Here is a 144,179-nt window from a genome sequence, read left to right as displayed (position 1 = left end):
AATGCATTTTTTAATAGCTGAGTGATATTCCATTGTGTATATGTATCACAGCTTTCTTATCCATTCATCTGCTGATGGACATTAAAATCTTTTTGGAGAAAATTAATATATCCTAAAGTTATACAGAGTACCTCATGAGAAATGCTGGGCTAGAAGAAGCACAAGCTGGAATCAAGATTGCTGGGAGAACTATCAATAACCTCAGATATGCAGATGACACCACCCTTATGGCAGAAGAGGAACTAAAAAGCCTCTTGATGAAAGTGAAAGAGGAGAGTGAAAAAGTTCGCTTAAAGCTCAACATTAAAAAAACTAAGATCATGGCATCTGGTCCCATCACTTCATGGCAAATAGATGGGGAAACAATGGAAACAGGGTCAGACCTTATTTTTAGGGGGCTCCCAAATCACTGCAGATGGTGACTGCAGCCAGGAAATTAAAAGACGCTTATTCCTTGGAAGGAAAGTTATGACCAACCTAGATAGCATATTAAAAAGCAGAGATATTACTTTGCTAACAAAGGTCCATCTAGTCAAGGCTATGGTTTTTCCAGTGGTCATTTATGGATGTGAAAGTTGGACTGTGAAGAAAGCTGAGCACTGAAGAATTGTTGCTTTTGAACTGTGGTGTTGGAGAAGACTCTTGAGAGTCCCTTGGACTGCAAGGAGCTCCAACCCACCCATCCTAAAAGAGACCAGTCCTGCGTGTTCACTGTAAGGACTGATGCTGAGGCCAAAACTCCAATACTTTGGCCACCTCATGCGAAGAGTTGACTCATTGGAAAAGACTCTGATGCTGGGAGGGATTGGGGGCAGGAGGAGAAGGGGATGACAGAGGATGAGATGGCTGGATGACATCACCAACTCAATGGACATGAGTTTGGGTGAACTCTGGGAGTTGGTGATGGACCCGGAGGCCTGGCATGTTGTGATTCATGGGGTCAAAAAGAGTCTGACACTACTGAGCGACTGAACTGAACTGGACTGAAAGTTTTTCATAGACAGTATCCAATATTCAATATTAAATCAACTGGCATACATGTACAAAGGATCAAATGATTAAAGGCCATAAACAAAAATAGACAATGTCAACAAATCAAAAATCAAGATTCTGAAATCATCAAGCACAAACTTTAAAATAGCCATGATTAATATTTTTAATAAAAGAGGTTTAAAAAAAGCCATAGAGTTTCACCAGAGAACCAGAATCTACTAAAAAGATATCAAATTCAAATTACAGAATTTAACCATAATTAAAAACTCAAATTCAATATATGGGTTTAATATCATGGACAGTAGAAAACAAGATTCAGAATAGAGCTTGACAGAAAATATTAAAATTGGTACCCACAGAGACAAAAAGGAGAAAAAAATATAGAAAAGAACATAAGAGATATCCAGGACTTAGAGAAAATATCTAACATATGTGGGACTGAACTTTCTAAAGGAGAAGAGAGGAAATAACCTACCAAAACTTTTATAAAAGTAGTGAAAGACACAAAAAGTTTAAGAAGCTCTTTGTACCCCAAGCAAGAGAAAACAATGAAAACCAAGCTTATATACATCACCATAGACCTACTGAAAGCTAAAAACAAAACAAATCTTAAAAGCACTCAGAGGAAAAAGATACATTACCTTAAAAAGAGTAACAAAAAACTAAGTGCTGACTTTTCAGATTTTTCAACAGAAATATTGGAAACCAGAAGAAAATGAAATGATATCTTTAAAGCACTGAAAAAAGATGGTTGCCAATGCAGCATTCTTTATTTAGGGAAAATAGCCTTCTAAGATGAAGACAAAGTGAAAATCTTTTCAGACAAACAAAAACTTAAGAGAATTTGTTGCTGCTATAGAAATACTTAATGAAGTTCTTCTAACAAAAGGAAAATGATCCCAGATGGAAGTTCAGTCATACAAGAAGAAAGAAAGAGCGCAAGAATGAATACATAGATATGCAGACCTATATGAATAGTAATTGTGAAAATAACAGATAAAGTAAATAAAATAATTTCAAATTACAACTACGCAGTTTGAAAAATACTGCTCCTACCAGACTTCAGAGCCATATATTCTAGCTGGTTGGCTGTGAGGGAGATAAGCACAGGATGCTGGTGAAGGACAGAACAAGGGTGTCCAGACATCTTGGAGACATGGGGAAAACTTTCCTGAGAAAGCAGTAGGCATAAATCATCTCTGGTTACTCCCCTTAATACATTCTTTGTTCTTGAAAAATCAAATAGTCCATGGTTTCTTTCTTTTTTTAATTTTTACTTTATTTTACTTTACAATACTGTATTGGTTTTGCCACACATTGATGTGAATCCACCATGGGTGTACATGCGTTCCCAAACATGAACCCCTCTCCCAACTCTCTCCCCATAACATCTCTCTGGGTCATCTTTAACAAGTGGTGCTGGGAAAACTGGTCAACCACTTGTAAAAGAATGAAACTAGATCACTTTCTAACACCACACACAAAAAAAGTCCATGTTTCTTGAATATAGCCGGTTGCTTCTTCACTTAGGATTTTGCTCATGTTATTCTCTCTGACTAAAATGTAAACATGATTTCTACCTCACCTCCCTCATATGTTCAAATCTTTCAGGTTTGAACTTCAGTGCCTCTGTAACTTTTAAGCCCTTCCCTGGCCATACACCATCAACCATCCCTGATACCCCAATCCATACTATGATAATCTCTCTTTCATAAAAGAAATATGTGTTTATGTCATCTTGCTTATTAAGACTTAGATTCTTTAAGAATGTCCTCTCTTTTTCATCATTTCATCATTTACTCAACAAATATTGAATAAATGGATAATGGATGGATGAGCAGATGGATGCAGAAGCCTTTATGGCCATTCTCCAGATGAGTACAGACTTTGCTATGATTTGGCACTTGCTTAACTATCAGTCAAGGTCCATCATGCCATTTGCTCTCCATCCCTGCTTTCTTCTAGTTTTAATCACATTTTTTGGATCATCAAATGCTACAGCAGGAATATATTTGAGCTAGTGAAGTCTCAGTAACTAATTTTGACCTTGAAGTCAGCTAAAAGGGTGCTATAAAAGAGGAAAGTGGTAGCTGTTGATATTATGATTTGGTGATGGGGAAAATATAAAAGACAGTGTGTTTTTTAATACATTCAACTGGTTTATAATTTTCAGAGTAAAACATCAGCAAGTACATGCCTTTGAGATCAGTGTTACTCCATGTTGCTTTGTGTCTGGATCAGGACAGGGAAAGTAAACAATATTCACAGTAAAATGAAAACAAAATACTGAGTTGTTCTTTTGTGCAATGCACTGGCCTGCATACAGATAAAGTCTGTAAAAATAATCTATGTTCAGCCATGCAGAGATAAAAACTGCCACTAACACCAGCAATGTAGAACAGAAATACTGCCTGAACCTTCATATACACAATGAAACAAACCTCCTTAACTGAACACATGTGGTGTTCTCAATATTTTTTCTGGTAAATATTTAAGCAGATGATCTCAGAAGATCAGAGTTTGCCACTGGTGACTCTTGATTTTCTAGTTAAAAGCATTTTTTAAAATGCCTGTGGTTTGGCCTTTGTGCAGTAAGTGAGTTTTCTATAGGCTATAGAAGTAAACACAACAAGAACTAGGCAGAATTAATAATGTATCCCATGGACTTTAAGTGCCTTAAACAGATGTGACTAATTGCCTACCTACAATTCATTCTGCCCTTCTGCCTAACATTCGTGATCTTGTTGGCGATCCAGTGTGCTCAGCTCAAAACAAAACAAAACAAACAAAAAAATATAGACATGTGATAGTGTTTCTTGAAGCTGAGGACAGGTCATGTGACATAGGTCTCCTCAATGAAATGTAAGCAGAAGTCAGGCACAAATTTTTGACAATTACAATTATTTTCCTGGACTAAACGCTACCTTCTTCTCTGTACTCCTCTCAGGAATTCATGAACTCAGTGTCTAGGGCTGTACCACAACAGTTGTCAGGTAATCTGAAGAAAAAAGCTGAGAGAATTTCAAAGACCTCTATTCTGATCACTCAAGATGTGGAACTAATGTTAGTAATGCCAGCAATCTCCAGGCTTAGGTGAGAAAAAACATGTGTTCTTTGAAACCAACACAATTAAGGTTTTCAATTACATTTGGGATGAAATTAATTCCCAGAATTAATCACAATGATTTCTTATCCATTTCTACTCACAAAAACCTAGTATATACTGTTTTTCTCAACAAAACAGGAATGAATGGTGAATAAAGGAATGAACTATACAATCGTACTAAGCAATCATTCTACAATTCATGGTGAATGTATTTGAAATGTCTAGGAAAAAAAGAAGTGTGAAAAGGCAATACAAAGTGCTATGGCAGGCAGCATCACCCCTTTTCAAAATAGACCACTGGGCATCACAAGTTGTAGATTACACGTGTGAACAAACCAATAGTGGTCACTGTTCTACCCATGATCTGCCTGGGAGGCACAGATCCCTGTGACAGCCAACTTCTTCCATAAAGAGGCACTGAAATTTTGGAATCTGATGTGTTAGAACTAACTGCTTTTCTATGACCACCTAGATCAGAAATGGAGAGGGAAAATATGCCATGGAGAAAATCAGGAGAATGAGTGTTAGGACAGTGGGGAATGCAGGAACAGAGGAAATAACACTGGGTGGAGGGGGCAGCAGGCAGGCTCCTTTAGGAAGGTCTCCAAGCAATATGCCAAGATTGACAGGTAAGGCAATGAATTTCCTCCCCTATTCTATTTAAGAACTTTCTGTGTCAAACATGTTTGACTCCACTATTCAATGTCTGACTTCAGAAATATTAAAAGTAGTTCTGTGCTATAGAATGCTCAGGGACTCCTCTATAGCCTGCTACTCAAAGTGTAGCTCCTACACTGACACCATTAGTATTAACTGGGAGCACGTAGAAATGCAGGAGTCTGGGCCCTAACTTAGATGATTGGATCAAGTGCTTCTTTTGCATGTTAAACTTTGAGATATACTCTGCTAGAAGGCTTACTAAAATATTACCTGTCTTGATGTTTGAGTAGGTACTTAACCATATTTAAGTCAGTTGAGACAGTAAAAATTCATTTCCCCTTTGGTTTATAAATCCTTTCCTTAATAATTGATTCAGGGATTATAACTTCTCTAAGTCCTAGGTATCAAATAGTCTTTAGAATGTCTCTCACACAACTTTTCTTTTTCATACTATTTTATTAAATGGTTATGTTAAAAAAAAAAGTCTTGAGATAAATTGATACATGAAAGAAAATGAGTCTCCCTTCCCCTCTGCTGGAGGTTGGAAGAGATATGTAATTCACCAGGAATTGCATTTACTAAATCTAGAAATTGGTCCCTTTAGTAATCGTTTTGTTATTTACTTCAAGGTGGGGTTCTGACTGTTATTTAAGAGCCTACAAAGCCCTTGGGAATCAGTCTTGCTGTTCTCCCTTTTGCCAATATAATTTCACTTGTTGGCAAACTCTAAATGAATGGCATGAAGGAAGGCCAAATGACTTGGCAGGAAGGTAGAAGATTCATCTTTACAGACATTCTTAAAGAAAATGAGTTATAGTGAGGTTAGGAAATTCAAACTCTATCTGCTTACCATGCCTAGTCCAGAAATGATACAACTGTGAGTAAAGTTATTGTCTCCAAATTTCTTCAAAGGAAGATGTCAGGGAGGGCAGAGGGTGGATAACTCACCAAGGATTCATTCCTCCTGCCCACAGATATGCATGTTCCTTGGGCAGAGTGGTTATAGTTTTAAACATTACAGCCAGATGTGCAAAGAAAATACATTTTCTTTATTTTCTTTGCAACCTATTGGATTTTCCTTGATGTCTATCAGAGGGAGTCTTTAGTTCAACTTCATAAATGGTCTGATACAATAGTCAGTTGTGTTAAATGCTTAATCTCTTTCAAATAAAAGACTCAGTCCTACAGGTTCTTCCTCCACCCAGGTCCTCTCCAAAAAGGCCCTGGATGAATGGAATCCTACTTTTTATTGTCCTCTCCTTTCTTTTCTGAAGAATGGCTGCTTCTGGTGTCTCTCAGGAACCACCAAGTATGACTGCTTCAATCCCCGAGCTTGCAGGCATCTGCTGATAAGTTTGAAGCAGATATAGCCTAGAGCCCCTCTCTCAGTTTAGTCACACCCTACTCTTCCTGAGTGATTTGGCCCTACCATGGACCACCCTGGTACAGCAAACCCCTCTAAGACTCAAGCATGTTCTTCATCTATAGCTTGGCCCTAGGCTACGCAACACACAGCCTCTATCATAGTCACTGGATGTCTTGCTTCAAGGACCTATAATAGACCCAACTCCCCACCCTTCAGCTTTCTTCAGCATCTGCCAAGGGGCATGCAGGCACCCTTGAGTTCCTTGTCTGCCTCCCTTGCTACTCTCTGCCAATGAGATATGCCATTGCCCTTGGCCATGATGGGGTAGTTGCTACTGGGACAGAATTCTACAAAGCCAACACAGAGGACAGAGGTATGGGGAGAACATAAAAACCTTATATTCTGTCTTACTCTGCTTCTCTCCTCTTTTCTCAAGTATCTGGCTTTCCAGTTCCTCTAAACCAGTGCTACTCAGATGCCAATAATGGGCCAATAATGGTCCACATCAAGACATGCACAGAAATTGAGAGTGAAGTTTTTTATACTCTTAATAGCAATTTGGCAGAGTAATTTTATCTCTATCAAATCTAATGCTTTTGTATTTGCTTTTTCTCATAATTAATTGTTATTATGTTTTAAAAATCATAGGTGCAAGATATATTAAAAACGTTTAAAATATGGTTCTTCCTCATGGTGAATTTGAGAGGTATGAAACCTCTATCTATCTACTTTTATTAAGCAAGCTTTACACCTAGAATCATGGAAAGGGCATCCTCTTTGTGTTATGGGAGAAATATGAGATGAGTCCACCAGACTTAAGCCTGGATGTGCTGGAGAGATTTATGACATCTTTTTTCTTGACAAAGCCTAGATTTTGAGCTTATTTTAATTTATAGATGCAAACCTAAATCTTATTTGACAGTTAAAGTCAAGCAGATTCTCTGTGTTCTGTTGGGGATGGTGTCCTGATACCCTTCACCCGAAGCACTAAAACTCATTGTCTCAAGGAGTGAGAAGCCCCAGAGCAACGTGATCTACAGAATAAGGACAAGATATATCAAAGGAAGGGCTTCCCTGATGGCTCAGTGGTATAGTAATCTACCTGCCAATGTAGGAGACACAGATTCGATCTCTGGATGAGGAAGATCTTCTGGAGAAGGAAATGGCAACCCACTCCAATATTCTTGCTGGGAAAATCCCACCCACAGAGGAGTTTGGTGGGCTACAGTCCATGGGGTTGCAAAAGAGTAGGACACAACTTAGCGACTAACCAACAAGATCAAAGGAAATGTTATCTTGAGGTTGTCAATGTAAAAAGGGTTGATTGGAGAATGACTCTATTTCAAGAAAATATGAAAAGAATGTTTTTCATAATTTTAGAAAAGCTCACATAAGCAATCAATACAATGTGCCCCATGTGTTCCTGTTCTTTGCAAAAGAAGAAAATCTCCAGCAAACCATCAGCATTCAAGTTCATGTTGCAATATCTGCAGCAAATATTGAGTCTCAGTCTTTCCCAGTAAAAAGGCCAATGAAGAGAATTTGTAGACGACATTTGAACAACATAAGCTGAACCCTGTTTCCTAGAGAAAGCTTGCACCAGCTGGGATGCCTGAAGCAGTTCTGGCACTAGGTGGGTATTATTACTATTAATATTTAATTAAGCTTCTGGCTGAGCATCCTGTTGAAAGGATCTCTCAAAACTAACGTAACATCACCACTCTAACAAAATAAGACCTAAATTAGGAAGCTGGAGAAAGGGACAGTGATTTCTCATTATATTTAACTACCTTAGATGTTATGTTGAGTCTCTTTGGAGTTAGGTTTCAAAATACAAGTTCCTTTGTTGCTACCAAATTGAAGAAAGGCTAAATTATGCTTGAACATAATTGTTTTATTCTCTCCAGTCAAAATGGAGAGAATCTGATGTGATTTATCTACCCAAGTTGATAAATTAACCAATTACATTATAACATGTCTGTCAGTCAATATACTACTTAAGGAGTATTTGCATCTCTACTTCCTGACTTTGATTATAATTGTAGACTTTAGAAAACTGCAAGTCACACTATTTTTATCTCATTTGAGAGAAAAGAGACTTTTCTTCAAGGAAAATCTGTAGTCTCCCCTACCCAGATGGACCTCTGCTTCCTGAGTGGAATCCATACTTAAGGTGATATAAAAGTAAAAGGGCAGTGTTTTTTTTCACCAGCTCTGGAACCAGGCATGGTGGTGTGGCCCTCTTGCCTTTGAAGATGAAATTCCTCATCTTAGATGATATATTAAAATATATTCACATTATAGATTAAATATATTATATGTAATTATGTCAACTAAATTTAGTTGCAACAGGCTCATTGATATACTGTCAAATTTTGTAGGAATTTGTTTCACTTGGTAGTTTTATTTATTCTAATGTCTGCATATATATTATAAAAAATATATGTTTTTACTTATTTCAATTTGGTAGCTTCCATATTTTGGTGTCAGTTTGTCTTTTGCTCTCAAATATTTGTATTAGCTGTCTTGGTCCAGTTTCTTCTCAAGCAGAATCTGAGATGAGCAACCACGTACAGGTGGTTTATTATGGAAATACTTCCAGCAGATGGGAGAAGTAGGTGGGGACGAGACAGGAAGCCAAGCATGGGTATGATTTCAGATGAAGTCCCAGCCTCAGCCTGATCCTGTGGGGAGCTCTGAGACACCACACTGGAAGGTTTGTCCTGTCTTTTGAGGCAATGGAGTTGGGCTTTTGTACTTTCACATCAGTCATTGGCTGGCAGCCAGTAGACAGCAATATTCCCAGGTACTTCCCTTACTGGTAAGGCAGCTATGTGTTCAAGAACAGTCCTCTGATGGAAATAATGGAGCCTTTATCAGCAAAGAATACAGTGGCGGGGAGACAGGCACATAGGGCTGGTAAAAGAGACTGGGGACAGGGCATCTGGGAAGGAAAAACAGTCCTGCACAAAAGGCTTTGAAGAGATCACAAGCACCATGCTTGGAGCACCTAAGAGATGAAATAAGCCTTGAAATCCAGATGGCTTCTGGCATATCATAGGTCTGCCAAGAGGTCTCCCCCTTCCTCGGCCCAACCTGATTTCATCTTTATCCATCTCCTTTCCTCCTTTAGCCCAAGACCCAAGCATTGTTCATGGAGTCTGGTACACTTGAGGAATCTTCTACATCTCCAGAATTAAGTAGAGCAAAGGAGTATTTTAGCTGATAAAATAAAATAGTATTTAGTTATCTGATAAAAGAAATGGTTTTTTCAATAATTCATCTATTTTCATTGTTTTAATTTTATGTTTGCCCATCTTATATTTTCATTTATTCTTACTCAACAATGGCCTCCAACATTTTAACCTCAAGTGTTTTCTCTTATCTAATGATCTGAATTCAACTCAAGAGATACAAAGATCCTCTTTCTAAAATGATGTTTGCACTCTAACTGACTTATTTTTCAAGTATAGTTTTCACGTACATATGTAAAGCCTTATACTTCAGAATGGAAAAGAATGTAAGAGACTCTTCCATTAATGGAAGACTTTATGGAATAAACTTTTTTGAAGACCCAGGCCCCAGATAGAAATTGTGATCTTGGCAAAAACACTGCAAGCAAGAAAAGAAAATTTGAATCTGAAATTCATATCTATTCCCTGAGGACATATATCTTCCTTCTCCAGGTGGCCAGCTATTTTTCCTAGGAGTAATGATACATCAGGGACCTCTTGTTGGCCTCTGTGCTCCAGCAATGGCTATAGCCAGATCAGCCTTGATGATGTGAATTCTATGGTGTTGAGTTCATGCATCTAATTCCTACCATTATAAAAGTTTTCTGGTTCTTCATTCCCACTTTGAGTTGAGAGTTCAAGGCTCCAAACTTACTGTTTTCTTTTTATAAGTTCTCTAACACAGTCAGGAGCAGTTAACACACTCTAAAATCTTTCTAATCATCATTGTTGCACAGCAATCAAATGCAACCTCTACTTGGTCACTCAGAACCATACTCTTTTATCAGCTCACCATCTCACACTGCTGCCAGTGATAATTTGAGGAATTATGACTCTATTACATGCCATACACTACGAGGGTTCAATTTCTACCTAACAAGGAGGTCATTCATGTGTTCATAAACAACACATATGTGAGCAATCCTAGTTTCAGAACCTCCTCCAGAAGGTCTGTTTTCTGAGGCTGCTCTTGGTACCAAGTACTATATCATCCAGAGGCCTAGCAAGAGAACCAGGCACAGAGCGAGGCAGAAAAGGTGGATAAAAAGATTGCAGGAACAGGAAGGACTGATGAGATAGGATGCTTAAAAAGGGTCTATAACCCAAAGCAGGGGTTATTACTACCTTTATTTTAAGAACTGTTTTATGCAGTTGTATTACAATTTCCAAAAGTTAAAGAAGATAAATATTAAAATTCATGGAAACCTAACCCTTTGAAACTCATTTACATTAAGACTTTTCATTGGTTCATATATATACATATATATATGTATATATATATATATTAAAAGATGCTTACTCCTTGGAAGAAAAGTTATGACCAACTTAGATAATATATTCAAAAACAGAGACATTACTTTGCCAACAAAGGTCTGTCTAGTCAAGGCTATGGTTTTTCCTGTGGTCATGTATGGATGTGAGAGTTGGACTGTGAAGAAGGCTGAGCACCAAAGAATTGATGCTTTTGAACTGTGGTGTTGGAGAAGATTCTTGAGAGTCCCTTGGACTGCAAGGAGGTCCAACTAGTCCATCCTAAAGGAGATCAGTCCTGGGTGTTCATTGGAAGGACTAATGCTAAAGCTGAAACTCCAATATTTTGGCCACCTCATGCAAAGAGTTACTCATTGGAAAAACCCTGGTGCTGGGAGGGATTGGGGACAGGAGGAGAAGGGGACGACAGAAGATGAGATGGCTGGATGGCATCACTGACTCAACAGACATGAGTTTGAGTAGACATCAGGAGTTCGTGATGGACAGGGAGGCCTGGCGTGCTGTGATTCATGAGGTCGCAAAGAGTCAGACACGACTGAGTGACTGAACTGAACCGAACTGAACTGATATATATATATACACACACACATATATGTATATGACCTACATATATATATTTGTATATGGGCACATTCCTTCTAATCTCTGCTTCTTTTCCCCATAGTTCTAGCTTTTGGCCTGTGTGCAAATCATTAATATCGTATCAATTGGATTTAATGTTTGGCTTCACCGCTAGATTTACAGCCCCGTAGGAGCCTGGTGGGCTGCAGTCCATGGGGTGCTAAAAGTCGGAAATAACTGAGCGACTTCACTTTCACTTTTCACTTTCATGCATTGGAGAAGGAAATGGCAACCCACTCCAGTGATCTTGCCTGGAGAATCCCAGGCATGGGGGAGCCTGGGGGACTGCTGTCTATGGGGTCACACAGAGTCAGACACGACTGAAGCGATTTAGCAGCAGCAGCAGAATGACCACTGCCGAAGTCTCAGGTGTTAGTACCCATGACCACAAAAACTGTATATCCAGGAGCTATTTCTTTGAGGCTCCACACAGACACCTAATCCCCTACTTTTCTTAGAACTGTTTTCCACTATGTTGTGCGATGTTGCTTGGCCTGACATGATGGGACATGACGTAATAGGTATCAGGAGAGTCAGGAAAATACAGGGGGAAATTTGTCAATGGAAAAAACCAAAAACATAAAGCTTTCTGCCAGATCCTTCATTTCAGACTTGCTGGAAACTTAGACCTACCATCATGGGCTTTGGTAGTCAAAGCAAACTGAGTGATACTAAGAAACCTTCGACATGTGTGAATTGGCAGCCTGTATTGTTTCTGATTCAGCATAATTTCTTAAGCTGCTTGGCATGTTTGTTCAGGATTATGAAGCATAAAAGCTCATGTCTTTTTTATTTAAAGAAAAAAGAGCCTATTTAGTGATTGTGACAACTTACAAGATTAAGAAGGCTGGCACTTGGCAGTCATTGGCCAAAGCCCAGAACTTTGGAAGGTCTGAGTGAAGATTTCATAGCCCAGATGTTCCCATGATGCTAGCATGCAAACTTCAACCTAGGAAAATCATTTCACTCTACTCACATGTCATTGCCTTGCTGGGGATGGTTCCTCCTTGGTTCCTCTAGATCTGGATTAGATATCAGCATTTAGCAACACCTAGAAATTAACAGTACAGGGGTCAGTTGACTTGCTTAGTGGAAAAAAAAAAGTTTTCCAAAAATAGGGACATGTCTCAGTTCTTTTACATTTTAAACTTGCTGTCTTTCATGATCCTAATTAAATCCATAACCCAACTATACAAATCTCAAGTGAATTGCAGAGATCGGGCATAAGTGTGCAGTTGGAAGGGTATAAGTCTTCCAGGAAGTGTTCCCTACTACGAAACACTGCACACCATACTGGGCCTTACCATACCATATTACATCCTGGCAAATTTCCTAGCTCATCAAGGGGAGAGGGGAAGAAGCTAAGATTTTAATCTCTGGCTTGGCTTTACCCTCAAATTAATAGTCCCTTGAGGTGTCTTAATTAAATGCAGTCAGATATAATGTTTTGCCTGGAAAATATTTCAATTTCATAAGCATTTGTTGAGAACCTACTATACCTCCAGCACTATTCTAGATGCCATAAATACAACAATGAGCATAAATGCCCTACCCTGCTGAAGCCTACATTCCAGAGGAAGGAGACATATTTTTAAAAATACATAAAATGTATAAAGTGTGTAAAACAATGATGAGAGTAATAGAAATAAAGTAGGAAAAGGGGTGTCAAGGCAGGGGTCAATTTTAAATAAGGTGATTAAGGAAGACTTTGCAGAAGAGAAGTCAACATTTCAGCAATGACCTGGAGAAGGTGAGGGTGAGATCAGGGGAGGCTGCTTTGGCTGGGGCAGAGAGATGTGCTCAGAGAAAGAGAGCAGCCACAGTGTAAGTTGTTGCAAGTCCCTATTGCTTCTACTCTGTGGTGTGATAAGAAACCTTTAGAGGATTCTGAGCATGACTAATGACTCTTATAAAAATCTATGACAAGTACTGCCCTGGTGGTGCAATGGTTAAAACTCTGTACTTTGAGGCAGGGGGTGTAGGTTTGGGGAACTAATATCCCACATGCTGCACAGTGTGGCCTAAATCAATCAATCAATCAATATGGAGAATATTGATATTTAAAATATATATGTGACCAATATCATATATCGCTTTTATGTGGAATCTTTTTTTAAGAAAATAGTACAAGTGAACTTATTTACAAAACAGTAGTAGAGGCATGGATGTAGAGAACAAACTTATGGTTACCAGGAGATAAAGGAGGGGAAGGAGAAATAGGGAGATTGGGGCTGTTATATTCACATTACTATACAAAATAGAACCTGCTGTATAGCACTGGGAACTCCACTCAACACTCTGTAATGGTCTACCTGGGAAAAGAATCTTATAGAAGAAGATTTTATATTTGTACACATATAACTGATTCACTTTGCTGTACACTCTAATAAAATGTTGTAAATCAATTATATTCCAATTATATATATATATATATTCCTCGGCAGTCCAGTGGTTAAGACTCCATGCTTTTCACTGCAGAGGGCCCAAGTTCCATCCCTAGTTGGGGAACTAAGATCTCACATGATGCGCAGCATGGCCAAATACATACATACATATATATGTTGGGTGATCACTCTGTTAGACTCTCTCTAGCTATTTTGTTTGAACTGACTTCCAGGGGAACAAAGCTGGAAGCAGAGAACCTAGTCCAGAGGTCACTGCACTTATCCAAATGGTGGTGATGGTGGCTTGGGCCAGAGTAAAAGCAGTGGGAGTGGTGAGAAATGGTCAGATTTCTATATATTCTAACAGTGACAGGATTAGCTGATGGACAGGACTGGAGTGGAAGAAAATGGGAGGAGTCAAGTTGGATATCAGTGAGCAAGTGGAAACCTAGACTTTTGTGTGTAAGTAGAATCACCTGGGGCTTCCCTTGTGGCTCAGCTGGTAAAGAATCTGCCTGCAATGCAGGAGATCTGGGTTTGAACCCTGTGTTGGGAAGATTCCCTTGGAGAAGGGAAAGGATACCCACTCCAGTATTCTGGCCTGGAGAATTGCACAGACTGTATAGTCCATGGGGTCATAAAGAGCCGGACACGACTGAATGACTTTCACTTTCACTTTCAGAATCACCTGACAAAGAAACCACGCCAGGTCCAAGCTGGATTTATATGCTTAATGCCCACATGCCAAAGGAAGCTAATGTGTGGCTATTTTCTTATGTCTTTCATAAATCAGCATGAGTTAACTACTGAGGCATGTCATTTAAAGGACAGGATATGGTCTGTACACATTTAAGCTTCATAATAGTAAATACTATTCCTGTCTCCTTAATTGGGAGTTGACATCACCCTCAGTCACCCTGTGGTTGAGTCTTGCTCAGAGAATGCTACTGAGTTTCCCAAGTCTTAAGAAAATCAGGTAGTCTTTTACCTAATCTAAACTCAGGAGCTATGGAAAGAGAAAATGCAAACTTCAATGCATGAATATAAATGAAATAATATAGCAGAATACTATAAAGCTGAAGACTTAATACCAAAGTAAGTTTATCCTGTTGTAAAATCTCAGTCATAATATCTTTTCTTTCACAGTGTATCTTCCTTTCTTCCCCATAGTTCTCAGCCCTTCAAAATTTAGGCAAGGTAACAAAAAAGAGGATGACAGAGCATGAGATGGCTGGATGGCATCGCCAACTCAATGGACGTGAGTTTGAGTGAACTGCATGCAGTCCATGCAGTCACCAAGAGTCGGACACAACTGAACGACTGAACTGAACAAAAAAAAATGGTTTAAAAATATTGGTCAAAAGTAACAAAAAATGTAATTTATGTTATTTTTTTCAACCACTAGATCACACTTTCTGAAGACAATCTCAATTTTTAATTTGATTTTCAAGGAAATAAAAACAAGGGGAGTTCAAGAATCACCACTTTGGTTTAGTATTCTCATGCCCTTGGTCAGTTTCTTGCCATGAATATCTACCATGTACTTTTGAAGTCATGCGGAAGAAGTTTTGAAAGTGGAAAAAGCCCAGGCCCTGGAGTAAATTGGATAGTGGAAATATAACCAAGGGAAAGTGAGTCTAATTCTCAACTCTTATATATAACTCTTAAATATAATAATGGATACTATTACTGGATAATAATATCTAATAGGGTTGTTGTAAGCTCAAATTAATTAATGTGTAAAGGACCTATGTAAAAAATATGGATTTAACAGGAACAATTATTACTGTCAGCATTTTCAGTAAGTGAAAACAAAACCTCAGTGAACACAGTCACATTTTTGGAGAAACACAGTTTTGAGATTATCCCAAGTTGATCAAAAGATACTCTGCTCTATCATAAAATAAGGCCTGTCTTCCAGGGACAGATTAGTTATACTATTCTGTATCTCTCGTCTCTCCCCTCATTTTTATGAGCCATGCAGGGCATCACATGACCTGTCTGTATTTTATTTGCTAGTTCATGATTCCTAACACAAAAGACTAGTGGCCACTAATCACTTGTTCAAGCCCTTGGACTTAATTATCTCAAAATTCAGTATCATAACAAACTAAGCTAGTGATTCTACAATAATCAAGAGGAAGTTTCTTTAAAAACTCTATCCTCTCCTAATCAAAGAAAGAGCATGGTGAACATAGATGATTTTATCTTGCTCCACATGGCTTCCCTGTGTCTTTCTACAAACAGACTCCACCTGCTTCATTGATGGGAGGGCTGGACACTTACAACCTGGTGAGTTGAATTCATTCCCCAGAATTCTTCTAAATTTTTAAAAATCAGGGTGACTTGTATTTAAGATGAAATCAAGAGACAGGGCTCACTTTCATTGTGTAGGCCATTACGATTCTCTAAGTACGGTCTCTGGACCAGCAGAATCATCCAGAAACTTACCAAAAAAAAAAAAAAGACATTCTTGGGCCTCACTTGAAACTGACTGAATCAGAAATCGTGGAGATGGAGTTCAGGAATCTGTTTTAACAAGCCTTCCAGATGATGCTGATGCACTCTTAGCTTTGAAAAACACTGGTGTGAGTAAACCCTGATTCACAAGTCTTTGTCATATGAAATTACTCCAAAGGAAGAAAATAATGGAACCCATGGTATAGTGAAATATATGGGACTATACCATAACAGTCTTGAACTACTTGCTGTATGTTTGTAATATTAAACTAAGATGGAAAATGTCTTCAACTATCTTAGTTTCTGATTTTAAGGAGCTTGGCTTTAAATTTCAAATGAAATTTATTAGCTGTGTCCAAAACCTCTATCATTCAGTTCTCCCTTGATAACTGAATGTTACAGACTTAGACTTTGCTTATAACAGATGTGCACAGTCCAGCAAATACACACACACACATATATAGCTTACTATATAGCCTAGATAGTAAGTTCAAATTCAAACTCTCATATGTGTCCCTCTGTACTGTGACTTTTAATTAGGAAGTCATAAAAACATCTATTAATATTTTTAAATAATAATGCTATGCGGTAGATGTGCCAAGAGATGTTGTAGCCTCTCAATGTGCTTCTTCCTGAGACCTTAGACTCAAATGTTCAAACATTCGAACAACGATTGAAGCATGCGATGTGTAAGAAACTAGGGGGTGGTAAGGACTATAGCAAACAGCAGCATGCCTGCATGCCTTGAATTCAGAGACATAAATTTTAAAAATTATGAAAACACCACAGGCTAAATGAAACATGTCAGTTGTTGGATTCAAATTTTATGAACCTTGGTCTATTCCTACTATATTCTTACATTGCACACCTGTGGGTTTAGGGGTAAAATGAGCCCTGCTCAATAAAGAAGCAGCAAGGGACAACTCTGTGGAAAATAGATATATTTCTTAACTTCCTCTTACCTAGAGCAACCCTGGGAAGCAAGCTCAGTGTCTACAGGAAATCTTTTTTTAAAAAAAAAACAAACTTTTGATGAGATATAATTCACATACCATATGTTATAGGTAGAGTTGTAGTCCCTCAAAATACGTATGTTGAGTCCTAACCTCCAGTATCTCCGAATACAACCATATCCAGAAATAGGGTCTTTATTGAGATAATTAAGTTAAAATGAAGTCATTACAGTGGGCCTGACCCCAGTGATTAGTGTCCTTCTAAGAAGAGGAAATGTGGACACAGACATAAACAGAGAGAATGTAAGAAGACACTGCAGTAGAAGACAGTGATCTACAAGTCAAAGGGAGAGGAATGGAACAGACCTTTCCCTCATGGTCTTCAGAAAAAACCAACCCTACTAATACCTGGGTCTTGAAGTTCTAGACTTCAGAACCATTAGAAGATAAATTTGTCTTGATTTGCATTTCTCTAATAATGAGTGCTGTTGAGCATCTTTTCATGTGTTTGTTAGCCAACCATATGTCTTCTTTGGAGAAATGTCTATTTAGTTCTTTGGCCCATTTTTTTATTATATTTATTTTTTATTTTACTTTACAATTCTGTATTTTTCTAGACTTGAGTTGCATAAGTTGCTTGTATATTTTTGAGATGAGTTGCTTGTCAGTTGCTTCATTTGCTATTATTTTCTCCCATTCTGAAGGCTGTCTTTTCACCTTGCTTATAGTTTCCTTTGTTGTGCAGAAGCTTTTAAGTTTAATTAGATCCCATTAGTATATTTTTGCTTTTATTTCCAGTATTCTGGGAGGTGGATCATAGAGGATCCTGCTGTGATTTATGTTGGAGAGTGTTTTTCCTATGTTCTCCTCTAGGAGTTTTATAGTTTCTGGTCTTAACGTTTAGATCTTTAATCCATTTTGAGTTTATTTTTGTGTATGGTGTTAGAAAGTGATCTAGTTTCATTCTTTTACAAGTGGTTGACCAGTTTTCCCAGCACCACTTGTTAAAAAGATTGTCTTTACTCCATTGTATATTCTTGCCTCCTTTGTTGAAGATAAGGTGTCCATATGTGTGTGGATTTATCTCTGGGCTTTCTGTTTTGTTCCATTGATCTAGATTTCTGTCTTTGTGCCAATACCATACTGTCTTGATGACTGTGGCTTTGTAGTAGAGCCTGAAGTCAGGCAAGTTGATTCCTCCAGTTCCATTCTTCTTTCTCAAGATTGCTTTGGCTATTCGAGGTTTTTTGTATTTCCATACAAATCTTGAAATATTTGTTCTAGCTCTGTGAAAAATACCGTTGGTAGCTTGATAGGGATTGCATTGAATCTGTAGATTGCTTTGGGTAGTATACTCATTTTCACTATATTGATTCTTCTGATCCATGAACATGGTATATTTCTCCATCTATTAGTGTCCTCTTTGATTTCTTTCATCAGTGTTTTATAGTTTTCTATATATGGGTCTTTAGTTTCTTTAGGTAGATATATTCCTAAGTATTTTATTCTTTTCGTTGCAATGGTGAATGGAATTGTTTCCTTAATTTCATTTTCTACTTTCTCATTATTAGTGTATAGGAATGCAAGGGATTTCTGTGTGTTGATTTGAGGTACCACTTCACACCAGTCAGAATGGCTGCGATCCAAAAGTCTACAAGCAATAAATGCTGGAGAGGGTGTGGAGAAAAGGGAACCCTCTTACACTGTTGGTGGGAATGCAAACTAGTACAGCCACTATGGAGAACAGTGTGGAGATTCCTTAAAAAAATGCAAATAGAACTGCCTTATGACCCAGCAATCCCACTGCTGGGCATACACACCGAGGAAACCAGAATTGAAAGAGACACGTGTACCCCAATGTTCATCGCAGCACTGTTTATAATAGCCAGGACATGGAAACAACCTAGATGTCCATCAGCAGATGAATGGATAAGAAAGCTGTGGTACATATGCACAATGGAGTATTACTCAGCCATGAAAAAGAATAAATTTGAATCAGTTCTAATGAGATGGATGAAACTGGAGCCGATTATACAGAGTGAAGTAAGCCAGAAAGAAAAACACCAATACAGTATACTAACACATATATATGGAATTTAGAAAGATGGTAATGATGACCCTGTATGTGAGACAGCAAAAGAGACACAGATGTGTAGAGCGGACTTTTGGACTCTGAGGGAGAGGGAGAGGGTGGAATGATTTGGGAGAATGTCATTGAAACATGTATACTATCATGTAAGAAACGGATCGACAGTCTATGTTTGATGCAGGATACAGGATGCTTGGGGCTGGTGCATGGGGATGATCCAGAGAGATGATATGGGGAGGGAGGTGGAAGGGGGGTTCATATTTGGGAATGCATGTACACTCGTGGTGGATTCATGTCAATGTATGGCAAAACCAATACAGTATTGTAAAGTAAAATAAAGTAAAAAAAAAAAAAAAAACTTGTGACAAACACAACAACAACAACAACAACAAAAGATAAATTTGTGTTGTTTAATCCACTCAGTCTCCGGTATTTTGTTATGGTAGCCCTAGCAAATTACCACATGATACAATTCACTCATTTAAATGGATTGTAGCATATTCACAAATACGCTCAACCATCACCACAGCAATTTAAAATGTTTTCATTTTACCTCATAAAGAAGTCCTGTATCCTTTAGCTATCAACACCCTATCACTCTACCCCTCTAAAGTACTGATCTACTTTCCACCTCTCTAGATCTGCCTATTCTGAACATTTCACATAATGGAATTATATAATGTACAGTGCTTTGTGACTGGCTTCTTTCATTATGTGTATATATCATATTTGTCCATGAATTAGCTGATAAACATCTGAGTTGTTTCCACCTTTGGGATATTATGAATAATGCAACTCTCAACATCTGTGTATAGAAAAAATTTTAAGGGGAAAAACCTTGTGTTTGTGGGGAGCTAAAACCTGTTCTAAATGGACAAAAATGCCTCACTATTTCCTTGAGTTGGTTTCTGGCAAATTTCCACCTTTCTTATTTTCTCTCAGGCCTACCCATCATTCTTATTTTAAACAAGCTATCATCATCCACTCTCACAGACTGATTCACGGTTGATTTGTTCAACCACTGCATGGCATCGAGTTTACTGAAGAATATATGAGGACCCTCAGGGGAAAATAAAAGTGTCATTGTAAACGGAGCATCGTGTCCATTAGAAGCTCAGTCTGGGAAAAGACGTGTGGGTGAGTGAGTGTGTGGGTGTGGAGCTGTATTTGTGTTCAGAAGCATTAAAGGTCTCCCCAGGTGTGGAAGGGCTGGCCAAATCACGTTAGCTTGAAATGCAGTTGTTGAAGTTCTGCCAGAAAAGGAGAGACTTCTGAGTTAGATGAGGTGCACCTGGCCCATTAGCTCATCAGGCTGTTCTTCAGTGCTCACATAACGATGTAATTTATTCAGATCCTATTTACCCATTAGTTGTAACATGAGCCAATAAACAGTGGGAAAGTCACAGGATCTTGATTGTTGCTAAATTATATCATGGAGAGCCTGAAAGAAGAAATTTATGCGTACACTGATGAAGCAGGTCACCAACTCCCTGTTTTGACTACAGTTCCCCTTTTTTGGCATGGAGATGCAGTTTTTAAAATAAGGGCATTCTCATAGTAACCATACAGGTGGGGTACACACATTGTGTCCCTATGGCAGGCTCATAAGGATAATGGTCTCACAATATTGGCTCAGCAACTATGTAATAAGCAGAGCACTTACTATGTGCCAGACATCAAGCTACATATGCCAGAGGTGCTGTTGTGAAATAAGAGGAGCATAGTCTTTGCCTCACCCTGTCCCAAACTGATTTGTGAGCTAGTGAATTGTTCCTGACACATCTACTGAATATTTTAGTCCTGTAGAATCTGGTTAGATAGTAATATCTCTCTTATGCTTTTCAATATTCTTAGATTCTTAACTATCAGTTGAACAACTAAGCACCTATATTTGCCAGACACTACGCTAGGCAGAGCAAGTTCAAGAATAACTGCAACATATGGTCCTTGCTGTCAAAAAACTAACAATCTAGGAAGTGCTTGCATGTATGCATGCTAAGTTGTTTCATTTGTGTCTGACTCGTTGAGACCTTATTGACTGTAGCCCGCCAGGCTACTTTGTCCATGGGATTCTCCACACAAGGAGTAGGTTGCCATGCCCTCCTCCAGGGGATCGTCCAACCCAGGGATCAATCCATATCTCCCGCATCTCCTGCACTGCAGGCAGATTCTTTACAACTAGCGCCACCTGGGGAGCCCATGATGTGTTTTATACTTGTGCAAATTTTGAACTGTGGTGTTGGAGAAGACTCTTGAGAGTCCCCTGGACTGCAAGGAGATCCAACCAGTCAATCCTAAAGGAGATCAGCCCTGGGTGTTCTTTGGAAGGAATAATGCTAAAGCTGAAACTCCAGTACTTTGGCCACCTCATGCGAAAAATTGACTCATTGGAAAAGACTCTGATGCTGGGAGAGATTGGGGGCAGGAGGAGAAGGGGACGACCGAGGATGAGATGGCTGGATGGCATCACCGACTCGATGGACGTGAGTCTGAGTGAAGTCCAGGAGATGGTGATGGACAGGGAGGCCTGGCATGCTGCAATTCATGGGGTCGCAAAGAGTTGGACACGACTGAGCGACTGAACTGAACTGAACTGAATACCATAAACCATTGGATGCACATATACCATATACATGATGGAAGACTCTGGAACAGAGGTATAAAAAAATGGGAGCACAGAAGTCTTCATTCTTTCAAAGAACATGGTTGGTGTTGTACACAGGAAAAGGGCTTGGGAGTTTCCACGAGAAAGTGAGGTTTGAGCTAGCTCTTACAGGTTGGAAGCATTTGCTCAGAGTGAAGGAAGTGAAAGGAATTCTATGTGGAGGGAATAGCCTGAAGATTGGCCCACATGCCTGGGAGCGGTGTTTGGAGGAACAGCAGGTAGGTGGACATTCTGTCTGTTCTTTTCTCTGTCACCTCCTGAAAACCAAAGGCTCAGATCCAGAGACTGTTCCAGTTAAACACTTCAGTGGAAAGTTAAGACCAGTCTGTCATTTCTCATTTGAACACCTGGAAAGTCACTAAGCACATCAAAATATGCTCCATTTTCTGGGGCTTACCACACAATCAATGTCAGTTTCTATAGGGGCAGAGGACAAGTTTAAAGGGCAAATAACATTGCTTGATAGGATCTTGCCATGTCAACACTAAGTAGAGTCTAAGTTTTAAGTACACTTTGTCCTTTATCAAAGTTGACATGAGGTAGTCCTCCAATTTTCTGTGATGACTTTAACTTGGAAATAACTGTTCTTCTCATGAATCTATGTAAACTGGATTACTACAGGTCAAGGTCAAACTGTTCAAACCTGATAGAAGCATCACAGAATAGGGATAAGTTCTGAAATCAGATTGCTGCTGCTGCTAAGTCACTTCAGTCATGTCCGACTCTGTGCTACCCCATAGACGGCAGCCCACCAGGCTCCTCCGTCCATGGGATTTTCCAGGCAAGAGTACTGGAGAGGGGTGCCATTGCCTTCTCCTGAAATCAGATTGCCCTGTTCTAAATCCTAACTCTTCTACCTACCACATTTACTCTTTCTGAACCACACAAACTCAATTGACTTCAATTATTTTATCTGACTTCAATTATTTTATACCATTGTACTTGCCTTAGGGGCTACTATGAGGATGACATGAAACAGTGTGTGTATTTAATCTGGCTCCTGTATGACACTGGAATATGTGAGCTGCTATTGCAGAGAAGCGGTGAAGACCCTGAGTGTCCTCTTGTTCTCATCTGAATCTGACTCTTGCCGCTGTACCATCTTCAGCAATTTACTTAGCTTGTAAGCTTTGGTTTCCTCACTTGTAAACAGGACAGGAACATAGAATTATTGTGAAGATAAATTAGAGAACTATATCTCAAACTGGAAAAAATCTATTGAGGAAAGAAGTATATGTAAAGTGATAACCACAATATCTGGCATATAGTAGCTTACTCAAAAATAACATCTCTTGTTATTATTAATATTATTTAAATCATCAGTCAGTCAATTCAGTTCAGTGGCTCAGTCGTGTCTGACTCTTTGTGACCCCATGGACTGCAGCACGCCAGGCCTCCCTGTCCATCACCAATTCCCAGAGCCTACTCAAACTCATGTCCATAGAGTTGGTGATGCCATCCAACCATCTCATTCTCTGTCAACCCCTTCTCTTGCCTTCAATCTTCCCCAGCATCAGGGTCTTTACCAACAAGTCAGTTCTTTGCATCAGTGGCCAAAGGATTGCAGTTTCAGCTTCAGCATCAGTCCTTCCAATGAATATTCAGGACTGATTTCCTTTAGGATTGACTAGCTTGATCTCCTTGCAGTCCAAGGGACTCTCAAGAGTCTTCTCCAACACCACAGTTCAAAAGCATCAATTCTTTGGCACTCAGCTTTCTTTATAGTTTAACTCTCACATCCATACATGACTACCAGAAAAACCATAGCCTTGACTAGACGGACTTTTTGGACAAAGTAATGTCTCTGCTTTTTAATATGTTGTCTAGGTTGGTCATAACTTTTCTTCCAAGGAGTAAGCATCTTTTTTATTTCATGGCTGCAGTTATCATCTGCAGTGATTTTGGAGCCCCCAAAAATAAAGTCTGCCACTGTTTCCACTGTTTCTCCATCTATTTTCCATGAAGTGATGGGACTGGATGCCATGATCTTTGTTTTCTGCATGTTGAGCTTTAAGCCAACTTTTCCACTCCCCTCTTTTACTTTCATCAGGAGGCTCTTTAGTTCTTCTTCACTTTCTGCCATAAGGGTGGTATCATCTGCATATCTGAGGTTATTGATATTTCTCCCGGTAACATTGATTCCAGCTTGTGCTTCATCTAGCCTGGCATTTCTCATGATGTACTCTGCATATAAGTTAAATAAGCAGGGTGACAGTATACAGCCTTGATGTACTCCTTTCCCAATTTGGAACCAGTCTGTTGTTTCGTGTCAGGTTCTAACTGCTGCCTCTTGAACCTCACAGAGATTTCTCTGGAGGCAGGTCAAGTGATCTGGTATTCCCATCTCTTTAAGAATTTTCCACAGTTTGCTGTGATTCACACAGTCAAAGGCTTTGGCATAGCCAATAAAGCAGAAGTAGATATTTTTCTGGAATTCTCTTGCTTTTTCAGTGATCCAATGAATGTTGGCAATTTGATCTCTGGTTCCTCCACCTTTTCTAAATCCAGCTTGAACATCTGGAATTTCATCATTCATGTACTGTTGAAGCCTGGCTAGGAGAATTTTGAGCATTACTTTGCTAGCATGTGAGATGAGTGCAATTGTGCATATATAAGTCATACTAAATAAATACTAGAGAAAAGAGATAGTATATAAATCATACTAAAGAAAAATTTATTCATATTTTCTAAACTTTTAAAAATTAATCCGGGGAGTGAAATAATTTTGAATACATTTTGGATATTTAATAAAAGCCTGAGGTTGGCCTTTTTGTACAGGGCAAATACTTTGATGACTATCCCTTTATTTGTATTAGAAATTTCCTGGGGACTTTCTGCTCGCCAGTAGCACTTCCTCATCTCTATTTTGATATTTAGCTATTATAGCTTTAATATCTCTTGATACATATGTTTGTTTGAGGGAAGTGTTGGGGTTGGTTTACCTGGGACTGTGAGGAATGTGAAAGGTTTATTGGGAATAAAATGGAAGGAAAATAGCCAGAATAGGTAGGGCTAGCCTTCAGACTCACTGCAGACTGACAAGGTCTCTGCCAGGCCAAAGGAGAGCCCAGAGCAAGATTTGCTCATTAGTGTCGTCATGAGCTTGGGCCTAAGGGTTGGGCCCTCATAGCCTGCCTTGACCAATTACTGGCCAGAGTCATCCTGAAGAAGCACATTGTTGAAGAAGCCTAGCTTGGCTTTCTTGAATTCCAGAGCACTTCAAAATGGGTATGTCCTCAGCTTGAAAGGTGACATGGATGGTGAAGGAGTTAGATGGCGGCCTTCAGCTAGTGGAATTTCTCATAGCTAAGCAGCAAGTCCCTTCTCGGAGGAACATCGGAAGAGCGCATGAATGTGTCTGCCATCGGAAGATTTCAGGAGATACAGTGTCAACAATGGACCCTGTCTGAGACTGTTCAGATTGCTATAACAGTACACCATAGGCTGGGAGGCACCTCAACAACAGAAATTCATTTCTCACAATTCAAGAAGCAGGGAAGTCCAAGATCAAGGCACTGGCGAATTCAGTGTCTTGTAAGAACCAGCTTCCTTGTTCATAGGTATTTATCTTCTTGTAGTATTTTTACATAGCAGAAGGGGCAAGGGAGTTCTCTTAGCTTCTTTTATAAAGGCACTAATGTTATTTATCAGGGCTCCACTTTCATGACCTAATCACCTCACAAAAGCCCCCCTTCAAATATTATCACATTGGGGATTAGATTTCAAAATATGGACTTTGGGGAACACAAATATTCAGTGTATAGCAGACCCAGTTTAGGTACTTCCTCACATTTTCTTAGCCACTACCTGTTCCTGGATTTTAGCCACTTTCCCTGGAAAGAGCCTCTGCCACCCTCAAAATCCCCTCATCTCCTATACCAGTAGCTTTGACCTCGCCTGGTGTGCAGGCCAGGTTCACCTTTGGCCTCTGCTGCATCCACCATGATGGGAATGGCAGCAGCTCTGCTGCTCACCTCAGTCAATTGGACCCATGGAGGCTCTGGTTGCCTAATTTCTGAACTCAGATGAGGGCCCACCCCAAGAAGAAGTGGATCTGGCCAAGTAACCCAACCTGCTCCAAGTACAAGAGAATTAATGCCCCAAAGGCTGAATTCTAACCAGTGAGAAATGGAAGATTAAAAGGATTAAGCAAATAAATCTCTCATACTTCTTCCCCTTTGATGGACTGTCTCACAGTGCAGAGGTTCCACATACCCTATCTGCACTGACTCCCACAAAACTGAGTGCCCATCTCTCTTTTCTTGTGACTCTATGGCCAGCACAAAAACACACTACCTTGCATTTGCTTTCCCTCTATCCCTACCTCATTTCCTTTTTATTCTTCTCTCTTGCTACCTTGCAATCACAGTTCCAAATACAGTTTCAGCTTCAACCTGTTTTCCTGGACCTAAGCTGAGAAACTAGTTTATTATTCTGTACTAGCTAAGTGCCCAGTACTCTTCTAAGAGCTTTAAATACATTCTCACTGGATTCTCTAAACAATTCAATGACATCCGTATCCTTAGTACTGTCATTTCTGTTTTACAGGTAAGAAACTGGGGCACAGAAATATTATTAAGGATCTTTTACAAAGTTCTGTATATTGTCACCCTGCTTATTTAACTTATATGCAGAGTACATCATGAGAAACGCTGGACTGGAAGAAACACAAGCTGGAATCAAGATTGCCGGGAGAAATATCAATAACCTCAGATATGCAGAGGACACCACCCTTATGGCAGAAAGTGAAGAGGAGCTAAAAAGCCTCTTGATGAAAGTGAAAGAGGAGAGTGAAAAAGTTGGCTTAAAGCTCAACATTCAGAAAATGAAGATCATGGCATCTGGTCCCATCACTTCATGGGAAATAGATGGGGAAACAGTAGAAACAGTGTCAGACTTTATTTTATGGGGCTCCAAAATCACTGCAGATGGTGACTGCAACCATGAAATTAAAAGACGCTTACTCCTTGGAAGAAAAGTGATGTCCAACCTAGATAGTATATTCAAGAGCAGAGACATTACTTTGCCAACTAAGGTAGGTCTAGTCAAGCCTATGGTTTTTCCTGTGGTCATGTATGGATGTGAGAGTTGGACTGTCAAGAAGGCTGAGCGCTGAAGAATTGATGCGTTTGAACTGTGGTGTTGGAGAAGACTCTTGAGGGTCCCTTGGACTGCAAGGAGATCCAACCAGTCCATTCTGAAGGAGATCAACCCTGGGATATCTTTGGAAGGAATGATGTTAAAGCTGAAGCTCCAGTTCTTTGGATACCTCATGCGAAGAGTTGATTCATTGGAAAAGACTCATGCTGGGAGAGATGGGGGGCAGGCAGGAGGAGAAGGGGACGACAGAAGATGAGATGGCTGGATGGCATCACGGACCTGATGGACGTGAATCTGAGTGAACTCCAGGAGATGGTGATGGACAGGGAGGCCTGGCGTGCTGCAATTCATGGGGTCGCAAAGAGTAAGACACGACTGAGCAACTGAACTGAACTGAACTGACAAAGTTCTGTAGCTAGTAATGACAGACCTAGGATTTGAAGCACAGACGGTTTGCCTCTAGAGAAAAGGCCCTATGCTCTAGGTCTATCTGCAGTTGCACTGGTCTTCAAGTCTGTTTTTATGGTTAAATGTATAGATAGTGCCAATTCCACTGGCCAAAAAGGCTGCCACATATTACAAGGGAGTACTGCTGAGTCAGACATAATATGAGAAATATTTGTCTAATTATAAAACTTGAATCAAGTAAAGGAAGATCATCCAGAGGCCTTGGAGAAATACTTGGGAGGTCTGAGTTCCCTCTGGCTTCCTCAGTTAGGTTAGCTATTTGAATTTGGATAAATCACATAACCATTTTGTACCCATTTGCTAGCTATAACATGAATGTATAATCCCTAAACTGCCTGCTTCACATGACTTTTGTAAGAACTGAGTAAGTCATAATCATTAAAACTTTTCTAAATACTGAATTATTACTACTACCTCAATAAGAATAATTCTACTAACAAAAGGCTTACTAAATATTATGAAAATTTATATCAGTTTTTTATATATCCAAAAAAGGGCTGAAGTAGACTTTTGAAGACACTTGAATATAACAAAATAATACAAATTTGAAATAATCCATAAAAATAAGGCAAAGGAAAATGTTGCCAAGCAAATAAATCTAGGAACAAGACCTCTAGCATAAATGCTATTTATCTTTGCTGGTAGAGGAATACACATTTTACTTTACACTTTCTGGAGCAAACATAAGGAAGGAAACATCATCAGTTACTGGATTCCTAGCATTCACAACTTGAAAACCAACCAGTTGCCTAAATAATCCTGACACTGATAGCAGAGAGAGATTTCTCAATTAGTCTCCACACAGAGGACATTGCAGAAGTAATGAGTAGCATCCTCCCCAATATTCTAGCAATGCATACATTTTTCCCTCAGAGTAGACTAATGACAACACACCAGAACATAATCGTAGAAAGTAATTCTGGGAAGAGCCCACACTGACATACTGTCTGGAATTCTGGCTTAATCCTGGGCTAGCTTTTATAATTGCTAGATAAATAAATAGAACATAATATGGATGATAATAATAACAAAATATTAATAGCTAAGTCATTTTATTCAACAGATAGCTCTCCGTGCAACTACTCCATGAGCCAAATGCTGAAAAGAAAGCAGTGAACCAAAGAGATAAAAATCAGTGCTGCCACTGAGTTTCATTCTAGGTAAAAAAGAGAAAATAAATAGATAGGTTAAATATATTGCATGTCTGGTATGGAGAAAGATAAAACTGAGAAGTGGGACAGTAAAACAATACAAGAATTAAACACTATTGAAAGAGCAGTGCAGAAATTCTCAAACAAAGAATATCCCAGAATGTGTGCATAAACTTGAACTCTTTAGAGACTATAACATTAGGAGGCTATAATATCCTTTGCTTTTTTCTGTGAGTGACCAAAGGAAAACTTGTATCGAAGTTGAATAGGCAAGTAAAATATTATTCAAGACTATTACTATAGGAGAGAGAAGCCAGAACTCAGTCTGAACTCAGTTGAGAAAAAGGTGGAAGGGTCTTTAAGAGCTGAGATGATCAGTGGAAAAGCCCTGGAAGATGCTCAGGCATTGGGCAGTGACTGATCGATGGGATATTATATGGAGCACATTGAGTGTGCACGTGGTTTTCTCTGTGATCAAGCCATCTGTGTTTGCTGATTAGTAATGCCCATAGGCCCCTACATTTTCTCAGAGCCTGGAAGATGACAGTGTTAGCCACAATAATTACATTTCAAAGTGATGGCTCTGAGGTCCCTGAGAAAGACATTCCTGGGTTGTAAAACAGGAAAAAGGATTTTAAAAAAAACAACAACTCAAAGGAGCAGAGAAATGAAGTACAGTTATAAGCTTTCTTACGTAACTGCCCTAGAAAAAGGGAAGTCAGAGCCTCAAGTGAGGAAGAAAACTGTCCAATATTTAGTGATGATGAGGGAAACATAGCCATTTTGGTGCACATGTACATACCCACACATACTTGCACATAATTTATCTTCAATATATAGGCTATGTTATTGGTGTTCATAACACTTCCTCTCTATTAATATCAAATTTACATGATAGAATCTGCACAGTAAGCATTGTTAAAGTGTATTTTATAATTATGTGAAAGTTGCCTTATATCACAGTGATACAACAGACAGCAAAAAAAATATGATTTGTACATAATCCATCATTGCTAATAGAATATAGACAAGCCAACAGGGGTAGGATATAGGTGTTTGACAAATGTTTGTTTGCTGATTGATTATTAAACTTTGATTTCATGACCTATTTCAAACTAAAGTATCAGAAAATGTCTGCTACCTGCTTTTTTATGTTTTAAGAGTATTTGGGAAATACTTCTGGTGATTCCTAAGAACTATTTACATCATCATGGAATATCACATATAAGGCTAAGAATGAATTTTAAAGAACAATACCCCAGAATTTCTGCAGCTAAGGAGGAAATTCGATAATGTTTACATGAGGAAGGTCAGAATACCCATCTTCTATTAAGGAGAATGTGGAGGGAGCAGACTGAATGAGAGAGAGCAGTTAAAAACTGCAACAGTGGCAGAAAGCAACAGATCCAGGCAGATGGAAAGGGAAGTTGCTCCAGAGATAACCAGAAGCCACAGTGTGGGGAAATATCATTATCCTTAAATATACTCTCAGCTGGTAAAGAATCTGCCTGCAATGCGAGAGACCTGGGTTTGATCCCTGGGTTGGGAAGATCCCCTGGAGAAGGGAAAAGCTACCCACTCCAGTATTCTGGCCTGGAAAATCCCATGGACTGCATAGTCCATGGGTTCGCAGAGTCGGACACGACTGAGCAACTTTCACTTCATTTGAATATACTTGATAAAGACCATAAATGAAAGAATTCAATGACCAAGAATTTTTTTTTGCCTGAAATGAATGGACTTGGAGGGCATTATGCTAAGTGGAATAAGCTAGACAGAGAAAGACAAATACTGTATGATGTCACTTATAGGTAGAATCTAAAAAAAAAAAAACAACTAGTGAATATAACAAAAAAGAAATAGACTAGTGGTTTACAAATACAGAGAACAAACTGGATATCGGTGGAGAGGTGGAAGGGGCCAAAGGGATAGGGGATTAAGAGGTACAAACTATTGAGTATAAAATGAAAAAGTGACAGGTATATATTATACAGCACAGGAAATACAGCCAATATTTTATCATAAGTATAAATAGAGTATATACTTGCAACTTATGATGTACATCAACTATATTTCAATTAAAAGCTTTTTAATTAAAAATAGAATTTTTTATTACTACTAAAAAACATTGAAAAACAGAGAAACAGCCACCTTAATGAGGTTCAGTTGGGGGTATCAAGGCCATACAGATGAGTAAGAGGTATCTAAATGACAAAGAAAAAGAAATCTAAATAAGACCAAACCAGAGACAATTAGCCAACACACACTTGGCTTACCCTTAGAAAGAAAGAATTTGAAGATTTTGGCAGAAACCTACAAATTTTATTTAGAACTTATAAGTAATTATGCTTAGGGTAATATACTGTAAAGTCTACCTAGTCTAAATTATTTTAACTAATCCTTCATTTTTCTCATAAAGTCTAGAGACAAAAGACCCCACTGGACATACTAAAGATGGGAAGTCAGGTCAGGGGAATCCCATCTGACCACAGCAGTTAAGATTCTGGTGCTCAGCAGGGCAGGAAGATAAACAGAGCCCAGAGCCCTCCTGCATGTGTGGTAAGTCACTTGAGTCACGTCAGACTCTTTGCAACCCCGTGGACTGTAGCCCGCCAGGGTCCTCTGTCCATGGGGATTCTCCAGGCAAGAATACTGGAGTGGGTTGCCATGCCCTCCTCCAGGGGAGCTTTCTAACCCAGGGATGGAACCCTTGTCTCTTACACCTCCTGCATTGGCTGATGGGTTCTTTATCACTAGCATCACCTGGGGGCCCAGGAGGAGAGGGAAGATAAACCGAGCCTTCTTGGCAGGCCTGACTCCTATCTGGGGCTATTCCCAACAGAGAGGTTGGAATAAGGAGGCCTACCAGCAATCGATTTCCCTTGTACTTCAAGTAATGCTTTTAAGGCATTTCTCACAAGAAGAACATAATAGTGTTTAAGGATCCTTGGCAACACTTTGCAGACAGAACTCTCAGAGCTTCCATTGGAGGTCAACCATTTATTTTCTAAACAAAGGTCAAGATTAAACTTACTGGTTAATTTAGCTAAATCTCTAATAGAAAGGGATTCAGTTAAGATTGGAGTTCACCTCTTCCTTCCTAAATCTCATAAGACATAAAATCTGTCTGAGGCACTGGAGAGCAAGGTACCTGATGCACAGATGTTATTTATGCTATTGTCTTGTCCTCTAGCACTTTGTTAAAATGAATCCATAGGAAGCATTAAAGCTTCTTCTCTTAGGGTTTGTTTTTTCCTCTCTTTGCATTTTATTTACTTGAACCCAGGAGCAACACATGTTTGAGATGATTAGGTCCAAAAGAAAAGAGAAAATGGTGGTGTGGATTTAAGTTTCATCTTGTGTATCTGGCTTGATTGATCATTTCATCAGGGACAGTATGTATATTCAAAAATGCATTGAGTGGGTATAAGTAATCTCTATTTTCTAGGCATTTTAATAAAGTTACTAAATGGATGGCATCAGATATTGTTTTTGCCTGCAATGGGATTTTCTTTAAAGGAAACTGATCAGTGCAAAGTGCACTAGGATTGTTCAGTGTGGGTCCATCTGCAGCTCATTTATGTTTTTATGTAGCTCTGCCAATGTTTTCTACTTCCGATAGTCCAGGGAGTCACTGGCATCTTGTCAATTACAATAGCCAACTTCTCTACCTGTGCATATACAGGGAATTAGCAGCCATGTGAATTTAGGAGCTGTAGCATGATACTGAATCAGGAAAAACACAACAGCAGCTCCAGAAAGCAGATAATCTCTCAGAAGACAGCAGGGGTATCAGGTCCTCTGCCTTGGTCTTGATTTATACCTCCTCACTTTTTTCCTTTTGAAAATCTGGATAATATGCAAACTTCGATATACCAGGCTTTTTAATCCTTTTCAAGAAAACATTACACGTGTGAGATTATCAGGAAGACAGTGCTGCTGCTATTTCCAGAAAAAAATCAAACCGCAGTGCTTATGAGAAGACCCTAGAGGACTCAGAGCTTGTAAATGAAACCACATTGTTTCCTTTAGTTTGAGTTTTTCCCTACAAGAGGAAAACTCTAAGATACACAAAAAGAGTTCTTTATGGCTGGATACTCTTATATTGCTAATGGCTTCTGACAGTGTGTTACAGCTTATTTAATCCAATTGAATTTGATTATTCATGTCAGTAACAAGATAAACTGGTTGACAGAGGAAATTTCTTCAGCTACTGGTTCATATCAAATCTGCAAATTCAGTTGTCTAGAAAAGAAGAGACAGGGGGAGGAGACAGCCAGAAAGACAATTCTAATCCAGGCTATTCCTGAAATTTGAATTTGACTATGAAGAAGGTATTGATTATGGGGACAATTGATACTTTCTTCAAAAAGCAGAGTAAAAACTTTCCAGTGGAGTACACACCATTCATTGAAATATAGTCCTATATCAACCATGTCCAGTCACTTTACACACACACACACACACTGCTGAAGTTATACAAATCCTTCACACTTCCTAAAGAGAATAAATTCCCTCTTTCTTGTTTCCATGCCTTTGCACATTGTATCATCTGCTCAGGATATCCCTCTCTGAATTGACAAACTTTCTATCCTTCAAAAAAAAAAAAGCAAAAACAGTTCCTTGTCAATAAAATCATCCAGGAAGTCCTCAGTGTTCCAAAGCAATTTGTATGTCCTCTTAGCTCAATGTCCTTCAGGCTTCTTTGTTCATAGGCACCCCTGGGATCTGGCATGATCTTGTTAGCAATGGCAGCTCAGTAGGATGCTATATGAGAAGGGAGTGAGGGGTGAGGGACAGTGCCTCTCATTTCCAGGATATGAATGTAATTTGAAATATAGTTCCTCTGACCCCATCAGTAATTGGGGTTTCTCACTGTTCAGTTCAGTTCAGTTCAGTCGCTCAGTCATGTCCAACTCTTTGCGACCCCATGAATCGCAGCACGCCAGGCCTCCTTGTTCATCACCATCTCCTGGAGTTCACTCAGACTCACGTCCATCGAGTCCGTGATGCCATCCAGCCATCTCATCCTCGGTCATCCCCTTCTCCTCCTGCCCCAATCCCTCCCAGCATCAGAGTCTTTTCCAATGAGTCAACTCTTCACATGAGGTGGCCAAAGTACTGTCCTTCCAAAGAAATCCCAGGGTTGATCTCCTTCAGAATGGACTGGTTGGATCTCCTTGCAGTCCAAGGGACTCTCAAGAGTCTTCTCCAACACCACAGTTCAAAAGCATCAATTCTTCGGCGCTCAGCCTTCTTCACAGTCCAACTCTCACATCCATACATGACCACAGGAAAAACCATAGCCTTGACTAGACAGACCTTAGTTGGCAAAGTGATGTCTCTGCTTTTGAATATGCTATGTAGGTTGGTCATAACTTTTCTTCCAAGGAGTAAGTATCTTTTGATTTCATGGCTGCAGTCACCATCTGCAGTGATCTCTCACTGTTACCCCCTCAAAAATTCTGGCTTATCCATCTGCAATCCCCAAATGCAGTCTATCACTGTCTCAGTTATTCCTCTTGTCATGACATCTTATGAATCTTTGTTTATACTTTTGTCTCTAATACCAGATGTTACTGTCTTTATAGTCATGCCACATCTCCTCAATACAATCCCTTATACATAGTAGATGCTCTCCAAGTGTTTGTTCAAGGAAGAAGTAAGTGAATGAATATGTGTCAAAGTAAAAACTGATTTCTGGGACACCATCAGCAGTGAGCATCCATAATTGGTGAAGAAAGAAACACAAAAGGAAGTACTTCAAACTGAAAAGGAAGGATATTAACTAGTACCATGAAACCATATGAAAGTATAAAACTCATTGGTGAAGGTAAATGTATTTGACAGTATATTTACCTTCACCAATGGATATATAGATACACACATATATATACACCATATATTTACCTTCACCTATATATATTTTTGGACAAGGCAATGGCACCCCACTCCAGCACTCTTGCCTGGAAAATCCCATGGACGGAGGAGCCTGGTAGGCTGCAGTCCATGGGGTTGCTAAGAGGCGGACACGACTGAGCGATTTCACTTTCACTTTTCACTTTCATGCATTGGAGAAGGAAATGGCAACCCACTCCAGTGTTCTTGCCTGGAGAATCCCAGGGACGGGGGAGCCTGGTGGGCTGCCGTCTATGGGTTTGCACAGAGCCGGACACGACTGAAGTGACTTAGCAGCAGCAGCAGCAGCATATATATATTTATACATATATATGGAGAGAGAGAGATACACACATTGTACATCTTAAATATAATTTTCATTTGTCAAAATACATGCAAATTTTAAAAGAAGCAATAAACAAAAAGAAAAACTTATTTGAACCTCAAGGTGAGCAGCTTCTCTCCCATTAATGAATATGCTACTTTTAGTTATTCCCTGTCTCCATGGTAAAAGGAAATCTACTGAAGATAAGAAAGCAGAACAAACACTTCTAAAATATAACAAGCTGACTGAGTTATTTCATTTCTAGCCTCAGGACTTCCTTCTGCACTAGTCTCCAACTCTGAAAAAACTTGTTTGCACTCCTAAGAGGTGAGGCTGGGATGTCACCTCCGATAGGTTCAGAAGGATAATTGCCTCCGATCAAGTTGTCTGTCAGTTGTCACTGTTGCTAGTATCATCACAAGGCTCCTTAAGTCAAGAATCTGTTTGAAGTGTTAGTCGCTCAATCGTGTCTGACTCTTTGCGACCCCACAGACTGGGACTCGCCAGGCTCTTCTGTCCATGGGATTCTCCAGGAAAGAATACTGGAGCTGGTTGCCATTTCCTTCTCCTGGAGATCTTCCCGACCCAGGCTTCCCTGGAGGCTCAGTGGTAAAGAATCTGACTGCCAAGAATCTGTTTAACAGAAACAAAAAAGAAATTGCTCCTTCCTAAACGTTCCATTTTCCCAAGCAGATAGCTACCTTTTCCACTGACTTAAAGGATTTTCTTTTTTTTTTTCAATAGAAATATATTTATTTTAATTGGAGGCTAATTAAAATATTGTAGTGGTTTTGCCATACATTGACATGAATCCGCCACGGGTGTACATGTGTTCCCCATCCTGAACTCCCCTCCCACCTCCCTCCCCATACCGTCCCTCTGGGTCATCCCAGTGCACCAGCCCCGAGCATCCTGTATCATGCATCGAACCTGGACTGGCGATCCGTTTCAAGTATGATAATATACATGTTTCAATGCCATTCTCCCAAATCATCCCACCCTCACCCTCTCCCACAGAGTCCAAAAGACTGTTCTATACATCTGTGTCTCTTTGGCTGTCTCACATACGGGGTTATCGTTACCATCATTCTAAATTAGACTCTGTGGGAGAGGGAGAGGGTGGGATGATTTGGGAGAATGGCATTGAAACATGTATAATATAATATATGAAACAAATCACCAGTCCAGGTTCGATGCATGATACTGGATGCTTGGGGCTGGTGCACTGAGACGACCCAGAGGGATGGTACGGGGAGGGGGGTTCAGGATGGGGAACACGTGTATACCTGTGGTGGATTCATGTTGATGTATGGCAAAACCACTACAATATTGTAAAGTAATTAACCTCCAATTAAAATAAATAAATTTATATTTTAAAAATAAATAAATAAAAGGATTGTAAAAGTAAAAATAAATAAATAAATAAATTCCATATATGCATTAGTATACTGTATTGATGTTTTTCTTTCTGGCTTATTTCACTCTGTATAATAGGCTCCAGTTTCATCCACCTCATTAGAACTGATTCAAATGTACTCTTTTTAATGGCTGTGTAATACTCCATTGTGTATATGTACCACAGCTTTCTTATCCATTCATATGCTGATGGACATCTAGGTTGCTTCCATGTCCTGGCTATTATAAACAGTGCTGCGATGAACATTGGGGTACACGTGTCTCTTTCAATTCTGGTTTCCTCGGTGTGTATGCCCAGCAGTGGGATTGCTGGGTCATAACGAAGTTCTATTTCCAGTTTTTAAAGGAATCTCCACCCTGTTCTTCATAGTGGCTGTACTAGTTTGCATTCCCACCAATAGTGTAAGAGGGTCCCCTTTTCTCCACACCCTCTCCAGCATTTATTGCTTGTAGACTTTTGGATAGCAGCCATTCTGACTGGCGTGAAATGGTACCTCATTGTGGTTTTGATTTGCATTAAAGGATTTTCAACAGAAATAATATATATACTAGCATTTTCTTGTACAGAGAGTAACATGCCCACATATTAGAAGAAATAGACACACTTATTTACAAGGTTTATGGAACATTTCCCCAAATACTTTAGACCTTTTATTTCTCAATAAGGGACTGAACTTTGTCCATCAGTTTGAAAAAAATTGTAATACATTGCCTTAACTTATTTACGGATTTAACTTTCTTGAGTGTTGGGAGGGCTATGAGTAAACAGAAATAGCCTTAAGTTTCCCAAAAACTCTATCTTTGAGTTCCTTGTACCAATACCTATCAGAGAGATAGTGAAGGAATAAGAAAACAGTGATGGAGAGAGAAAAGGAAAGCATGAGGACTATGGCTATTGCTTGAAACTTTTATTTCCATGTCTAGGTTTCAAGATCTGTTCTTATTTTTATATTTTATAGAAAATAGGTTTCTGAGGGCAGATACTGAGCCTATCCATTTATTTGAAATACTTGATATACTAACCATTTAAACATTTGAAAGATAACAATCTATCACTATCAGAAAGTTTCAGAAATAATGAGACACACTGAAACAATAACTTAAAGACTGGAGTTTTTAATTTTTTCCCAGACAATTGGAAATCTTTTGATATAGCCTTTTAATTTATTCTAAGATTCTCTGAAACATACAAATATAAAATAAATCACAAATAGCATAACATATAACTGCAATATACTCTGATGTTAACCCCAATTCTTATTCACCAGACTATAGGTAACATACCTAAACAGCTATGCCAGTACTGAGTCTGGGTTTGTCTTTCTCCTGTCCTAAATTTATATTTCTAAGACTTGTTGATTTTTTCAACACCCTTACACTGCGCTATTCCACAGTAGTCACTTTCAGGTAACAGGACAATACATTAAAAGTGGAGAGTTTTGTGCACTTTGCATTTGTTCAAATTCGAGCTGCAAATGCAAGATTTCCATCTCAGCCATCAAAACTTCATCAACCACATTTCTATTATTCTTATTTCTGTTTCTGTTCTGAATTATTCTTCTATGAGTCCTTATGCAAAAAGTAGAGGTGACACTTTCCTCTGACTAATGTCAAATGCTCTAAGCCTTCTTGCCTGGATCACCAGATAACTGTGGAAGTGTTGGGACACCGCTGTAGCTTTCAGAATTAATCAACCCTGCTCTCACTCAAGCACTGTCCTCAAGGTGCCTTTAGTGTTGAATTCTAAGTAGGATTGTTTAATTATTATTACTTATTATTTTTTCCAGGTTTATTGAGATATAGTTGACATAAAACATTGTAAGACACATTCTTGATCTGAATCTCAGATTAGTGTATCATAACTTGGCTTCTTAACCAGCTCTTAGTCCTCAATGAACGTTTTTGAAAGGTGTTGATTATTTAATGAGGAACATAGTCTACACACCCCAATTTACTCAACAAACTTTCCCCAAGTTTCTAAGCACCTTTGGATATAATTAAAACAGAAACTGATTGTGGGATGTCAAACTCCCTTTTTCCCACTAAAGCCAGAGGAATTCAGAAGTCTAAGATTGGTACAAATGAGGATTTGATTTCAATCTAAGTATCTAATGCTTGACTTTAAAAGTTTAACTTTAGTATCATAGTTAATAGTTTGTCTGATTTTTAAGAAGTTTTAGAATAGACCATTTTTGTATAAGTATTCACTGAGAATCCACTAAATACCTGGCAACTAAAGCCAGAATGTCATTGCCATAGCTCCCATGCAGCTTGCAACATAGAATCAAGGCAGTTAACTAAACAAGAAGTTAGGACAAAGACTAATGTGTGTCATGACAGAGGAAATTCAGGCAGTCTGGTGTCAAGTAAAAGTCAAGAAAAAAAGTCTTCTGAAAGAAGTGCTACATAAGCAATTACCAAAGGGTGGGTGAGTTCATGCTGGGAAAAGAGTAGGGATGGAAGGATGCTTGGAACATTCTCCAAAGCATTTGTTTGTGCAAATGAAAGCACGGTGAAGACCTGGACCTGACAGAAGTTCAGAATGATTGGAATTCAGAGGAGAGGGTAGAGCGACATTAGATGAAGCTGAAACCCAAGGCTGAGACAGAGGAGAAAACTTCAAGCCAGGTTAAAGAATTTCCCCCCAAGGGATACAGGAAGTTATTGAAGGGATTTTTATTTTAGAAAAAAAAAATGTCAGTGGCAACAATGTGGTCAACAGACTAGGGGCAAGTTAGGATGTAGGAGACCAGGCAGGAGGCTGTGAAAGGCCATGATGATTTGGATTTGGATAATGACAGAGGGAGGGCGGCCCAGGTGGTGTCAGCAGTAAAGCTGCTAGTGCGGGAGACGAAAGAGATGCAGGTTCCATCCCTGGATCAGGAAGCACCCCTGGAGGAGGGCATGGCAACCCACTCCAGTATTCTTGCCTGGAGAATGAATGGACAGAGGAGCCTGGCAGGCTACAGTCCATGGGGTCCAAAGAATCGAACACGACTGAAGCAACTTGGCACACACACACACACACAGAGTGGCATGAGAAAAGAGAGAAATGAATGGAGTCTGGAGATTTTTTAAAAAGTTAAATAAACTGGTTGGAGGGGAAGGGAAGAGAGAAGAAAAATGGGAAAAGAATAAGAAAGAATCAAGATGATAGCTTGAAACTGAAGTTATTACTGAACTCAAAAATGTGACTAGAGGAATTTAAGCATAGAGCTCTGTTTTCATCAAAGTCTAAAAACAGTTTAAAAGATTCAGAATCTTTCTTGTTCAATGATTCTATTGGTATATATCTCCTAGTCATTTGGTGCTAAGAGAAAATTTCATTTTTCAAGTCATTTCTAGCTCTGAGTTAAATCCACAGTACTATCTGTAAACCAACCATGGTCAAATTCAGACTTCAATTAGCCACCCTTACATGTAGGGAAAAACCAATATTCATACTTTTAACATACAATACTTCTGTGTAAGTATTGATCTACTTACAATAATTTGAGAAACTGTAGATTGGAATAATTTTGATGCAAAACAGTCTGAATAATGGAGAAAGCAATGGCACCCCACTCCAGTACTCTTGCCTGGAAAATCCCATGGGCGGAGGAGCCTGGTGGACTGCAGTCCATGGGGTCACTAAGAATCGGATACTACTGAGCGACTTCACTTTCACTTTTCACTTTCATGCATTGGAGAAGGAAATGGCAACCCACTCCAGTGTTCTTGCCTGGAGAATCCCAGGGATTGGGGAGCCTGGTGGGCTGCCGTCTCTGGGGTCGCACAGAGTCGCACATGACTGAAGCAACTTAGCAGCAGTCTGAATAAAGCAATCAAGTATATTATCTACATGACATTACATATTCTATATGAGACGAAGAATTAATATATTCTTTACATAAAAACAATAGAAAAAAACAAAATCTTAATGAATTCCAAGTTAGATTCCATTTTAAAGGATTATCAAAAGAATACAGAATATTAATCTATTCATGGCATAGAGAATATTCAATATTTATATATGATTCTTTTAAAAACATTAATTACATGGTCTATAGCCACAGAAATTACTGATGAGAAAAAGATGCTGGAAAGCAGTCTATCAACAGTTCCTGTAAGTACCATGAAGAGAGAGTGAAATAAAAATGCTGAAAATAAACACTGGAATTTTGTCCTCAGTATCAGCATACTGGGAATATATTTTAGAAACCCAACATTAATAGAGGGAAATGTAATGAAGTCCTAGTAATCAACATATCATTGTGAAATACTGAGATTTTTCTAACTGATCCCCCCAAAATAGTCACTCAATTCAGTTCAGTTCAATCACTCAGTTGTGTCTGACTCTTTGCAACACTATGGATTGCAGCATGCCAGGCATCCCTGTCCATCACCAACTTCCAGGAGTTTACTCAAACTCATATCCATCGAGTCAATGATGCCTTCCAGCCATCTCATCCTCTGTCATTCCCGTCTATTCCCACCTTCAATCTTTCCAGCACCAAGGGCTTTTCCAAGGAGTCAGTTCTTTGCATCAGGTGGCCAAAGGATTGCAGTTTCAGCTTCAGCATCAGTCCTTCCAATGAATATTCAGGACTGATTTCATTTAGGATTGACTGGTTGGATCTCCTTGCAGTCCAAAAAGAGTCTTCTCCAATACCACAGTTCAAAAGCATCAATTCTTATATGCTCAGCTTTCTTTATAGTCCAACTCTCACATCCATACATAACTACTGGAAAAACCGTAGCCTTGACTAAATGGACCTTTGTTGGCAAAGTAATGTCTCTGTTTTTTAATATGCTGTCTAGGTTGGCCATAATTTTCTTCCAAGGAGCAAACGTCTTTTAATGTCATGGCTGCAGTCACCATCTGCAGTGATTTTGATGCCCCCCAAAATAAAGCCTCTCCCTATTTCTATTGTTTCCCCATCTATTTGCCTTGAAGTGATGGGACCAGAGGCCATGATTGTAGGTTTCCGAATGCTGAGTTTTAAACCAAAATTTTCACTCTCCTCTTTCAATTTCATCAAGAAGCTCTTCAGTCCTTCTTCACTTTCTGCCATAAGGGTGGTGTCATCTACATATCTGAGGTTATTGATATTTCTCCCATCAACACTGATTCCAGCTTGTGCTTCATCCAGCCTGGCATTTCGCATGATATTCTCTGCATAAAAGTTAAATAAGTAGGGTGACGATATACAGCTTTGATGTACTCCTTTCCTGATTTGGAACCAGTCTGTTGTTCCATGTCCAGTTCTAATTGTTACTTCTTTACTTGCATACAGATTTCTCAGGAGGCAAGTAAGATGGTCTGGTATTCCCATCTCTTTCAGAATTTTCTAGTTGTTGTGATCCACACAGTCAAATGTTTTGGTGTAGTCAATAAAGCAGAAGTAGATGTTTTTCTGAAACTCTCTTGCTTTTTTGATGATCCAACGAATGTTGGCAATTTGATCTCTGGTTCCTCTGCCTTTTCTAAAACCAGCTTGAACATCTGGAAGTTCACGATTCACATACTGTTAAAGCCTGGCTTGCAGAATTTTAAGCATTACTTTGCTAGCGTGTGAGATGATTGAAATTGTGTGGTAGTTTGAGCATTCTTTGGCATTGCCTTTCTTTGGGGTTGGAATGAAAACTGACCTTTTTTAGTCCTGTGGCCACTGCTGAGTTTTCCAAATTTGCTGGCATATTGAGTGCAGCACTTTCACAGCATCATCTTTTAGGATTTGAAGTAGCTCCACTGGAATTCCATCACCTCCACTAGCTTTGTTCATAGTGATGCTTCCTAAGGCCCACTTGACTTCACATTCCAGGATGTCTGGTTCTAAGTGAGTGATCACACCACCGTGGTTATCTTGGTCATGAAGATCTTTTTTCTATAGTTCTTCTGTGTATTCTTGCCACCTCTTCTTAATATCTTCTGCTTCTGTTAGGTCCGTACCATTTCTGTCCTTTATCGAGCCCATCTTTGCATGAAATGTTCCCTTGGTATCTCTCATTTTCTTGAAGAGATCTCTAGTCTTTCCCATTCTACTGTTTTCTTCTATTTCTTTGTATTGATCACTAAGGAAGGCTTTCTTATCTCTTCTTGCTATTCTTTGGAACTCTGCATTCAAATGGGTATATCTTTTGTTTTCTCCTTTGCCTTTCACTTCCCTTCTTTTATCAGCTATCTGTAAGGCCTCCTCAGACAAACATTTTGGTTTTTACTGTTTCTTTTTCTTGGGAATGGTCTTGATCACCACCTCCTATCAGTTCAGTTCAGTTGCTCAGTCGTGCCCAACTCTTTGCGACCCCATGAATCGCAGCACGCCAGGCCTCCCTGTCCATAACCAGCTCCCGGAGTTCACTCAGATTCACATCCATTGAGTCAGTGTACAATGTCACAAACCTCCATCGATAGTTCTTCAGGCACTCTGTCTATTAAATCTAATCCCTTGAATCTATTTGTCACTTCCACTGTATAATCATAATGAATTTAATTTAGGTCATACCTGAATGGTCAAGTGGTTTTCTCTACTTTCTTCAATTTCAGTCTGAATTTTGCAATAAGGAGTTCATTATCTGAGTCACAGTCAGCTCCCAGTCTTGTTTTTGCTGACTGTATAGAGCTTCTCCATCTTTGGCTGCAAATAATATAATCAATCTGATTTTGGTATTGACCATCTGGTGATGTCCATGTGTAGAGTCTTCTCTTGTGTTGTTGGGAGAGAGTTTTGCTATGACCAGTGTGTTCTCTTGGCAAAACTCTGTTAGCCTTTGCCCTGCTTCATTTCATAATCTAAGGCCAAATTTGCCTGTTACTCCAGTATTTCTTGACTTCCTACTTTTGCATTCCAGTCCCCTATAATGAAAAGGACATCTTTTTTGGGTGTTAGTTTTAGAAGGTCTTGTAGGTCTTCATAGAACTGTTCAACTTCAGCTTCTTCAGCATTACAGGTTGGGGCATAGAGTTGGATTACTGTGATATTGAATGGTTTACCTTGGAAACGAACAGAGATCATTCTGTCATTTTTGAGATCGTACCCAAGGACAGCCTTTTGGACTCTTTTGTTGACTATGATGGCTACTCCATTTCTTCTAAGGGATTCTTGCCCACGGTAATGGATATAATTGTCATCTGAGTTAAATTCACCCATTTCAGTCCATTTTAATTCACTGATTCCTAAAATGTTGATATTCATTGTTGCCATCTCCTGTTTGACCACTTCCAATTTACCTTGATTCATGGACCTAACATTCCAGATTCCTATGCAATATTGTTCTTTACAGCATCAGACTTTACTTCCATCACCAGTCACATCCACAACTGGGTGTTTTTGCTTTTACTCCATCTCTTCATTCTTTCTGGAGTTATTTCTCCACTGTTCTCTAGTAGCACAAGTTCATCTTTCAGTGTCCTATCTTTTGCCTTTTCATACTCTCTTTCTTCGCTCCACTCCCTGCTCATCCTCTGCAGCATAGAGGGAAGGTCATTTAAGGACAAAATGAGAAAATGGTTGTCTGAAAGCCCAGGAAGAAACTCCTCACCAAACACCAATCCTGACAGCAACTAGTTCTTGGACTTCCAGCCTCCAGAACAATGGCGGAGTAGGAGGTGTGCTCATCTTCTTCTGCAAGAACTTCAACATTTCAACTTGCTGCTGAACAACTGTCTACAGGAGAATGTTGGATTCCCATCAAAAACAGACACTCCACATCCAAGAGCAAAGGAGAAGCCCAACAAGATGGTAGGAGGGGAAAATCATGTTTAGAATCAAACCCCATACCCGCCAGAGATGCTCAGAGGGCTCAAACAAAACCTTGTGCACATCAGGAGATCCCACAGAGACTGAGCCAGGCCTGCCTTTGAGTGTTTGAGTGTCTCCTGCAGAAGTACAGGTCAGCAGTGGCCTGCCACAGGGGCAGGGGCTCTGGGTGCAGCAGACCTTGTTGTGGCATAAGCCCTCTTGGTATAACCCCACAGTAGAGCTGCCAGAACTTACACAGGACTGGGGAAACAGACTCTTGGAGGGGACAAACAAAACCTGTGCACACCAGAGCCCAGGAGAAAGGAGTAGTGACCCCTTAAGAGACTGACTCAGACTTGTCCATGAGTGTCCAGGAGTCTCCAGTGGAGGCGTAGGTCGGCGGTGGCCTGCTGCAGGGTTGGGGGCACTGAGTGCGGCAGTGCATGCATGGGACCTTTTGAAGGAGGTTGTCATTATCTTCTTTACCTCCACAATAGTTTGGCCTCAGGTCAAACAACAGGGAGAACAGAAAATTGGATTAAAGGCTTACTGACCATGGCCCTGCCCATCAGAACAAGACCCAATTTTCCCCTCAGTCAGTCTCTCCCATCGGGAAGCTTCCATAAGCCTCTTATCCTTCTCCATCAGAGGGCAGACAGACTGAAAACCACAATCACAGAAAACTAACCAATCTGATCACATGGACCACAGCCTTGTCTAACCCAATGAAACTATGAGCCATGCAATGTAGAGCCAACCAAGACGGACAGGTCATGGTGGAGAGTTCTGACAAAACGTGGTCCACTGGAGAAAGGAATGGCAAACCACTGCAGTATTCTTGCCTTGATAACCCCATGAACATTATGAAAAAATAATCACTACACAGCTACAATAGTAAAGGGTCTGGAAGCCTATCCTGCATATGTATGTGTATCAATAATAACAAAATCCTCCTCTCTTCTGCCCGTAAGTCTGCTTATTGTCCTATGTTCCCTGTTTCAGTGATCGTTTCCACTTGCTGTTAGGCACCAAGATAAAAGCCTGGGAAGCATGCTAGACCTCACCACTGACAATTACTAGGTCTCTTGATTTCAACCAATTGTATTTCTTAAATATTTTTCAAATTAATCTTTTGTTCTCTAGAATCACCTCTAGCCCTTGATGTCTCCCACCTAAATGATTGCAACATTTTCCTAAGTGGGTTCCCCCTTGTTCAGGTTCTTTCTTTTCTTTCAAATCCATCATCTATGCTTCCACCAGACAGGTTTATCTGAAACACAGATCAGACCAGGTCACACTCTGTCTAAACTCCTTCATCACTTTTCCAGTGCTCCTTTCAGTAGATAGCTTTTATTTCTTTTTTGAAGGGTTCTAATGGAATTTCAAATATTGTGATCCCAGAGACTTCCAGCCTGATAATGGCAGGACACCTTATATCAGACTAACAGTTCCTCAGGAAACAATTATAAACTCTGCACAAAAAACTTTAAAAGCAATGGAGAGTGGCCAAGAGCAGCAGAAACGGGAGGTGATGTGACCCTTGAAATTATGGGATCACATTGGGTTTATGTAGCTTTTCCCCTGAGGCTCTCTCTGGTTTCTGTGGTATTTGGAATATAGAGTCAAAAAAAAAAAAAAATCTGCAGCCTTAGTGACCTGAAAAATGAAATTAAGTACCTTCCTCTGAGAAAAGATGAAGTCACAGAAAGGGATGTCTTAAAAGTTGCATACAGATGTCCCCTTAAATCCTTGCCTGTCTCCCCAGCTGCATGTGCAAGGAAGTAAGAGGGAAAATGATTGAAAGACTGAAAGCCCCAAAGAACTAACCGAATATTTTAGCTGCTACCTGCTGCAGAGAGGCAATTTAGAGTTCAAGTCCAATCAAATTGGAGGGGCTAGGTACGCTTTTGGAGAAGGCAATGGCACCCCACTCCAGCACTCTTGCCTGGAAAATCCCATAGATGGAGGAGCCTGGTGGGCTGCAGTCCATGGGGTCGCTAAGAGTCGGACCCGACTGAGCGACTTCACTTTTCACTTTCATGCATTGGAGAAGGAAATGACAACCCACTCCAGTGTTCTTGCCTGGAGAATCCCAGGGACGGGGGAGCCTGGTGGGCTGCCACCTATGGGGTCGCACAGAGTCGGACACGACTGAGGCAACTTAGCAGCAGCAGAAACAGGTAAACTTTGGGGGTTTTCCACTGAATTCCAGAAAGTCACACATTGAAAATAAATATGACATTCCAGGACTAAGGGATTCTTCTCTTGAACTAAGGACAAAACTAAAACAGGCCTGATTAAGCAATTTGTTGAACCAAACCCTGTAAGTTCAAAATGTTCTGTCTATTATTTAACTGTCTACTAGAATAAAACTTAACTCTGAGTGAGGGTTATCAAACTACAGTCTAGGGCTTGTTTTTTATGATCTTCAAGACAAAAACGGTTTTTACATTCTTGATGGGTTAAGGAAGAAGAGAAAGCAGAAGCAGAGGCAGGAGTGGCAGCAGCAGAAGAAGCAAAAACCATAAGTGGCCCACAGAGCCTTAATTGCTTATTATCTGTTCCTGTACAGAAACAGTTTCCCAACTCATAGCATTTCTCCAAGGATAGCATAGTTGAGTATTTGTACAGAGATGCTTAACTATTTCAACTGTACTATAAAGTAAGTAAAAAATAAAAACTCTAGAAGTTTCCTGGGGGTAGAGTGGTTAAGAATCCAACTTCCAATGCAGGGGACATGGGTTCAATCCCTGGTCAGGGAACTAAGATCCCACGTGCTGCAAAAACCCATGAACTGCATCTTCTGAGTTGTGTGCCCTGGAGCCTGTGCTCTGCAGCAAGAGAAGCCATCGCGAAGAGAAGCCTGAGCTCGGTAACTAGACTGGAGTCCCTGCTTGCCACAAACTAGTGAAAAGCCCGCACAGCCACGAACACCCAGCACAGTCAAAAATAAACTAATTAATTAATTAATTTCTTTAAAAAAGAGTGCTCACCTCTCCGTAAGGACAAAGTATTGGTTCCTGGATAAAGTAGTTGGGAAAATTAAAAAATGAACTTTATCTTCCATTGCCAAATTTGTATACATCTATCAAGTTTCTATTACATGTAGAATTTTATATGGCTCACAGAAGTTTGTGACTTGCATTTAAGTATAAGTTTGTCTATAAATGAAACCTGTACTCTTTCTACTATGTTTACCTTGCTGCTGCTGCTAAGTCGCTTCAGTCGTGTCCTACTCCATGCGACCCCACAGACTGCAGCCCACCAGGCTCCCCCGTCCCTGGGATTCTCCAGGCAAGAACACTGGAAGGGGTTGCCATTTCCTTCTCCAGTGCATGAAAGTGAAAAGTGAAAGTGAAGTCGCTCAGTCATGTCCGACCCTCAGCGATCCCAAGGACTGCAGCCTTCCAGGCTCCTCCATCCATGGGATTTTCCAGGCAAGAGTACTGGAGTGGGGTGCCATTGCCTTCTCCTTAGACCCTCTCAAAATATACATATCCATACACAGAGTTCAATAATTATCTGTTAATTTAACGACTAATGCTAAACTATTATATGGAATCCAGTGACATGTTATTCACTGGCCTTCCCTAGGTTTGCTCATATGTGTCCTGAAACCAGCAAGTAAAGCTATGTCTGCATACACCCTGAGCCAAAGCTGGCCAAAGCAGTTAGATATTTGTGGCTTCAGACTCATTCACTGATTCAGTCTATAATTCATCTTATTTCCCTAAACAGAGTAGTTAGTGAACCAGTATCAGCCACCATGCTGCTTTCTCTGCCCAGCATCTGGCTGATTTGTTTTATAGATCAGTACTGAACTCCTATTGTAATTTACTACTATGAATTCCATTTGCCCACCTAGGCCTGGAGCTGCTGTTGGTTGAAGCCAGTCACAAGACATCTACCCTTCAGTATCAGTGGGCTCTACCTTCTTTAACCACTGGCAAGGACCCTCATCAAAACCAAATTGGCCATTTAAAGCCACACTAATGACTTGAAAAATTCTCTATCTCCCATGCTATGAAACACCAGCCTAGACTGAGTATCAGTCTACTTTCTGGTCATATGGGCATTGAAAAATATTCTGTTATGCATGAATGATTGTCCTATCAATGAAAGTCACATCCTGAAAATCATGGCATTTCTCAATTACCTGATTCCCTCTTTTAAGCACCAGGTAGACATGGGGGTTCCCAATTGCTTAACAGCAGAGCCTGCTTAAGATTTGGAGTTTTCAAAGTCCAATCCCAAGGAATACTTATCTGACTATAGAGAATATTTGTGGTAGTATTTGTGTTTAGTGAGCATTCAATCTAAGTTAACACCCAGAAAACCTTACATATACAAAGTAACAATAATAATATTAACTAGATGGTGATTGCACCCATGAAATTAAAAAATGCTTACTCCTTGGAAGGAAAGTTATGACCAGCCTAGAGATAGCATTACAACAGAGATATTACTTTGCCAACAAAGGTCTGTCTAGTCAAGGCTATGGTTTTTCCAGTACTCATGTATGGATGTGAGAGTTGGACTATGAAGAAAGCTGAGCGCCGAAGAATTGATGCTTTTGAACTGTGGTGTTGGAGAAGACTCTAGAGAGTCCCTTGGCCTGCAAGGAGATCCAACCAGTCCATCCTAAAGAAGATCAGTCCTGGGTGTTCATTGGAAGGACTGATGCTAAAGCTGAAACTCCAGTACTTTGGCCACCTCATGTGAAGAGTTGACTCATTGGAAAAGACTCTGATGCTAGGAGGGACTGGGGTCAGGAGGAGAAGGGGATGACAGAGCATGAGATGGCTGGATGGCACCACTGACTCGATGGATGTGAGTTTGAGTGAACTCCAGGAGTTGGTGATAAACAGGGAGGCCTGGCGTGCTGCGATTCATGGGGTCGCAAAGAGTCGGACACGACTGAGCAACTGGACTGAACTGAACATGTATTAAATATTTGTATGGGCCAGATTTATACACGTATTGTCTCATTTAGTTCTCACAACAACCATAAAAGAGGAGGGTGGAAAGATGGTAATGATGACACTATATGCGAGACAGCAAAAGAGACACAGATGTAAAGAACAGACTTTTGGACTCTCTGGGAGAAGGTGAGGGTGGGATGATTTGAGAGAATAGCATTGAAACATGTATATTATCATATATGAAATAGATTACCAGTCCAAGTTTGATGCATGAAACAGGGCACTCAAAGTTAGTGAACTGGGAAAACCCTGAGGGATGGGATGGGGAGGGAGGTGGCAGGGGGGCCCAGGATGGGGGACACATGTACACCCATGGCTGATTCATGTCAATGTATGGCAAAAACTACTACAATATTGTAAAGTAATTAGCCTCCAATTAAAATAAATTAAGTTAAACAAAAAAAAAAAAGAGGAGTGTGGTAGGCAGAATAATGGTCTATAAGACGTCCACACCTTAATATCCCAAATCTAAGAAAAGTGAAGTGAAAGTGAAGCTGCTCAGTCGTGTCCGACTCTTTGCTATCCCGTGGACTATATCCTACCAGGCTTCTCCATCCATGGGATTCTCCAGGCAAGAATACTGGAGTGGGTTACCATTTCTTTCTCCAGGGGACATTACATTATAATGCCAAGGAGAAGTAAAGTAGCATATAAATTAAAACAGGGAGGATATTATGGGTTATCTGAGTAGCCTCGAGGTAGTCAAAAGAGTTCATAAATGTGGAAGGCAGAGGAAGGAGAGTCAGTGTCAGAGTGATACAATGTGAGAAAGACTTAAATGGCCATTGCCGGCTCTGAAGATGGAAGGGCATCACCAAATGAAGAATGCGGACAGCCTCTAGAAGCTGAAAAAGACAAGAAATAGACTGTCGCTTGGGGTCTCCAGAAGGCATACAGCTCGGCCAACATCTTGATTTTAGTCCAGTGAGACCCACATCAGGCTTCTCACTGACAAAACTGAAAGATAATAACTGTGTGTTGTTTCAAGCTGCTACATTTGTGATAATTTGTACAGCAGCAATAGAAAACTAATACAAAGAGGTACTATTATTTCTCTGAATTTAAAGTGAGAAATGTTGGGTCCCAAGTAGCGAGAGTTAATTATCTCATGGACACATACTTTGTAATGAGACAGTCTCATAGTTTGGAATATGAAGAATATGAAATTTCTGTTTATTTTCTTTAATGATATTATTATATCAGCTACTCCTTCTCCTAAAAATGGGTGTGAAGCTATGATTGATTGCACTTGTCATATAACACATGGCTTTTAAAACTATAAAATTGGCCTGTATATAATAAAGGAATTTTTTCTGAAAAATCTTATTTCACAATCATGGGATGAACATTTCATGTAACTCAAACAACAAAAGCATCTTCCCAGAACTGGTAAAATTTCCATGTAAGAAGTCCAAGAACTTTAAAGAAAGTAAGTAGAAGAGAGTCAACCAAGCAAAGAAATCTATCAGAAAATGGCTTAAAACTGGGAAGAGCATATGGATGTTTTTAACTGAGCTAAAATGCCATTTTCTATTGTTGACTATATAAAGCAAATAGTTGTATCTCTTGAAATCAACCAGCTCATATTAGTATCTCTGGTATATAACAGAAGTTTAGTGTTTGTGCCAAATTCCTTAGGGGTGTCAGACACATCACAGGAGCATATTTCATGATAAGCCCTATGTGTGTTTTTATTAAATATCACAGTAAATCCTCACCTGCATAACTCTGAATAACATATTTCTGTGGTAAATCCTTCACCAGGCAATGATCTATACTGAGACAAAAAAATGCCTCAAGCACCTTCATTTTTAGCACTTTGTTCCAGTGACTTTAATCTATAGCTTATTTCATCAGCAGAGTACATACTTATATATCTAATGGGGCCAAAATACTTTTTGGCTTAAAATGAAATTCTTGAGGGAAATGAAATGTGCTTACTGGTATGAAATCAGCTAGTAACATAAAAACTATGTTTAGCAATTTATGAATTTCATCTGTTAGGCTGCACAGCAGAGAGCCAAAACAACAATTGCTTTAATCTTTTGTTCCTTATCCTGTTTCTACCCACTGATAAGGCACTGATACCCACTTAGGTGGCTCCTAGGGCTAAGCTTCAGAGTCCGCCCGGGGCAAAGCTTTCACACTGGTGGGGCTTTCTCTACCTTTCATCTTCAAGCTGTTCCCAGGTCCAGTAAACAAATACTCCTGAACAAGTTCTCATGTACTTGGGCCATGTATTCAAGTCCCTTAATCACAGCCCTTCATTTCTGACTTTGTCTATGATGACTCAAGAAGACTTATGTATCTCCAATTATTTTATGTACACATTGTGGCTGTATTAGTCACCTTGCAGCATGATATTGCCACATAACAAATGAGCCTTAAAACTCAGTGACCTACAGCAGTAAGCATTTATCCTTACATTTATGGATCTGTGCATAACATGGTTTGGCTAATCCAGGCTTTCTTTCAGGCTGTGGGTGGGCTAGCCTTGGCTCTTGGCTGTAGGTTCAGTTCAAATCTGTCTCAAGTATCTTTGTTCTGGGGCTAGGCTCATGGAGAAACAGCTGTTGAGGCCATGTTCCTCTCATGGTGGAGCACCGGAGCATAAGAAGGCAAACAGGACCATTCAGGCACATTTCTGGTCTCTGTTATGTCACCCATATCTGATTACTAAAGCAAGTTACATGCCCAGGCCCAAAGTCAGAGACTAGGAAAAATACAGTTCACACACACGAGAGAAAGGCAAGGGAGGAAATGATGTAAGTATCTCATGGGAGAAGGACGAATTGAGACCAAACATTCAGTCTACCACACAGGCCCATATCCACAGAAAATGTTGGGCTTCCTAGTGAACCAACTCCTGGAAGGAGAGGGGTAGAGAAGTGTTTAAAAAAAGAAAAAAGCAAACTGCAGTTAGAAAAGCTATGAGTTTCCAGCAATAAATCAAATTAAACAGGTATACGATAGGTTTTATTTGCTAGCAACCTTAATCCTTGCATTTTTAGCATAGTTACAATTCATCCACACCTTCTTTTATAGGTACTGTCCCATTTTCTACCTGCATAGGCATCCTGCTACTAGCATTGAGGTTTTTAAAAATAGTGCTAGCTCTGGAGTTTGAAAGGCCTGAATTTTAACCATAGATCTACCATGTATGTGTGAAGTAACCCTGAGTGAGTCCTTGTGTGTTTTGTGGCTTAAGGTTCCTTATCTTTAAATTATGGTGGTATCTGTGCTGTTGAGTTCTTATAAGGATTAGTCATAACACATGTAATACTTCTGGCACATAGTAGAAATCCAAAATAAGAATTTATTTTCTTACAATTTGTCCTTCATCTCTCCCCTTCTCTCCGTCCTTTGCCCAGGATCCACCGTAGAAATTTGTTTGTTGGTTCAGAATAGTTGGTGGATATCTGACCACCTGTCCACTTTGACCATTTATCAGTAAACAAATAATAACCTGGAGCCAAGCCATTCAGGGTTATCAGGAGCACACCATCTAAAGAATTTTCTCACAAATTGGAAAGTTCTTGATTTTGCTCTCATTCCTGTGAAGTATCTTAGGAAAATATAAGTATAGAATTTCAAGCATGTCACGTCTAACCGTACAATCAGCTTTCAGCTAAGCAAGAAAGAAAAATGGATCCCGCCTCCCACCAGGGCGCTCTAGGGCTACAGGGTTTAGAAGTTTAAAACTTCCTTTATAAGAAAGGAGTCCTTGAGCTCCTACAACACCACCTCAAATCTAATGTTTAACTCCACCTCAGCTTCATAATATGTGTTCTAATTCACCAAAAAATAGTGCATCAATTGACAAACCACAGTCTATTTTAAGAAGGTTGGCTTCATCTCTCTCACCACTGTAATTTCACCATTTGGCACAACAGATGGGCTAAAAATATTTGCCAAATAAATAAAAGAATTAATGACTGAATTTTTAAAAAGCTATGATGGTGGTTTAGTTGCTAAGTCGTGTTCGACTCTTGTGACCCCATGGACTATAGCCTGCCAGGCTCCTCTGTCCATGGGATTCTCCAGGCAAGAATACCGGAATGGGTTGCCATTTCCTTCTCCAGAGGATCTTCCTGACCCAGGAATCAAACCCAGGTCTCCTGCATTGCAGGTAGATTCTTTACCAACTGAGCTACAAGGGAAACAAAACAAACTATAGAACTTCTAATTGAATACAAACTAAACTAAGCCCGTTATTTTTATTTCTCAATTCAAAATGTATTTTATTACTCACTTCTATTGACTTTAAGCTGCTATTTCAAACTATCAGTCTTAGGCCCTAATATTTGGAGTATAATAAATTACTCCTTGAGATTTACTGTGTAATAGCTCAGTTTTATACAAAGCATGCATGCAGCATTTTAGGGGTTAAAGAGGAGGTCATTATAATCTAACCAGGGATATATTTGAATTTATAAAATGAATAATAATGCTAGAATGAAGTTTTCATTATTCCATAGTTTGATCTTTAAAGAATTGGACTTTAACTTTTTAATTCTCATGAATTAAAAGAAGTCTTGCATCTAGGGTTATTTATTGTATTTTACCTGCTTTAGAATCAAAAGCAAATGTTTGGCAATCATTTAAAGGGATTATCATAATATCGTATTTCAGAATTTGAACTGAAGCAGCAGTTCAAGAGCTACTAAGGAACTGACTAAACAATGAAGTTATGTCAGTGTATATGTGTGGGTACACACATGTGTGTGTAGACATAACATGTACAATATACTCTAATCCACCATAGGTAATCATAGGTAATATTGTAATCATAAGTAATATTTTATCACACAGTTTAATATATAATGAACCTATAATACAAAAGTTTAAATATAATTTCAAACAATGCCTTAACTCTTAGAGTCAGTCTCCTTTTTGTGAAAAGTTTTCAAAATAACATTTGTTTATTCTTATTACATTAATTTGAAAAAATTTATAAAACTATAATAAAAATAATATATATAATAATATATATAATGGGTATATTCCTATACACTTCATTAGCACCATCCAGGAAAAATAGTCCTATTACATTTTTGGTATATTTCTTTTTCTTTTACTATGAGTATATATATATGGGTAGGGTGTGTGTGTGAATGTACTCAGTTGTGTCTGGCTCTTTGTGGCCCCATGGACTATAGCCCACCAGGGTCCTCTGCCCATGGAATTTTCCAGGCAAGAATACTGGAGTGGGTTGCCATTTCCTACTCCACGGATCTTCCAGAACCAGGGGTCAAACCTGCATCTCTTGCATCTTCTGCATTGGCAGGAGGATTCTTTACCATTAGCACCACCTAGGAAGCTCATATGGGTTGGGGGAGGATTAATAAATACTGCATAAACAGCTTTGCTCTTTCTTTCACTCAACAATACATACTATATAATAAGGATATCTTTCAAAGTTCTTTATTTGCATCATTTTAATGATTGTATAATATCTTATACTACATATCTAGTCAATCCTCTAATGTTGGTCATTTAAGGTATTTCAAATTTTATAATATTATAAATGAGACAGTAATTATTGTCTGCTGCCAGCTATTCTGTTCTACCCAGAAGCAGGCTTCAACCTAACTAAGTGGTAATGCTCCTCTTGGCCAGATTTTCAGACCAGGACAACTTATTGGTCAGTTATCAAACAATAGAGTGGTGATTCTTTAGCCAGGTATTCACCCCTGGTTGAGCTAGTCAAGGTCAGCAGAGATCATATGTTCACAGTGTTGAAAATAGTGCTAATCAAAGTGTGGTAACTGCAATGGTATTCAAAGGTAGACAAGATGGTTTTAGGTGGCATATTTAATGCATAATAAAATAATGTCAATAGGGTAATCTCTTTGCATGAATACTTCAGTCAGTTTCAGTGATGATTTGTGCCTTTCATACATTCTTTGAACAAACTCTTATTGAGAATCCCCTAAATCCTGGGCTCTGTTTCATGGGGAATGCCAGTATAAACAAGACATAAGTTTTCTAACCTCAGGAGGCTTGCATTCTAGCAAGCTGCTGCTAAGTCGCTTCAGTCGTGTCCGACTCTGTGCAACCCCATAGATGGCAGCCCACCAGGCCCTTGCATCCATGGGATTTTCCAGACAAGAGTACTGGAGTGGGTTGCCATTGCCTTCTCCGATTCTAGCAAGAGAAACGATAATTAAAAAGTAAACAAATATTAAGTTCAGGAGGAAATTAGAATGGAATATGATTGGGTAGGCTTGGATTCATTTTAGGAAGAGAGATCTGAGTATATTTTTTCATTGGAGGTACCCCTTCTATGGGGAAACAGTGGAAACAGTGTCAGACTTTATTTTGGGGGGCTCCAAAATCACTGCAGATGGTGACTGCAGCCATGAAATTAAAAGACGCTTACTCCTTGGAAAGAAAGTTATGACCAACTGAGATAGCATATTCAAAAGCAGAGACATTACTTTGCCAACAAAGGTCCGTCTAGTCAAGGCTATGGTTTTTCCAGTGGTCATGTATGGATGTGAGAGTTGGACTGTCAAGAAAGCTGAGTGCTGAAGAATTGATGCTTTTGAACTGTGGTGTTGGAGAACACTCTTGAGAGCCCCATGGACTGCAAGGAGATCCAACCAGTCCATTCAAAAGGAAATCAACCCTGAGTGTTCTTTGGAAGGAGTGATGCTAAAGCTAAAACTCCAGTACTTTGGCCACCTCATGGTAAGAGTTGACTCATTGGAAAAGACTCTGATGCTGGGAGGGATTGGGGGCAGGAGGAGAAGGGGACGACAGAGAATGAGATGGCTGGATGGCATCACTGACTCGATGGACGTGAGTCTGAGTGAACTCCGGGAGTTGGTGATGGACAGGGAGGCCTGGCGTGCTGCGATTCATGGGGTCGCAAAGAGTCGGACACGACTGAGCGACTGAACTGAACTGAACTGAGCCCTTCTATTAAATGAAGGACTGCGTCATGTAAAGATCTAGGGGATGAGCATTCTCAGCAGAGTGAGCAACAAGGACAAAGACGTGAAAGAGAACAAGCCTGGTGCATTCTGGGAAACAAAAGCAGCCTGCTTGACTCAGTAGACGGAGCAAAGGGAAGCTGGTTAAGATGAAGTCAGGAGGGTGATTCAGGAGCCAGATTATAGAGGGCCTTGTAATATGTGATAAGGATTAATTTCTTCAAAGTGCAATAGCAAGTGTTCAAAATGTAATAGCAAGCCACAAGACAGTTTTAAGTGGATTTTAAAGAACAAATTTATATTTTGAAAATATAATCTGCTGCTATATGGAATATAATTGGAGGAATGCAGAAACAAAAATAGGAAGGCAAATTAGGAATTTAATTGATGTCACAGCCAGTTATAATAATAACATGGACCAACATGACAGATGGATATGTTGAGAATTGTCAGATTCAAGGTATGTTTGAAAGTACAGCAGACCAGACTTGTTGACAGAAGAGAAGTAATGTTTGAGAGAATACACCACGTATTTGATTGTGTAATTCAGTAATTATGTAACTTGATGTGTGTGCTAAATACAGAAACCTCTTGAGAAGTCTTGTTATAAAGCAAAGCCCAAAAAAAGCTGCTGGAACCAGAGTGTGATAATAAGTCTAGGAGGGTCATTTTATTTTATTGAGATGGGAGGTCTATTTGTATGATGATGAGAATGATCCAGTACTGGGGGTGGTGGGGATGGATGTTCACAGGGTACGGCAAGAGTGGAGGGACTGTCCTTCAGAAGAGCTGGACCTGCTCGTCCTTTGTATCTAGAGGGAAGAGCATAAGGGTAGGGTCAAGGAGGCTGGTAGATTTGGTAAAGGGGAAAGGAAGCAATTCTCTTGTTCTTATTTTCTTAGTGAAATTTTTAAAAGTCAAGATTATCACCTGAGAGTGAGGACTGGGAAGGAATGTTGGAGCTTTGACAAATGAGAAGATATAAAGCACTTATTTAAAACAAACAAACAAACAAACAAAAAGATAAAGTGGACAGGAAATTGATGAGAGGATTCTAGCAAAATTATCTATCCTACAGTTTTGAGATCTGTGGCAATACCCAAAAAGCAAATGTGTTTTTCTTCCATTTTACTTAGCTGCTTAAATGAAAGGGTCAAGTAAGCAGAGTTTGGGTTTGGGTTTTGCCAAAGAAGCACAATGGAGACAGGGAAGAACAAAAGAATTGACGGTACATGAAAGGGCGTTATGGTGACATCTATGGAATCTAAGATGGGTAACTAAAGAAGGACAAAGGGGAGAGTTGGACAGAGAAGAGGTATGGGCTGGACCCATGAATTATTGGAGTGGTAGGGTTCTTGAGGAGACAGGAACAGATGCTCTGGATATCAGAAAGTGGGATGATGGAAAAGAAGAATTTGGAGGTTACTGATAATCATAAAATCTAGGCTATGACTGTGGGAATAGGTGAACACAGTCGAGGGTGGGGGTGGGAGGGAGGAAGAGTTATTGGAGTGACGAGGTCAAAGAACTAGAATTGATCTCCCAAATAAGTGGTTCTGAATCGTTTCTGTTCATTCAGAGCAACCTGAGAGTTAAAAAAAAAAACAAAAAACCTCTAATACTTGAATTCCATCTTGACTAATTAATCTACTGACACTGGTTGTAATAAAAGAAAGTACAGTGTTCATTTACAGCATGCCAAGCAACAAAAACAAGGTAGTTCATGCTCAGAAGATCCAAACTCCCTGGTGGATTTCAGGGAAGGGTTTTAAAGGCATCACTTGGGGTGAGTGTTGCAGCTTGTGGACCTTCTTCTGATTGGCTAATGGTGAGGTAACAGGGTGATGATTTAGGAATCTTAATCATCAGCCTTCTGGTTCTAATCAGTCTGGGGTCTGCTTGCTTGTGGTCAGCATGTAGTCAGCATCCTCCCCCAGAAGGTCTTAGTTGAACAACTCAAAGATACGTGACAGATTGTTGCGTAGAGAAAGAATATTTTATCTGAACCATTGTCATTACTTTTCTTGCTTGACTGCTTTTCCTTTCTGCAATCCCTGTCTTCTATAATTGGTAACTGCTTGAGTCTATTCTTTGCAACCTCAGGGAAAATCTAGAAGAGTAATGCCTTTCTCTACAAACAAGAAATGGAGAACATGGGGGGCTTTTTTACCTGAGACAACTTCATAAGGTCCTGCTTGGTTTTATCCCCGCTTCTCTTTGATATTCTTCAATCTGGAGGGGAACAAGGATGAGACAAGAAAGGGAATAAAGTTTCCAATAGAGATGTTAATCATAAACTTGGCAGGGGAACTTGGTTTTAGGGAACTCAATTTCAGGAGTAGTGGTAAAGGGAAACACAGTGAGTCAGCTGCTAAAATCTTTCATGCATGAAGCAGAATGACTGAGTAGATAGGAAATGAAAGCACTCTAACATAATCTCAAGGGAACTGGGGTTTCTGAAAGAGAAGCAATGATGAAAAACAAGGAGAATAACTATTATTCTATTCCTCCCTCTGATCTGGAAATGTGGGGCATGGAAGCAAAAACAATCATCCTTTAAAAGGGCAGCAGGTAAGCTGGATGTAACTGGGAGAGTCAGGTCTTAGAAGGTGATGTATCCAGAGAATAGTCTGAGCCAAGAATTCAGAAGAAACAATTTAGAGAAGAGTGTGAAGGTAAAAGAGGTTCAAGCCCTGAGTTCCAAAGGCTGCGCTGGCAAGGACTGCAGTTTGGGAAGGAATGAGAGAGTAGGTCAGGTAAAGGGATATTCAGAAATATATGGATGACAGTCCCTATGTTAATCTGAGAGGCTTGAGTTGTAGTGATTAGTCCCATGGTCTGTCAGGGAAAGGTGGAAAATTAATTCTAAGGATCACTTCCTTCTTGGGATAGGTTGCTTAGGTAGCCTGTGGTGATGAAGCAAGTGGAGGAACTGGGTAGGTGGAGTGGGAATCTGTGAATCTCAAACCCTCTGAAGTTGGACTGAGAGCAGCGTCAAAAGCTGTAGAATAGTCATTCCCACAAGTGTAAGCTGTGAGCTTTCCTTAAAATCTTTGACATGAGCAGTTAAATGGCCTGAAAATCAGAACTTACTGAGTCCTGTTTTATTATCTATGTGTCTGTTTACTAGGCTTTAAATTGCCCTAGCAGAATCTTTTATTAACTTTTTATCCTCAGCACCTAGCACAGTGCTGGCTACAAAGGCAGTGCTTAATAAATGTTTGATGCACTGAAATGAACCACGTAAAAAGCTAAAGACAAGACTTTATTCAATCCAGAGTTAAGTAACCAAGTGAGGCACAATATTTTGTTAGCGATTCTAGACTGCAATCTTACCAGGCTGGATCTGCTGCCAAGTACTCTTACATTTCTAACCACAAAGAGCACTTTTATTTTTCACTTGTTAAAATAATTAAATTAAAATAGTTTCTGCCAGGAATTGGTGCCACAATAGACGTGGTTAAGTATTACATTAAGAAATCAATATTTCTAGCTTGCACTAAGTACATTAGCATCCCTTAATTTAGAAGCGTGAACAGCGTGTGAGCTTAAGATTCATTTCATGAAAGGATAAATTAGATCAGCTAACCCAAGGAGAAAATGAGACCTCAACATAGTTTTTAGTTCTAAACTTTGTGTTCTATGTGGGGCACAGGTTTTCCCTTTCTTTGGAATTTGTTGTTTGGACTTTGGGCAATCTAACACAAAGCAAAAGCAAAGAGGAGAGAATCTCTGCTCAAAAAATCTGCCGTCTGATCTCAATCTCTTGTGTTAGAACCCTGTTGTATTTCTTCCTCATTTATAATGATGTATTTCAAAAATCCAGGTACCAAGTGTTTAATCTAATATGTGATTTGCTAGTATATTATTTTTAAAAAATCTTTTTTATGCTATATATTAAAATAAAGATTTATTATGAGAGAAAAAATAAGCAAAATAGAACAAAACCATTCTAAATTTATGCAACCTAAGTGCAATAAAAAATACAAAGGAAAATATTCAAATATACAAAAATTTATAAAATCATAAATATGCAAATCACAAAACAATTGAAAGGAAAAATATTTTCATTAAATAGAAAAAAGGGTTAATAAGAAAAATAACCTCAATAGTTATATAATCAAAAGATATGAATGACAACTTCACAAAGAGATAAAAATTGTAAAGGAAATAAACTTAAGATAACAATCAAAATGCTAGTTTATACTTAACAAATGAGCCAAACTAGATTAATAAAAATAAAAATGCTAGTGAAAGTGTGGTATAAATATTGCACAGAACTTGTAATATTGTAATTTAGGGTAACCATTTAAAAAACTTATATTGACGTGTTATTGTTTTAACATTCCTACCTTTATATTTAATAATTCTAGCTCTTCAGTTAAAAAAAGAAATCAATAGAGTGGATACAAAATTTTCCAAGATGTCCACTGACTATTTTCTATTGTAAAATCATAATAGGAACAATCCATACAAATTATAACAAAGGGATAGGTATAGTTAGAGTACTACGAAAGTTATATGAAATCCGTAGACTGACTGCTCTACAGAAAAACCCCTCTTATTTATGGTTTCACTTTCAGTTACCTATGGTCAACCGTAGTCCAAAAGTATTAAATGGAAAATTTCAGAAATAATTCATAAGTTTTTTAATTGCACACCATTCTGAGTAGCAAGAAAAAAGCTTGCTCCATCTCACTGTCCCATCCAGGATGTGTGTCATCCCTTTGTCCAGCTATCCTGCCTCTTAGTCACCTAGCAGCCATCTCAGTTATCAGATCAGCTATCACACTGTCGCAATGCTTGTGCTTAAGTTACCCTTATTTTACTTAATAATGACACCAAAGCACAGGAGTAGTGATGCTGGCAATTTGAATATGCCAAAGAGAAGCTGTAGGAAGATTCCCTTAAGTGAAAAGGTAAAAGTTCTTGACTTACTAAGGAAAGAAAAAAAAAATGTATGCAGAGGTTGCTAAAATCTAAGTCAGAACAAATCTCTCTGTGAAATTTTAAGAAAGAAGAAGAAATTCATGCTGGTTTTGCTGTTGTACCTCAGATTACAAAAGTTATGGTCACATTGTGTGATAAATGCTTAGTAGGATAGAAAAAGCTGGTGACTCAGTGGTAAGGAATCTGCCTGCCAATGCAGAAGAAGCTAGGAGATAGGAGATGTTCGTTTAATCCCTGGGTCAGGAAGATCCTCTGGAGAAGGAAATGGCAACTTGATCCAGTATTCTTGCCTGGGAAATTCCATGGACAGAGGAGTCTGGCGGGGTACAGCCCATGGGGTCACAAAGAGTCAGATGCGACTCAGCATGCAGGCATGCACCACAAGATGGAAAAGACATTAAGTTTATATCATGAGATATTTTTAAGAGAGAAAGAGAGACCATATTCACATAACTTCCATTACAGTATATTGTTATAATTGCTCTAGTTTATTATTACTGTTGTTAATCCCTTACTGTGCCAAGTTTATAAACTAAACTTGATCATACTATATATATATAAAAACATAGTATATGTAGAGTTCAACATGGTTTCAGGCATTCAATGAGGATGTTGGAATGCACCCCACATAAGGGACTGCAGTAGTGCATGACAGTGGAACAATGTCGTGGATTATATTAATTATTATCAACATATATTATAATTATTATAGTAATTATAATAATTAATAATTAATATAATTAAATAAACTTACAAAGTCTATTTAGCCACATGAAAAAATACTTCTGTAGATCAACAAAAAAATGCAAAGTTTAAACTTATATATGCCCTGAGATTACACTCAATAAAATACATGGAATTTGGATTAAGATTAAAAGGAACTAACATTTTTAATATAACTATTTCAAAAGGCATAATAATAGTAGTTCTGCTTTATTGACTATGCCAAAGCCTTTGACTGTGTGAATCACAATAAACTGTGGGGAATTCTGAAAGAGATGGGAATACCAGACCACCTGACCTGCCTCTTGAGAAATCTGTATGCAGATCAGGAAGCAACGGTTAGAACTGGACATGGAACAACAGACTGGCTCCAAATAGGAAAAGGAGTACGTCAAGGCTGTATATTGTCACCCTGCTTATTTAACTTATATGCAGAGTACATCATGAGAAATGCTGGACTGGAAGAAACACAAGCTGGAATCAAGATTGCCAGGAGAAATATCAATAACCTCAGATATGCAGATGATACCACCCTTATGGCAGAAAGTGAAGAGGAACTAAAAAGCCTCTTGATGAAAGTAAAAGAAGAGAGTGAAAAAGTTGGCTTAAAGCTCAACATTCAGAAAACGAAGATCATGGCATCCGGTCCCATCACTTCATGGGAAATAGACGGGGAAACAGTGGAAAGAGTGGCAGACTTTATTTTGGGGGGCTCCAAAATCACTGCAGATGGTGACTGCAACCATGAAATTAAAAGACACTTACTCCTTGGAAGAAAAGTTATGACCAACCTAGATAGCATATTCAAAAGCAGGGACATTACTTTGCCAACTAAGGTCCGTCTAATCAAGGCTCTGGTTTTTCCTGTGGTCATGTATGGATGTGAGAGTTGGACTGTGAAGAAGGCTGAGCGCCGAAGAATTGATGCTTTTGAACTGTGGTGTTGGAGAAGACTCTTGAGAGTCCCTTGGACTGCAAGGAGATCCAACCAGTCCATTCTGAAGGAGATCAACCCTGGGATTTCTTTGGAAGGAATGATGCTGAAGCTGAAACTCCAGTATTTTGGCCACCTCATGAGAAGAGTTGACTCATTGGAAAAGACTCTGATTCTGGGAGGGACTGGGGGCAGGAGGAGAAAGGGACGACTGAGGATGAGATGGCTGGATGGCATCATGGACTCGATGGACATGAGTCTGAGTGAACTCTGGGAGATGGTGATGAACAGGGAGGCCTGGTGTGCTGCGATTCATGGGGTCGCAAAGAGTCGGACACGACTGAGCAACTGAACTGAACTGAATATTGGCACCCCACTCCAGTACTCTTGCCTGGAGAATCCCATGGACGGAGGAGCCTGGTAGGCTGCAGTCCATGGGGTCACGAAAAGTCAGACAGGACTGAGGACTTCACTTTCACTTTTCACTTTCATGCACTGGAGAGGGAAATGGCAACCCACTCCAGTGTTCTTGCCTGGAGAATCCCAGGGACGGTGGAGCCTGGTGGGCTGCCATCTATGGGGTCTCACAGAGTCAGACACGACTGAAGAGACTTAGCATAGCATAGCATAATATTTACTAAGCACTTATTTGGGCTAAGGACTGCTCTAAGTACTCTACGTGTTTTATCTAACGTAATCCTCAAACCACCCAATTAAGTAGATATTATTAATATCTCCATTTGCAGATAAGGAAATGGGAGTCCAAAGAGGTTTAATGTTTAATAACTTTTTTCATGGTCACTCAGCTACAGTCAGAAGGCAGAGAGTCAGAATTCAACCCCTGCCAATCTGGCCTCATGGTGAAATAACAATGAACTATTTTCTTTTTCAAGGTGCTTTATACTATGGTTGAGACATTGCTTAAATGATTAACAAAGAAGGGTTTTTATGCAAACTATTCTACACAGATAAATCTAAAGGTATGGTAAATAGATCTTCTAATTCTTTGCCATGGGGATTTCTCTAACTCCTAAGAATTATTTATTTAAAAGGAACTTGGAAAACAAGGAGCATTCCTTGTTTCTCCATTCCTACTATCATTCCTAATAAACCAGTCTCCGCTATAACTGATTCAGGGAGAGTTAATACTGTCAGCTCTAGGGGACAATCAGCCCTATCTCCATACTGAGATAAAGATAACGCTTATAGGTGCTCATCCACCTGGTGAGTACTGTTACCATTCAGCTGTTGAAAAAACTACAATCAAATCATAGAAAATCATGCTTCCTGGGGGCACATGAAGAAATGCAAAGGCACAGGCTAGAAAAAAAGATACAATACCAGATGATATCACTTATACGTGGAATCTAAAATATGGTACAAATCAACATATCTATGGAACAGAAACAGACTCAGAGACAGAAGAGACTTGTTGCCAGTGGTGGAGGAGGGTAAGAGAGGGAAGGCATGCGAGTTCTGGATTAGCAGAGGCAAGCTATTACATATAGGATGGATAAACAACAAGGTCCTACTGTATACACCAGGGACTATATTCAATATCCTGTGACAAAAGAATGTGAAAATGGAAAAAGAACGTGAAAAACAATCTATCTGTCTCTCTCTATATATATGTATCACTGAGTCACTTTGCTGTACAGAAGAAATTAATACAGCATTGTAAATCAACTATACTTCAATAAAATTTTTTTAAAGATTATATTAAAACGATTGAAATTTTTTCCTCTTTCAAAAATAAAAAGCCTGTAGGAAATCTTGCCTTGAGCATTTTTGCCCAATGTCACAGCAATCTTCTTTTGCTTTCTCTCAAAAACAAAAGTAATCTGAGTGTCCTCCAGCATACACATGCAGTTTAGATTCATTTTAGAGAAACAGTCCACTGGTGTCTCTGGCATAGCACGACACTATGGGGTTGTAGAAACATTTTCAGCAGACCCGGAATACTGATTCATCACTCCAAACTAGCCCTCTTCTCTAGCTCACTCCTAAGAATCAATATTCTTTTCAAATGTTAATTATTTTTATCTACAAATAAGAAAGAGTTTCTTTACAGCCCTAAAAATGGCGTTACAGGAGGCACCAATGTGAATGGCAACTCAAATGTACTCTGGGGGGAAAAGGAAAACAATGGGAGCTTAAAAAGGCAACAAAGAGAAATTACACAGGTTATCTTTACAGAGCTATGATTGGTGCTGGCAGGCATTCAGTCACTTGCTGGCAGCAGATAGGTTGCTAGGCTGTGATCTCTAAGGAATAAAGAATTCTAGGTGGTCTGGATCTCCAGAGGGCTGCATCCAAAGTTCATGTTGTGTCAGGGGGGACACGTGTAAACTCTATTTTCTTAATGACCTCCCAGCTCCCTCTCAGATCACTTTGAATTAAATGACTTCATTTCTTATTGATTTAAGCCACTGATACTTAAAGAGATTTGTGTTACAACATCTAGTACTCTCAGCGAACCATGATTTATGGCCCCCTCACCTCCCTACTCTTTTCAACTTTGGAAGGCTCACCCTACTTCTTCACCTCCTGCCTCCAGAACACACAGAATCACAAATTCAGTCTGCCACAGACTGGGCCTGTTAAGCAGCAGTCAGTGTGACTGCTGATTAGGGCCTGAAAAGGAAGAAGGTATCCTTGGACCTAGATATGTTCACCAATCTTCAGTCCAGTTAGATTTCAAAGACTATCCCGGGGACATCTCTCAATGAAAGAAAGAGGGGTAACCTGTAAACAGAAGAAGTTTGAGCTTGCTTCTCATAGGGGACTCATCAGTTCCGTTCAGTTCACTTCAGTCACTCAGTCGTGTCTGACTCTGCAACCTCATGGACTGCAGCACACCAGGCCTCCCTGTCCATCACCAACTCCCGGAGCCTACTCAAACTCACGTCCATCACATTGGTCTGACTCACTGGACATGAGTTTGAGTGAATTCGGGGAGTCGGTGATGGACAGGGAGGCCTGGTGTGCTGCAGTCCATGAGGTTGCAGAGTCGGACACGACTGAGTGACTGAAGTGAACTGAACTGATGGTGGTGCTGGTGCTGGTGGTGTAGGCACTAAGTCGGATCCGACTCTTTTGCGATTCCATGGGCTGTAGTCTGCCAGGCTCCTTTCTCCATGGGATTCTCCAGGCAAGAATATGGGGGTGGGTTGCCATTTCCTGCTCCAGGGGATCTTCCTAATCCAGGGACTGAACCCAAATCTCCTGCATTGCAGGCGAATTCTTAACTCCTGAGCCATTCAGGAAGCCCCTACCGTGGATGGGCCTCATCCAATTATTTGATGGCCTTGGGAGAGAAAACCTGAGTTCCACTGAGGAAGAAGAAATTTTCCCCCCAGACTGTCTTCAGACTCACACCTGTAACATCAACCTACCCTGAGTCTCTAGCCTACTGCCTGCTGGCACAGCTCTCTTGCTACAAACCAACTGATGCTTTCACAGAAACTGAGAGCGTGAGTCTAGGATTAGTTCACCCCTCTCATGATTACCCTGGTGGCTCAGCGATAAAGAATCCATCTGCCATTGCAAGAGATGTGGGTTCCTTGTTTGGGTCAAGAATCCCCTGGAAAAGAAAATGGCAATACACTCCAGTACTTTTGACTGGGAAATCCCATGGACAGAGGAGCCTGGTGGACTACAGTCCATAGGGTTGCAAGATTGGGCATGACTTAGAGACTATACCACCACCCCATGATTAGCTTCCCTTCTCCCATCCCTGACCCAAAAGAGAAGTGCATATGAGATGCTTCATAAATGTTTCCATCATTCTGGACTTTGATCCCAGCACAGCTGCTTTTGCTCTGCTAGCCTTCCAATGGTTAGCCAGGAAAACATTGGGTTTATTTGTGTCTGTCACCTCAATTTAACTCAGGTGCCTTTCCCCCAGAAAATCATGGGTTATTTGAAGATGAGAAGTTGTCTTTATAGTAAGAGTGCCTTTTAGATAGCAAAACCCCTCTGCTAGAAATACTTTGCTGCTTCTCCATAACTGTTGTTTTGTACCATCCCCCTCCCCTGCTGAAATGTATGCATTCCCTTTAGCCCTTTCCAGATGTCCTAAGATATGATTTTATCTCACTATCAATTCTGAGGGGACCATCTACTGAACCTTAAAGGAGCTGTCAAACTAGATTGAGTTCTCTTAAAATCCTGGACTTCCGGCATACCTCTAAAAATAAAAATAACACAGAGGTGACTGGAAGATTGATCATTCCTCCATAACAAGATTAAAAGTCATGGTTTTCAAAGAATGGAATTGATTTACTAATAAAATCATATCGTAAAAGCCAATGATATTCCATTGCCCTGTTGTGTGTCCAGTCACTTCTCCTGATAAAACGTTTGCTTTATCCTCCACATGAAAATGCAATTAGACCACATAGAGTCTCCTACTTAAAACACTGTAATGCTCTGCACGCCCTACAGAAGAGAGTCAGAACTTCTTAGTGTATATAACATAAAGATCAAAGACGTAACTGCTGATGGACAGGAGGTTGATGACTGTGCCGAAGGAGGAGAGACCCGGCGCAAACTGGGCGGTGCACATGTCACCCCTGTCGCTGTGCTGGAACTTCAGCAGCATTGCCAGATCCTCTAGATTTTCTGGAAAGCCCGGAATCCCTAGTTCCCCAAGTAAAACATGCTAAATTTTAAATGCCCCTGATTTAAGGAAAATACTGAATGAGCCAAACAAAACCAATCTAATTTCAAATTCAGGCTACAGGGCCCTCTTTGCAAGGCTGGACTCTGACACCTGCTGCCTGTCGGGCATCACCTCTCACTCACCCCTTAAGCGCACACCCTGTGCTCAGGTCATGTTCTGAGAAAGGCAGCTGTGTAACTGCCCTGCCTTCAGTCCTGTGTTCACAAGCCCCTTCTTGCCTGTGAACACATAAGTCATACTTCATGATTCAGCTCAAGGGCCTTTCCTCAAGACGCCCTTTGACCCTGACTCAGACCACATTCACCACGCTGTCCTTGTACCCTGCTCTCCAAACTCCATGTATCCTCTCCCTTAATCTGCAATTTATTGCTCTTTTGTATTTGTCTGACTCATCCTAAGAGACTCTAAACTCCCCAAAGACAGGAGCAGTATTTTATCAATTTCTCTCTCAATGCAGGGCCTGGTACCTCACCATCATCACTAGCACACACAGTATTTAACCGTGTTCCTGATGCCTTGCAAGTATTAACTTGAACTTCCACACCAGACTAGTAATATCCTCTCATTTGACAGATGAGGAAACTGAAGCACAGAATGCAAGAAGATTCAACACCAAATAGTCTGGAATTGGACACTAATCTAGACACTTCTAGACACTAATCTAGAAGCATGGTCTAGATGTTAGACCATGTTAGACTATATGGAGCAGCATTATTCTTTGGAAATAAAATTATATCTAATGGTCATTTTCTAATAAAGGATCACTCTTTAGTACTTCGAATCCTTTTCTAATGTATCTTTCAGTTGCTAATCAAATAGAAAAGCTGAAAGACTATTTTGTCAAGAAGGCAAAACTTCACTAAAATAATGTTTAAAGAACCTAAACCTACCCAGGTTTTTGAATTCATCTGCCCTTGATTCAGCCTTGGTGAAAAACAGTGCAGCTTGACCTGGTGATAACCCCATTAGGGAGTTTCATTTGGTGCAAATAGCAATTTAAGCAAATATGCCCTTCTGTTTTTTCTAGTGCTCTTTGTTATTACAGTAAAATCCAAGTTTGAGTTTCATGTGGGAAATCAAAGAGCCAAAGAAAGGGACTTTTCATTATATGCAGAAACGCAAAGAAATGCTTTGTATTCCCATTCAAGCAGTTATTATTTTTCTGCACAGCTAAGGAATGGAAAATCTAAAAAGAAACCAAGTGCTAGACTGGCCTCTGCTCTTTTACCCAGATGGAGGTTTCGTAGGCCTGTGTGAGTTTCAGGGTAAGTGCTGTCAGTCTCAAAAACCAGTAGGTCTGCATTTTCCTTTGCAGCTCAAGCACTCAAACTATAGACGTTGTTACTGTTTTTAATCTGATTATAAATGTCCAACTAAAGCAGTTAAATGTTTAGAAAAGGTGAAGACCTGATAATACGTAAGAGACTTTGAGGTACTCTGTTGACACTCAAATAATGTAGCCAAGGACAAGGCAGGAAGTCAGTTAGTGCTATTAATCAGTAATCTAAAAGCATTGTGTCTGTGTGCAAGTGTCTTTTTCTTGGCTAACATCTGTGAAATGATCATTGAAAAATCTGATAAGGGAACATTCTTGAAGTATGCAGGAAAATCCAAGTGATTGCCATCAATTACAGCTCACCTTTTGTAAGGCTCAAACTTGACATTTTAAAACATTTTTATCACCTTGCTTCAAAATGAACAATGTACTCATGATTAAAATTCTACCTTCCTTTAATCTAGATATTTGTGACATAGAAGGTCTAATCCTCTAGTTAGTATTTTTACTTCGGTAATTTTTAAAATAAAGTTTTCATACCGTCTGTCCTTCCTACCCCCACCCCTCCGCCCCAAATACTGTTCTATATTCCTGACCCATGAAAAGTGCTGCCATCTGCTGGCCATTGATACATATAACTGCATATGAACAGTTTGGAGATTTTTGAGGAAAGAATTCTGGAAAAAAAAAAAAAAAGGCACCTTGTTCTATACAAGCAATGGAAGCAGAGGACAGTTGTTTAACCTTTAAATTATCACAGTCTCTCATATGAAGCTAATATGACTCAAGCGTTAAACAATGTTAACTTGCAGGGTTAAAAGCAACAAAAAAGCTAACGTTTGCTGCCCCCTGCTGTTCAAATTCCTTAGCGTTTCTGAACTTAATTCTCGCCGAAAGCAAACATAATTAACGCATCGGTTCCTCTATTCATTCACTCATATAGCCGTTCACTCAGTTTTCATTAAATGAAAGAACGTAAGCCATCCTATGCACCTACAAACCATGCTGTCTGCAGGCGACTGAGACACAAAACTGACCAATGTGACAAGGAGAGAACAAAGAAGAATTTCAAGGCAAAATTACATGAAATCTGTTTTTACACGTCCCTAGAACCCATCAAAGATTGAAGGCAGGAGGAGAAGGGGACAAGAGAGGATGAGATGGTTGGATGGCTTCACCGACTCAGTGGACATGAGTTTGAGTGAACTCCGGGAGTTGGTGATGGACAGGGAGGCCTGGCGTGCTGCAGTCATGGGGTCGCTAAGAGTCGGACACGACTGAGCAAATGAACTGAACTGAACTGAGAACTCATCAAATCAGTTGTACAAAATCTGTGGTGCCTGGGCTTGGTAATAATATGAGGATGAGAAAGGGAGAATGGAAGGGGAGGACAGGTGAGGGGCGGGAGAGGGAGAAGCAGAGTGTAGGTAGGCACAGTGAACATGACGAATTGCTGCATCCTCTTTAGTCCATTACAAGCATTAAAATTTTTAGTAAGGCGCTAGATGAGTTTAACACAAGCACGTTCCTTTTGGAGCAAGTTTTCTGTCTGATGTTTTAATTTTCTCCAGGAAGACCAGGAAACATGCTCTGCTCCGTCCTTTCATAGTACCTAGTGGCAGTCTCTATCCTCACCCTCACCACAATGTGTGATAATATCTGACTTCCTGACTCCTCTCACCAGATGGCAGTTCATTATGGGCTGAGAGGGGATACAGTCATATATCTTTCTCTCTTCAGCTCTTAGCTTAAGGCCCAGCACGTGGTGGGAAGGATAATACAGTCGCTAAGAATTCAGACTTTGCAGTTAGATTGAGAACGGAATCCCAATTATCTAGTTATATAAATTTGAGAAGACTTCTTAAATGTACTGAGCCTCATGTGATAATTGGCATAATAACACATACCCTTGTGCCTTCTCTAACATCACATTCCACCTAGAATTTTATTATCTTAGTTTGTTTTAATCTCTGTAAAATTCCCAGATCCCTAGGAAAGGTAACATTAAAAACTGCCACTGGACATTTACAATTTATCAAGAGTGATAGATGTGATGGACTTTTAGATGGCAGGTGGGGGTGGGAGAGAGAAGACTGAAGGCCCAAACAGACAAGGAAGCTTTTGAAAAAGGTAAATAAGCAGAAAAAGTGGGGTGAGGGTGAGGCAGCTTTTCTCAGTCTCATCAGCTTTACAATGAGGATTATAACAGCATCCAAGGTGGTTGTAAGGGTTACATGAAGAATTTGTAGTTTTCAAGAAATAGTAGCTGTTCTTATTGTTGTTCATAAAGATTCGCAGAAGACAAACATGACCCCATTCTCAATTTACTTTTAAGATATTATTTCGAGACAGCACATGGATTTAGCAGGGAAATAAGGAAACATTATAAGTTATTTCCTGTATTTTAATTTTTCTCCACTGCCCACAGGTGTGCCTCATGTTTTAAAAGCAGAATGAAGAGAAGAAACCGCAGGTTGCTATCACAAAAATACCACATATTGCGGGGCTCAAACAGCAAGCATATTTCACAGTTCAGGAGGCTGGCAAGTCTAAGGTCAAAGTTCTGACAGATTTGGCGTCTAGTAAGGGTCTGCTTCCTAGTTCATAGGTGACTGTTCTCTCATGGGGCAGAAAAGGTAAGGAAGATCTCTGGGGTCTTTTTTATAAGAGAATGAATTCCATTCATGAGATACCCCCCTCCATGCCCTAATCACCTCCCAAAGGTCTCACTTCTTAATACCATCACAGGGGACGGGTTAAGATTTCAACATACAAATATTGGAAGGACACAAACATTCAACACATAACATTTGTCATAGCTCAGATACTGACTTACTGAACAGAGCATATTACATCGCAACTGTATGTTAAAATATAGTTGAGCACTTAAAACATCCTGGTCCTTTTTCTCCCAGAGTACAAAAATGCCCATGCCTCTTTCTCTTTTCTTTCCTTTTTTTTTTTTTTTTTTTGAGAATTCGTGATGCCTATGTTTCACAATAAGAAGGAGATACAGAGAACGATTTAGTTACATAGATACTCTATGGCACATATTTTTATTTTCAAGCATTTTCATGTAATGTCATTTGTATCTTGTTTAAAATGTATTTATTTTTAAAGTAGGTCCTTTTTAGTTATCTATTTAAAATACAGTAGAGTGCACATGTCAATCGTAAACTCCCACTCTCCCCTACCCTTCCCCCCTGGTAACCATAAGTTCGCTCTCTAAGTCTGTTCCCTGTCTCTTTATGACAAGATTGAATACTCTTTGCTTCACCAGGGGAGGTGAATAGGCTTTAGGAATTCATCTTGATATTCCTTTTCTTACAATAGAAACAATAATAACTACCTCAGAGGATGTGAGGATTTTGTAATTCCAGGATGGATAGCCATTCTGTTAACCAGAATGCATTCCTCCTGTGCAGCATTGCTCTAGGGAGAGTGATCAAGATTTTCCTTCAACAAATCCAAATAATACATAACAATTCACCTTTGGTGGGATCTCCAGAAATGAAAGGACAGACACAATTTGAAGTGAACATGGAAGAAAAGACAAGATGACTTGAATGGAAGCTATTTCTAGGCATTTTAGGGCGAAATGAACTCATGGTAGAAATAAGTAATGGGAAAAACTAAAGAAGTAGAAATTGATTGGATGAAATAAGACAATCAAATAGAGGAATCTCCAAATATCTCGAGCACACCAAGTTCAAAATAGCTGGTCAAAACTGACCCTTATTATCTCCTTTCAAATCATGTGTTTCCTCCCTCAATCAAAGATACAAGTTACATGTTATTGCTGGACACTCCATTTTTATTAAATATGGGATTGTTAGGGCTTCCTTAGTGGCTCAGCAGTAAAAGAATCTGCCTACAATGCAGGAGACTCGGGCTCAATCCCTGAGTAGGGAAAATCCCCTGGAGGAGGAAATGGCAACACTCTCCAGTAATCTTGCCTGGGAAATCCTATGGACAGAGATGCCTGGTGGGCTACAGTCCACGTGGTCGCAAAAGAGTCAGATACTACTTAGCGACAAAACCACTGAAATATCTATATAGTACCTTAATCAGAACTTATAAGGTGGCCTGAGTACTATTTTAGAATTGTCTTCAGAAAGACAAGGTAGAGATAAACAGAGGGAATTTACAGGGCAAGAACAGCAGGGCAAGATAAGGTTATAGACACCTTATCTTGTTCCAGATTCTCTATACCAATCATAAAGGGAGAGACCACTGACTATCAGAAATTTTGGCCTACTTTGATTCTGGGCTTTGTTAAGAAAAAAAAATTATCCAAACTTGGAAATAAGCCAAAAAGATTATTGCCTGCTTATCAAAGCATTGTCTGACAAGTCAGCCCAAAGGTCATCTGCTTCTGGGAGGAGAGAAGTTCATTCAATTAGATATTATCTATCCTTTTCCCCTATGAGTAGTGGGCTATCAGCAGCAGGACAAGCTCTCCACAGCTGACCCAGCTTCCCATCTGTTTTTGTATAGCTTCAAACTAAGGATAATTTTTAAAATCTTAAGTGACTGGGTAAATATCTAAAGCATATTTTGTCACAGGTGAAAACTATATGAAATTCAAATTTAAGTGTCCATAAGTTTGCACTGGAATACAGCCAGGCTCATTCAGTTAGATATTGTCTGTGTTTTTTAACTTCACACACTCCTTAATTTTTGCCTCTTTGTAGGCAAGGTTTGCAGACCTCTTACCTAAGGGCTGTAACTGTGTTTTATTGTTTCTTATCGATAAGGGTTCAAACTCTGGTGGTAGTTATCTTACATCAAAGCACCTAAGTTGGTCAAGATTCCCTACCTGTGAAGCACCATATAGCCCAAGGTGTCTGTGTCCCTGCAACGGTTCCCCTCTGAGTAGTGAGCTATCAACAGGACAGTCAGCAGACAAGCTCCTAGGAAACCACATTCAGGAGGAACTCGCAGCCTCCTGCCCTTTCAAAGGAGCACTCCAGTCTTCCACTTTGCCACTGCATTTTATAATTTAAAAGAAACAGAAGAAAACTTTTACATTGCAAGAAAATTTACATCTTGAGCAAATAATGAGTGAAAATTTTTACTGTTTTAAGTAAACAGGATATGGGAAGCACCCAGTGATGTCTGAATGAAGTTATACTTGTGTGGGGTTTCAGTTTTACTGCTGTAGGGAAAAAAGGAAGTTCACCCCTCCACAGCCATTCTCCCACCCCTAGAGTAAAATCTTTGCATTTCTATCTATCAGAATATCACTGTCACCCAGCATTTTGTTGAAGAGAATTCAATTCATCCAGAGAGTTTAAATTGGATTATCCCAGTGGAGGGCTGGTGCAACGTGAAAGGGCGGGTGGGGGTGGGGGGGGGTGCCCAACTAGTGGTTGAGTGATGACAGAAATCCGGATTCTGAATCTAGTTGAATTGGACTTTGATCGGGGTGGTTAGGGTTGACGTTGGCCTTGGCATTGTGGACCCAGGCTGGAAGTTAGGGAATGGTTTATCCCGTGGAAAACCTGCCCCATAGCCAGAGTTTGTAGGTCAGAAAGGTTATCATTATCCAGCAGCACGTTACACTGTTTATTTTCTTTCTGTCTTCCCCAGAGTCTCGGGCCAGCCAACCCCACCTCTGTTCTGTCTCCAACGACTTAACAGAAAGGAGCAAACCCCCGGTTGAGTAGCGGGGATGAGACGAGTCAACGGCACCCCGGCCCCGCATTCGCAGCTGGAGGCAGCCTCAGCGAAGAGCCTGTCCCCTCGTCGCCACGATTCTCCCTCCCCAGCCCCCGAGAACTTCTGGAACCAGATGGGCCCGACTCTACAGATGAGGCCGAGCTTGCCGCGGATACGAGACGGCGCCAGAAGCGCTGCTCTTCCTTGTCGTGTTCTTGCGAAAGTTAACGGAGCCGATGAGAGTGCAAAGCACAAAGTCTGGAACAGCATAAGCTGTCAATCAACGGTCCCCATTATTATCACTATCATGAACCCGTTAGCTACAACTGGGGGTAAGGCGAGGCGAGGAAATCCACAGAGAACCGAAAAGGTCTGCAAAAGAGGCGGGAGGCGGGCATCAGGACTTGAGAGGGGAGGCGGGGGAGAGCCCACGCCAGCAGCCAATCCAGCTGTACCCGGGAGGAAGAGGAGGAGCCACCGCCGACCCCAGGACCTCGCTGCTCAGTCCCGCGCCGCGCGCCCGCACCCGCGCAGCTGCTCTGTTCCCCGCCTCCATCTCGAGTGTGGCCGCCGCTCCTTCCTCGCCAGACATGTCCTCAGGTGCCACTCCGGCTGCCGTGAAGGTGAGATTAGACGTCCTGGCTGCTGCTATCCTCCCTGCCCTGTACGCTGTCTCTCTCTTCCGGGGGGACAGCGTCTCTGGGCCGTGCGCCTAGCGGGGGCGCCCCCGCCGCGGCGGGGAGGGTCTGCGGCTGTTTAGCCCGGGGTGGCGAGCGAGGGACAGGAAACCCCTGCAGAGTTTGCCATTGCCCTGCCTTTGGTCTCAGCTGCTCACGCAGGGCGAAGGCACGCCCTTCGGAGAGGGGCCGCGAATCGGTACTGCAAGTACCTTTCTGAGCAGATGGGTCAGGCTGGGGCTGGGTGTGCCACGTGGGTGGGCGCCTACAACCCCTGAGGGTCTCCTCGAGCCCTGAACCCTGCCCGACTTAAACGCTTCCGCTCTGACTTGGCCCTCTGCCCCCGGCCCACGTGGGAAAACTGCATGCTTGCTCTTTTGCAAGCTTCCGGCTTTTTGTTTGTGTTCTAAACGTAGGCCTTCTCTGCTTTGGGGACTCTTGAGAGTTTTTACAACACCGAAATGGAGTATAGGAGTACTGGGCCGCTCCCTGTTTGGAGGCCTCTGGCTTTAACCTGCTTTGCTGTTGTTTAGTCGCTAAGTCGTGTGGGACTCTTTGGGACCGCATGGACCACCATAGCCCACCAGGCTCCTCTCTCCGTGGGATTTCCCAGGCAAGAATACTGGAGTGGGTTGCCTTTTCCTTCTCCATGGGATCTTCCCCACCCAGAGATAAAACCCCCGACTCCCCCTTGGCAGCGAATTCTTACACCATTGAGCCACCAGGGAAGCCCAGACTGCTTTGTGGGCACCCTTGAAAGGTGAAGATCGGTTTCCTTGTGCCCTCGGTCCTCAGGGGTCTCCGTATAAGGGATCATTGTACTGTGGAAGCTTTGACCAATAGTTCCGAGGTTTGCAACGAGTTTCCCAGGGGCTTTTAAGCAGTTTTTCCTGTTGGTCCTGGCGGGGGGCGGGGTGGAGAATGTAGAATTACAGTCCACAGAAGTAAATTAATGATCAAAGTTAACATCTCTTTCACGCCTGACCAGCTAAGAGGTCAGTTAACTTGTCTGGCTTTAGACATTCTTGGCTGATGAGATAGGAAGGTCCGTGATTCCACGTTTTGTGGAATCAGTTTTCAGTTCCCCTGGAGAAAGCAAATCTGTGGTCAGTGTGTACTCAGCCAGAGTGATTACCTTAGTAGGCCCTTGCAGCTATCAGAGACACTAGATGAAAAGGGGGTGGGGTGGGCAGAGTTGCAGTCACACTTAGGATACTAAATTCCTTTTTCCATTTCGAAAAGAAATCTTGCATTAAACAAGTATTTGTAGACTGCCTCTTCCTTATCAGTCATAGAGAACAAAGCAGAATTTTTACGAAGCTCTTTATCATTTCGGTAAAATGGGAACCTTACTGTAGGATTTGCTGGGATGTTAGAATTGTATTGTCTTTTAGCATGTGGCTGAAACTTATTCAGTGGTAGCACTTCCAAGTGGGGGAGCTGAGATTAATTTTGATTATCTTTTTTCCAAAAATTAAATTAGGTTGCAGCTTTCAGTGGGCAAGCAAGAAACTATTACCTTTCTCTTACAGGAATGCACTTAAAGTGACATTAAAGATAGAGAGGGGTGATATTTAAAACAGTCTCACTTTAACCTCGTTTGGCATTCTCCCTACCACACAGTTTCCCTGTAAATTAGTGCATTTTTAAGTGCAGAATGGGCACTGTGATTAGAACGCTGATGTAAATATTGAATGATGTATATTTGTTCTTGGCCAGCTGCTGAATATAAAATTAATAGGTACAAATAGTGCTGGGCCTGCCTGCTGATTTCTCTTTGGAGTCAGAACAGGTGAAAACTTTGCTGTTGCAATTCCTTCATTCCTACACCATTTCTGCCAGACTGTTGAGGCAACATACTATATAAAGAACACGAGATGGTAATGTCCTGAGCAAAATAAGCTAATGAAAACCATATCGTAGCCCCAGATCATAAAATGTAGAGCTAGAGTGTTCCTTAAGACCCTATAACCACACGTACCTCTTTTTTCAGGGGCCCAGAAAGTTCACCTAAAGAGTCCAGAATTACACAGTTGGACCTGGACAGTGATTGAACTGATGTAGACATCCCACCAGTTACATGCTGTGAGCCATTTCTGAACTCTGACACATGTGGTCCCTGTGTCCTGTTTTACTGTGTTGAGAAAGGTCATGCAGCTTTAAGGAAGAGGGAGTATAAAGTGTGTCCATAAGCAAGCAGCCTTCCAAGTGCCTTTTGGACACACTGCCACAGAATTAATAGCAGCCAGTGTCTGAGAGGACCTCAGAGATACCATATCCTACAGCACCAGGCATGGGCAGGTGGCATGCTTAACCACATAGAAGGTTTGAACCAGTCTTTGCCATTCTGAGGGGCTCCTTTAATGGGCCATGGCTCCCTTAGGCAGCTGCCCAGCTTTTACTCTGAAAGATTAAAAATCAGTCTTGTTTACATGATTGCTATGACAAGGAGGGGATGTGGTCCCATCATAGTTGGGTAGTGGGCTGTAAACAAAATGGTAGTAAGGGGGACGATGGGCAAGTTATGGAGTGTAGACTGTGGAGAACAGGCCTTTGAAGCTCTCCCTTTTGCTGGCTGAGTGTGGACCTTACACTGAAAAGTCCTTGAGTGACCTTAAAATCTGGTAGACAACCCGCAGACCCCAACTGGAAACCGCATGACAACGAGCCTTTGTTTTTTGCCTAGAGACCCAAGGACAGGATGGTTCCTCCCTTAGGAGAACTGTCCTGAGCATTGTTGGACATAAAAGAAACACATCCTGGGTCCCTCCCCAGTCATGGTGACGGCCAGAAATGTCCCCGTGGATTCCCAAGAGAGCCTCCATACTTCACTGGGCACACCTAAGGCAGAGACCGCCTGGTGAGGAGACGACACAGCCAGGGTTGCGCTCTGAGTAGCAGAGAAAGACAGAGATAAGGGGCTTCTTGTTGTTGCATTAAGGAAGGCTTTTTTTATTTTACTTTTGCTGGAGGTGAGAAGGTGTATAGAAACAGTGACAGATACAAATGCATTATTCCATTTGATTCTCATAGTTGTACAGATTAAGGAAAGGCTGGGTTTACCTGGTAGCTAAGAATCTGGCTGCAATGCAGGAGACCCAGGTTCGATCTCTGGGTTAGAAAGATCCCCTGGAGAAGGGAATGGCAACCCACTCCAGTATCTTTGTCTGGAAAATTCCATGGACAGAGGAGCATGGCGGGCTATAGTCCATGGTGTCATACAGAGTTGGACATGACTGAGTGACTAACACTTTGACCCATTAGAATAATACCTTGACTTTGCAAGGAGAGGTGGGTTAAATTAAAACCATGATGTTCTGAACCTGCAGTTATTTTGGATTAGTGCCCCTACCCCGAGACCTCAGTTAATGTTACTTGTTCAAAGACTCATTCTCCAAAAATGGTCAAATTCTGCTCAATGTCACTAATCATCAAAGAAATACAAATCAAAACCACAATGAGGTCACTTCATACCTGTCAAAATGGCCATCATCAAAAAGTCTACAGGACTTCCCTGGTGGGCCAGTGGTTAAGAACCTGCCTGCCAGTGCAGGGGACGTGGGTTCGATCCCTGGTTTGGGAAGATTCCACAGGTGCAGCAACTAAGCGCCTGCACCACAACTGCTCAGCCTGCACTCTAGAGCTCAAGAGCCACAACTACTGAGCCCTCATACCTAGAGCCCATGCTCCCCAACAAGAGAAGCTACTGCAGTGAAAGCCCACAGACCACAGTGAAAAGCAGTAGCCCCTGCTCACCTCAACTAGAGAAAAGCCCCATGCAACAACAGAGACTCACACAGCCAAAGATAAATAAAGGGCCTACAAATATGTTGTTGGAGCAACCTAAATGCTCATCAACAGATGAATGGATAAAGAAGTGGGGTGTGTGTGTGTGTATGCACAATAGAATCAGTTCAGTTCAGTTCAGTCGCTCAGTCGTGTCCAACTCTTTGCGACCCCATGAATCGCAGCACACCAGGCCTCCCTGTCCATCACCATCTCCCGGAGTTCACTCAGACTCATGTACATCAAGTCAGTGATGCCATCCAGCCATCTCATCCTCTGTCGTCCCCTTCTCCTCCTGCCCCCAATCCCTCCCAGCATCAGAGTCTTTCCCAATGAGTTAACTCTTCGCATGAGGTGGCCAAAGTACTGGAGTTTCAGCTTTAGTATCATTCCTTCCAAAGAAATCCCAGGGCTGATCTCCTTCAGAATGGACTGGTTGGATCTCCTTGCAGTCCAAGGGACTCTCAAGAGTCTTCTCCAACACCACAGTTCAAAAGCATCACTTCTTCGGTGCTCTGCCTTCTTCACAGTCCAACTCTCACATCCATACATGACCACAGGAAAAACCATAGCCTTGACTAGATGGATCTTAGTCAGCAAAGTAATGTCTCTGCTTTTGAATATACTATCTAGGTTGGTCATAACTTTTCTTCCACAATATAATATTAGCCATTAAAAAAAAGAATGAAATTCTGCCATTTGCAACAGTGTTGATGGACCTAGAAAGTATTAGGCTTAGTGAAATAACTCAGAGAAAGACAAATACTCTTTTATCACTTGTATGTGGAATCTATGAACATACGTCTATAACAAAAAAACAGACTCAGAGAACAAGCTAGTGATTACCAGTGGGGAGAAGGAAGGGGGTCGGGTAAGATAGGGGTATAGAATTAAGAGATACAGACTACTCTGTATAAAATTAAAAACCAACAAGGATATACAACACAGGAAAATATAGCCAATATTTTGTAATAACTTTGAATAGAGTATCATTACAAAAATTGAATCACTTAGCTGGAACTCTTTAACACTTTGGTCACCTGATATGAACAGCCAACTCATTGGAAAAGACCCTGATGCTGGAAAAGCCTGGACACAAAAGGAGAGGGAGGCAGCAGAGGATGAGATGGTTAGATAGCATCACCAGCTCGATGGACATGAATCTGCTTAAACTTCAGGCAATAGTGAAGGGCAGGAAAGCCTGGAGTGCTGGAGTCCGTGAGGTGGCAAAGAGTCAGGCACAACCTAGCGCTGGACAACAACAATGCGATACACCTGAAACGAATATTGTAGCATAACTGTACTTCAGAAATTTTTAAATAGTCAGATTCTGAGGGGTTAGGAGTTAGAACATCAGCATATGGATTTGTAAAACACAATGGCCTCCATAACCATCACCTACTAGGGTGGCTTACAGAGAAGGGCCTCCTGTCAGAGATGGAGCCGCTGGCTCTCAGCATGGACCATATTGCAGGTTCTGGACAGGCTCCCAGACTGAGACATTTGGCCACGCTCCCTGTACAGCTGACCTGCCGAGATTTTGCAAGACTCTGGCTAGAAGGCCTCACAGCGAGGTCAACCCATTAAGAGGAGGACTTTTGTCTGCTGTACTTTCAGACCTGTCAGTGGTGACCAAAGCTGAAGGACTGCAGTGCTCAGAGCAGGGGTTGCCACCAGCTGGAGCTTTGGCTCTTCCCTCATCATGGGCTTGAAGAACTCAGAGGCAGCCCATCTCCCTGGCAGGGGCTAGTCTCACCTGCTCGGGGTTATGGTATTTTTGAGAGTACCTTCATGGAGTTCTAGGTTCCTCCATGTAATATTTCCAGGCTTCAAATTGATGGTGAGTGGTTGTTGAAAACAAGCGATGGATGTGAAATCAGTCGCTGGTAGAGTTGCACCCAGAGTAGGGGTTAGCATGAACCCTTCTGGCATCATTGGAAATAACCATTCTTGCCAGGTAAGCCAACATTTAGATAGAATGCTTTCGCAGTCTCAGAAGTCAAGCCCTCTCTTGTTTTTGAAGAGTCTGACTTGGTCTGCAAGTGGAAAAAAAATGTGGGCAGAATCAACTTAATGTTAAAATCTAGCAGTGGCCTTAAATGACCAGGGGATTCTTCTTTCCGAACTTTATCTTGTGTAGTGAAGAAGTTCTGGCTGGGCAGAACTGGCCCAGAAATTCCATCTCAGACCTCGAACACTTCTGAGCATTCTAGGGTTGCTTGGATGCATGCAACACCTTGAAGGCCTGATACATACGCATGAGGTCCTGGATGGACTGCCCCCTCCATTCTGGGGTGGTTCACTCAGGCGCCCAGAGGTGCATTTCCATGCTTGTTCTGTGACCGGTCCAGAGCTTGAACCGAGCATCAGTGTCTTCCTAACATGAAGACAGGTTTCTAATTGTTGTTGTTGTTCAGTCGCCGTCATGTCCAACTCTGTGACCCCATGGACTGCAGCACGCCAGGCCTCCCTGTCCCTTACCATCTCCCAGAGTTTGCTCAAGTTCGTGTTCATTGCATCGGTTCTAATAGGGTAGGGTGTGATTATGGATTCCAGAGTATATTGGGAGGTAATACATCATAGTGGTTGAGTATGAAAACCTGGGTTCCTATCCCAGTTTTGCTCTTTATAATTTGCTCTTTGAAAATTCTTAAGTTCTGTGTTTCTGTTTGCTCTTTTGTAAAATGGGTATTAACACTATAGAGCCTATTTAACAGGATGACTGTGGAAAGTAAATGAAGTAAGGACACTGAAGCACTTAGCACAGTGCCTGTGATGTGTAAATGAGAAGACACAATTCCTTTATCAAGGCAGATACTGTGTTGACTATTTGAATTTAGAGACTGGAGGGGAATGACAAACACCCTCTTCCAACAACACAAGAGAAGACTCTACACATGGACATCACCAGATTGTCAATACTGAAATCAGATTGATTATATTCTTTGCAGTCAAAGATGGAAAAGCTCTATACAGTCAGCAAAACACAACACGGGGAGCTGACTGTGGCTCACATCATGAACTCCTTATTGCAAAATTCAGACTGAAATTGAAGAAAGTAGGGAAAACCACTAGACCATTCAGGTATGATCTAAATCAAATCCCTTATGATTATACAGTGGAAGTGACAAATAGATTCAAGGGATTAGATCTGATAGATAGAGTGCCTGAAGAACTATGGATGGAGGTTTGTAATGTTGTACAGGAGGCAGTGATCAAGACCATCCACCAAAAAAAGAAATGCAAAAAGGCAAAATGGTTATCTGACAAGGCCTTACAAATAGCTGAGAAAAGAAGCGAAAGGCAAAGAAGAAAAGGAAGGATACACCCATTTGAATGGAGAGTTCTGAAGAATAGCAAGGAGAGATAAGAAAGCCTTCCTCAATCAAGGCAAATAAATATAGGAAAACAATAGAATGGGAAAGATAGAGATTTCTTCAAGAAAATGAGAGATAACCAAGGCAACATTTCATGCAAAGATGGGCACAATAAAGGACAGAAATGGTATGGACCTAACAGAAGCAGAAGATATTAAGAAGAGGTGGCAAGAATACACAGAAGAACTGTAGAAAAAGATCTTCATGACCCAGATAACCATGATGGTGTGATCACTCACCTAGAACCAGACATCCTGGAATGTGAAGTCAAGTAGGCCTTAGGAAGCATCACTGCGAACAAAGCTAGTGGAGGTGATGGAATTCCAGTGGAGCTATTTCAAATCCTACAAGATGATGCTGTGAAAGTGCTGCACTCAATATGCTAGCAAATTGGGAAAACTCAGCAGTGGCCACAGGACTGGAAAAAGTCAGTTTTCATTCCAATCCCAAAGAAAGGCAATGCCAAAGAATGCTCAAACTACTGCACAATTGTACTCATCTCACATGCTAGCAAAGTAATACTAAAAATTCTCCAAGCCAGGCTTCAGTAGTACGTGAACTGTGAACTTCCAGATGTTCAAGTTGGATTTAGAAAAGGCAGAGGAACCAGAGATCAGATTGCCAACATCCCCTGGGTCTTTGAAAAAGCAAGAGAGTTCCAGAAAAAACATCTATTTCTGCTTTATTGACTGTGCCAAAGTCTTTGACTGTGTGGATCACAACAAACTGTGGAAAATTCTGAAAGAGACAGGAATACCAGATCACCTGACCTTCCTCCTGAGAAATCTGTATGCAGGTCAAGAAGCAACAGTTAGAACTGGACATGGAACAACAGACTAGTTCCAAATCGGGAAGGGAGTACATCAAGGTTGTATATCGTCACCTTGCTTATTTAACTTATAAGCAGAGTACATCATGAGAAATGCTGGGCTGGATGAAGCACAAGCTGGGATCAAGACTGCTGGGAGAAATATCAATAACCTCAGATATGCAGATGACATCACCCTAATGGCAGAAATTGAGGAAGAACTAAAGAGCTTCTTGATGAAAGTGAAAGAGGAGAGTGAAAAAGTTGGCTTAAAGCTCAACATTCAGAAAACAAAATCGTGGCATCTGGTCCTATCACTTCATGGCATATAGATAGGGAAACAGTGGCAGACTTTAATTTTTTGGGCTCCAAAATCGCTGCAGATGGTGACTGCAGCCATGAAATTAAAAGATATATACTCCTTGGAAGGAAAGTTATGACCAACCTACACAGCATATTAAAAAGCAGAGACATTTACCAAGAAAGGTCCATCTAGTCAAATCATGGTTTTTTCAGTATCATGTTTGGATGTGAGAGTTGGACTATAAAGAATGCTAAATGCAGAAGAATTGATGCTTTTGAACTGTGGTGTTGGAGAAGACTCTTGAAAGTCCTTTGGACTGCAAGGATACCCAACCAGTCAATACTAAAGGAAATCAGTTCTGAATATTCATTGGAAAGACTAATGCTTAAGCTGACACTCCAATACTTTGGCCAGCTGGTGCGAAGAACCAACTCATTTGAAAAGACCCTGATGTTGGAAAAAGTTTAAGGGGGGAGAAGGGGACAACGGAGGATGAGATGGTTGGATGGCATCACTGGCTCGATGGACATGAGTTTGAGTAAGCTCCAGGAGTTGATGATGGACAGAGAAGCCTGGCATGCTGCAGTCCAAATAGTTAAACAGGACATGACTGAACTGAATTGAACTGGGGAATGACAGAATTATGCCACTGATGCTTGGGAGTTTCATCCCCTAGTTGTACTTTCGGAGAAGGCAATGGCACCCCACTCCAGTACTCTTGCCTGGAAAATCCCATGGACGGAGGAGCCTGGTAGGCTGCAGTCCATGGGGTCGCTGAGGGTCAGACACGACTGAGCGACTTCACTTTCACTTTTCACTTTCATGCCTTGGAGAAGGAAATGGCAACCCACTCCAGTGTTCTTGCCTGGAGAATCCCAGGGACAGGGGAGCCTGGTGGGCTGCCGTCTATGGGGTCACACAGAGTTGGACATGACGAAAGTGACTTAGCAAGTTGTACTTTACCATGGAACCAGCAGGTGGCGATTTTGCCACATCTTTTCACTGCTGGCGTCCATATGCGGCAAGAAAAAGGTGAGTGATTCAGTTCCCTGGTTTGGCTCAGTTGCTACACTTGTTCTGTATCCCTTATAAGATAATGGGTTTTCATAAAGCACTGAAGCCATTTTGACTGGACAGGCTCTCCTGTGGATACTTCCAGTACTAGAGACCATATCCTGGCCTTTCTGAGTTGTAACAGCTCTTGTTTTCACATCCAGTACTAAAATAAGTGAGATTAAAAGACGTTTGCTCCTCGGAAGGAAAGCTGTGACCAACCTAGACAGCGTATTAAAAAGCAAAGACATCACTTTGCCGACAAAGGTCTCTATAGTCAAAGCTATAGCTTTTCCAGTAGTCGTACAGATATGACAGTCCATAAAAGACTGAGCTTCAAAGAATTGATGCTTTCAAATTATGCTGGAGAAGACTTGAGAGTCCCTTAGACTGCAAGGATATCAAACCAGTTGATCCTAAAGGAAATCAACACTAAATATTCACTGGAAGGACTGATACTGACGCTCCAATAGTTTGGCCACCTGATGCGAAGAGCTGACTTGTTGGAAAACACCCTGATGCTGGGAAAGATTGAGGGCAGGAGGAGAAGGGGGTGGCAGAGGACGAGATGGTTGGATGGCATCATCAAGTCAATGGACATGAATTTGAGCAAACTCCAGGAGACAGGAGGACAGAGGAGCCTGGTGTGCTGTAGTTCATGGTGTTGCAAATACTTGGACACAGCTTTGCAATTGAACAACAACTAAATCTTGCTCACCAGGGCTGAGTGGCTCAGAGGTTAAAGCCTCTGTCTGCAATGCTGGAGACCTGGGTTCAATCCCTGGGTCAGGAAGATCCCCTGGAGAAGGAAACGGCAACCCACTCCAGTACTCTTGCCTGGAGAATCCCATGGACGGAGGAGCCTGGTGGGCTACAGTCCACAGGGTTGCAAAGAGTCAGACACGACTCAGCGACTTCACTTTCACTTTAGTGCATGGCCGCTATGCAGCCAGAGTGGGATGGGCTGAAGCTTAGGGCAGCTGAGGGTGGGCTCCAGGGCGCTGAACTTGAGCAAGACCCCAACTGGCATTTCTTACTCACTGCTGTGGTACTGAGCTAGCTTGCCTAAACAGAGAGTGGTTTCACAGCCAAGTCAGGTTTGTTTTGTATATACGAGTGTGAGTCCATTGTTAAATCCAGAATGGCAGATGCCTTGGCCCGAGGAAACAGCCAAGTCAAAGTGGTAGTGTCTTTTTTTTTAATTAAAAAGAAACCCAAAAAACCACACAAAGTTTGCATCCATAGCAGAATCCCCAAAAGTAGGCTCAGAGTGATTTCAAAGTCTTCAACTGAATTTGGTGGTCTAGGTGATGACATGGGCTGAACAGTTCATTACATTCCCTATCCATCCCAGCTATGATCTGCAATGCCTTGGCAGTACATAAAATGATAAAAGGGAGATGCCAGCTGGAGGAAGGATTAGGATTTCATAAAACAGTGTGATCTTAAAATTTTCTTCTGAACTGGAATGATTTAAACCCACTGACTTAAGTCAATGAACACTTCCATTGATTTGAAAACTGCAATAGTGTACTGGTTAGTCTTCACCTATGATTAACAAAGCAGAAAATGTTGAACTGCTGCTACTTGCTGCTTGTCACTTAAGTCGTGTCCGACTCTGTGCCACCCCATGGATGGCAGCCCATTAGGCTCCTCTGTCCCTGGGATTCTCCAGGCGAGAACACTGGAGTGGGTTGCCATTTCCTTCTCCAATGCATGAAAGTGAAAAGTGAAAGTGAAGTCACTCAGTCGTGCCTGACTCTTAGCAACCCCATGGACTGCAGCCCACCAGGTTCTTCCATCCATGGGATTTTCCAGGCAAGAGTACTAGAGTGGGGTGCCATTGTGGTTTCAACAATGTGCCACAAGGTGGCAGCAACCTCAAAAACTGGTTTATCTACCTGATGTTGTGGGAATAATTTCAAAGTGCTGTCATATAACCTGATTTTGTAAAAATTTTAAAGTTCTTTGTAAAAATCTTACTCAATTGTGCTTTTTCTTACTGTGCTGATGTCTTCTTCTAGGGAATAGAGCTAGTGAGGTAAATGCTTTCCCACATATTAGTATAATTCAACTTGTGTAACCCTATCTGAAAATTATTTAATTTAGATATTCAGTTAATTCTTAACTTGGAAATTTTTTTTCTCGAGGAGCTACTTTCTTTCGTTGAATAGAAATTTTACTCGTGACAATATATTTAAAGCTATTCATTGAAAAAAAATTGCTCAGGTGACTTTTCATTAGGTTTCTAGTAATGCATCATCTCTGTAGCTTATTGCTGACAATTTATTATTTTTCCTTTAGGAAGTATCAGCCCAGGGAAACCTTGCTAATGATTTTAGCTATTTAATTTTTAGTTTACAGTTAATCAGTTATCTTTGTAATTGTTTTTGTTCGTGTGTCTTAATCATCAAATTAGATTAACTCTACAGGGTAATATCAGACTTTTTTAATTCAAACTAATCCCTGAGGATAAGCACAATAAAGTTAATCACTGGAAAATGCAATATAACACTTAAAAATAATTTAGGACTATGGCCTTTGAATTACTTATATTTACATATATATGGATGGTAGTTCAATTTCATAAATATACATGAGGCTAACTTTAAATGCTTTTCTGTATTCCTCTGTGATCCCTTACACCTCTGATTTTAGTCGCATAGGAAAGAAAATCTCTCATTTCTTTACAAGTGGGGTAATGAGAAATCTTTACCAAATGGAAATACCAACTATTTTCTATCCTAGTTGTCTTTTGAACATTTATTCCATTACTTATTCAATAAAGATAATAAAATTGGTTAGAAAGTACTTTCTCCAACCATATTTACTTATCTTTCTGTTTGGTTTTATAACTTAAAGTAGTTAAAGTACTTTTCTATGCTAATTTGTTATTCAAATAGTCAGCAAAAATGTGATTTAGTCCCAAAAGGTGACTCATGCTTTGGTTATTTCTCAAATACAGAAGGCTTTCGAATATTTGTTGAATAAATGACTACTTTTCAGTAATGCTCAGATTTTTAAAAATAATTTAGGGCTTAGCGGGAATGGAGAAGAGCATATAAGTATGGATAAATGAATTTGCTTAAAATGATGAATTTGTTTCTACTGAAAAATGATCAAATGTGGTATCTTTTTATTGTCTCCTTTAGATTGGAATAATTGGTGGAACAGGCCTGGATGATCCAGAAATCTTAGAAGGAAGAACCGAAAAATATGTGGATACTCCATTTGGCAAGGTATCCACTTATGGGGACATACTAGCTTTTTTCTTTTTCCTTGCTAGCTTGATTTTTTTAAGTTGCAAAAAAAAATTTTAATTGCTTTTGTCTTGGCAGCACAGGGCTGCCTGCCCCAGGCGGAGATGGGCCAGGAATTCTGCCAACTGAGATGGTGTCCCTAGGGATGCCTTGTACTTGACTACCAAGAACATAGCTTTTAAATACGTACAAAAAATTTCTTAACTCTGTCCCTAGAAGCCACATGCTCATTTCAAACACAGGAACTGTACCCTCTAGATCAATGCATTCAAATCAGCTTCTAATTTGGGGCTTGTTGGTCATGCCACAGTCTTTAACAAATGGGAGGAAATATCAAATTGTCTTTTCTTAGTAAACCCTGGCTCAAGGGGAGATTTTAGGGGGACTGAGAACACAACTGCAGAACTGAATTGGAAGTAAAACATTCCTCCTTGTCTATTAAAAGGAGGCTGTTTAGTTTTCCCAGACCATGTGTCATCCAGCCAGGGGGAGGGTGTCTGTCTTCTCCTAATTCCATAGGGATACTTCTAAACATGTGGTTCTTCTGATCCTCCTACAAAGATCCCTGCATCTGGCAGTCCCAACCCAAACCCCCCTTTTCAGCCAGGTCCTTAGATTTGGTATCTCATCCTCCCAAGTCCTGCTGTCAACTCGCTGACATGTTTTCTTCACCTCCTAGGTTCTGACCTTCATCTGAGGCCTAGTTAACATAGCGAATGCTTCCAGTGCTGAGTTCATAAATTGCCTGAGAGTGGCCTCCAACTCCTTTTGCATTTCACTCTCACACCTGTTCTTGAACCTGCCAAATACCCTTGACACATCTATGTATGATCAGTCTGGCATCAGAGTCCCCAGGGGTGCTTGCTACAAATAGCTCTTACTAAATGGTACCTACCCACACACCCTTCTAAGTCTTACATGTCTCTGTGCTGGTAGAGAGGGCTCAGTAGGTACTGAGTGATTAAGTTGAACCATCAAATCTAGACTCTTTTACGTCGTTAAAATATATCTTCAGACCTCAAGTTTCTATGAATCCTACTGTAGTTGAGCAATTTTTGGTTGTTCTATGTATTTTCAAATCACTGACTTGTAACCGTTTTTCTTTATGTGCAGCCTTCTGATGCCTTAGTTTTGGGGAAGATAAAGAATGTTGATTGCGTCCTCCTTGCAAGGTAAGGTATTTCAGTCTTTTGAATGTTACTACTAAAGGACAGTTTAACTTAAATTCTGAAAAGAGTATTGGTGCAGGTATGAGTTTTTAATGTGTTGGTGGAGCCATAGCATCTGGGTCATCTTTATCACTTATGGTTTGGGGGTAGGTTTTATTGACTTTGGTGATTATAAAGATCTTGCCCATACCCCCTTAGGTTGGGAAAATGCTTAGAAGAATCTAATGACTGATGCAATGATTTGACTAAACTTGAAGCTCTGCTTTCAGTTCTAGCAGCAAGAGGCAATGTTTTCTTCTGTTCTTTTTTGTCTTTTATCAAGGTCAAGAAAAACTGTTTAATTCATGACCTTTTGTTTAATAATAGTTCTGGATCTTTGGGAGGGGGTTTCAGGTCCCTGAAGTTGAATTCTCTATGGTGTCTATACCCTTGTTCCCTTGACAAGGCTCATGCTCTTCCATAAAGAAAGGAACAAGTCATTTTTCACATTTAGAAATTAGTGAGACTGCATATATTAGCTTTCTATTGCTGCATAACAAATGACCACAGATTCAGCAGCCTAAAATAGCATACATGTTCCCACAGTTTCCAAGTAACCAGAGCGTGGCCACAGCTCATCTGTGTCCTCTTCAGGGTCACACAAGGTCACATGCGTATATATAAGTGCTTGTTTTTATCCGGAGCTCCAGGTCCATGTTCAAGCTCACATAGTAATCAGCAGAACTAAGTTCCTCAGGGTTGAAGGACTGAGGCTGTCACTCCTAGAGGCTGTCCATGTCCCCTGTGTTATACCCTCCCCATGGTCATTTCAGGAGACAGTAACTTGCTTCTGCAAAGCCAATGGGAGGTCCCTAGTGCATGCTGGAAGGAGGGGCCTGATCATGGGAGTGACTTCCAGCTCCTGTGTGCTGTGTTCTATTGATTAGAAGCCTCTCAGGTCCACCCACATCGAGAAAGAAGGAATTATTCAGAGCATGAAAATGAAGACCACCTTAAGGTCTGTGCCACACTGCATTTTTGGAACAGAAGTGGCTTTGCTGAAACCAGTGAATCTAAACTTTAATTTTAGATGGTCACACAGGGTTGGTTTCAGGCAACTTTCTTGTTAATCTGTGGTCATTGCTAGAGAAACACTTAATTTCTTCCAGACTCTTAAGAGAAAGTGGTTGGTGTTGTAGCCCCGTGGTGAAGGTTTTATACTCCTACCAGCTGAACTGAAGTGTGGGATTGTGAACCACTCTATGTAGTGGTTCATAACTCCTTTTGATGTTTGAACTTCTGTTGAAAATCTAATCAGAGTCAGACATGACTGAGCGACTGAACTGAACTGAATCAGAGATTTGGAGACCAGACTTAGAAAAATGCATGTACAGTAGTAGTCCACTCTCGTTGGAGATTTCAGTTACCCATAGTCAACTGTGGTCCAAAACTATTAAATGGAAAATCCAGAAAGAATTCATAAGTTTTAATTTCTGTGCCATCCTGCTCCTTATGCTTGGACCAGGAATCACCCTTTATCCAGTGTATCCACCTGTTGTAGGAAAAAACTACATATATGGAAGTCCGTACTACCTGCATTTTCAGCAGCCTCAGGGGGTCTTGTAATGCATTTCCTGTGGATAAGGAGGGGCAGCTGTACTTTGTGGGCATTCATGGACTTCCACCTTCTGAGAGGCCATTTTTGACCTTGGGGTAAAAACCCTGATATGCTATGGTTATCTGCAGTTAACGTACAAATTATTTTGATAGTCTTTAATTCTGTTGTTAGTGATCAGAAGAGATACAGTTATTTCAAAATATAAATATGGAATGATATAAGAGATACTGAGTAACAACCCTGTGGTACTGGTTTCTATTATCTATTTTAACAAATCTCGCCCTCCCATCCCCCCGCCAAAAATTGGGACTGAGAGAGCTGAGTGACTTTGAGGTCACACAGCTAGTAAGTGGCAGAGGTAGGATTTAAACCCAGGCAGTTTTACTTCAGAGCCCAAGCTTTAAATCATTATGGTACAAAGTTAAGATTTTTGTGTGTCAGTTACTTCCTTGAGAGGCTGCTTATTGCGTTATTATGTGTAAAGACCACTGGTCTCCTGACACTTAACCTTGTTATAGTCAAACATTACCCGTGATGTCTGTAGTTTTTCAAGCAACTCAGGATAATTTTAACTCTGAAATACTGCTTGTAAATATACCCTCTAAGGTGTAAGTTTTTTTTAAATAATTTTAGAAATTGGGTTCCCTTCACTGGCTGTTTCCTGGCACCCTGGGTGGGTGGGTGTGGGTGGATGTGAGAGATGGGGGTGGAGAAAGCGTGTGTGAGTACTCAGTTTTTTGTCCAATGAATGATGTACTCATGGCAAGTGCAGTTCTAGGTACCAGCAGAGAAGACAGATAAGGGGCTCTCCCTCTCAGCACTGATGCTAGTGGAAAGACGGGTGTTGAGAAGGAAATAGTCTGAGTGGCCAGTAGGTGCCAAGAAGAAAAATAAGGTCAGGGGTAGTGATGTATTATAGATGTCGTGGTCATGGAAAGCACACCTCTGGGGAGGTGACATGGGGGCCAAGCCTGCGCAGGAGTGGGTACAGCTGAGCAGCGAGGCCAAGCAGGCGGGGCGGGAGAAAGGCGAGGGCTGAAGCGGCCATGTGCGGGCTGGGCCCAGATGACCTGAGGGCCGCAGTAAGGTGTTTGGATTTTCTGTGAAGTGTGACAGGAAATCATTAGTGGCTGTATGAAGTTTGCTGGGGCTGCCACAATAAAAAGCCACAGGCTGAGTGAAATGGGAATTTGTTCCTCACAGTTGTGGAGGCCAGAGGTCCAAGACCGAGGGATCAGCAGGGTTGGTTCCTTCTGAGGTTAGGAGCGAAGGGTCTGTTCCAGGGCCCTCTCTTTGGCTTGTAGAGGACTGACTGTCTTCTCCCGGAATCTTCACATGTTCTTCTCTGTGTGTGTCTGTCCAGATTTCCTTTTATAAGGACACCATTTGTGTTGGATTAGGACCCACCCTAATGACCTCATTTTAACTTAATTACCTCATTAAAGAGCCTGTCTCCAAATACAGTCATGCTCTGATGTACTGGGGGTTAGGACTTCAGCCTGAGAATTTGGAGGGGACATAATTCAGCTCATAACAGTGGTGATGTGTGAGGTGACCCCTTCTTGGATCATACCTGCTGATGTCAGTCAACTGGGAAATCTGGTATTTTAAATGTTTCAAAATTTAAATTTATTTGGGCGATCGGGCAGAAAAGAATAGAGAGATTAAACTGGAAACTTGAGTTTCTATTTCTGTCTGTCTGTTTCTTCATTGGCACCTCTTATTTTCTGTGTTGTGGCTTACGGGAGACCAGATGCCTCGGATTCGGGGGTATTGGTGCCTCACAGGATAGAGGCGGCATGTCTTCCCGGGGAGTGAATTCTAAGTTAGCTGTTAACCTACCCTCGATAGGAAAGTCAATATGGAGAGTAAAGTGAGTCTGCACTTTAAAACCAGATAGTTTATACTTGAAGTAGGCTGGTAATTGCCTGACCTGTTTGCGTTCTTCCTCTGCCAAGGAAAGCACTTTGGTGGAAAGGGCTGGAAGGCACTCTGGAAATGAGTTTTCTTTTCCAGGAGTGTGAAAATGCCCTGCTCACTCCTCTACTGTGTGTACTCTCCTTCCTTAGGCATGGGAGGCAACACACCATCATGCCTTCGAAAGTCAACTATCAGGCGAACATCTGGGCTCTCAAGGAGGAGGGTTGCACACATGTTATCGTGACCACAGCTTGCGGTTCCTTGAAGGAAGAGATTCAGCCTGGCGATATCATCATTCTTGATCAGTTCATTGACAGGTGAGCAGTCACCTGAGATGCTTCGGGCTCCTGTAAGACCATTCCCAGCCCCGGGGGATAGTGTGGGGACCTGGGGGAGAGGCGGCACAGGCCTACAGAAACAAAACAGAATAATCCTCATGGACTCTCAAGTTCCTAATTCCCAGCTTTGACATTTATCAGTTTGTAACTTTTAAAGATAAAAATTCTTTAAAAAACAAATTACTTCATATTTCTTTAGAATTAGGTGTCTAGGCAATATTTTCTTCCCTGTTGTCTCACAAACTTTTTTATAGTTGATTTGTTCAAATGAAGATCCAAAGAAGCCTGTTTTTCCATTTTTTTGTCCTTTAGTCTTCCCCACATGCTAGATTTTACTGATTGTGTCCTCAAGTGTCGTTTAGTGTCTTCCTCTATCCCGTGCATTTACCTGATAAAACAATGCTTAATTCTGGAGGCCTGATCAGAACCTGGTCCGAATTCTTGGCAAGAATCTTTCTGCGTCATATCAGGAGGCACGTAATGTCTGGTTGTCTTTTTTCTGATCTTAAGATCAATAGTTTATTCATGAACTAGGGGATTTTTTGTTACTGAATTGCACAAGGAATATATAATGTTCCTTTACTAAAATATTAAACAAGGATGGACTGCCAAGATCCTGGGCTTTGCATTTAGAAGTAGGTGAAGAAATGGACGAGAGAGAGTGGATGGTCTTCTAGGGATCCCATCCACACACTGCCTTCACCTCCCATTCCTGGTGGGAGTAACCGCCTCCCGGAATGCACTCGATAGAGACAGGTTACTGCACTCTGCTACTTGAGTTGGGGAGAAGTACCACAAAGAGTAAACCGCCCGGTAGCTCCTATCAGAGTCCCCCACCCAGTCACCCAGACCATCATCTCGGTCCATTCTGCTCTTCCTGCTCGCTATACCCAACACCTCTCCTACCGCATCTGTTACAGGAGGAAAGTTTATTCAATCCTATTCTGTGTCTTCTGTTTTCATGGATTTAAAATGATCCCTAGTCCATCAGGAACATTCTCGAATGCTCCCTGATGAAATGAAGCTACTAGCTTGAACCAAATGCAACTGCTTGTTCTGTAAGTTAGAAGTGGTTGGATATCAGCAGTTTCGTGTGGTGCAGTCTAAGGATAGACTAAATCATTACCTGCCCCTTTCATTCTCTCCAGGCATTTTTCTGCGTCTGACGCTGCATGGTTTACAATCTCCCCTCTAGAATGTAAAGTGTGAAGGTTACAGACCCCACATCTCCTGTTTGCCGCTTCAGCCCCAACACCCACCACACTACCTGGCCTGGGGTAGTTCAGTCAGTAGTTTTTGAGTGATTGTGTGAATGTGGTTGTTCGAAGGGAGAGGGAGGCTGGAGTCTGTGTTTAGGGGATATCTTGATCAAAACCTCTATGGCTGTCAAAGACGAGTGTTTAGGGGTAATGACTTAAGAAAATGGGTGTAATGTGGTTTTTTAATAATGCAATACACAAAACTCTAGAATGATGCGGATTTATAAAGTATTATATATGATACTGGAAAGAAAAGTTTGGCTTGGTTACTAAGCCTGGGATTAATTTGTTACTTAAGTGCTGTAACTGTACACTCTTCTATTTCCCAGATCTTTTTCTCACATAGTAAACGTGATTGTTTCACATACTGGCTCCCACGAAAGCATTTGGGACACAAAGAGAATAGAAAGAGCGTTGCCATCAGATCTGGTTTCTTCCTGTCTTGGCACTTAGCTGTGTGACCTTAAAATCTTCTGGTATCTGTTTGCTTCTCTGTGCCATGTCCATTAACCTGCGTCCTTACTCTCGACTTAGCGAGTGCCTTTAATGGAATCTAGTTTGTGTTGCTGCTGCTAAGTCGCTTCAGTCGTGTCCAACTCTGTGTTACCTGCCCAATAAACACCTTTACTGTGAGTCTGGGCTGGAGTATGTCTACTAGTTAATGTCACTTGGTAAAGACAGAAGAAAAGATCTGTTAAAAGGGAGAATCTCCTAAGAATCATTTAGAATGCAATGTCAAATTTTATATTGATTATATAACAGTAACACTTTTAAAGTTACATAAGATATAAGGCTAATTTTACCTATTTCTCTTATACTTTTTTCATGTGATTGCTAGAAAATTTTAAATTACATATGTGACTTGCATTATATTGCTCTTGGAGAGCATCTTATAAGTATTACTGCTGCTGGCTGAGCTGTGTGGTTTCTGTACCCAAGCTTGAGAATGTCTTATAGGATAGGAGAATCAGAACTTTTTGCCTTGTGAGAAATGGCCTATATGTGTTGTACTGATAGTACTTTATTATTTTAACAGAGTAAATCCTGGTGTGTTGAGGCAGGCACCTCCACTTACTCCTGTCATCAGGGATGAATGGTGAGCTGGAGGCTGTACTGTTTGTAGACTGAGCGCCCATAGCTATAACCACAGCCTCAACATGTTGAGTAGAATTGCAACATCCTGCCGAGCTGCACAGTGGATTAGTGCTGTGGGGGCAGGAGCCCTGGACTAGAAGGATTCAGTCTGGCTGTTTGGCCTCAGGCCGATCATTTCACCCCTGTGGGCTTTGGTCCTCTCTTGGGAATTAAAAGTTGAATTCTATCACTTAAGCTCCTTTTCCTTGAACGATCCATGGGTTCTCCTCCAGGGACTGATCTGGAAACACATATTTGCCTATTGCTATAACTTTGCCAGCACATCATCTAAGAAACAGTATCCTCATCCTAAAGTGTCTTCAAAGGCTAGAAGGATTGTTTTAATCTCTGACATACATTCACAATAAAGAATCAAAAGGGAAGAGTGTGGCTGTTCTTTTTTTAACAGATGACAGGACTGGAACCTCTTGCTTTCTCTGCCCTTGGTGCTTAGCATAGGGAAAAAAGACATCAACCTGGCCTCTCACCTATGCTGTGCATACCTTAGAGGTCATTACGATTTAAGAGTGACAGGCAGCTTTTGATTTTTATGGTTGTTTTTTAAAATCATCAGATTTTTATACGCTAAAAATGAAAAATATCCTTGAAAGGTATCTGACAGGCTGAAAGCTCTTTTAAGAAAATAAGATCATTCTCTTCTAAAAATCATTGGGATTGCTCATGCTACCTTCCAGCCTGTGAAAACTTGAAAGCCTGGGCATGAGAAAAGGGGAATCCTGGGTGTGGCTGACCTGGAGAAATCAGAACAGCAAACAGGTGGGGAGAGGAGTGGTTCCAGTATTTTGGGGGTGTGTCCTCTTAGTCCTTCTGTTTCTCAGACCTGCAAGGAAATAACCTTTGCTAACGCGCAAAGGGAAAGTAATCATTCATTTGTCATTAGGGCTGCTGTATAAAGGACAGTGGATATGGATCCAGCACTTAAAGCTAAAAGAAGGAGTCCTCTTGTCATTTTCCCATGTGTGTGACACAGTGACAGGTTTCCCAGGGAACTCTTCCCTCATCCTGGCTCACATGTGCAGTGTTCTTCACAAACCAAAAATAGTAACTCATTCCAGGGAGCTGTAAGAGGCTCACCCACAGTAAATGTCCTCAGCACCTTGGGCCTCCTGATGTACTGCTTTGGTTAATCCCTTTCTTCTGCTTGGTGGAGGACTCCACTAAGAGAGTCATGAGTCATTTGGCAATTCAGGAGAAAACATGGGTAAGCATGGGGCTTGTTCTGCTTCTTGACCATCATTTAACAGTCCATATGAACTGTGGAGAGAATGTGGCTGACCTTTCATCTGTCTTAAGAGAAAGCTGTGAGGCTGTTTCTACTTTAAAAGGATCTTATAAGGGAGATGCTCCCAAGATTTATAATCTGGGGTGCTTCTGTGGTACAAGTCTGTGTCTGAGCAGGGCACACCTGGTTCTCACAGTATCACTGCTGGGGAAGCAAGACTCTCTGAGCGAGGGAGAGAAAAGATATCATAGGAAATCCTAGTCCATCCCCTCCCCAGAATCTGGCTTTGCTCAGGAAACGGAGAGAGCAGTCTAAAAGCTCAGCTGCTCTCTCGTTTCCACCGGGCTTTTCAGATCGTCTCTCTGCTGTGCTTCACACCTGCCTGCACCCTTACGTCTGGTGCTCTCCCGTGCCTACTTGCCGCCACCCAGCAAGCGGCTGGGACAGTCAGCAGGCTGTGCTTGCTCGCTGGTTCTGCTGCCCTCCGTTCCTGCTGATGGATGCGCTCCCCTCCTCTGAGCCCAGCAGGATCAGTGGTACTCGTTCTATGGAGCTGGGTCCTCCCTGCCTGAGGTTTGGTGATGGCTCCATATAAGACTAACCAAATTCTGAGATGAGACTTAGAAACTTAGAGGCATGACTATGCATTTACTTGGCTTTTGTTTCGTTTTTGCTTTTCAGCCTTGCAGGTAAAGACATAACCATCCCTCACATCCTACCCCCACTTTAGCCTGACTTTAATGATACATTATAAATGGAGTGTAGAGCTGATCTCTGATGAGATTTTTGCCATTACAGAGCAAGCAGCACTGTTTCCCCACTAGCTGCTTTTTTCAAAGCATGAGGCATTTTGTTATCTCTTCCTGTTTTCCTTCTGTTGCCCATCCCTGCCATTGTGGACCAGTTAGGCACTTCTGCAAATTCATTTGTCTTTGGGGAGGGGGCGGGTGAGCTGATTATATGGCCTTTCACTCCAAACTAGTAACTGTCCATACCATGGAAGACGCACATGGGCAGGGGATTCTAGAAGTTTCCGCAAATGACCTTTCTCCTCTTCACCATCAATCCTGATTATTATCATTGAAGGGAATTCAACTTACACATTTATTAAAGGAACAATTGGATCTGCAGAGTGTTTGGAAAGATGCCCACATTATATTAGGTTTTTAAAAAATGCAGACTAGTTGGATCTCTTAAATTGCTTCTGTTTCTGCCAGAAATATCTCAAGGTGAGGCTGGGTAACATCCATAAGGGTAAGAATAAGATTCTTTCTTTTTAATAGTGGCCTCTTAAGGGGTGTTTTTTGTTTGTTTTCTTAATAATGAGAAAAGTATGACCAGAAAATTAAGATTAAAAAAAAGCAGGAAGTAATTCCTAATGCCAGGTGTTTTTTGCAAAGCGCTGTTAATACACTGGCCTGTGGCCCCCGGTTAGGTCCTATTGAAAGAATGCGGTAGAAGTCCTGGCTTGGAAGTGAGGACATCCAAAATTGTTTCCTGGCTCTGGCCCCAAATTCCTGTGTCACTTAGTGTCCTCATCTGCTAAGTGAGGGTGCTGGATTGATTCCTAAGAGTTCTGATATCCACCCTCTTAAGAGAATTCTTTTCTCTTTTCTCTAGAGTCGGGAGAGGTTGGGGGTTGGGATAAGCGTTGGCTGGTGATGCAGGCTTACTCATCAGGAAAGTCCCGCTGTAACAGTGGTAAGGGATTATGTCAGTTTATTTCCCTCTCCCAAAGACACAGCCCTGCCTTGGGCTCCCCCCACCATGTCACAGTGCAAAGTTCTTCTTCGCCACCCTTGGGAGGTCAGCCTGGGGAGGTTGAGATGGGTACTGATGTCAGGTCATTAGTCCTTCCGCCTCTTGGGCAGGGGGTGGGTTCTTACCAAGAGAAATGGAGGTTTATGATAAAGAATTATATGAGAAACCTTTGCTCAGCGAGCTCTTTCTTGCTTTTGTTTCGTTTTTGCTTTTCAGCCTTGCAGGTAAAGACATAACCATCCCTCACATCCTACCCCCACTTTAGCCTGACTTTAATGATACGTTATAAATGGAGTGTAGAGCTGATCTCTGATGAGATTTTTGCCCGTTCCTGTCAGCAGTTATTTTAAAACCTTTCTGTTCTCTCACAGCTTCCTGCTCATATCCTTCGCTCTTGGTTGAAACGGTTGCCTCTATACAAGAAAACAGATGTTATTAGGCACAAACACGTCATCTTCCTTCACCCTCCCTTTCACCAGTTACTTGCACCCCTGTTTGTCATCATGATATTGTCCTTGAAGTAGGGGCCTTTATTCCCTGTGTGAGATTAACTCTTTTCCTTGTTCTGCAACCTACGTTCTCACCTTCTATCCTTACTCTTGTTTAAAAATGCTAATAAGCTCCCAGTGTTTGAGTTCCCACCAAGTGCCACAAATCAGTTAACCCTGTTTATAGCTCAGGTGGTAAAGAATCTGCCTGCAATGCAGGAGACCTGGGTTCGATTCCTGGGTCAGGAAGATCCCCTGGAGAAGGAAATGGCAATCCACTCCAGTATTCTTGCCTGGGAAATCCCATGGACAGAGGAGCCTGGTGGGCTACAGTCCATGGGGTCGCAAGAGTCAGACACGGCTTAGCGATTAAACCACCACCGCATATAAGGATCAGTTTAAATTGATGTTACCTAAGCTTAGAAATACTGGTCATTTGCTAATAAGTGGGACCTATGGGATCTGAATTTGGGTTCATCTCCAAAGACTGACCTCAGCTACTCCCGATCTGTGGACTTCCCAGATCTGTCCTCCCCCTTGTAATCCCCCTTGGCTCCCAGATACTGGACAAGGTCCCAAAGACATCTCACACTTTGTAATTCAAGTGTATGTTATCAGATCAAGTGTATAATATTGTATATTAGTACATATGTGAACTCTAGAAATATGGTACAGATGAACCTATTTGCAAAGCAGAAATAGAGACACATAGAGAAAAAAGGTATGGACAGCAAGGTGGGAAAGAAGTGGGATGAACTGGGAGGCTGGGATTGACATATATTCACTACTCTGCATAAACCAGGTAACTAATGAGAACCTGCTGTACAATGCTGGTAGCTCTTAACTCAGTCCTCTGTGGCAACTTAAATGGGAAGGAAGTCCAAAAAAGAGGGGATGTATGTATAACTCAGCACTTCGCTGTACAGCAGAAACTAATACAACATGGTAAAGCAACTATATTCCAATAAAAAGCTGTTTTTAAAAAGACTGAATTATCCCCCTTGGTTGTCTTCTAACCCCCACCTTCCCCCATCCCGAGCTCCCTCTTCTCCACTTGGTAAGTTGCTGCGTTGGTAATACCATGGCACTGTCGTCCACCAAGTGGTCATTGCTGAGGATCTGTCACCCCTATATCCAGCTGGTCTCCAAGTCGTGCCCATATGTGCCCTGAATCCACCCTGTTCGTCACCACTGCCCTCATCTGGATTATTATTTTTTTTTTTTCCTCATCTGGATTATTAAGTTTCTTAACATTTTTTGCTTCTCTCAGCTTGACTCCCTGGTTTCCATACTACTCCCTGGAAATAGAAAGACACAGTCACCAAGAGAGCTGGAAACCAAGCCCAAACATCTGCTGCCTCTGGGAGGGCTTGCCCTGAAATCTGTTACTGTAATTTGATGTAATTTTTCCTCGTTCCTTTTGTCACTGATGGTAATGATCTTTGATGTAAACTTAAAACCGTCCCATCCCCTTTGTGGTGGTTTCTTCACTGCTTTTGTACTTTGCATCCCTGCTCATGTTCCTTTCCCCAGTAAAGGATTAATGTTTATTATCTGGTCATCTCTGGTCTTTGGAACATGAGGTTATTTCTGGATATTTATGAAGCGGGTGGTGGAATACTGAGTTCTTGCCGTCTATGAGATGCTGTTAGGTCCTGGGTAATTAACATACATATATGTGTTACTGGTAGAGATGGTTAGAATCATAAAAGGTAATCTGCCACATAGTTTTAATATGCATGCCTCTCCAACCAGCCTTCCCCCTTTTGCAATTTGTAGTCTCACGAATAACCACCACAGGATGCATCTTTCAATTAGGGGTTCTGAGATAGACTGTTTGGATAGACCTTAAGAGATGTGGGTGGAATCATTTCCCTGAACCCAAGCTCCTCATAAGGAGCCCTTGGCACCACTTTGCTGGTAAATTAACTGCCTGGTATCCCTGTGTGCTGAGGCTTATGGACATGTCCTGTGCTCCAGAACTACCTTGGAAGTGTGCAGGTGTGTGACAGGTGTTTCTGCTGTGGGACAAGTGTTTTCTCTCAACTTGTCTGCAACTCAGCATTTCTTCAAAGGAAAACTATTAACAGATAGCAATCTTTGCGTGCAGATTCGAGGGTCTTGACCCTGAAAGAACCTACCAGTCATTCTTTCTCTGTGCTTTGTTCCCTGTGTCTGAAAGTGCCCGGTAATCTCTCCTCGATGGCCTTGAACTCATTTCCCTTGCCAATACACGCCATAATTTTGTCTCCTTCACTCTTCCATGGCAGTTTGTCGTTTGTTTTCTAACTTTTCTTATCACATATCCCTTTTTGGGGGGTACCCTTGACTTGAGGCCCACGTACAAGTCACCCTCAGAGGTTGGCAGACGAGAAGTGCAGAAGCAGATTTCGACCGGCAGTGAGGACTTGGGCTGAGCACTTGCTTCATGCTCTCTTGTCTTCACACTGACCGTATTTCCCCTTCATGTCCCCGTTTTAAATATGAGAAGACTGATGAGAGACTGAGGTAGACAGAGGTCAGGGTGACTTTCCTGCAGGCACACAGCTAGCCAGGGAGTAGTAAAGCCAGCCAGTTGGGCAGTCCCTGAAGTGTATTTCCAGTGGGTGTCGCAGGCTGCTGGTGGGGTTGGGAGTGAGAATTAGCAGTCCTTTTGCCCTGCTAGGAGGGTTCACCAGTTGAAGCAAGAGTTGGAGGCAGACCTTTGGCATCAGATCTTTACTACCAGAGAAATTACACTGTGTTAACCAGGTTAAACCGTATCAGCACATGTATTAGCTTCCTTTTGCTGCTGGAACAAATTACCACAAACGCAGTGGCTTAAACAACACATTATTAGCTAATTCTGCAGGGTAGGAGTATAACATGGGTCTCAGTGGGCTGAAATCAAGGGCTGAATTCCTCTCTAGAAGCTCAGGAGAATCCCTTTCCTTGTTCTTTGTTACCTTCATTCTTGGCTCCTGGCACCCTTCCATCTATAATGGAAGACAACATATGTTCTGGGCATTAGGGTATGGATATTTGGGGGTATGGTGGGAGGCATAATTCTGCTTGCTACCACATGCCACTTTTACAGGTTGGTAGGATGGAGCCACTGTCCCCAAACTGTCATCCTTGGTCTAGGTTGCTTCTAGCAACTGGGTGATCCTTCCTGTTCTTCTCACCCACAGTCTAGAACACTGCTTCCCCACGGATCCAGCCAGTCTGATGTTGTGTGAGGCTAATTTTTTTCCTATGGCCCAGGAATGTATTTCAGTTCTATCTCTGGATGGAAGGAAAAAGATATCCCACTAAGGCTCCTCTTTATCAGGAAAAGATGCTCACTTGGACACTGCTCCAGATCTAGAGAAATCTGCAGGTGTCTTCCATTGATGGGCTCCATTATGCTTGCTTCTGCTGCGCCTGCATCCATCTGTAATTTGACTTATGTGAGTCTGTGTGCCGGATGCTTTGTCTGTTCCCTCACTGATCCTCAGGGCAATAGAAGTAGTGCTTTGTAACAACTATTGTTTATCCCCAAACTCACACATTTGACATAAAAAAATGGAGGAGTTATTGCATCTGCCTGTTGGGATGTTGCTGCTAGAGACTTCTGTGACCCTGTTTTCATATTTAAACAAGGGTGTAAGTGTATGTTGTTAATACCTTATGAAGAAAGAACTCACAGAGGTTAAGTAATTTTCTCAAGGACACATGAAAAATCAGTAACAAGATTGAATTTCGTGTACAAAACTGAGGATGAGCCACTATTCTGTCTACAGAAGAGTTTTTCTTTTTTGACTAGAAATTAGGAGTGAACAGGCAGGGGAGTCCCATCAACACAGGCTCAATCAGGTCACAGTCCCTACTGTGGGATGTCCCTTGCTTCTTACAGACTTGGAGAACCTCTGACTTATATTTAAAGTTCTCAGGGGGAGGATAGGAGATCTTAAACTTACATGTGTTTTCCTTTTAGAATTCCCCTTGGGTGTGTCCTTCAGTATCTCCACTTGTGGTTGCATACCTCATTGTTCTTGATCTGAATTTCACTCAGCATAATCATGCCTCATTTTATGTAGTATCGGAGTATTCTCAGTGATTTAAATTCAGATCATTATTTGAATGTATTACTCTCTGAGTTATGCAGAACACCATGATTAGGTGGGCAGGCTGCATGAAGAGATGTTTCTTATCAGCATTTTCCTTCCTGGGATCCTAACCGTATAACCCTGAAACTATTAGACATATGGGTATTAAAGTCCCCAGGTCTTCCTTGGGGCTACCCCTCCTGCAAGGCTGGGTGTTCTGAGGGCCAACTACAGCTTCTCCTTGGTGCTGACTCCTGATTCAGCCTCCAGCTCAGACCTCAGTTCTGAGCTGCTGTGGGGTAGCTGGGCCTCAGGGCTGACTTAATCCTTGTAGCACTCTTACAAATGGGTGGTGAACAATACATTTTATAACTGGAAAATGAAGAATCAAAAAGATACGGTGGTTTTACTGAAAGCCGTAGAGGTGGAAGTTGGGGAGCTTTGTTTAAAGAGAAAAATGTAAAATGTTAAACTGTAGGCAGTTAACATCACGTGTTTATAGCATAACATAAACTCCTTGGAGGGAAAGTTATGACCAACCTAGACAGCGTATTAAAAAGCAGAGACATTACTTTTCCAGCAAAGGTCTCTCTAGTCAAGACTATGGTTGTTTCAATTGTCATGTAAGGATGTGAGATTTGGACTATAAGGAAAGCTGAGAGCCAAAGAATTGATGCTTTTGAACTGTGGTGTTGGAGAAGACTCTTGAGAGTCCCTTGGACTGCAAGGAGATCCAACCAGTCCATCCTAAAGGAGATCAGTCCTGGGGCGTTCATTGGAAGGACTGATGTTGAAACTCCAATACTTTGGCTATCTGATGTGAAGAGTTGACTCACTGGAAAAGACTCTGATGCGAAGAGCTGACTCATTTGAAAAGACCCTGATGCTGGGAAAGATTAAGGGCAGGAGGAGAAGGGGATGACAGAGGTTGAGATAGTTGCATGGCATCACCGACTCGATGGACATGGGTTTGGGTGGACTCTGGGAGTTGGTGATGGACAGGGAGGCCTGGTGTGCTGTGGTCATGGGGTTGCAAACAGTCGGACATGACTGAGCGACTGAACTGAACTGAGCTGAAGAATAATACATTATTGTTGCTTAGTCACCAAGTCAGGTCTGACTCGTTTGGGACCCCATGGACTGTAGCCTGCCAGGCTCCTCTGTCCATGGTATCTCCCAGGCAAGTATTCTGGAGTGGGTTGCCATTTCCTTCTCCAGGGGATCTTGCCAAGCCAGGGATCAAACCTGCATCTTGTGCCTCTCCTGCACTGGCAAAAAGAGTCTTTACCACTGAGCCATCTAGGAAGCCCAGTGATGACGTCTTAAGGTAAATGTTCAGAACAGAGAGAGGAGTAATTAGGCGAAGAAGGGACGGAGAGAGGGAGACAGAATAGGTAAGATGGGGTGCTACTGCATAGATGTCTACTGGGACATAGCCCCTGAAGGGTTCTGTGGCCCTGTTTTTACACTTAATCATGGTTGTAAATAGGATTATTGCTAATATTTGATTCACTGAAGGCTGAAACCAAGTCAGAGCTGGAATATGTGGCACCATTTTATTAGTCAGTTTTACAAAAAGAAAATAGCCTCTGTTTATACAGGCTGGAAGAGTCATTTGACCTGTTCTTCAACCCCATCTGGAATTGCTTGGGGTTAATTTAGCCTTTCTCTTAAGACTCACGTGATAAGGGGGTTGAGAGGAGCATGGACTTTGATTTCATTCCTCCCAAGCTCTGAGGCCTAATCTCTGAGAGAGGTAGCTTTGATGCCAGCTGGTATCACTGTTTAATGTGTGATGGGGAGGAAGTGGCAGGTGAACTTTGAGAGGTGGATATGCCAGCTGTGTAAACTGAACCAGAATGTTTCTCCATGCTGTTCTCTGCCCTCCCAGTAGAAGCAGAAATGAAGTGATGTACCTTCAGCTGTTGGTTTTCCCATACCCTGTTGCAACCCTGCTCTCCCCTCTCTAGGAAAATGAGGGCTCTCTCTTTCCTATATTACTCATGAGTTCCAGTTTAGAACAGTGCAGTGGATATAAAAAGTGCTTTATTCTGAAAACTTTGAGAGAGAAGTGGCTGGGTGACTTGGCACTGGGTTAATTTTGGACTCTCTTATGGACTCAAAAATGTTTTATCAGAAAGTTAAATTTAGAACTTTCATGAGACTTTAGAATTAATTCTGGCAGGCAGACGCACAAGTTTAAGCAAGACAGCAGAGACAGATGCTTCGAAATGCAGAGCCGGATGAATGGCTGCTTTCTTCAATGGATCAAAGGCATGAAAAAATAAGGTTGAGGGTGGAGGGCAGGAGTTACTCTCAATTTAGTGACAGGGCAGTCAAGTGCAAAATTTGGACCTTGGACCTTGTTTGGAATATGAAACTAACCAAACCACAGTTTTTAAAAAAAGAAAAAAGACTTCATTTTTTGAGGAGGACACCAGGGAAATTGGCAGATGGTCTATATATTAGATAATACTTAGGAATTGTCATTTTTATCAAGTGTGATAATGACATTGCCATGGAAAACAATCCATATATTTTAGTCCCTCTGCAGTAGGGATAAAGTGACAAAGTCTGGGGTTTGCAATACATGAAGTAGGTCTGATGAAATCTAGGAAATTTTTGAATCTAAATATACATAAGGGGTTCACTGTATGATCCTCTCTATCTGAGATGATGGAGGATGTTCACCGTTGACTTCCTGATGTTTCACCTGGCCTGCTGAGCCCACAGTTGACTTTGTCCTACTGTTCAGTGTGGTTAGCCTGTCACGGTCAGCAGACCACAGATACTTCAACTCCTGCTGGGAGGCAGGTTGCTACCAACCCAGAGCCAGAAAAGCCAGGTACTATCAAGAAGCTTTCTCTCTTTTTAAACAGTTTCTTTCAGCTTATCCAGAACTATTGATTCTAGAGTGAGGACCAAGATCCTGACCTAGATATAACTGGTTACCAGCTCTAAAGGGTGGAGAGGTAACTTTTTAAAAAATAACTTTTTTACTTTATTTTGTAGGACTACCAGAAGGCTTCAGACCTTCTATGATGGAAATCATTCCTGTGCCAGAGGAGTGTGCCATATTCCAATGGCTGAGCCATTCTGCCCTAAAACAAGAGAGGTTCGTAATCTTCCTGGAAGGTGCGCCAGAGTAAACCATGAGGGCTTGGGGTGGCATCTACAGACAGATTAGTTGGCCAAGCATGAGGTCTCTCTTCCCCTCTCTAGTTTGATGCTTATGCAAGGTTTTAGGAAGAGTTGTTTCCCTTTGTTAATAATCCCTCTGTCTCAGTCATCTATAAGCTGAATTGCTCAAATTTGCAACCTTTTTTTTTTTTTTTTTTCAATAAGTTGATTTTAGTGTCAGGATACCTGGATACCTTTTAAAATAATTTAGACAGCATAATATGGAGTATACACTCTGGAACCAGATTTCTTTAGATCAGGTCTTTATTCTTCAACTTATTGTTGCTTGTTTCTGGATCAGAACCTTGGACTCTGGTTTCCTTATTTATAAAATAAAGTAATGATAACATACTGATACCTCACAGAACTGTGAAAGATAAAAGAGTAACTTACTTATAAAGTGCTTTGAGTGATGCCTGTCAGTTATAAGACATCTAGTGACTGGTAACTGCTTTTATGAATTAAATTATTAATAATCTATAAATAGATTGGTATCATTTGCCTTTGAGCTGAGTTTGACTTTTCCTGTCCAGCCTCCTCTCCTCTCCAGGATTATAGTAAGATCTCAGGACTGTAGAAGCAACCCTTACAAAAGCCAGTGGTGGTATAAAGTAAGAAATCCTAGCCTTAGCTTTCAGAGAATAAAAATGGCTACCACAATTCACAAGTCCATCCATGGTACTTTTCTTATAACCCCAAAATTTGAAAGTCAGATGCCACCTAGTAGGTCAGAAGTACTGTCAGAAGGAGACTGCCTAGTAAAATCTTAACTTAGACAATACAAATAACTAAACATGTTACTCATTCAGGTAATTTTAACACCTGATGTGAAACACAGATTTATGTTCAGCCTTGCATAATTGTGTAAAACTAGCTTCTTTACAGGCAAAGCTAGAGTGCTTTAAATAACTGCACTCTGGTCTCAGAAATCTAGAGTCCGAAGCCAGGCTTTGAAGGGAGCTAGTTCGGGTATATCACTGCATGTTTACTCTTTGTGACTTCTGTGAAAGCATATTTTTAAGTAGGTGTTTAGATATACATTTGAGCCTTAAACAACATGCGGCATGGTTAGAGGCACTGACCCATCATGCAGCTGAAAATCTGAGTATAAATTTACAGTGGGCCCTCCATGTCTGGCAGTTTTGCATCCAAGGATTCAGCCAACCCACAGAGTGAACAGCATTGTAGCATGAATCTATTGTGAAAAAACTCCATGTAAGAGTAGACCACACAGTTCAAACCTGTGTTGTTCAAGGATCGACTGTATATGTTCCTGGGTAGTTATCAGCAGAATATATCAGAATGATGTTGGCCTTAACCTCTGAAACACAGATCTGTCTGCAAAATAAATATGCTCTCCAAGAGAAGTTAGAAGTGTATAATAACATTTTTGTCCACTTCAGACTGGGAGAAGCTTGGAAGAAATAGATTAGGCAGAGAATATGCATGTTAATAGTAAATCTGAGGTATTGCCCCAGAGATTTGGGTACTAGGAGTAGAGGTGTGTAAGGGAAGTGCTGATGAGGTATTCAGAGTACTTGTAAATGTGGTGGCTGAGTGATAGTATCCAGTAATAAATACAGTTTGGCCTCCTTTGAGACTGAATTAACTCAGCTATTATTAGTCTAGCCAAGCTAAGGACCCATAAAGATTAAGAGTGCTAGGGAAGGCAGTTTAAGAAAATGGGGAGGCAGGGAGAGGCCTCCACAATATCATATTCTTATATACCCTAAAAGGGATTTTTAAAATACTATCGAAAAATGTAGAGTAGATGGTGTTGCCCTTTGGTAATTATCACTTAAACTTTCAGTATCCTTGTGATCTTTTGTGTACTGATGACAGATTATCAAGATGAATTGTCCAGTGGCAAGCAAGGTACATAATGGTTGTACTGTATCTTATCATTTGTGTTAAATATGTGTGTGTGTATATATAAGGGGCTTCCCTGGTGTCTCAGCGGTAAAGATTCCACCTGCAATGCAGGAGACATGGGTTCAATCCCTGGGTCAGGAAGATCCCCTGGAGGAGGAAATGGCAACCCAATCCAGTATTCTTGCCTGGGAAATCTCATGGACAAAGGAGCCTGGCAGGCTACAGTTCATAGGGTTGCAAAGAGTCAGACATGACTGAGCATCTGAGTGCTCACACATGTGTATATAAAAGAGATAAATATGAAAATATTTATGTGTAAATAGTGTTTCTGGAAAGCTGACCAAAGAACTAGGAACAGTGATTTCCCATGGGGAAACTGAATCCCTCGTCCACAGGCAGAAGAAATACTTGTCAAATAAGAATCTTTGTGCTGTTTACATTTTGTACCATGTACAGGTATTACCTATTCAGAAAATAGTGTCACTTCTAGTCAAAAAGTAATCTGAAACCAATTTCTTCAAGAAGTCCTGACACATTAAAAAGACCTCTCAGGCTGGAGTTGCATTTCTGGCACCTTAGAATGGCATTACCTGTTTGTGCAAAGTGCTGCTTCGGGTGGCAAGCCCTCAGGGTCTAACACTGGCTGGGCCATGCCCATAAGCCTCCACTTCCTCCTCCCCAGTGTGGCACCCACCCCAGGGTGATGGTGAAGACTTACATGCCATATGGCACTGGCTTGCGAGAATTGTGATCTTCCTTCACACATCTTTAGAAGCACTCTGAAGTTTGGCCAAGACGTACAGCTCAGTTATTTGGGACTTTTAAAGACATTTAATGAAGACAGGACTGGGCTGGTTATACCTTAATTTTGAAAGGGGGTGGGGACAGCAGGGGAAGGAGTGATTTAATAAGACTTATTATTTATAACCTGTGCTCCTTAGGAAACAGTTTTGATTTAGCACAGTCTTATTTTCAGCATGTACAGGATAAATAAACGTGGAGCATCAACTAGTCATTGGCTAGGGCTTGTCATGGTTCTAAACTTAGAGTTGCCAAGGCTCTTACTAAAATTCTTTCTTCTATTGCCATAGCACAATGTTATTTTTAAGGAAATAGGCTAATTTGCCTGTGTGGTTCAGACATGTGCAGGCAAGACTTTGGCCTATTGAGTCACTCCGTTTTGTATATAGTATCCTGGGAACTTTGACCAATTACTTGGGAAATGTGTAGAAGCTGCCAGTGTTAATAATTTGAAGAGGATGTCCATGGTGGTCCAGGGTTAATAATCCACCTGCCAATGCAGGGAACATGGGTTCGATCCCTAGTCCGGGAGGATTCCACGTGTCACGGTGCAACTAAGGCTCTGTGCCACAATGAGAGAGCCTGCGCTCTCGAGCCGGTGAGCTGCAATGGCCGAAGCCTGCACGTCCTAGAGCCTGTGCGCCATAACAAGAGAACCCACCTCGATGAGAAGCCCAGGCGCTGCATTTAGAGAAGCCTGTGCACAGCAACCCAGACCCAGTGCAGCCAAGATGATTAACTAAAAAAAATTAGAAGACCAGTTAAGCATTTATATATTGTGTTGGGCACTCCTTGCCGTTTATTCCTTGAAAGTGTTGCCCAGTTGTGTCCAGCTCTTTGCAGTCCCAATGACTGTAGCCCGCCAGGCTCCTCTGTCCCTGGAATTCTTCAGGCAAGAATACTGGAGTGGGTTGCCATTTCCTTCTCCAGGGGATCTTCCCAAGCCAGGGATTGAACCTGCTTCTCCTGCATTGCAGGCAGATTGTTTACTATCTGAGCCACCAGAGAAGTGGAAGTCTGTTCCTTAGCTCGTTCAATCTTCACAGTATCTCTGAGTTATATTATTACTCCCATATCACTGATGAAAAAACCAGGACGTAGGGAAGTGAATTCTTGCCGGTACTTTAACAGTTAAGTTTAAAGGACTAACTTTTTTTCAATTAAACAGGAAGGTTTAAGCAAAGAGTAAGAGAAAAATGAAATTAGATTAGATATACATTATTAGACACTAGAAAAAGTGATCAAACTTTTAAATAATGTTTCTAAACTCATATATGGCCTTGCCTCTAAAGGGATGCCAAGATAAGTTTATCTCTGGATAGAAGAAATCAGCATAGCTCCATTCTGTTTTTTATTGTATGTCTTTAGAGAGACAGCAGGCAAAGAGATTATGAAAGCACTTTCTACCCCAAAAAAGCTTTCACAGAAGCTCTCTGGTTTTGTATACAAGAGCAATGAGAATGAGTTTCTCAGGAGCTTGGAAACTTAACTCTGCACATCTCTGAGACGTGGATGAGGAGGGTGCCTTGTGTCGCTTTGAAAGTTAAGAGCTCAGACTCAAGCCCACATTCACAGTCCATGATAATCTATTAAATCAGCTAAAAAGTGAGATTAAAGCTTGTAAACAAATGCCTGGTGTAAAGAAAAAGCCCACTGTTTGCTCTTATTGCTGTGAGCTAGATGTTGGGTGGGACAGAGCATTATGTAAATAGATAGGGAGCTAGGAAACTCCCTTCTGTGATCACCCAGGTTCTCTTTGAGGGCCTGCAGGTACTGGGTATTTATAGTAAGAATCTTTTAAAGTAGTAGGGAAGAAAAAATAAAGCTCAGCTTCTGTTTATATGTTTTGAGTTTGGTTCTTTCTGTTCTAGGTCCTCATAGAGACTGCTAAGAAGCTAGGACTCCGGTGCCACTCAAAAGGGACAGTGATCACCATTGAGGGACCTCGTTTCAGCTCCCGGGCAGAAAGCATCATGTTCCAAACCTGGGGGGCGGATGTTATCAACATGACCACAGTTCCAGAGGTGGTTCTTGCTAAGGAGGCAGGAATTTGCTACGCAAGTATCGCCATGGCGACAGATTATGATTGCTGGAAGGAGCATGAGGAAGCGGTAGGTGGGATTCTCTTTGGTGCAGGTATGGCCTGGGTTTCCATGTGCCATGAGAGCCAGTGAGAGAGTGTCTTACCTTTTTGTTTCTATTACATTAGTTCCAGAAAGTGCCTTTATACCAAGTTTTAAAGTCAGCTTTTTATACATTGTCATTAGGTGTTACCAGATTTTTTTTCTGTAATTCCCATTGGAAGAACAAAATCTTCATAGAGAATGAAAGGACACTTATGCAAGGATCAACAGGGAAGAGTACATTGTAAACATGTAGGTGTTTTGGGAATCTTACTGAGACTCAGCCCTTACATTACAGATAAAGACTCTTGGTTATAAGTTCTTTGTGTTCCTGTTTATTATGTATTGGGGAAACCTATTAATGTACCTCTTCCTGGTAAAAGGATTCTGTATTCATGTCTAACCTGCCATGGATGGCTACTGTGCTTGGTATAAAAATACAATAGCAGACAGACGAGTCCATAAAGAACTAACATTCTGGGTTTTGAATGAACTGGGTAGAGGTCAAACAAACCAGTGTGAGAAGGCTCGGGGTTATACAGAAATAGTGTGGTAAGATACAGAAGTACGTATCGAATTGGCCCAACCAAATTCTTGACATCCAGGAAGCATGGCTTAAGTGTGATGGGAAAGATGGCCATGCTGGAGAGGTGAGGAGGGGGAAGAGGGAGGCAGGGCCATGTAGACTATGTAAGGATTTCAGATGGGAGGTCAGTGAGGGTTTTGAAGCAGAAAAAAACATCAAGATCCAGCTGGTATTTGAGGATAGTGGGCCACTGAGGTCAGGCTTCCAAAACAAATATTTCCTTTGTGGAAAACTTTAAAACATCTACAAAAGTAGAGTTTAGTGTAATGAACCCCCCAGGTGCCCATCACCCACCTTTCCACAATCATTAGCCGTACTAACTCTTGACTTATTTATATGCCCCTACTCAATTTTCTCCCCGCTACCCTCATGATTTTGAAGTAAATTTTTCTAAAAGACCTCTCTTTTAAAAATAATTTTTTAAAACCACACCACGGTTGTACAAAACAATGAGTGATATTAATTCTTTAATAAAATCAAATGTCCAGACTTGTCACATTTTCCCCTCCTGTCTCATAATTCTTAACTGTTCAAATCAGGGTCCCTTATAATCCACACATTGTATTTGAATGATAAACCTCTTAAGTCTTTAATCTAATATTCTCCTCCCTTTTCATTCCTTGCATTTTACTTGAAGAAACCAGATCACTTGTCTTGTCATTTATCTCATTTTAAAAAGAGCAAAGGACAAAACTGCAGCCAAGAAATTTTGAAGGAAGGAGTATGGCAGTGGCTGTTCTGGACACATCTAGGGGACGGGACATCTTCTCTAGGGGGACCGTACCACCATCTCAGAGCTGCTTGTTTCACCATCCAGTTTCATGTACAATGGGCTAAGATATTCTAGCTGCCTCTCCATCCATGGGTATGGAGTTTAGGTCATGGATGAACACAGATTCTTTGAGGATGTTTGTTAGTTAAGAGATTTGCAAATCCTGACCCAACGTAGTCTCTGACTTGGCAGCTTTGGTCACCTCAGGGGCAGCTCGGCCTCATGATGTTGAGAAGCTGCTTCCAATTAATAGGAGACTCCAGCCTCTGCCACTCCCCGAGAGCAGACTGCTTCCTGCCTGTGGCTTTCTGCGTGGTCTCATAACATTTGTCTCCTCTGCAGAGCTAATGGTGCTTTCATCTAGTAGGCCATATGAGGTTTGGAAAACAGTCAATTGGAGCTACTTCAGTTAAAAGCAGAAAAACTAAGCTCTGTGTAAGTGGGAAGGCATGAAAGCAAATAATGTTAAATGCCACAAGGAAAGCATAGAAAAGATGGCATCATCTCAGTCAGCTATGTGTGTCATTGTGCTTTAAACCAGATGTGCACCCTGGCACGGAAAACGGCTCTAGAGTTGCCTAACCCCTTCTTCAAATTCCCGTTGTTCTTTTTACTTGTAATATTGAGTGACTTACTTAACCCTTCCACATGAGTGGGGAGTGTTAATTACATTTCTGACCTTCTAGGATTCCTGGAGGAATTAAACATGATAAATACGGAGCCACTAGTACAGTGCTAGGGCTTCCCAGGTGGACTAATGGTAAAGAACCCGCCCGCCAATGCAGGAGATGTAAGAGACACAGGGTCGAGTCCTCGGTCAGGAGGATCCCCTGGAGGAGGGCGTGGCAGCCCACTCCAGTATTCTTGCCTGGCGGACCACAGCCCATAGGGTCGCACAGAGTTGGACACGACTGAAGTGACTTAGCACGCACAGTATAGTACTGGCTTCTAAGAAGGTCGTAGTCAGATGATAGGTGTGATGGAATGGTGGAGGGATGTAGTTTCCGAAGAAAACTCTTTGAGATTTAAGCTGGATGTTGACCAAGTGAGAATTTATTGTGAGAAAGCAGAAAGGACTTTCTGGGTGGAGCGCAGCAGCAAAAACACAGAGGAAAAGGAGGTCAGAATCTATATAGAAATAGCAGTCACAAAGTATGAGGAAAAGAGTAAAATATAAGGTAAATCTCTTCGTTGTTTCACGAGGCTGCACTTGAAGTTTCCTACCTGGCAGGCACCCAGCTGGCTGCTGCCTCCTGCTGTGATCCCTCCCACAGTGATGGCACTCCTCTCTGCTACGGTGCTTATCATTTTGTTGTGAACACATCTCCATGTTGTGGGAGGGGTCTAGGAAGGAATAGGAAGGTATAATCATGGTGCCCCTGAATCTTGGGTTTCTTCTCAGCATAGTTAAGCATAACAAGTACGCTTTCTGGTCATCTGTCTTATACTCAACTTCCTTCAGCTTCCTTAGGAAGCAATTTCAGTCATACACAGAAGCAGTGGGGTAAGCTTCTGTGAATCCAACATCCAACTTCAGTCATAAACATAATGATTTTAAGCCAACCATGTTTCATCTACATGCTGATCCATGCTCTTATCTGTGAACATTCTAGGAGACATCTAACATAACCACATTGCTGTTATCACACTCCAGCAATAATTCCTTAATATATCCAGGCAAAGTTCAATTTTCTAGTTATCTCAAGTAGCGTAAGTGATTTTTTGCTTCCAGGTGTTCTTAAAAGAAACTAGGTCATTTGTCCTATAGAGTTTCCCACAGTCTGAATTGCTGAAATCATCTCCTTAGGATGGTTTATCCAGTTTCGCAGTGTTCTATATTTTCTGTAAATTGGCAGCAGGATCCAGAGATTTGATCTAATTCTGACATCAGAATCCACAAGGAAGCTCATGGAAGTGGACTGTTTGTTTGGTTTGGGTTTCTGGTTTTATGATGTTAACAGCCCATCCATTAATTTACTGGGACTATAAAAATGGTGTTACTTTGATTCCATTATTTTTATTAAAGGCTTCTCTAAAGGGAAATGTTCTTATTTTCTGATTTGTCCAATATAGCAACAGTTTTAAAACTGGAATCCATTCTGTGGACATGAGAAGAGCCACAAACTTTCTAGGCCATGCCAACACATTATACAGCTGAAAATGTTTCTTAGACACCATGTTGAAAACTAGTTGTGCTTTTCAGAGATGTCATTGGATTTCTCTATGACCTCTCCCCTAATAAATGCAGAACTTGGGTTCAAGTTCTTGGGAGTAAACTGACTTCAACAGATCAGGTAGGAACTCGGAAAAAAATGTTCTGTGAAAAGCAGTGGAATTTTAAATTGCTGGTAATAGCCTGTGCTGTTGTTTTTTCTAGGTTTCAGTGGACCGGGTCTTAAAGACCCTGAAAGAAAATGCCAATAAAGCCAAAAGCTTACTTCTCACTACCATACCTCAGATAGGATCCATGGAATGGTCAGAAACTCTCCATAACATGAAGGTAAGTATCGTCTCCATCTGCAAGCAGACACTTCATAGACTCTCAGCTGCCCTTTGCTTTAATTTGCATTGGACCCTTGGTCCATCTGTTCATGTGTTTTATACTAGAATAGATGTTTTCTACATGTTTTCATATCATTTACTAGCATACTAACCATAAATGGAAGAGAGAGATATTCTGGCTGGTAATGCAAGAGCACTAAAAGTTGAGGTGAAGGAGATTTATTATCTCATCTATTAGGTTCTTGACACTGTCCTTCTTTGCAGTATATCCGTAAATTTTACTTCAGAAGATTGGTAGTGTTTGCTCTGTACACGTATTATACTGCAGACAAGGCTGTTTTCTCTTTGGCAGATCCATGCTAAGTACTGGCAGCCTTTAAAGCCAAAACACTGGCATACAATACCAAAATGGTGCCAGGGATTGTCTACTTATAGTTAATGTTGCATCAGACAAACTAAGATTGTAATAAACATGTGGAGGGTTGCAGATTGGTAGCTTTTCAACTCTAGTATTAATTCCCAGAATATGATTTGAACTGATGGCTGAGCTCAGATGTATGGTTTTTATCTGGACCTCTTATGTCTCTTGACTAACCACCTTAGATAAGGAGTTGGCTGAAATTGATCAGATGTTACATTCACCTAGTATCCAAAGAGGGTAGCCAGCATATCCAAAGGTCTCCTAGAATACATCTCTACTCTTAGGTCTTAGAGTTGAGAGAGGATTTGAAAAGTTGATAAAAGCCCTCTCAACCTGAATAACCACCGAGGAATCCTGGAATGACAGCTACCGTTTTAGTGTGATGACAGTACTGTGGTAGTAAATGACTGCCAACTGCTGGGCATGGAGGAGCCATGATTTGTAGTTTGCTGATGCCATGGTATAAATGCTCTTGTACAGCTCATTTCAAGCTATCAATATGAAGCCACTGGTAAGCTGGGAAGTGATATACATAATGGGTTTTTACAAGCTGGTACAAGCAGGCTCCAGAAAACCAGTGTAATAAAATGTCTCTCAGCCTTGAGGACTGGCAAAGTCAGGAATACTGGCATTTTGTAATCTGTCTTCCCTACCAGATTTTAAATCCATAAGGAGCAGGAAACACATCTGTTGGTTTCAGCCTATCTGCTCAGGAGATAAATGTTCTTTAATGATAGGTCCCTTCCCTCATGAATTACTTCATCATAATTGAAATATAGGCAGCTCTTTTAAATGGATGAAGAAAAGGGAAACAGAAAATAAGGTTTAGGAATTGGAGACTATCACTTTAAACAGAAACAGTTGCATCTGGTAGTGAGTGTAACGCGATAGAACAGCAGGACTTTGGCGTATCTAAACAAACACACTGTTGACTGGCAGGAAATGTGATTCATACTTTTGGTACTGCTGAGGCTGTTACCTGCAGGATGGGGGGTGAGGTTTGGGGTTTGGTTTTTTTTTTGGTTTTTTGTTTTTTTAAGGTTTCTGACCCTTGGTCAGAATTTGACTAAGCCAATTTGACCATAGTCCCTTGAACTTTCAAAGATAATTTGTCAAGGAATAAATTTATTATTTCAGCTTCATTTTTAAGTAAAAATGTTTGGATAGTAGATTGGTGTTCTCTATTCCTTCTGTGAAGCTTCTGAAAGTGTATGTAAAACGGCATTTTTTAAAAGGGTTAATATGTGTAGAAGAGAGAAAATGAAGAATTGCTACTCTAGACAAAATTGGGAATCATGGCCTCCATTCTGTAACATATAAGGAATACCACACTAATAATCCCTTATTCCAAGGCAGTATTTTCAGCTCTCTGAACACTGAAGTGTGAATCATTAATTCACTAATTCATTTCAGAATCACTTAGCGAGCACCAACTATATGTCAAGCTATGGTTTACACAGATATGTAAGATGCTGTTATGGAGAAGCTCCTAGTCTATTTGGAGATACTCACATATTAAAATTTAAATGACATTTTTCAATGGAATAAGACAAAGGCTAGCGGTTGGTGTATAAAATATGTCCTAGTGGATGTAAAGGGGCAGGGGTGGAGATAAGTGAGAATCAGAACAGTCCTCTGAGATAAACATTCTAAACCTCACTTTACATGAAAGGAGAATGAGGAAGTAATAGTTAAAAAAGAGTTGTGCTCAAAATTCCATATGTGGTTGGTGATTATTAAACTTTCAGTGAACGTGAGAATTTTCTGGAGAGTTTATCAGGGTCTATCCCATGAGTCTCACTCTATAAAAATCAAAGTGGTAATAAGCACTCCAGCTGATTGTCATGCCCCCAAGCATGAGAATTCCTGCCTGTAGTAGTTGTTCGATTAATCATAATCTGTACCTACTTCCTTTCAGAAAATGGCCCAGTTTTCTGTTTTGTTACCAAGACATTAAAATAGCATGGCTGCCCAAAAGACCAAGAGACTTTGAAATTCCAGTCCTTTTGGGAATTCCTGCTTGAGAAAACAGAAAACATATGCAGCTTTCATGCCCTTGCTGCCCAAGGAAGAAGTGATAAGACACTGCACTCATCAGAAATGCCTTCTCAAAGACTTGGACTGCTTCAAATAATTGAAGGAAAGCAAATTACAATTCCAGAAAAGAAAAAAAAGAAGACACCTTTCACCATTCCCCTATTAAATTTGTAACAATAAAGGTAGTAATATTCCTATGCTGCCAAGGAATTTGAAGAAGAAAAGCTCTTAGACTATTTACTGGTGTGACTCTAAGTTGGTATAATCTTTTTGGAGGGCAGTTTGGTAAAATGTATCAAAGGCTTAAAAAATACTCTTTGTGCTGGTTAAACTCCTAGGAATTTATCTTTAAGGAATTATCAGAGATACATATAAATAATTATGAATAAAAAAGGATATATAACATAGTTATCATAGCAAATATTCAAAACAATCTGAATATCTAACAAATGAAGGTAAATCATGGTCAAGCTCTTAGATTGTGAAGCAGCCAGCTGAACATCATAGCTTCACATAGTGTACAAAAGACATTGTTGCTGTATAATATGGAATGAGGATATGTAAGCATTTTACAGTACTAATTTTGTTTTAAAATTCTACATAGTTATGTACAAAGAATAGAAAGAAATATATGCACTCTTCTGTTATTGTATTTGGGAAGAGGGATACTGGATAATTTTTAATTTTATTTTTCCATTTCTTCACATTTTTCTACAATGAATATAATCGAATATGAAGTTTTAGAAATAAAAATGGGCTTAGAAAGATCCAGTTCTTGAAAACCCACTGTTTTTGGTAATGCAGCAGAAGTTAAGATGTCACTGCTAAGAGGAGTTCTGTTTGAGTTCCATCTTCATATTGTTAAAAAGACCATTAATGACTGTATGGTTAGAACAATATTTGGGTTTGCAACAATGTGAGAAAAGCTGAGTGTTTAATATGGAGCTAATCTTAAATTATTTAAGAGACCATATACACACATTATAGTGTGTCAGATATTTTTAAAACTGATATTTGACTTTTTATTTCTACACCTGTTTATGATTTGATGAATTATTTTACATGAGTTGATTTTTTTTTTAATAAAAAAAATGGAAGCTTCTTACTGGTTTCTATTCTTAATTTTATAGGAATGTGGTTTGTTTTCTTATAGAAAGATCATTTTTCCCTCAGAATTACTCCCCACTGTAGTCTGTTTCTCAGTCCTTTAGTAATGTATATCTCTTGCCTGTTTAAAGAGAATGTAGAATGAATGTGTTTGTGTCTAAGGAATTGTCTTCAAGATAATGAGCGGCTAACTGTAAATAATAAACCAGTTACCCTTCAGCATTAATACAGAGCTGTCTGGGTTACATGTAAGTATGGCTCTTGGACTCTGAAGCAGCGTTGCAGCTCTGTGCATGAGACAGCCACAGAGGATGTGATGGATCTGAACCCAGGGGTCTCTGGCTCTGTACACCATGATTGTTTTCACTACCCTGTAACATATGCTATGCCTTACTATCCGTCTTTCTTCGTAGACATCTAAGGATGTCAAGGCCGAAATGTAGGCATTTTTCTTGTTCCTTCAAAAGTACGGTGGTTTCCAAATTCAGTTCAGTTCAATTCAGTCATTCAGTTGTGTCCAACTCTTTGCGACCCCATGGACTGCAGCACGCCAGGTCTCCCTGTCCATTACCAACTCCCAGGGTTTACTCGAACTCATGTCCATTGAGTCAGTGATGCCATCCAACCATCTCATCCTGTGTCATCCCCTTCTCTTCCCACCATAAATCTTTCCCAGCATCAGGGTCTTTTCAAATGAGTCAGTTATTTGCATCACGTGGCCAAAGGATTGGAGTTTCAGCTTCAGCATCAGTCCTTAAAATGAATATTCAGGACTGATTTCCTTTAGGATGGACTAATTGGATCTTGCTGTCCAAGGGACTCTCAAGTATTCTCCAACACTACATTTCAAAAACATCAATTCTTCAGCAGTCAGCTTTCTTTATAGTCCAACTATTACATCCATACATGACCACTGGAAAAACCATAGCCTTGACTAGACAGACCTTAGTCGGCAAAGTAATGTCTCTGCTTTTCAATATGCTATCTAGGTTGGTCATAACTTTCCTTCCAAGGAGCAAGTGTCTTTTAATTTCATGGCTGCAGTCACCATCTGCAGTGATTTTGGAGCCCCCAAAATAAAGCCTTTCTCTTTCCATTGTTTCCCTATCTATTTGCCATGAAGTGATGGGACCAGATGCCATGATCTTAGTTTTCTGAATGTTGAGCTTTAAGCCAACTTTTTCACCCTCCTCTTCCACTTTCATCAAGAGTCTCTTTAGTTCTTCTTTGCTTTCTGCCATTAGGGTGGTGTCATCTGCATATGTGAGGTTGTTGATATTTCTCCCAGCAACCTTGATTCCAGTTTGTGCTTCATCCAGTCTGGCATTTCTCATGATGTACTCTGCATATAAGTTAAATAAGCAGGGTGATGATATACAGCCTTGACGTATTCCTTTCCCAATTTGGAACCACTCTGTTGTTCCATGTCCAGTTCTAACTTGCTTCTTGATCTGCATACAGATTTCTCAGGAGGCAGGTCAGGTGGTCTGGTATTCCCATCTCTCAGAATTTTCTACAGTTTATTGTGATCCACACAGTCAAAGGCTTTGGCATAGTCAATAAAGCAAAAATAGATGTTTTCTGGAACTCTGTTGCTTTTTTGATGATCCAGTGGATGTTTGCCATTTGATCTCTGGTTCCTCTGACTTTTCTAAATCCAGCTTGAACATCTGGCAGTTCGTGGTTCATGTACTGTTGAAGCCTGGCTTGGAGAATTTTCACCATTACTTTGCTAGTATGTGAGATGAGTACAATTGTGTGGTAGTTTGACCATTCTTTGGCATTGCCTTTCTTTGGGATTGGAATGAAAACTGACCTTTTCCAGTCCTGTGGCTACTGCTGAGTTTTCCAAATTTGCTGACATACTGAGTGCAGCACTTTCACAGCATCATCTTGTAGGATTTGAAATAGCTCAACTGGAATTCCATCACCTCCACTAGCTTTATTCGTAGTGATGCTTCCTAAGGCACACTTGACTTCACATTCCAGGATGTCTGGCTCTAGGTGAGTGATCACACCATCGTGGCTATCTGGATAATGAAGATCTTTTTTGTATATTCTTCTGTGTATTCTTGCCACCTCTTGTTAATATCTTCTGCTTCTGTTAGGTCCATACCATTTCTGTCCTTTATTGAACCCATCTTTGCATGAAATGTTCCCTTGGTATCTCTCATTTTCTTGAAGAGATTTGTAGTCTTTCCCATTCTGTTGTTTACCTCTAGTCTTTGCATTGATCACTGAGGAAGGCTTTCTTATCTCTTTTTGCTATTCTTTGGAAGTCTGCATTCAAATGGGTAAATCTTTCCTTTTCTTCTTTGCCTTTCACTTCTTTTCTCAGCTATTTGTAAGGCCTTGTCAGATAACCATTTTGCCTTTTTGCATTTCTTTTTCTTGGGGATTGTCTTGATCACTGCCTCCCGTACAATGTTATGAACACCGTCCATAGTTCTTCAGGCACTTTATCAGACCTAATCCCTTGAATCTATTTGTCACTTGCACTATAAAATCGTAAGGGATTTGATTTAGGTTATACTTCCCTGGTGGCTCAGATGGTAAAAGCATCTGCTTACAATGCAGGAGACCTGGGTTCGATCCCTGGGTTGGGAAGATGCACTGGAGAAGGAAATGGCAACCCACTCCAGTATTCTTCCCTGGAAAATCCCATGGACAGAGGAGCCTGGCAGGCTACAGTCCACAGGGTCACAAAGAGTCGGACACGACTGAGCGACTTCACTTCACTTCATACCTGAATGGTCTAGTGGTTTTCTCTACTTTCTTCAGTTTAAGTCTGAATTTGGCAATAAGGAGTTCATGATCTGAGCCACAGTCAGCTCACGGTCTTGTTTTTGTTGACTGTATAGAGCTTCTCCATCTTTGGCTGCAAAGAATATAATCAATCTGATTTTGCTATTGACCACCTGGTGATGTCCATGTGTAGAGTCTTCTCTTGTGTTGTTGGAAGAGGGTGTTTGCTATGACCAGTGCATTTCCTTGGAAAAACTCTCTTAGCCTTTGCCCTACTTCATTCTGTACTCCAAGGCCAAATTTGCCTGTTACTCCAGGTATTTCTTGACTTCCTACTTCTGCTTTCCAAATTACAGAAGTTATTTTCTTGATTCAGTAGTGTTTTCTTGCAACCTCATTTTTAACTTCTCAAATGAAGTATACAGTTCACTTATTTTGTTGCCCACCATTCACTCCTTAAGCAAAGCCAACAATATAATTTTCCTCATAGCTCATCCCTGAAGACTTTGCTGACCATTTCTTCCTGGAATACTTCTCAATTCCATGGTTCTTCACTCCTTTTCTTAGCTACAACAATAAGTACATCTGCATCTACGTAAAAATATTTTATTGGCATTGTGAGCTGCTTATTTTTATTTTGCATTGTTTTTCATGATTTTGATGAGTAGATAACTAGAATAGTTCATAGGCAGAGTGTTAACCAAAGAGTGGAGAAGGCTGGAATAGCAGGGTTACATTTGAGAACTGAAAATACTTTGCAGATTAGCCTCAGTGCATCCTGGATTTGTTCATAACAGGTCAAAACTTAAGAACGGCTAAAATTCTCAGTGGTGTGGGAAAGTCTAAATAAGGTTCATTAATTCAAATCAGTGTCTATACACCAGTATAGAACAATGTCTATGACAAAAGTGGAAATCAGAAAATTATGTGAAGTAAAGCAGTTTGTGAATAGCATATTTATGTTTTATGGCCACAGAGTTTCTGGAAAGAAGCTGAGTGACCACCTCTGAGGTATGAATCAAGAGACCTACTGTCTACCTCATACCTTTCTGTACTGTTTGGACTTTTTACCATAAGCATAGATGCTTATATGTTTTGAGGAATGGAGAATAGAGACCTTGCTTTGTAGCAGTTTATATAAAATAATCTCTTTAGCCTGACGTTGATTTCTGTTAGGTCATGTCTGGGTCAGTGTGTCCAGTTCTGGGCACAATACTTTCAGGGGAACTCTGACCAAAAAGCACCAACAGAAGAGTATAAGGACTGGGAAAACAATGCCCACATATGTAATGGTGGAAGCAACTGAGTATGTCTAACCATTTAAGAGAAAATCTTACGTGAGCATTTCAAATATTTAAAAGGCTGTCATTCAGTTATAGACTAGTCTATCTCACTATTGAGTAAGCCTCCATAAAATCATGAAACATCTTTTTATTTATGAATCCTTTGTTCCTTGAACTTATATCACAAGATCAATCTATATTTGTGTAAGTGAAAATCTGATCTTATTTTTGCTACATAAAACCTTCATTAGCTCTTCATGAACCTTCCCCTCCATGTCAACTTTCAGCAGGTAACTTCAGTTCCTTATTCACTGACAAAACTGAAGCCTCAGCAGAGAACTTCCAGGCATACCCTCCTTTACCATTCCCCAAACTCTTCTCCTCTCTTGCTATTTCTGACAATATACATAGCAGCACCTGGAGGGCTTCTTAAAACAGACTACATGGCACCACCCTAGAGTTTCTTTTTTAAAAGTCCTCAGTCTGGGACGTCATAATTGGGGGTTTGTAGCCATCTTGAAATTATACACACATTTCAGTACTGGTGTCTCAGTCCCCCTTTCTATCTTTGTATCTTCCAGCCTCTACTGAGCTTGTTGACTGGTGCTCCCAACATAACCCATTCCACTGGTGGACAGAGGATACTTAGAAAAAATTAATCCCTTAAATTTTGAAATAAATCTACCTGTAACTTTCATTTATCCTTCTCTGGAACTGTTCGGGCGTCATCTAATCTCTTCCACACAGCACAGTTCTAATATTTGATGGCGGTCTATCTGTCCTCCCAAGAGATCTTTTGCCTGAACATCTTTAGTTCATTTTCTTTTCCAGTGTTCCTGAAATAAAATTACATTTGATATTGTAAGTTTAAATGTACAGCACAATGGCATATGTATATATTGTAAACATTACTGCAGTAAGTTTAGTTAGCATCCATCACCTCATCAATTCAATTCCATTCAGTCAGTCAGTTGTGTCCGACTCTGACCCCATGGACTGCAGCACACCAAGATTCCCTGTCCACCATCTCCCAGAGCTTGCTCAAACTCATGTCCATCGAGTCAGTGATGCCATCCAGCCATCTCATCCTCTCATCCCCTTCTCCTGCCTTCAATCTTCCCCAGCATCAGGGTCTTTCCCAATGAGTCAGTTCTTTGCATCAGGTGGCCAAAGTATTGGAACTTTAGCTTCAGCATCAATCACCTTAGTTACAGAAAATCACCATAGTTACAGAAAAAAATTTTTTCCTTGTGAGGAGAACTTTTAGGACCTGTCCCTTAGCATCTTTCAAATACGCCATAAAGCACTATTAACTACAGTCATCATGTTGTACATTACATCCCCAGTACTTACTTATTTTATAACTGGGAGTTTATACATTTAACGACCTCCACATAATTCCCCTATCCTCTATGCCCTACTTCTGGCAACCTCAAATCTTGTCTGTTTCTATGAGTTTAGTGTTCTATTTTAGATTCCACATATAAATGAGACCAAACAGTGTATGTCTTTCACATTTTACTTAGCATAGTGCCCTCAAGGTCCATCAGTGTTGTTACAAATGGCAGAATTTCCTTCACTTTATGGCTGTAGCATATTCCATTATTTCTATATATACCACATTTTCTTTGTTCATCCCTCAGTGAGTATATAGTTGGTTTCCATGTCTCAGCTGTTGTGAATAATGCTGCAAAAAAAGGACATGGGGGTGTAGAGATCTCTTCAACATAGTGATTTTTTCTTGCAAACCTCCAGTGTTTCCCATAGTGGCTGTACCAATCTACACTCCCACCAACCTTGCACAAAGGTTCTCTTTTCTCTACATCCTGATGAGCATCTGTTATCTGTTTTTTTTTTTTTTTTTTTTGAGGATAGACATGCTGATGAAATGGCTGACATGTAATCTCATTGTGGTCTTGATTGCACTACCCTAATGTTGTACACCTTTTCATGTACCTTTTGGTCATCTGAATATCTTAGAAAAATGTCTATTCAGGTCTATTGCCAATTTTTCAATTAGATGATTATTACTTGCTATTCAGTTGTATGGGGCTTTTATATATTTTGAATGTTAACCTCTTGTCAGATACATGATTTGCAAATATCTTCTGCCATTCTGTAAACTGCTCTTTCGTTTTGTTGACTGTTTCTTTTTGGCATTCAGAAGCTTTTAAATTGGACATAGTCCCATCTGTTTACCGTTGTATTTTGTTGCTTGTGATTTCAGTGTCATATTCAAAAAATCACTGCCAAGACCCATGTCAATAAGTATTTCTCCCAAGTTTTCTTCTAGGAGTTTTATGGTTTCAGGTCTTAACATTTAGGTCTTCAATTCATTTCAATTTAATTTTTGTGAGTAGTATAGGTATAAGATAGGGTTCAGAGTTTCTGATTCAAGGCGTCTGAGATAGGGCCTGATAATTTACATTTCTAATATAAGTTCCAGGTGACACAGAAGCCACACTTTGAAAACTGCTATCATAGATGTTTTCCCCTGCTCATCCACTTACTGGATCTTGTAACTCTTACCTAGTCAAAGATGTCACTCTGACACTTGACCCTCTCTAAAAATCAAACCATCTCTCATTACTGGATCATTGCATCTCAGTGCACAAATATGCTATTCTTTCTCCCATTTAAAAAAAAAAAAAAACACTTCTTGACCACAATTCTATTTACTGATTGTCTTAATGCTTTGACTTTCATTGAAATATGACCTCTTGAAGAGTTATATATTTTCACTGTCTCCAACTGGTCTCCATTCTTTATTCAGCTCACTCCAAATCAAATTTTGTCAGCAACCCACTGCCAGTACCACCAAAATTATTCTCAAAGTTATTTCTAGTAAACCTGCTGGTCAGCTCTCAGACTTCATCTTTTTCCTATCAGCAGCATTTGATATATTTATCCATGCCTGCTATTTGATAACCTTTCTTCACGTGGCTTTCAGGGACATCACACTTGATTTTTCTTTTATCTCGACAGCTGCGACTCAGTCTCCGCTTATTCCTCCTCCCTAATCTTTCAACATTACCTGCCTCAAGGCTCTATCTTTGGATTTTTCTATCTTCAGTCTTTCTTTGGGGACCATTTCTCATCTGCATCCCAAATCTGCCCTCCCAGCAGAGCTGGCAGTTCCTTCCTTCCAGTTACTCAGACCAAAAACATGGAATCATCCTTGCCACCTCAAAAGCCATATTCACACCAGGAAAACTTTATTCACTCTGCCATCAAAACACATCTGGAAACTAACTATTCCTCACAGCATCTACTATTTCTACCCTGATCTGAGCTGCTCTCATTTCTTATCTGACTACTGAAATAATCTTCTGTTCTTCCAGCTTCTATTCTCCATGAGACCTGCACCTTTCCCTTATCTCTCCGAATTCCTTCCTAACTATACTCAAAACTCACTCTGCTCCATACCACCCTTACTTTTCCTATAACACACCAGGCCTTCTCCTCCTTAAGTATTTGCTTTCTGTCCCTCTTCCTGAAAAGTTACCCCGGATAAACATGTGGCTCAGGCTTGCAGCTCCTTCAATTCTCTGCTCAAAATAAACCTCAATAGGTCAACCTCAACCATCCTACCTTAACAGAAGGCAAAGATCCTCACTCCACTACATACCCCCAGCATTCCTGGCTCAACTTTTCTTTTTTCTCCATAGCTCTCAATGTTCCCAACATATGCTAGTATTTGTGTTTGCTTATTTGTTTTTGTTGTTTGTTGACACCCTTCCCCTACTGCCTTCTCTAAAATGTTAACTCTGCAAGAATACTATCATTCATTGATACATATTCCAAGTGGCCAGAACAGTGTTTGTCTGGCACTTAGAAGGCTTTCAGCCAATACTTTTTAAATGTACAGTTTCCCCTTCCTTATCACAAGCCCTGCATGTTCTAACATTTTCTGGCCTATTACAGCCTCTTCTCTCACCTCCCACACCTCATGGCACTCTAGATCAGAGCTAGCCTATAGAAATATAATGTGCACCAATATGTAATTTTAAATCTTCTAGAAGCCACATTTAAAAAGTAAAAAGATAGTGGAGGAGCTGTTTGGCAACAGCAGCTGCCTCCTCCTTTCCCACCACCCCACATCAGAGTGGAAGAGACAGAGTCTGGCACTGTAAGTGCAGATGGCCAGCAATCAGCCAGCAGCCAGTTACCTGCCTCCAGTTCTCCAGTGCTGAAAAGAAAAATCCTTTTTGAGAGGACACAGGAAGGTAGAGTAGAAGGAAGCCAGGTCACCTCTTCTTCTGGAAACAACAAAATCACAACTAAATGCTGAACCCCACTGACAAAAAAGCAAACAAACACTGAAACCTACGAAAAGAGACACTCTACATCCAAAGACAAAAAAGCCACAACAAGACGGTAGAAGGGACACAATCATGATAAAATGAAATCTTGTACACACAGGGTGTATGGGATACACTTGGAAAATAATTATACCACAGAAGTTCTCCCACAGGAGAGAAAGTTCTGAGCCACCATGTCAGGCTTCCTAGCCTGGGGGTCTGGCAACAGGAGGAGTAGCCCCCAAAGAATCTGCTTGCAGGCCAGGGAGGTTTGATCTGCATTTCGGACTCTCTTGTTGACCATGATGGTTACTCCATTTCTTCTGAGAGATTCCTGCCCACAGTTGTAGATATAATGGTCATCTGAGTTAAATTCAGCCATTCCAGTCCATTTTAGTCCGCTGATTCCTAGAATGTCGACGTTCACTCTTGCCATCTCCTGTTTGACCACTTCCAATTTGCCTTGATTCATGGACCTGACATTCCAGGTTCCTATGTAATATTGCTCTCTACAGCATCAGACCTTGCTTCTATCACCAGTCACATCCACGGGTGGGTATTGTTTTTGCTTTGGCTCCATCCCTGCATTCTTTCTGGAGTTATTTCTCCACTGATCTCCAGTAGCATACTGGGCACCTACCGGCCTGGAGAGTTTCTCTTTCAGTATCCTATCATTTTGCCATTTCATACTGTTCATGGGGTTCTCAAGGCAAGAATACTGAAGTGGCTTGCCATTCCCTTCTCCAGTGGACCACATTCTGTTAGACGTCTCCACCATGCCTGCCTGTCTTGGGTGGCCCCGTGGGCATGGCTTAGTTTCATTGAGTTAGACAAGGCTGTGGTCCTAGTGTGATTAGATTGACTAGTTTTCTGTGAGTATGGTTTCAGTGTGTCTGCCCTCTTGCAACACCTACTGTCTTACTTGGGTTTCTCTTACCTTGGGCATGGGGTATCTCTTCACGGCTGCTCCAGCAAAGCGCAGCCGCTGCTCCTTACCTTGGACGAGGACTATCTCCTCACCGCCGCCGTTCCTAACCTTTAACGTGGGATAGCTCCCCTAGGCCCTCCTGTGCCCGTGCAGCCACTGCTCCCTGGACATGGGGTCACTCCTCCCAGCCGCCGCCTCTGTCCTCGAGCGGGGGTAACTCCTCTCAGCTGCTCCTGTGCTGTTGCAGCCTAGTAATACAAGTCTATGCCCCAACCAGTAACGCTGAAGAAGCTGAAGTTGAATGGTTCTACAAGACCTTTTAAAACTAACACCTAAAAAAGATGTCCTTTTCATTATAGGGTACTGGAATGCAAAAGTAGGAAATTAAGAAACACCTGGAGTAACAGGCAAATTTGGCCTTGGAATACGGAATGAAGCAGGGCAAAGACTAATAGAGTTTTGCCAAGAAAATGCACTGGTCATAGCAAACACCCTCTTCCAACAACACAAGAGAAGACTCTACACATGGACATCACCAGATGGTCAACGCCGAAATCAGATTGATTATATTCTTTGCAGCCAAAGATGGAGAAGCTCTATACAGTCAACAAAAACAAGACCAGGAGCTGACTGTGGCTCAGATCATGAACTCCTTATTGCCAAACTCAGACTTAAATTGAAGAAAGTGGGGAAAACCACTAGACCATTTAGGTATGACCTAAATCAAATCCTTTATGATTATACAGTGGAAGTGAGAAATAGATTCAAGGGACTAGATCTGATAGACAGAGTACCTGATGAACTATGGACAGAGGTTCATGACATTGTACAGGAGACAAGGATCAAGACCATCTCCAAGAAAAAGAAATGCAAAAAAGCAAAATGGCTGTCTGAGGAGGCCTTACAAATAGTTGTGAAAAGAAGAGAAGTGAAAGGCAAAGGAGAAAAGGAAAGATATAACTATCTGAATGCAGAGTTTCAAAGAATAGCAAGGAGAGATAAGAAAGACTTCCTCAGCGATGAGTGCAAAGAAATAGAGGAAAACAATAGAATGGGAAAGACTAGAGATCTCTTCAAGACAATTAGAGATACCAAAGGAACATTTCATACAATGACGGGCACAATAAAGGACAGGAATGGTATGGACCTAACAGAAGCAGAAGATATTAAGAAGAGGTGGCAAGAATACACAGAACTATACAAAAAAGATCTGCACAACCAAGATAATCACAATGGTGTGATTAGTGACCTAGAGCCAGACATCCTGGAATGTGAAGTCAAGTGAGCCTTAGAAAGCATCACTAAGAACAAAGCTAGTGGAGGTGATGGAATCGCAGTTGAGCTATTTCGTGAAAGATAGATGATGCTGTGAAAGTGCTGCACTCAATATGCCAGCAAATTTGGAAAACTCAGCAATAGGCACAGGACTGGAAAAGGTCAGTTTTCATTCCCATCCCAAAGAAAGGCAATGCCAAAGAATTCTCAAACTACTGCACAATTGCACTCATCTCACATGCTCGTAAAGTAATGCTCAAAATTCTCCAAGCCAGGCTTCAGCAATATGTGAACCGTGAACTCCCAGATGTTCAAGCTGGTTTTAGAAAAGGCAGAGGAACCAGAGATCAAATTGCCAACATCCACTAGATCAGGGAAAAAGCAAGAGAGTTCCAGGAAAACATCTATTTCTGCTTCATTGACTATGCCAAAGCCTTTGACTGTGTGGATCACAACAAATTATGGAAAATTCTGAAAGAGATGGGAATACCAGACCACCTGACCTCCCTCTTGAGAAACCTATATGCAGGTCAGGAAGCAACAGTTAGAACTGGACATGGAACAACAGCCTGGTTCCAAATAGGAAAAGCAGTACATCAAGCTGTATATTGTCACCCTGCTTATTTAACTTATATGCTGGACTGGAAGAAACAGAAGCTGGAATGAAGATTGCTGGGAGAACTATCAATAACCTCAGATATGCAGATGACACCACCCTTATGGCAGAAAGTGAAGAGGAACTAAAAAGCCCCTTGATGAAAGTGAAAGTGGAGAGTGAAAAAGTTGGCTTAAAACTCAACATTCAGAAAACGAGGATCATGGCATCTGGTCCCATCACTTCATGGGAAATAGATGGGGAAACATTGGAAACCGTGTCAGACTTTATCTTTTTGGGCTCCAAAATCACTGCAGATGGTGACTGCAGCCATGAAATTAAAAGATGCTTACTCCTTGGAAGAAAAGTTATGACCAACCTAGATAGCATATTGAAAAGCAGAGACATCACTTTGCCAACAAAGGACCGTCTAGTCAAGGCTATGGTTTTTCCAGTGGTCATGTATGGATGTGAGAGTTGGACTGTGAAAAAAGCTGAGCGCCGAAGAATTGATGCTTTTGGAATGTGGTATTGGAGAAGACTCTTGAGAGTCCCCTGGACTGCAAGGAGATCCAACCAGTCCCTTCTAAAGGAGATCAGCCCTGGGATTTCCTTGGAAGGAATGATGCTAAAACTGAAATTCCAGTACTTTGGCCACCTCATGTGAAGAGTTGACTCATTGGAAAAGACTCTGATGCTGGGAGGGTTTGGGGGCAAGAGGAGAAGGGGACGACCGAGGATGAGATGGCTGGATGGCATCACTGACTCGATGGACGTGAGTCTGAGTGAACTCCAGGAGTTGGTGATAGACAGGAAGGCCTGGCGTGCTGCGATTCACGGGGTCGCAAAGAGTCGGACACGACTGAGCGACTGAACAGAACTGAGGTTTGATCACAGGAATTTCACAGGACTGGAGCAAACAAACTGTACTCTTGAAGGATGCACATAGGGTCTCACGTATACCAAGACCCAGGAGAAAAAGCAGTAACCTCCTAAGAGGCTGGGGCAGACTTAGCTGCGAGTACTAGAGGGTCTCCTGCAGAACTGGAGAGTGGCTATGGCTCACTGCAGGTACAAAAACACTGTGGTGATAGTTTTGGGGAATATTCACTGGCATGAGTCCTCTTGGAAGCTGCCTTTTTCTCAACAAGACTTCAGTTGAGTTTCAGTTCAGTCGCTCAGTCGTGTCCAACTCTTTGCGACCCCATGAATCGCAGCACGCCAGGCCTCCCTGACCATCACCAACTCCCAGAGTTCACTCAGACTCACGTCCATCGAGTCAGTGACGCCATCCAGCCATCTCATCCTCTGTCGTCCCCTTCTCCTGCCCCCAACCCCTCCCAGCATCAGAGTCTTTTCCAATGAGTCAACTCTTCACATGAGGTGGCCAAAGTACTGGAGTTTCAGCTTTAGTATCATTCCTTCCAAAGAAATTCCAGGGCTGTTCTCCTTCAGAATGGACTGGTTGGATCTCCTTGGAGTCCAGGGGACTCTCAAGAGTCTTCTCCAACACCACAGTTCAAAAGCATCAATTCTTTGGCGCTCAGCCTTCTTCACAGTCGCTCTCACATCCATACACGACCACTGGAAAAACCATAGCCTTGACTAGACAGACCTTAGTCGGCAAAGTAATGTCTCTGCTTTTGAATATACTCTCTAGGTTGATCATAACTTTTCTTCCAAGGAGTAAGCGTCTTTCAATTTCATGGCTGCAGTCACCATCTGCAGTGATTTTGGAGCCCCCAAAAATAAAGTCTGACTCTGTTTCTCCATCTATTTCCCATGAAGTGATGTGACTGGATGCCATGATCTTTGTTTTCTGAATGTTGAGCTTTAAGCCAACTTTTTCACTCTCCACTTTCACTTTCATCAAGGGGCTTTTTAGTTCCTCTTCACTTTCTGCCATAAGGGTGGTGTCATCGGCATATCTGAGGTTATTGATAGTTCTCCCGGCAATCTTCATTCCAGCTTGTGTTTCTTCCAGTCCAGCGTTTCTCATGATGTACTCTGCATATAAGTTAAATCAGCAGGGTGACAATATACAGCCTTGATGTACTCCTTTTCCTATTCGGAACCAGTCTGTTGTTCCATGTCCAGTTCTAACTGTTGCTTCCTGACCTGCATATAGGTTTCTCAAGAGGCAGGTCAGGTGGTCTGGTATTCCCATCTCTTTCAGAATTTTCCATAATTTGTTGTGATCCACACAGTCAAAGGCTTTGGCATAGTCAATGAAGCAGAAATAGATGTTTTCCTGGAACTCTCTTGCTTTTTCCCTGATCCAGCGGATGTTGGCAATTTGATCTCTGGTTCCTCTGCCTTTTCTAAAACCAGCTTGAACATCTGGGAGCTCACGGTTCACATATTGCTGAAGCCTGGCTTGGAGAATTTTGAGCATTACTTTACTAGCATATGAGATGACTGCAATTGTGTGGTAGTTTGAGCATTCTTTGGCATTGCCTTTCTTTGGGATTGGAGTGAAAAATGACTTTTCCAGTCCTGTGGCCACTGCTGAGTTTTCCAAATTTGCTGGCATATTGAGTGCAGCACTTTCACAGCATCATCTTTCAGGATTTGAAATAGCTCCACTGGAATACCATCACCTCCACTAGCTTTGTTCGTAGTGATGCTTTCTAAGGCTCACTTGACTTCACATTCCAGGATGTCTGGCTCTAGATGAGTGATCACCCCATCGTGATTATCTGGGTCATGAAGATCTTCTTTGTACACTTCTTCTGTGTATTCTTGCCACCTCTTCTTAATATCTTCTGCTTCTGTTAGGTCCATACCATTTCTGTCCTTTATTGAACTCATCTTTGCATGAAATGTTCCCTTGGTATCTCTAATTGTCTTGAAGAGATCTCCAGTCTTTCCCATTCTGTTGTTTTCCTCTATTTCTTTGCATTGATTGCTGAAGAAGGCTTTCTTATCTCTTTTTGCTATTCTTTGGAACTCTGCATTCAGATGCTTATATCTTTCCTTTTCTCCTTTGCTTTTTGCTTCTCTTCTTTTCACAGCTATTTTTAAGGCCTCCCCAGACAGCCATTTTGCTTTTTTGCATTTCTCTTCCATGGGGATGGTCTTGATCCCTGTCCCCTGTACAATGTCATGAACCTCTGTTCATAGTTCATCAGGCACTCTGTCTATCAGATCTAGTCCCTTAAACCTATTTCTCACTTCCAGTATAATCATAAGGGATTTGATTTAGGTCATACCTGAATGGTCTAGTGGTCTTCCCTACTTTCTTCAGTTTAAGTCTGAATTTGGCAATAAGGAGTTCATGATCTGAGCCACAGTCAGCTCCTGGTCTTGTTTTTGTTGACTGTATAGAGCTTCTCCATCTTTGGCTGCAAAGAATATAATCAATCTGATTTCGGCATTGACCATCTGGTGATGTCCATGTGTAGAGTCTTCTCTTGTGTTGTTGGAAGAGGGTGTTTGCTATGACCAGTGCATTTTCTTGGCAAAACTCTATTAGTCTTTGCCCTGCTTCATTCCGCATTCCAAGGCCAAATTTGCCTGTTACTCCAGGTGTTTCTTGATTTCCTACTTTTGCATTCCAGTACCCTATAATGAAAAGGATATCTTTTTTAGGTGTTGGTTCTAAAAGGTCTTGTAGGTCTTCATAGAACTGTTCAACTTCAGCTTCTTCAGCGTTACTGGTTGGGGCATAGACTTGGATTACCGTGATATCGAATGGTTTGCCTTGGAGACGAACAGAGATCATTCTGTCATTTTTGAGATTGCATCTACTTAGTGCATTTCGGATTCTTTGGTTGACCATGATGGCTACTCCATTTCTTCTGAGGGATTCCTGCCCGCAGTTGTAGACATAATGGTCATCTGAGTTAAATTCAGCCATTCCAGTCCATTTTAGTTCGCTGATTCCTAGAATGCTGACATTCACTCTTGCCATCTCTTGTTTGACCACTTCCAATTTACCTTGATTCATGGACCTGACATTCCAGGTTCCTATGCAATATTGCTCTCTACAGCATCAGACCTTGCTTCTACCACCAGTTACATCCACAGCTGGGTATTGTTTTTGCTTTGGCTCCATCCCTGCATTCTTTCTGGAGTTATTTCTCCACTGATCTCCAGTAGCATACTGGGCACCTACTGACCTGGGGAGTTCCTCTTTCAGTATCCTATCATTTTGCCTTTTCATACTGTTCATGGGGTTCTCAAGGAAAGAATACTGAAGTGGTTTGTCATTCCCTTCTCCAGTGGACCACGTTCTGTCAGACCTGTCCACCATGACCTGCCTGTCTTGGGTTGCCCCTCGGGCATGGCTTAGTTTCATTGAGTTAGACAAGGCTGTGGTCCTGGTGTGATTAGACTGACTAGTTTTCTGTGAGTATGGTTTCAGTGTGTCTGCCCTCTGATGCCCTCTTGCAGCACCTACCATCTTACTTGGGTTTCTCTTACCTTGGGCATGGGGTATCTCTTCACGTCTGCTCCAGGAAAGTGCAGCCGCTGCTCCTTACCTTGGATGAGGGGTATCTCCTCACCACCGCCCTTCCTAACCTTCAACATGGGATGGCTCCTCTAGGCCCTCCTGCTCCCACGCAGCCACCGCTCCTTGGACGTGGGGTTGCTCCTCCTGGCCACCAACCCTGGCCTCGGGTGTGGGGTTGCTCCTCCCGGGCGCCGCCCCTGGCCTCGGGCACCACCCCTGACCTCGGACACGGGGTAGCTCCTCTTAGCCACCATCCCTGGCCTCAGACGCAGGGTAGCTCCTCTCAGCCACGCTTAGTGCGCCAGGCCGCAGCTGCCTGCGCTTAGTGTGCCGGGCCGCAGCCACCTGCGCGGTCCCACCCAACAGCCTGTAGGCTCCAGTTATGGGATGCCTCAGGCCAAACAGCGGAGTGGGAACACAGTCCAACCCATCAGCAGACAGACTGTTTAAAGTCTTCCTGAGCACACAGCTACCTAATAATCACATTCCCTGACATGGCCCTGCCACCTGGTGGACAAGACCCAACTCCACCCATCAGTGGGCAGGAACCAGTCCCTTCCACCAGGAAGCCTGCACAAGACAGCCTCATTCACCAGGGGACAGACAGCAAGAGAAAGAACTACACTGCAGCCTGCAGAACAGAATCCACAATCACAAAAGACAAAATGAGACAGTGGAGAAATACGTCCCAGATGAAGGAGCAAGATAAAACCCTGGAAGAACAACTAAGTGGACACAGACAAATTGCTTAGGAAAAAAAGTCAGAGTAATGAGAGTAAAGATGATCCAAGATCTCAGAAGATGAATAGAGGCACAGATTAAAAAGACATAAGACCAATTGTTTAAACAAAGACCAATAAGAACTAAAGAACAAACAGAGATGAACCAGTACAATAACTGAAATGGAAACTATAGTAGAAGGAGCCAATAACAATAACTGAGGCAGAAGAACTGGTAAATAAGCTGGAAGACAGAATGGTGGAAATCACTGCCATAGAACAGGGTAAAGAAAAAAGAATGAAAAGAACTGAAGACAGTCTAAGAGACCTCTGGGACAATAGTATAAATACACCAACACTCACATTTAGGAATCCCAGAAGCAGAAGACAGAAAGGCCCTCAGAAAATATTTGAAGAGATATAGAGAACTTCCCCAACATGGGAAAGCAAACAGTCACTCAAGTCCAGGAAGCACAGAGTCGCAAGCAGGAAGTTAGAAAAACATGCTGGACATAGTAATCAAAAAATATTAAATATTAAATATTTAATTAAATATTAAAGCAACAAGGGAAAAGCAACAAAAAATATGAGAGAACGCCCATAAGATTATCATCTGAGTTCTCAGGAGAAAATCTGCAGGCCAAAAGGGAGTAGCACAATATATTTAAAGTGATGAAAGGGAAGAACATACAGTCAAGAATACTCTAGCCAGCAAGGCTCTCATTCATATTTGAAAGAGAAATTGAAAGCTTTACAGACAAGCAAAATCTACGAGAATTTAGCACTACCAAACAAGCTCTGCAACAAGTATTAAAGGAACTTCTCTAAGCAGAAAAGGCCACAACTAGAAACAACTTTACAAATGGAAAAGCTCATTGGTAAAGGCAAACATACAATAAAGACAGGAAATAATCTGCAGACAAATATGATATCAAAACCAGCAATTGTGAGAAGAGAGCACAAACACAGGAAATTGTAAATGCATTTGAAATTAAAAGACCAGCAACTTAATGCTACGTATATATATACACTGCTATCTCAAAATCTCATGGTTTACCACAAGCTGAAAATCTACAATGTATATACATACAAAAAAAGAGAAAGGAATTCAAACACAACACTAAAGATGGTCCAATCACAAGAGAATAAAGTAGAAAGGCAGAAAAAAAGGCCTATAAAAACAAATTCAAAACAACAAATTGGCAAAAAGAACACACATATTGATAGTTACACCAAATGTAAATGAATCAAATGCTCCAACCAGAAGATAACTGGCTGAATGGACACAAAAACAAGACTCATATATATTCTGTCGACAAGAGACCCACTTCAGATCTAGAGGCACATACAGACTGAGGATGAGGGGACAGAAATGGTATTCCATGCAAATGAAAATCAGAAGAACCTGGAGTAGTAATACTCATATCAGACAAAATAGACATTCAAATAAAGACTGTGACAAGAGACAAAGAAGGACCCTACATGATGCTCAAGGGATCCATCAAAGAAGATAAAACAACTGTAAATATTTATGCACCCAACATAGGAGCACCTCAGTATGTGAAGAAAATACTAACAGCCATAAAAGGAGAGAGCAACAGTAACACAATAATAGTGGCAGGCTTTAATACCCCACTTTCATCAATGGACAGATCATCCTGACAGAAAACTGGTAAGGAAACACATGCCTTAAGTGACACATTAGACCAGATAGACCTACTTGATATTTATAGAGCATTCCATCCAAAAGTAACAGAATATATATTCTTCTCAAGTGTACCTGGAATATTTTCCAGGATTGATCACATGTTAGGCCACAAAGAGAGCCTTGGTCAATTTAATAAATTTGAAATCCTATCAAGCATCTTTTCTGACTGAGCATCTTTTCAGCATTTTTCATCTTAATATCTGTGAGATTAGAAATCAGCTACAAGGAAAAAAAATAAGCCTGTTAAAAACAAAAGCACTTGGAGGCTTAAAACATGCTACTAAACAACCAAAAGATCACTGAAGAAATCCAAGAGGAAATGAAAAAACACAGAGACAAATGAAAATGAAAGCACAATGATCCGAACAGCATCAAAAGCCATTCCAAGAGGGAAGTTAATAGCAATATAACCGTACCTTAGGAAACAAAAATCCCAAACAGCTGACCTAAGCTTACACCTAAAGTAACTAAAGAAAGAACTTCAAAACTCAAAAGTCAGTACAGTATATATGAATGAGTGCCATTTCAAGAGTGAGTGTGTAAGTCCAATTTGTTCATAAGTCCAACAAAGTTCCCTAGGTACTTAACACAATTATCTATACTGTACTGTAATAGGTTTGTAATACTTTTCACACAAATAATACATAAAAAACATGAAAAATAAAGAAAGCATTTTTAATCTTACAGTACAGTACCTTGAAAAGAATAGTAGTAGTATAGTACAACACTTGGCATACAGGGGCTGACACTGAGTAAACAGTCAGGAACTGAAGTATGGTCAGGGATAGGAACCAGAGGGCAAGCTGCAGTATCACTCATGCCTGACACTGATGGCATGGGTTCTGGCTCCTTGCTGAACCCAGTTGTATTTACCTTCTTGGAAAAACAATCCAGCGACGTCTGAGTAGTAGATCTTTTTTTCCTCTCCATAGATGACACAGTAGCACTGACTGACTGAATGACTGCTGCAACCTTCATGTACCTCTCTACATTTGGGTCCTGTCCCTCAAAACTAACAGTGCCTCCCTAAATAAAGAAAATCCCCTTGCCGTTTCCTGTGTCATGAATCTCTTCAGTTCTTCAGTTGCTTCTTCCTCCTCTTGTCTTTGTCCTTTCTCTGGGCCTCCAGTTACACTAGGTCTTCATCAATAAGTTCTTTGTGTTATACAGCAATGAGTTCAGTGAAGTTGTCCTCTTACAGATTTAGCTTAAAATAAAGATACTATACTCCTGTACTCTGCACAGTAAAGTACACCAAAATACCACAACCATTTGCAGAGGATGCACACACACGGCAATGTACACCAGACATGGAACCTAACATATGTAACTGGACATATGAACACACTTCTGCATCTTTGAAACTTAGCAACTTAAAGGTTTGCATGTAAGGGGTTTACTGTGGAAGAAATCATTAAGATCAGAGCAGAAATAAATGAAATAGAGACAAAACAGTAAAAGGTCAAGGAAACTAAAAGCTAGTTCTTTGAAAATATAAACTAAATTGATAAACATTTAGCCAGACTCGTCAAGTAAAAACGTCAAAGGCTCAAATAAATAAAAATAGAGATGAAAAGGGAGAAATCAAATTAAAATGGTCATAAGAGGCTGCTACAAGCAACCACACACAAATAAAATGGACAACCTGGAAGAAATGGACAAATTCTTAGAATGGTATAATCTCCTAAAATGGAACCAAGAAGAAATAGAAAATATGAACAGACAAATCACAAATACTTAAATTGAAACTGTGAATTAAAAACTCCCAAGAAACGAAAGCCCAGGACCAGATGGCTTAACAGGTGAATTCTATCAAACATTTAGAGAAGAGTTAAGATCTATATTTCTGAAACTCTTCCAAAAAATTGAGAGGAAGGAACATTCCCAAACACATTCTATGAAGCCACTATCACCATGATACCAAAACAATACAGTTCAGTTCAGTCCGGTTCAGTTGCTCAGTCGTGTCCGACTCTTTGCAACCCCATGAATTGCAGCACGCCAGGCCTCTCTGTCCATCACCAACTCCCAGAGTTCACTCAGATTCATGTTCATCGAGTCAGTGATGCCATCCAGCCATCTCATCCTCGGTCGTCCCCTTCTCCTCCTGTCCCCAATCCCTCCCAGCATCAGAGTCTTTTCCAATGAGTCAACTCTTTGCATGAGGTGGCCAAAGTACTGGAGTTTCAGCTTCAGCATCATTCCTTCCAAAGAAATCCCAGGGCTGATCTTTCAAATGGACTGGTTGGATCTCCTTGCAGTCCAAGGGACTCTCAAGAGTCTTCTCCAACACCACAGTTCAAAAGCATCAATTCTTTGGCACTCAGCTTTTTTCACAGTCCAACTCTCACATCCATACATGACTACTGGAAAAACCATAGCCTTGACGGACCTTAGTCAGCAAAGTAATGTCTCTGCTTTTGAACCATACAAAGATACTACAAAAAGGAAAATTACAGGCCAATATCACTGATGAACTAGACGTAAAAATTCTCAACAAAATACTAGCAATCTGAATCTGCCAATACATTAAAAGGATCATACACCATGATCAAGTGGGATTTATCCTACAGTTGCAGTGATTTTTCAGTATCTACAAATCAATCAGTGTGATACACCACATCAACAAATTGAAAAATATGGGAAGGAAACCTAAAAGAGAGTGGATATATGTATACATATGACTAATTCACTTTGTTTCACTGCAAACATTATAAAAGCAAATATAATCCAATAAAATTAATTTTTTTAATTGAAGAATAAAAATCATATGATCATCTCAATAGATATAGAACATGCTTTTGACAAAATTCAACACTCATTTATAATATAGACAAAAACTCTCCAGAAATTAGGCATAGAGGGACCATACGTCACAAATGCTACATATGACAAACCTACAGCTAACATCATAGTCAACCAGGAAAAGCTGAAACATTTCCTCTGACATCAGGAATGAGACAAGAATGTTGACTCTCACCAAATTTATTCAGCATAGTTTTGGAATTCCTAGTCACAGCTATCGAAGAAGAAAAATAAACAATGGGAATCCAAATAATGGGAACCTGTCACTGTTTGCAGTGACATGACGCTATATACAGAAAATCCTAAAAATGCTACCAGAAAACTACTAGAGCTCACCAATGAATCCTATAAAGTTTAGGATACAAAACTAATACATAGAAACCTGTTTAAAAATATCTGTGGATATTTTTACACACTAACAATGAAAGATCAGAAAGAGAAATTAAAGAAACAACCCCATTTACCACTGCATCAAAAAGAATAAAATACCTAGGAATAAACCTATCTGAGGAGGCAAAAGACCTATACTCTGAAACCTATAAGATGAAAGAAATCAAAGGTGACACAGATGGAAAAATATACCATGTTCTTGGACTGGAATAATCAATGTTGTCAGAATGATTATACTATCCAAGGCAATCACAGATTCAGAACAATCTCTATCAAATTACCAATGGCATTTTTCACAGAACTAGAACAAAAAATTTTTAAATTTGTATGGAGACATAAAAGAACCCAAATGCCCAAAGCAATATTGATAAAGAAATATGGAGTTGGAGGAATCAGGTTCCCTGACTTTAGACTATACTATAAACCAACAGTCATCAAAACAGTATGGTATTGGCACAAAAACACAAATATAAATCAATGGAACAGGATAGAAAGCCCAGGATAGAAACCCTCACACATAGGGTCAGTTAATGTATGACAAAAGGGGACAAGTCTGTACAATGAAGAAAAGTCAGTCTCTTCAATAAGTGGTGCCAGGAAAACTGGACAGCTACCTGTAAAAAATAAAATAAAATAAAATCAGAACATTCTTTAACACCATACCCAAAAATAAACCCAAAATGGATTAAAGACCTAAGTATAACACCTGATACTATAAAACTCTTAAGAGGAAAACATAGGCAGAATACTCTTTGACATAAATCACAGCAATATCTTTTTCATCCCATCTCCTAGAGTAATGGAAATTAAAACAAAAATAAACAAAAAGGACCCAATTAAACTCAGAAGCTTTTGCACAGTAAAGGAAAGCAAACAAAATGAAAAGAAAATGAACTCGCAAAATGGGAGAAAATACTTACAAACAATGTGACCAACGGGGGATTAATCTCCAAAATTTACAAACAGCTCATGTAGCTCAAAGTTAAAAAAAAAAAAAAAGCAATAAAAAAATAGGCAGAAGACCTAAGTAGACGTTTCTCCAAAGAGGACGTACATACAAATGGGTAAGAGGTAAGTGAAAAGATGCTCAACACTGCTAATGATTAGAGAGATGCAAATCAAAACCACAATGAGATATCACATGCAAATCAAAACCACAACGAGACATCACCTCACACCAGTCAGAATAGCCATCACCAACGCTGGAGAGGGTGTGGAGAAAAGAGAATCCTTCTACACTGTTAGTGGGGATGTAAACTGGTACAGTCACCATGGAGAACAGTATGGAGGTTTCTTAAGAAACTAAAAATAAAGCTACCATGTCTGCTGGGTGCTATAAGTCACTTCAGTTATATCTGACTCTTTGCGACCCTGTGGACTATAGCCCGCCGGGCTCCTCTGTCCATGGGATTCTCCAGGCAAGAATACTGGAGTGGGCTGCCATGCCACTGAATCCAAGTGTCCTGCCACTTCTTCACTGCAGGCAGACTCTTTACCACTGAGCCACCAGGGAACCTACCATATGATCCAGCAATCCCACTCCGAGGCATATATCTAGAAAAGAACATGGTGTGAAAGGATACAGGCAGCCCAGTGTTTACTGCAGTGCTGTTTACAATGGCCAAGAGATGGAAGCAACCTAAATGTCCACTGACAGAGGAATGGATAAAGAAGATGTAGTACATATGTACAATGGAATATTACTCAGTCATTAAAAAAATGAAATAATGTTACTTGCAGCAACATGGATGGATCTGGAAATTATCATATTAACTAAAGTAAGTCAGACAAAGGAAAGACAAGTATTCTATGATATTGCTTACATGTGGAATCTAAAAAAAAAATGACACAAATGAATTTATTTATAAAACAGAAACAGACTTACAGACTTAGAGAAAGAAACTATGATTACCAGAGGGGAAAGGGTGGAAGGGATGGATACATTGGGGGTTTGGGATTGACATGTACACACTATTGTATTTAAAATAGATATCCAATAAGTACCTCTGTAGAGCAGAGAACTCTGTTCAATACTTTGTAACAACCTAAATGGGGAAAGAATCTGAAAAAGAATAGACACATGTATATGTATAACTGAATCACTTTGCTGTATACCTGGAAGTAACACAACATTGTTATTCAACTATACGCCAATATAAAATAAAAATTTTTTTAAGTAAAAAGAAACAGGTAAAATTAACCTAAGTAATCTAAAATATTCAAAATATTATGTCAACATACAGTTAATATTAAAAAGTTATGAAATTTTACACATTCTTTTCCAAACACAAAATCTTTGGAATCTGGCCTGTACTGTATGCCAACAGTGCATCTCAATTCAGATGCTAAATCGTCATAAGACATATTTACTTTTTATTTAAAGGTAATAACATTTACTTTGAAAAAGCAGATTCACATAATCAAGTTGTTATTTGTTCCAAATATATTGAAACAGATGTCAATTTTTAAGGTTAAGTTAACTAAAATTAAATAAAAATTTGGTTTCTTAAGTCACATTTGCTCCATTTCAAGTGTTCAACAGCTGCATGTGACTAAGGGCCACCATAGTGAGCAGAGCAGTTCTTGGGCTTGCAGCTCCAAGCAGCCTGGGTAGGCCCCTTCTTGCCACTGGCCCTCTGTAACTGCTGTCCCTCCACCTGGAAGACAGTCCTCTTTACTCCACTATCACCTTTCTTCATTTGGCTCATTTGCTGTCTGTCTTTCCTCTGTGTTCCACAAACACCTTGTTCTATTACAGTACTTTGTCACACTGTTATCACAATTGATTCATTGTCTATTTAGCATAGCAACTGATACATAGGAGTTACCATGTATAATTGTCAAATAAATGTATAAACCTTTGGTATTTTTGCCTACTGAAATTTTAGTCATCCATCCATTTCCAGTTCAAATCACTTCTTTCCAAGAACCTGATCAGACCAACTCACAGTAAATATTTTCTTGTTTGTACTCCCAAACAACCTGGTCCATATTTCTCACAGACCATTTATTGGAGTAATTTTACTTTTGTACAATTTCTACTCTCCAAACTAGATATACTGGAAAACCAGAAACTCTGGAAAAGAAACTTACTTACATATTAGGTGTTCAATCAATAATTAAATGTACTGCCTGGTTTGAATCTTGGGTCTGGTAACTGCATTTTCTTGGATAATCCTATGACACATTTTTCCTCCTGTTTTAACTATGATGTTAAAACCTACTTTCTTTCAATCTTTTGACTGGATTTTAAAAGCAGTATTTCATAAAAAAAGAAAATTTACTTTCTGAATGACTCCATGTGTCTTCATGTACACATAGTCAATCATTCATCAAAATGTCATTTATCTCCTCAACTTCTCCATTTACCTTTGACAACCTTCTTCCTAGGAACTAGTCAGATCTCATTCATTGTCTATTCTATCACTGCAGGTATCTGTCCATCTCTCTGAAAATATAAGTAATCAACCACTCATCAAAACGTGGTTATATACCAACCTTGTTCACTTCATTTATCACTGATGAGCAAGATCCTAAACATTCAATTAAGAGCAAAGCTTATTTCTTCCTTTTACTAAAACATACCCTTCAATAGACAAACTAAAGGGGAATACAGCAAACCAAACTATAAAACTGCTGCCAAGTGTGTTCTATATGATTTAGTACAAGCATTAAAAAACTGTTTCTCTACCAGACTGAGGATGAGATGGTTGGATGACGTCACCGACTCAATGGACATGAGTTTGAGCAAACTCCAAGAGATGGTGAAGGACAAGGAAGCCTGGCATGCTGTAGTCCATGGGGTCACAAAGAGTCAGACATGACTGAGTGACTCATCAACAACTAGCAGATTGAAGAAGAAAGATGAATGTGTACAGTTATTGTAGATAAATCATAATTTCTCAGCCTCTCACACGCTTTATGAACATAGCCCTAATAAATAACCCCAAAGGGAAAGTGGGATCTGCTTGTGGGTGGCTGTGAGCCTGGAGTCCCACTCCCTGTCAGCTACTCAATTCATGATAAGGAAAACTCCACATTTTCCAAGAGAAGGAACGAGTGTACAGATCTTATGTTGGTGCCTATATTAACGCTAACAGAGTCCTCTTTCCCATTCTCTCCTATTTTTCCCAACTAATACCCCCTTGTTATCTTAGGGAGGTAGGGAATAATCAGGGTAGGTATAGCTGAAAAATACCTCAGATGGCGGAAATTAGGAATTTTGGCTTTCGAATTTTTAGTTGGCAAAAATAGTCATATAACATTTATTCTGTTGCTTTGGTGATTATTTGTATCTTTTGGGGGTTGTTCATCTTGTCATGTAGTTCAGTTCAGTTCAGTTCAGTTCAGTCTCTCAGTCATGTCCGACTCTTTGCGACCCCATGAATTGCAGCACACCAGGCCTCCCTGTCCATCACCAACTCCTGGAGTTCACTCAGACTTACATCCCTTGAGTCGATGATGCCATCCAGCCATCTCATCCTCTGTCATCCCCTTTTCCTTCTGCCCTCAATCCCTCCCAGCATCAGAGTCTTTTCCAATGAGTCAACTCTTACCATGAGGTGGCCAAAGTATTGGAGTTTCAGCTTTAGCATCATTCCTTCCAAAGAACACCCAGGGCTGATCTCCTTCAGAATGGACTGGTTGGATCTCCTTGCAGTCCAAGGGACTCCCATGAGTCTTCTCCAACAACAGTTCAAAAGCATCAATTCTTCGGCGCTCAGCTTTCTTCACAGTCCAACTCTCACATCCATACATGACCACTGGAAAAACCATAGCCTTGACTAGATGGATCTTTGTTGGCAAAGTAATGTCTCTGCTTTTGAATATGCTATCTAGGTTGGTCATAACTTTTCTTCCAAGGAGTAAGTGTCTTTTAATTTCATGGCTGCAGTCACCATCTGCAGTGATTTTAGAGCCCCCCAAAATAAAGCCTAACACTGTTTCCACTGTTTTCCCATCTATTTGGCATGATGTGATGGGGTCAGATGCCATGATCTTCGTTTTCTGAATGTTGTTGTTCAGTTGCTCAGTCGTATCTGACTCTTCGTGACCCCATGGCCTGCAGCACGTCAGGCTTTCCTGTCCTTCACCATCTCCAAGAGTTTGCTCAAATTCATGTCTGTTAAGTCAGTGATGCCATCCAACCATTTCATCCTCTGTTGCCCCCTTCTCCTCTTGCCCTCAATCTGACACAGCATCAGAGTCTTTTCCAATGAGTTGGCTCTTTGCATTAGATAGTCAAAGTATTAGAGCTTCAGCTTCAGCATCAGTCGTTCCAATGAATATTCAGGATTGATTTC

At 40.8% G+C, this 144,179-nt stretch overlaps 1 protein-coding gene across 1 annotated transcript; it reads left to right on the top strand.

Moving 5' to 3' along the window:
- Positions 1-74,511: 74,511 nt before the first annotated feature.
- Positions 74,512-117,919, top strand: LOC120862159 (methylthioadenosine phosphorylase). The gene is made up of 8 exons (XM_040238284.1): positions 74,512-74,652; positions 87,187-87,273; positions 88,408-88,466; positions 92,130-92,297; positions 105,283-105,385; positions 109,995-110,234; positions 113,982-114,104; positions 116,446-117,919. Exons 1-8 carry the CDS (start codon positions 74,620-74,622, stop codon positions 116,482-116,484), a joined length of 852 nt encoding a protein of 283 aa, XP_040094218.1. The 5' UTR covers positions 74,512-74,619; the 3' UTR covers positions 116,485-117,919.
- Positions 117,920-144,179: the final 26,260 nt, after the last annotated feature.

The sequence above is a fragment of the Oryx dammah genome, unplaced genomic scaffold (genome assembly GCF_014754425.2).
Source record: "Oryx dammah isolate SB20612 unplaced genomic scaffold, SCBI_Odam_1.1 HiC_scaffold_1, whole genome shotgun sequence".
Taxonomy (NCBI): domain Eukaryota; kingdom Metazoa; phylum Chordata; class Mammalia; order Artiodactyla; family Bovidae; genus Oryx; species Oryx dammah.
The sequence above is the reverse complement of the archived record's forward strand: the minus strand, read 5'-3'. Positions and strand labels throughout refer to the sequence as shown.

What these genes read in the sequence shown, in the direction of transcription:
- LOC120862159 (XM_040238284.1), top strand. Translation starts at nt 74,620, where the DNA reads ATGTCCTCAGGTGCCACTCCGGCTGCCGTGAAG. An exon ending in GATTGCGTCCTCCTTGCAAG is followed by an intron (nt 88,467 to 92,129) that starts GTAAGGTATTTC and finishes CTCCTTCCTTAG; the next exon opens with GCATGGGAGGCAACACACCA. An exon ending in TCTGCCCTAAAACAAGAGAG is followed by an intron (nt 105,386 to 109,994) that starts GTTCGTAATCTT and finishes TTTCTGTTCTAG; the next exon opens with GTCCTCATAGAGACTGCTAA.